At 39.0% G+C, this 144179-nt stretch overlaps 2 protein-coding genes across 3 annotated transcripts; one reads left to right on the top strand and one right to left on the bottom strand.

Annotated features, from left to right (window-relative positions):
- The first annotated feature begins 46199 nt into the window (after positions 1-46199).
- Positions 46200-130968, top strand: AKAP7 (A-kinase anchoring protein 7). The gene is made up of 8 exons (XM_027751701.2): positions 46200-46445; positions 52895-53038; positions 54365-54510; positions 59189-59325; positions 63218-63372; positions 73743-73855; positions 82919-83063; positions 128685-130968. The coding sequence occupies exons 1-8, from the start codon at positions 46268-46270 to the stop codon at positions 128885-128887; spliced, it is 1221 nt and encodes a 406-aa protein (XP_027607502.1). The 5' UTR covers positions 46200-46267; the 3' UTR covers positions 128888-130968.
- On the bottom strand, positions 71360-79844 carry MSH5 (mutS homolog 5). Of its 2 annotated transcripts, none has more exons than XM_027751690.2 (2): positions 79722-79844; positions 71360-78912 (listed from the first exon to the last, which is right to left on the bottom strand). In XM_027751690.2, the coding sequence occupies exon 2, from the start codon at positions 78909-78911 to the stop codon at positions 76476-76478; it is 2436 nt and encodes an 811-aa protein (XP_027607491.1). In that variant the 5' UTR covers position 78912; positions 79722-79844; the 3' UTR covers positions 71360-76475. The 2 variants fall into 2 exon arrangements, with proteins under 2 accessions (XP_027607491.1, XP_027607479.1); XM_027751678.2 differs by lacking the exon at positions 79722-79844 and adding an exon at positions 79469-79549.
- Positions 130969-144179: the final 13211 nt, after the last annotated feature.

Raw genomic sequence — 144179 nt, 5'->3', positions numbered from 1 at the left:
TTTTGAAGAGCATACCAACTTCAGTAGGCTATGTTAGAAGTCTCTATCACAAAATACATCAGAGAAGTTCATTTGCAGGCTTTGTAGAGCTTACGCTGCTTAATTAAGTTTCTTGACTTGGGAGAAAAAAATATAAATCAAACTACGATATTTTTCAGGTTCTATGGGGAAGAGAAAAAAGTGAAGGGTCTTTGGAGTCTTATTCCAAGAACTCAGTAGATTTGATTTAGAACTCTCAGAACTGCATCTCAACCTTTTCAGAAAGGTCAGGAGATACCTCATACTTAACAACACTCTAGTCTTCTAATGCTTATGTAAGATACAGAACACAAATAATACAGTCATAAAACCACCAAAAAGAAAATTATAAAACATTCAGAAATCTCAATGCATCCATCTTTACATTTTTGGGGAAAAAAAAAAAATCATTATTTTCACTACATTAAATTCTCTCAAAAAGGTATTTTCCACCTAACTATCAACCACTTTATTTCAGTGCCCTTCCTTATGCAAACTGCTGGTAGTGATTTTAGAAAACCACTACAACTAACCATTTTGATGCAAGAACTTCTTTAACTGAGAACTAGGAGTTTAAAAATATGGTATTACTGTAGGCAATGACAGTATCATAACCAAAAGATATTAGTTCTGCAAAATAAAGAACATGTAAGAAAAACAGGAGTATTAAGTCAACAGCAAAAACAATCAGTAAAGATATTTTAGAAATATTTTAACTTTATAGACCAAATTAAATGTTTAAGTCAAAATCTTCTGCATTCAGAGGAAATAAAACCATCCACAGGAAACAAAGTTGATTTTACTGATCATAAATTGCTACGCTGACTCAAATGTCTTGTGAGCACAAAACCACAATAATGCAATGTCATTGCATTACATCAGACTGCAAGTCTGATTACTTCTCACTTTCTGTACTTTACGCAATTCAGGAACGAGCTCCTAGTCAGACCTTTGAATATCACCATATGCACTATGATGCTCAAAAAAACAGCCACAAAGCCCACCAGCTGTTAGGGAAAAAGACTAGCAGCATTTACCCCTCAGGTGAAATGAGTACAACTTATCTTAACAGGGTACAAAAGACTGCAGAACAAAAAACATAGTTACCTAGGGGAAAAAAGAGGCAACTTTAGATTCCTCCTTTTATCTTACTTCTCACCACAAAAGTTAAGCCCCCTTTACATAGTAATCAGAAATGGAAAGGTCAAAGTTCAGGATCTTGTACCTATGCACTCCACACGCGTTAGTGACTCCTCCCTTGCTATCACTTCTCCACATGCAGCAGCAAGCTAAGAGTTTGATCTTTCTGTTCAGTTCTGCAAAACTTTTACACTAAAATTCACAAGTGTGTTTTGAAGAAGAGCAGCAAAACAACAAACCACACAAATGATTCAAAAAAGCAACTACAATCAAATCAGTGGATCAAACTGGAAAACCGAATATAGTACACTCACTTGGCTGTAAAGCACTGAATTACTAGTAAAACTCTTGCATAGTATTTTAGCCCTTTGCAGAATTACCAGCCCTTCAGGGCACCAGCAAAGACAGTGTTGTCATGCGAATGACTGCATACTCTTGAAAAGTAAGTGTAGCCTATGGCAGTGCTTTTCAAGTACAAAGACAGGTCAGTAAATTAAAAGGTTTTTCATGCAAAGGAAGATATCTCTTAATAGCTAATGAGGCATCTCTCTCAGTCTAGGGGGTGAAAGGAGTAATAGCTGTTTTCAATACAAAGGGTCAGAAGCACTGACTGAATATAGGAGCACATTCAGCTTCAAGTGATTCTACAGAGGAGTCCTTATGCTCCAATCATGTTGATGTAAGGTCTATATTTAGGTTATCTCGTTGCAGTAATAGTTATGTTGCCTATTTTTAAAGAAAGCATCCTGAGGTGACTGCTTTAATTTCAGCAAAAGGCCTCAATGTGATCACTTTCACAGGAAGCAACAAGAAACTCTCCAGATTAAGATAGTGGAAGTTTGTACAGAATGCGCCATCATCATGTGCCAACTCATTGGCATTGATATCAATGAAAGAAGGAAAACAAACAGTGCTTCAGGTGATTATCCAACTCCAGCAATATGAAGATCCTCTTTTTCCCTTCCTACCAACCTGTGCCTTGTCCATGGAAAGACTGTCCAAGACTGCAGACAAATTCGAAAGACTCCAGCAAGGTAGAGAGGAAATGTCCTGTGCCCCACCAGTAAAAATCAGAGTCTCTGCTATTGGGAGCAAGAACCCCTTGCTCAAGAGAGAGGGAGCACACCAGAGAGTAACCTGTGGTTTCACACCTGCATTCACAGAGAAGATATGAGGAAGTGGGATGGAAAATCCAGTTCTGCCCTAGCAGTACAGGTACATGAGTTGAGAGGAAGAAAAAACACCACAGAAAATTCTTCAAGGACAAATGCCACTCCAGTTTCCAGTGAGCAAGTCCTTAGACAGAACAGAAGTGCTGATCACAGAATCATAGAATCAGCCAGCTTGTAAAAGACCTCTGAGATCATCAAGTCCAACCCTTGATCCACTACCTCCGTGGTTACTAGACCATGGCACTAAGTGCCACATCCAGTCCCATCTTAAAAACCTCCAGGGACACAGAATCCACCACTTCCCTGCGCAGCCCATTCCAATGTCTGATTATCCTTTCTGTAAAGAATTTTTTCCTAATATCTAACCTAAATCTCCCCTGGCACACCTTAAGACCATGGCATCTTATCTTACTGATAGCTGCCTAGGAGAAGAGATCAACACCTGTGGTGGTTTGGGCTAGGCCTTCCTTGGTGACCAGTTTGTAACCAAGGAAGCGTCCAGATGTACCCAGTATTCCCTACGATTTTTACATAAGCCAGATTATAAGAAGAAAGGAGGAGAGGTCTTTGAGCTCTTTCCTTCCAGCGGCTTGGAGGTGCAGGTTCCCTGCCATCGGGTCTGCCGTGTTGGGGAGTGAGGCCTGGTTAGGCCTTGTCGACCTTGGGAGGTGGAGACTGCCAGTGATCGTTCCAGAGCGACTCTCCGTTGTCCCAAGGAAAGTGTGAGATATTTCCTTGCTAACTCTTTTAGTTACTAGATCTCAGGCCACTAATCGGGATATATATACATATATATATATATATACACACACATATATATATACACGTATATATATATATACACGTATATATACAATTCTAAACATCCACTGGTCAGACTATGTGACCAATACATCTGTTCTAGAGCAAGCAGCTATCACAAGTATCGAGGCTATGCTGATGAGAACACAGCTGCGTTGGGCAGGGCACGTCTCCAGGATGAAGGACCACCGCCTTCCCAAGATCTTGCTTTACGGTGAACTTGCCACTGGCTGCCGCATGAGCGGAGCCCCGAAGAAAAGATACAAGGACTCCCTGAAACAACATCTCAGCCTTGGCCATATTGATCACCATAACTGGTCTACTCTGGCCTCAAATCGGGAGGCCTGGAGACACCCCTCTAACCGCGCTGTCTCCTTTGAGAACACACGCAGATCACCCTCGAGGAAAAAAGGCCACGCAGGAAAGACACCGTGTATGCGAATTACAACCATCTAAGAGTCTTTCTGTCTGTGCCTTTTGCAATCGGATTTGTCTGTCACGTATTCGGCTCCTAAGCCACCAGCGTTGCCTGCAGCAAAGGTGGATAGAGCGCCTTCCAACATCTTCGTTCGCGAAGCTAGGCCAGATATATATATATACACGTATATATATCTATATACACGTATATATATAATACAAGATATATATATACAGTATAAATATATATACACGTATATATATAACAAGCTACTACTATACCCGTATATATATATATACCCGTCTATATAATAGACCGTATATATCTTTACCCACGATTATATATATACACGTATATATATCATCACGTATTATATCTATACACGTATATATATCTACACGGATATATATATATACACGTATATATATATACACGTATATATATATATACACGTATATATATATACACACGTATATATATATACACACGTATATATATATATACATACACGTATATATATATACACACGTATATATATATACCCCAAGGTATATATTATATATAACATACAACTATATATATCTCCACACGTATATATATATATACATACACGTATATATATATACACACGTATATATATATATACATACACGTATATATATATACACACGTATATATATATACACGTATATATATATACACATATATATATATACACACATATATATACGTATATATATATATACACATATATATATACACATATATATATATTTATTTATTTTATTTTGGTTTTGTTCCTTTTCCCTTCCCCCTTCCCTTTCGAAATTGTATATATTTTAATTGTATATAAGTGTAACATAGGTGTAAATATATTTATATATATCACTTTAGCTGTCTCTCTCTCATTTCGGGTTTTCTTGGTTGTTTTTCTCCCTCTTCTCCCTGAGGTTTGGCGGGGGGGGGAACTCTTGTGGTAGGGTTTGGAGACTTGGCAGGGAGCCAGCTTCAAACCATATCAACACCCACCTGGCTACAACCTCCTTTCAGGTAGTTGTAAAGAGTGATGAGGTCTCCCCTCAGACTCCTTTTCCAGGCAAAAAAAACCCAGCTCCCTGATGTGACTTCTGATCCTCTTGAGGGGACCTCCAGTTCATATTTACAAATGAGCAACGAATACTATGACCAGAACTAGAGGGGCCCTGCCTCCAGCAAGGTGGAAGAAAGGGACAATTGGATCTACTGGACTATGTGGATCCTACAGCCTGGTACATCAGATCCAGAACAGTATAAGGCTTTAGTTGACACTGGCACACAATGTACCCTGATGCCATCAAGGTATGTAGGGGGAGAACCCCATGGTATCTCTATTTCTGGGGTGACAGGGGGATCCCAACAGCTGACTGTACTGGAAGCTGAAGTGAGCCTGACTGGGAGTAAATGGCAGAAACACCCCATTATGACTGACCCAGAAGCCCTGTGCATCCTTGGCATAGATTACCTCAGGAAAGAGTATTTCAGGGACCCAAAAGGGCATCGTTGGTTTTGGGGATAGCTGCTGCAAAGAGAGAGGAAGTTAGTTGAATGCATTGCTCAATCTCTCAGAGGACCCTTCTGCTGTGGGACTGCTGAGGGTTGAAGAACAACAGGTACTGACTGCTACCTCAACAGTGCACTGTCAGCAATACCGCACCAACTGGGACTCCATGACGCCATCCATGAGATGATTTGTAAACTGGCCAGCCAGCAAGACTCGCTCACCCTTTAGTGGTCCTATACGGCCAGTATGTAAGTCCAGTGGAAGTGGAAATTGACAGTGGACTATTGTGCCTGAACTAAATCACACCAGCACTGAGTACTGCTGTGCTGCACATGCTGGAGATTCAGCAGTGGAGCCCAAAGCAGCCAAGAGGTGCCACCATTGATATTGCCAGTGCATTTTTCTCTATTCCTTTGTTAGTAGAGTACAGGCCACAGTTTGCTTTTACCTGAAGAGGCATCTAGTACATCTGGAACCGACTGCCCCCATGGGCAGAAACACAGTCCCCTGTTTGCCAGGGACTGATCCAGACTGCACAGGAAAAGGGTGAGAATCCAGAACACTTGCAGTACATTTATGACATCATCATGTGGGGCAACACAGTGATGATTTTTGATAAAGGGGAAAAGATAATCCACATCCTGGTTTTACCTAAAGCAAAGTAAGGTCAAGGGATCTGCCAGGAAATTCAGTTTTTAGGATTACAGTGGCCAAATGGACATTGTCAGATTCCAATGATGTGGTGAACAAAATAGCAGCTGTGTCCCCACCAACCAGCAAAAAAGAAACACAGGTTTTCCTAGGGGCTGTGGGTTTTTGGAATATGAATATTCCAGATTAATCAGATTGTAAACCCTCTCTATCAAGTGACCCAGAAGAACAATTTTAAGTGGGGTCCTGAACAACCACAAGCTTTTGAACAAATTAACAGGAGATTATTCAGCCTTTGGGCCAGTCAGGACAGGACAAGATGTGAAAAATGTACTATACACCACAGCCAGGGAGAATGGACCTTCCCAGAGCCTCTGGCAAAAAGAACCTGGGGAGACTCGAGGATGACATCTGGGGTTCTGGAGTCAGGGATACAAAGGATCTGAGGCCTGCTACACTCCAACCGAGAGATCCTGGTAGCTTATGAGGGTGTTTGAACTGCTTCAGAAGGGACTGGCACCGAAGCACAGCTCCTCCTGGCACCCTGACTGCCAGTGCTGAGTTGGATGTTCAAAGGGAAAGTCCCTTCTACAGATCATGCCACTCATGCTCTGGGGAATAAGTGGGTCACACTGATCACACAGCAAGCTCAAAAAGCAAATCCCAATTGCCCAGGGATCTTGGAAGTCATCATGAACTGGCCTGAAGGTGAAAATTTCAGATTATCATGATTAGAGGAGGAGAAGGTGACATATAACCAGCTACCAGAAAATGAAAAGTGACACACTCTTCACTGATGATTCCTGCCGTATTGTAGGGATACAATGAAAATGGAAAGCTGCCCTATGGAGTCCTATGCGGCAAGTCACAGAAGCTATTGAGGGATAGAGCGGATCAAGTCAGGCTGCAAAACTGAAAACCATCCAGCCGGCTTTAAGTATCACTGAACAAGAGAAATGGCCAGTGTTCTACCTCTACACTGACTCGTGGATGATAGCCACTGCTCTGTGGGGGTGGCTAGACTAATGGAAAAAGACCAATTGGCAGTGCAGAAGTAGCCCATCTGAGCAGCTGAACTGTGGCAAGACATCGCTGCCCAGGTAGAGAAGTTGGCTGTAAAAGTCTGTCATTGTGCTCGTTTAAAAGAAAAAACGACAAAAAAAAAAAACCAAACAGCAGGGCAAATTGAGATTACTAAACCTGTCCCCTTTTGATAGTGGAGGGCAAAACAAAGAAGAGAGAGGTTAAAGTGTTTGAGTCACAACTTTACTGAGACAATTTGTTGCAATAAAACACAAAACAGGAAAGTAGTTTACCCACAACACCAACAAAGGCAAAGAATTCACCTCCAACATGAACATGTGAAGTAAAAAAGAAACAAACAAACTTTATATTTCATGTATAAGAAGTTTTTATCAACAGCATTTTCATGTTGAACAGCCTACCTTTCAAGTTCTTAAATAAAAGCATTAGTTAATAATCTCTCCTAACAATGACCCACAAAACAGACAATACAAAAGATATACAATACCTCAATCAACTTTCCTTATGTTCTTTTTCACTCCAAACTGCAGGAAGCTCGTTTGTCCTACACCTAACTGACAATTTTTTTATTTCACATTTTCTCAAGTCTCCAACAACATCCTGACACTTACTGTTCTTGGGGAATGCTTTTAAATCTTGAGGTATCTCCTAGAAACCTATAGCCAGGAACAGCACTACTCATAACTTAACTCTATTGTGCCAACAGATCTATAGCCTTTGTTTTGTTTGGGCTTGGTTTGCTGTTTGGGGTTTTTTTAAGCAATAAATAAAGTTACATTGAATAGGATATCTGATAATATGACCTTTATTTCCTTTGAGTTGCTACCCTCATGATCAGTTTACCGAGACACACATGCAGACATACTGCCCCAGTTATCTGAAACAAAGCTTCAGTCAGGAAGGTAAAAAAAAAAAACAACAACAAAACCCACCAAACACCCAAAACGAATCAGCCAGAGAAAAAACACACTCTTCCAAACTAAACGCTTATGCTTTTACCTTCTTGACATAACCAAAGGTCTGAAAATAGTCATAGAATACAAAAATCATTTGTTGAGTCTTGTCCTGTTAATTTAATTGCTTATATGCTGAGCCTTCTAGCAAGCATCATATGCGGTTGTTAACCTTGGGAGCAATACAACGTGAAAATCCACTTAGAATTTGAAAACTAACACTTGAAGTAGTTATGTTAACAGATTTTTCTGCAAGTCTTAAAACATTTAACAAAACCAATTAAAGGAAAACTGACTTGTTTTTAAAATGAGTAAAACAAGAACATTGTGAGCTTTTGAACAGAAAGAACCTACAGATTTTTTTAGTATGTTACAAGCAAGCCAAGATCATACAGTAGTAAAAGAACAAAGCAGGCTGATTTTGACTTCGATCAAATTAACACCTGAGCTATAACATGCTAGCTTTTTTGCCTTTTTTTTTTTTCTGCAAATAACTTGACCAGGCAAATTAATCTTCCTACATCATTCAACAGTTTATGGATCCAAGATGTCTTAAGCCAGAAAATCAGTGACTAAATAGTTCATCCAATAAAAACAATCTAGTCCCATTCCAAAGTTTTAACACTGCTACATAGAGCACATATCTCACCCTTTTTTCAAGACATGATGTACTCTAAACCAGCACCAACTACAGAATCATAGAATCAGATGGGTTGGAAAGGACCTCTGAGATCATCAAGTCCAACCCTTGATCCACTACCACCACAGTTGCCAGACCACGGCACTAAGTGCCACATCCAGCCTCATCTTAAAAACCTCCAGGGACGGAGAACCCACCACTTCCCTGGGCAGCCCATTCCAATGCCTGATTACCCTCTCTGTAAAGAATTTCTTTCTAATATCTAACCTAAATCTCCCCTGGCACAGCTTAAGACCATGCCCTCTTGTCCTACTGCTGATTGCCTGGGAGAAGAGACCAACCCCCACTTGGCTACAACCTCCTTTCAGGTAGTTGTAGAGAGTGATGAGGTCTCCCCTGAGCCTTCTCAAGGCTAAACAACCCCAGCTCCCTCAGCCTCTCCTCATAGGACTTGTGTTCAAGTCCCTTCACCAGCCTCGTTGCTCTTCTCTGGACCTGCTCCAGCATCTCCACATCTTTCCTGAACTGAGGGGCCCAGAACTGGACACAGTACTCCAGGTGTGGCCTCACCAGCACTGAGTACAGGGGCAGAATCACTTCCCTGGACCTGTTGGCCGCACTGTTCCTGATACAGGTCAGGATGCCACTGGCCTTCTCGGCCACCTGGGCACACTGCTGGCTCATGTTCAGCCTCCTGTCAATCAGCACTCCCAGGTCCCTTTCTGCCTGGCCACCGGCTAATTTTATGATAAACCAACCAGTTTCATAGTAGGTGAAATGGAATGCAACTTTAGAAAACGAAGAAAAAATTAAAAATCAGGGAAAACTGAACAAAAGGTCTGAAAAATGCAAATAAACTGCATTTTTATCAAAGCAAAAAAGTGGTTTTATATATATAGATATAAAACCATTTTATATATATTATATAGATAGATATAAAACCATTTTATATATATTATATATATTTTTATATATATATATATGGAACATATTTTGCATTTTTCACACTAGCTTTTAAAAATCCATTTGCAGGCAGTAAATTGAACTCTTAATTCTTATCCCACTATTTCAAATCTCACGATTCCTCAAGATACGGTTAAATTATTTACACTTCCAAACAATTCAGCACAGATAAAATATATTTCAGCTAACGTATGGGAATTTTTATAAAGTTTCATTATGCTTTTTGAAACACAAGAAACAGACATCCAGAACACACAGAGACAAAAAGTAAAGCAGCTTCTAGCATCATCTTCATATCAGTGCTAAAACTGCACCAACCTTTCCTCCAGGGAAAACGATCTCACATTTAATACCTGATCTCTAGTTAAGACTGCAAATATTCTGTTTCAATTATCGAGCTTGCAATGGTCCAAGGATGAAAGAATGTAGGGTCATGTATCTCATACTAAATTTGCTAAAACCAGTGGGCATATGGGGGGGAGGGTGAAGGGAGCAGCAATTTGGTATATATATGGTTTCTTAAAACTAGATTTGACTACATCACCCTGGCACTCTACCTAAGTCAGAACACTACCATTTACTACTGCGTTCTGTAGTAAGATTTCATTTTTCCTTAGAACAGGTTTTTAAATATAGATCTCTCTGGAATTTGAGCTCATTTTACCAAGTGTTTTTATGAAAAAGGTACCTTTTCTCCAAGAATTTTCTGAACTACAACATAGGGTTGAAATATTCCCAACTTCACTTACATACAGCTTAATTTCTGCTGCAGTACAAGAATAATGTTCTGGTAAACTTCCCCCCCCCCCCCCCCCAAATATCTCACCTATTTGGTCTCTACAGTAAGTTATTACTCTGCAGTTATGCAATGAAACTTCAATAGCATTCTTACCTTCTGAAATGTCACTGGGACTAAATTCAACAGTGACAAAAAAAAGTAATGTTTTAATATGCTGTGTATTTTACTTATCTTTTAATTCAATTCAGTAGAAAAAAAAACAGAACAGTGATTTCAGGCTTCAGAAACATCTTACCCTTCAGAATGAAAATATCTCAACGTACTCGCAAAAAGTTACAATGGTCTCACGTTATAAGCAAGTATCATACTCAAGAGCTGGGGAGGGATGGGGAAGGAAAAAAATCTGTAACTGCACAGATTTCATTAATTGCTTTCTCTAAGACATCCTTGAGCACATACAGAATCAAGAAAACACTCTGCAAAAGTGAGGCCAAATACTCAACAGTTTAAGTTAATTAATGAGATAATTACAGGTCCAAAACAGGTTTAATACCAAAATCACTGACAATTGGGATTTATAAAGAAGGAGTAGTAACATTGGTATGTAGCAATCCCAACCTCGATCCAAGCAGCTGCCTGCGACCATTATGTAAGATAACCTCTCGTCAAGGATTACTTCAATACATAAGTGTTGGCTACAGAAGGGACAAGGCATCCTTAAGACCAAACACAGACTGAAGTATGAATTTAATGCTACAATATTCCTTGTTTCTAGTTGTGGGTTCCCCACCCTGCCCTCCCACCACCTCTTTTCCTCCAGACACTGGGTTTGCTTCAGATTTGTGGTCCCATAATGCAATACCCTACCAGACAAAGTACACAAAAAAGCCATACAAGAAAAAGGAGCCAGTCCTCTACGAGAAGATCAGTGATATACAGGCCACATTTCTTTAATTGTTTGATGATGAAACAGTAGCATTTACAGTATTATTTAAGTACAGCTTTTAAGTACTCTAAAACTTCAAAAGAAGTAAACCAAACAGGATAAAACAGCTTCTCTCAGCTGAGGAAACAGCAAATAAATCATGTACAAATAGTGTCTACAAAGTACAAATCACTGTATTTGGAAATTTAACAAGAACTTTCAGATCCAAAGCTGAAATGTTCAAAGAAGTTTGCGGGACATACTTAGTATATTCTGAATTACTTTATTGAGTAATCCTTTCTTTTGTGAGCAACGTGAAGCAATAACATTGTTTCAACAAATGTGAAACCCAAGCACGTATTTTTATCATAAGATTTTAATTTTTGTTTGATTTTCAGAAGTAAGAGTATATATGCTGAGTAAATCAGAATTTAAAGGTCTGCCTAGTATGAACTCAAAAACTTGCAGTAAGAATATATACTTTAAATTCCATCTACAGGATAACTGAATATTTCAAATTAGAAAAAGCTGTTCCACTTTTCCATTGTGGTAAGAGAGCACATAATGCATTTTAAATACATACTGAAGTTTTTTGTACTTTTAATAACATTCTACGTTCTTTAAACATTGTAGTCAAATTCTTATCCAGGCCACTAAAAAGAATACCACAGTTGTAGTCTATACTTCTCAAGCCACAGTAATGGGATAGCAGTAATTTACAGTAAAGTCTGGTGTTACATTTAGCTGTACAACACTACTAATTAGAGAGAAATTTCAACAATAAATATTTAGTTAAACTCGACTTTGTCATCAACGCAAGCAATTTAAGATGAAACTGATCTTTCAGAGTCCACAGTTCTTTTTTTGAATCTATTTTTATTTTTTTGGCTACTGAACATCTTTTCCTATGGAACACTTCTCTAGAACTACTGCTTTGCAAACAGAAAACCGCATAGACAATGTCAGAAGCAAAAGAGAAGATTCAAACCTAGTGGACCAAAGCAATTCATAGTTCTCTTCAAACTGTCCTTAGCTAACCTTATTTTACTATTCAATGCCAAAATCTTCTAAAAATGACCTTACAGAGAGAGCACACAGGTTGCATCACTTAGTAACAGCAAGGTAAGCTAAAAGACAGGCCATATCACACACTTCAGAAAGAAAACAGGGAGGAGAAACCAAGACAGACAAATATGAACACAATACCATGGTAGACACAAGATCAAGGAGAACACCCAGTTAACTCCTTAGACTCTGACAAAGAAGTTGTCAGTATTAAAGAGAGGATCTTCCTGCAAAAAGCACTACATTGGTGGTGAACAATAGTAGTACCTTATCTCCCTTGAGAAAAAAAAAATATCCAACCAACCAAAGAAACAAAAAAGCAAGCAAAATACTATTATATGCTTCTGAGAATCTGCAGAGCTAATCAGTTTTTATACTAGAGGCCAACTTAACCAAAGTCAGGCCTTCAAAGCATCTCATACTTGAGTCTGGTCATGAAACATTATGCCATCGAAGGAGTTGTGATGTGCAGTGTAAATGCTTGGCATCTGACATTCTCCTTTGAGACCAACTTGCAGAGCTGCTGTAATGAAGTGTTTGTGTAGTGCCACTAAAACATCAGACACTACTGCAACAGAAACTACTTTTTTCTCCCCAAGTCTGTTAAAATAAACAAGCCTGCATTCTTGCTGAGCTGTCCCACTTGCAGTACATGCAAGTCTATAGTTTCATACCATATATGGCACATACTTTCCTCATTTCACTAACCAAACAGAATGGCTATTTTTGGATTACCCAACAGTAATTAATAAATATTCTGCTGATATGGCCTTCACTTCCTCTGTAAATCTTTACAAAGGACTCAAAGACAAGGTGAAATCTATGGAGGAAACAAGTTACTGGTAAAATTACTTTCACAGAAGAATTTATATCACAAACTTCTTATGTAAAAGTCAAAATATTTACTATATCATCAATATCTTCTTTCCTATATAATATTACAAAACTGACAACTTAAACCATGTAAATTTATCACATCAACAGCAAAAATAAGTGAAACAGAACAAAGAATTTTGCCTATTTAATAAATTCCTATAGTGAAACTTATGATATATAAAAAATAGTTGACAAATTACCTTCCACTCCAGTGGAAGTCTTGAAGACTTGTAGAATTCAATCAACTATGACACCTGGATAACAGTACGATATCTTCTTTATCTGTAAGAGATAAATTCAATAAATTACACCAAAAAATTATCCCACCAACCAAGTTAAAAAAACAGATTAGTGAAATTAACTGTGCTTAAATGATAAACATTTCAAAAATGTGAACATCCCCATAAATAGGAAGAGAAAAAAACCCCACACAATCTTTTAACCTGCATTTTAATTTTGTCCCTTAAAAAAATAGAAGTCTGGCAGTTTATTATAAAGTCTAACACTCTTAAACTCGAGAGGAGTCTTTTCTTTCAAATTAGAAGGCCAGAAATAACCCCTTAAGATGCCGTTTGACTTCTTGTATAATGCAGGCTATAACACAATCACACACTCCCACATTCACTTTTCTTGTTCCCATCCTCTTTCTTGTGTTCAGCCATTGTGTGAGTATACAATGAACAGTTTTTCAACACCTCTTTTTTTTGGGCTAATTTTCCTGCAATGAGGAAGACAGCCCACCTTCCCTCTTCTCACTACCCCTTACTTAAGATCAGTTCCAGAAAGAAACCACCGTTTGAATTAGTACATCTTTCTCAAGAAAGCATTCAACCTTGCTTTAGAAACCTCTAAGGCAAATATGCTATATACTACAACCTTTAGTAAAATTACTTTTAACCTGCTGAAATTTATACATGGTAAACTAAAATGCAGAAAACTTCCTCTTTCAACAGAGTAACGCTACGCATTACAGACGTAACAATTAAAAATGTAAACCACTTAGATCCTTTTCCTGACACTGAATCCTTTCATAGCCACTATTATTTGCTATTGTCCAGGTTACATGTACATCTATCATAATTTTGTTTTGTTCCCTCCTTTTTTACTCCTTAAATAGATCAATCTTTTGTAGTAAAACATGCTTCCCAGATTAATGCCAAAAGCGAACAGAGAATTCAAAAAGGAATCCCAAAAGCACCAGCTACAGAAAGATTTAAAACATATGACAAGGTAAAAAAATGTTGTTTATATACCTAGTTTGATGGTTTTGAACATCACTTTAAAGAGAACTTATGTCCAAATTATTATTCATCACAACCCTCAGTAGCTTCTCTAAATGTCTTTACTTTGCAGAACACTCTCATTCTCCACCTATGGCCCACATTCCTCATCCTTAAACATCCTTAAACATGTGACTCAGGAGCTGGACTCGTGAAAAAAATGAATATTTTGCCTAAATCCACACACACAAAGTGACTCACATAGTATTTAATACAATAAGTAATCCAATTACTCTTCAGGTTACCCTTTCTAAATGAGACCTCTTCAGTGTTGCCACCAAAACCCCGTTGAGACATCAACAACTCTTCAAATTATATCAAAAAGTGATAATAAAGCTAAAAGTTTTTGATTAATTGACTGCAGTTGTTGGAAAACTATCAAATTAGAAGTGGAACAAAAGGTCTATTTCCCAATAAATGAAGCCTGGCATTTTAGTCCACATGGCCCTGGATGTTAAGAAATTTGAACCCTCCTTCTCCACTTTCAACACATGTGGAGACAGAACATGTGTATTTTTGAAAGTCTTGTCCAGGCCATTTTAAATTATATTTTTACAACACAAGCTCATCTGCTACAGGTACAAATGGTTGACAGAAACTTTGACACCCATGACCTCCGAAAACACAGAAAGGAAGATCATATTCTGAGCCTAAAGGTAATCAAACTCAGCAGAATGTTGCAATTTAAGAAAGAGAAAGCAGCTCAGCTTCCCACCACAGAGGTCAACATCAGACAGAAAACAGCATGGCAAGCAGAAACAGAAACTTGTTGGAAGGGAAGAGAGTAGCAGCTGAAGTGGACACTTTTGCTGAATACCCTTCCAGGGCTGCTCCTGCATAACCCAGAGTGCCACAAAAAGTGGTCTGTTCTATAACTGATTGGCTCTGCAACTTAGCGACTGAATTTTTCTGCTGTACAAAAAACGACACCGAAGGATGCAGCTTTTCTTTTAGACAGTCTCTATTAAAGAAGCACTTTCTCATTTCAACCTCTGCAGGACTGGAAAAACATAAGTTTATGAGAATTTGCTGAAGGCTAAGTTTTGTAGAACCATGCTTGCTGCATTTCACTAACACTCTGGAAGCCATGCTAGCAGACAGAAAATGAGGCTGTAAAACTAAGCAAAGTACTACATGTGCTTTTAAAAAAATATAGATTATATGATTTTAATTGAAAATGGGTCTTGGACAGCTTTACAAGAAGTAAAAACCATAATAGTTGAACTCCTTGCTACTTATTATTGGTATCAAAGTATGTTAATCTAAGTTTACTCAAGCTAGCTATTTCTTGCTCTCTGGCAGTGATTTAATTCAGAAGGTGGAAAGCATAATCATTAAGGTGACAAGCCCTCAAACCAATTCCCTTTATGTCAATCAGCAATCATTCACAGAGTAACCTCCTTTAAGTCCATTCTAGCCATACACACACATGCACAGTACTATTAATATCAAAAGGGCTGAACTTCAACTCAGTGGGATCTTCACCTGTGGAAATATGCTGCACTGAAATAAGTTACCACAGTGTTAATAGCTCTTTTGAGAGGATTCAGACTTCACAGTACTGTAATCAAAGCCTTACAAAAGAACAACAGGAAAAGAACTTTGGACCTAAATTTATAAATAACATCTCATTTTTTAAAAAAATATCCCAGTGCATAATGCTCAGAGGCCAGGTTGTCACATCTTGAGAGGTGGTCTACGTTACTTTAAAACGGGAGATACAGAACATACAAGAGAAAAATAAGTGTAGAATCATCCTAACGCTGAAGAGAAGGGAAATTAGGAATGTAAAATCTTCCTCGATTTCATCCCCCTACCTAATTAATGATAAACAGCTTCAGAGCAGGGTCCTATCTAGCTCATTTTTCTGCAGTTGCTCACTTACAGCTGAAAGAGAGGAACAGCCCAAGATGCAAACAGATGAAGTTATCAGAACGAGGAGTGGTGCTCCGGGAGGAAAAAAAAGAATAGGAAACCGTCTCTCGTCATGCAGTATTCACACAGCGGGTGGGGGAGAGCCATCGATGGCCATTGGGACAGGTTTTCGGGGAAAAACACCCTTTCTTTCTGGCCCCGGGCCAGGATCCAAGAGCGCGACAGAGGCGGTGACGGCCGCGGGATCCTGCGCAGCCCCAGCCGGGTCGCCGCAAGCTGCGGATCCCCGGCGGCGTCGGGCACAGCAACGCCCGCGGCGCCCGCCCCGCGAGGGAGGTTCGGAACCGAGCGGCGAGTAGCGGCCCCGCACGGCTCGCCCCGCTGGAACCCGTGCCCGAGGCTCCGGGGAAGGAGGTAGGGAGGAGCCAACCCCCGCACGACGAGCCCCTGCCCACCCGGGGCGGAGGGGCTGCGGCCGGAGCCGCCCGGAGCCGCTCGCCCCCGGCCGCGCGTCCTCGGGGCCGCTGCCGCCCCCTGCCGGCCCTGGCGCTGACAGCCCCCCACCGCCCGCCCAGCCGCCGCTCGGGGCCGGGAGGGAAGGAAGGAGGGAGGGGGCAGCCTGCCCGATCACCCGGCCCTGCCTCCCCCCGCGGCCTCCGCATCCCGCAGCAAACGGAGCAGACCAGGGAAAACGCCGACGGATGCGGGGCAGAGCGGCCCCCCGTCACACGGCCGGCCCCCCGCAGCGCTACAGCTGCCCGGCCCCTCACTCCCCGCCGCCCGCGTAAGCCGCGCTCCCGCAGGATCCCTCCCGCTCCCCCGGTACCTGCCACCCGTACGCAGCAGCCGCGGCGCCACACACTCCACAAACCCCAACCACCGCCGTCAGCCCAGCCCGGGAGAAAACCCCGCCGGCCCCGCCCTCCATCCAATCCGCGCCCCGCCCGCCCTCGCGTCCCGCCCCCGCCGCCTGCCCGCCCGGGCCGCGCCGGCCCCGCCCTCGCTCCACGTCCGCCGCCATTGGTTGCCACAGCCGTCAATCACCGGAGCGAACGCTGCGCCCCCGCCCGCCCTTCCTGGGTCGTGTCCAACGGCCGCTGCCCGTCGGGGGTGCAGTTGGAGCTCGGGGCCGGGATGGGGTCCGGGAGCGTCGCCTGACTGCGGGCACCGCACCGGGGAGACGCCTGCCCGGGAGCGCCGGTGGCTAGTCACGGCCCCGGGCGAATCCGAGCAGGGCACTGGCCGTGCGCACGTTGCGGTGCCGCTCTCCCTGTCCCGCGGCGCCTGTCCCAGCGGTGTCTCCATACGGAACGAGCTCCTGCGGCACCGCGGGCTGTGCGCGCGGGGAGGGGAGGCCGTGACCCCTCCCGGCTCGCCGGAGCCCTCGGCAGGTGCCGCGTCCAGCCCGCCACCCGCGCGCAGTGGGCACAGACACAGCGCAGGGAGCCCTCGGGGTCCCCGGGGCGGCCGGGCCGGAGCGCCCGCCCCGTGCGGCGAGAGGGGACGTCGGGGCTGGGATCAGCACCCGTGGGGAGGTGGTCGAGGAGTGGCAGGCAGGGGCTTCCCTGTGTTGCGGAGGGACAACGGGGCGTGAGGCGCACTGAGAGGTTGGGGCTGGGTGTAAGGAAAAGGTTTTTCATGCTGAGGACAGCTGGGCTGTGGGAGCGGACTCCTGGGGGATTCCTGCTCCTAGGCAGACACAGTCCTGAGCAACCTGGTCTGACCACGCAGCCGGTCTTGCTGTTGGGACACAGGTTAAGCTAGAGATCTCCTTACAACCTGGATTTCCTGATGATCGTCCACTTACCTAAGGTTTTTGGATGCCTGTGTGGATGCTGACTGCTGAAAGGCCTGGGTATGGAAAACCTGATGGAGGCAAGTGCTGTGCTGCACAGGCTGCAGGCCCTGGGAGTGCTGTGGAAACAGAAAATTATTTATACTACATGCAGTCATAGTGATTTTGCAAAATCCAGCACACAGTTTGTGTTGCCTGTACAAGTTCATCCCTTTTCTGCATTTATAACTTAAAATTAACCACAGAGTTTTCACCTAACCCTCACATGCGTACCAGGCCACTCCTTTTTTGTAGTGCACAGGATAGATTTTTCTACTTTGGAGCAGAGCTATGCAGTAAAATATGAAATTTTATATGTAATCCGTGTGTAATTTCTAGGAAAATTAAAAGTAGGGGAGCAGGATCATGACTGAGGCTGCTGACTGTTCTTCACAGAATTCTGAAGAAACTGTAAGATATTACATTTTCTTTATCAAAAATTTCTGCGTGATGCCTTGTGCCACATAGCTTTAATCTGATTTTTGTGAAGAGATTGAGGGATGTGTTTTCACAACGCCAATCTTAAAATGCTGAGATTTCATTAAGAGTAGCTTACCAGTGAAAATGAAGTCAACAGGCAATAGACCGTGAATATTCTGGGCATTTCATAATGTGTAAGATCAAGAAATTAAGTCCTGTTTGACACTGATTAATATTTTTTTCTTCAATCTTGGTGCTTCAGAAGTAAAAGCAACCGTGCAGCTCATAGGAGTGCTGTTAAAGGAAATTAATGTAAGCACACAGAGAAGCAATGAGCCGGCAATGAATAGAGAGCAAGCAGTATTAGATATCTGTGCCTAATTCTGCATTGTTCATTCTGTGTCCACTGAAAGAGGGTAGGGACCAGTAATTAAAGAAGGAATTATAATGCATGTGCACAAGCAGTTTTAATTTGTACCAGCTATATTGCTTGATGTTGTAATCTTCATGTTTTATGTATTACATTGCATAATTTAAATAAAGCTGATGAATTATTTTTAGTATCTCTTGCTCCACGTTCAAAAACAGCATTAAAAAAGCCTTTGACTCAAAGAGGAGATGGAGTATCATTTTTCTTTTTCAGGAAAAAGAGTCACTGTGTTTTTCTCTTCAATGTAGCAGATGCTACAATTACCACGGCACTACTGGGTTAGGGTTTTACCTCTAGATGCTCTCTATATGCAGAACGGACTCTAAAACTCTGTGTTCATTCCTCAGATGCTTTAATATCACTAAGCATGAAGGAACGATAGCAGAAGGAACGATAGCAGAGCGTGTGCCAGTTTCTCAAGACAATAATACAGCAGCTTCACATGCCTGCCTACAACCAGTAACTATGACCTATAAAAGGCTTAATTTACAGGTGCCACAGGACACTTGATCTCTGCTGCTTTCTGAGGCGACCTGAGTTTGCACCATCCAAACTGCTTTTTATTATTGCTAGTACTTGTGTGGCTGCCAGTATTTAATACCGTTGGCCTGAGCAAGTTTAATTGATGCAGTACTAAAACCAGCTGCATCTGCAGCAATCTTGTCTTCAATAAGGTTCCCAATGTTGCTAAAATCAGTGGAAATGCCTGTAATGAAATTTCCCTAGATAAGGACATTCAGGAAGACCTCAAAGAAACCACTGCTTTTTTCCTCTTTCCTCAACAAGACTTGGACTCCTCTGCTCAGGATCCCAGTTAGAGGTGCTTCCCAGAGAGGTTTATTTACACTGACGTTTCTTCTCACACTGGTTTTACGCTATTTCTTTATGGAGGAATCTACTGCTTTATGACAAACTTTCCTCCTCCAATGTAGAGTTCTGGAAAAATAAATAGTCTGGCAGTTTCATTGAATTAAAAATCTATGTTGCTTTTCTTTAAACAATATGAAATGTAATGCATTTTTTGGTGTGTGTTTTTTCTTAACTCTTTTTATTGTGAGACAAACATGTCATAAAGAGGAGAAGGATATAGACAATTTCTTAAGCAAAGTAATGAAACATATGGGTGGCCAAATAAAGTCTGTGTCATTTTGTCTGCAGCACATCAGGTGGTGATTTTCATAGTTGCGTAGTTCTCACGGAATCACAGAAAGGGTAAGGTTGGAAGGGACCAGAGTGGGTCATCTGGTCCAACCTCCCTGCTCAAACAGGGTCATGCTAGAGCACATTGCACAGGACATTTCTTGAATATCTCCATAGTGAGGGAATCTCCACAACCACCCTCATAGTAAAGAGCTTCTTCCTCATATTCAGGTGGAACAAACAACAATATTTTTGGGATATGTACTGCTGCTGCACTAGCACTAAAGAAAAGCCGTTAATGTAGTTTCAAATACTTTTCTCCATCCCCTTTCCAGTCTTCTGAGTTTATATGTAAATTTTGTGTAGGCGCCACAGTGATAAGAACTGCTACCAATCTGTTGTTGCACTCAATATGCAAAATTTCTTGTAAGTGCTGATACAACCAACGCACTGTTTAACAGATAGAAAGACTGCAGTATTGGAGCTGTAAGTAAATCTGTAGTCAAAATGGCTCTTTGCACAACTCTTGCACCAGTTGGCTTCTTGGCTTTACCTAAATGACACCTTTATAATGTTCATTCTGCAGTCTCCACATTAACCTGATGGCACAGCCACGAACGGTGTCTGTTACAAAAGAAAATAAGGAAAAAATATCCATTTCTAATTATAAACTATTTGAGGTTAACAGAAAAGGCATAAGGAAAAATATTTATACTGCCTTCTTGTATGTAAGGATGTCTTCATTTTAAAGATTTTGAAGAAAAAATGAACGAAAAAAAGATCCCAGAAATGGCTGAAGTAAACACAATAAAACCGCATGATCTATTACTAGTACAATAATATATCTCCTTTAGTTATACTCAGTTATTTATGTTTAGTGGCTTTGACTTTTGTTACGCAGCACCATCATTTTGGGTTTTAATGGGTAAATTCCTGAGAGGGCTGGAAGCTGGTCCTGAAAGAGTCTATCCCTCCTTCTTCCATAAAGTTTTCTTACAGAGGGGAATAAGCTTCTAAAAGGCTGTTTTGTGGAAAGGAAATGTATTTTCTTTTTTGCCCAGAGGTTAGTTTCCTGGTAAGTCTACTGGCATTCAGCAAGGGTCCAAGGTATTGGATTAGTGCCTGAAAATATCTTCCATAATTAATAGAAAATGTGCTAAGCATAAAAATATGCACTAGAAAAAGCAGCTCATTGTACCTGCAATTTTACTGTGATAAAACTGCATAATTGATGAAGACACTCATCACAGACAATATTTTCAATCTGTTGGCATTGAAGATTTCATGTGCCCACGAAGTAATATGATTTGTATGCAGCATCTGGAGCTCGAGGTTACAGGACTTAGGCCCATGAGTGAAGTAATGTGAAAGGTGCCCTTTGGCATCGTGGGGGTGGGTGTTGCTACTACATTTGATTGCTGGTCGAGGAATGCCCCTTCCAACTGGGTACTTTTTAATGTGTGATTCTGCTTTTTGCTTCTGGCAGTATAACAGCACAGTGGATTCCCTTTGGCCCCAGGTTTTCACACATCAGACAGTCAAAAACAAGAGACAAGTTATATTGCTGCAGTGTGAAGGCATGAGTTTTCTCACACCCCAGCTGTGGTGCTGACAGGGAGGACAAATGCAGCAATCCCACTCTGACAGCTCCTATATGGTGATTATAAGATGATAAATGTAATTGTGGGAGTTTGGAACTACTAAGACTCTGATCTTGCAGACGCTACCAGTTAAAGGACTCTTTCCTGTGACTGCATCTTCTTAATTGCTAAGATTCTTCTTGGTTACTGCTACACTGGCTTGAGGGCTGTCCTCAAGTTAGGACATGTCGCCTCTGTGGATGAGCATTGTCAGACCATACCATTAAAGAAAAGAACCTTGTTTTTATCTCTGGAAGAAAAGGTACACCTTAAGGGCCTTTGTGCCTTTTATAGCAATAGAAGTTGTAGAGTTTGGAGTGTTAAAGGCAAAACACAAAATAACAAAAAACCCAGAAGATTAGCGGTATGTGATGTAAGATAAACACAGTGAATTTAAATTCTTTATTCAACCAGAGTTAAGTGGGCAGGAGGAAAAAGTCACATGGAAAATACACCATGTTCATCATGAAACAGATATCCATAGGTTATACTTGTCTTTTGTCTTCATATTCCCCATTTGTTTGATTCTGTGTTGTTGTTAAGTGTCAAGCCACAACATAAATTCCACCAAACAGCAAAAGACAACTAGTAGTTCAAAGTGATTGCTGATGTAAAAAGCCTGTGTTCTCTTGATATTGCTGCTTGGCACTGCTACCGACTGGGTAGTGAAGCGGATAACAAATATTGGCATGGGTAAGTGGCAAGTGTTGCTGAAGACCTAGATTTTGTTTGTAGAGCAAACATCCACAACAGATGGAAAGATCCAACCTGGCAGGCCAACTAGGGCTCAAAATCAGTTATATATAAAGAAATGTAGTTGAAACATTATTGTGTGGAGGATGAAAGACATTAAGAAAGAAAATAAATTACTTATTCCACAGCTGCACCATAAACCAACAGAGACTCTGGGGGAATTTTAAGAAAAGCGAAGAATGAGTATCTTTTGTAACTTAGTAAAAACATGATTGCTGCATATCTGGGATTTCAGTTGCAAAGCTGATAATTCTCAATTCGTATACAATCTCTGTTAACATGTCTAAGTACTGATGAAAGCTTCTGGACTCTGGGTGGAGAGAGTTTGTCTTCATCAAGTCGAAAGCCAGGATGGATAAATTTGGCACATATACACCAGCTACATCTTTTAGGTGTTAAGGCCATAAAGTGAAAAGCATTTGGGATGAGAGACTGAACACTTTGTAAAGAGGACAAACCAGCTGGGTCAATTGTACAGCATAGAAGAAAGAAGCTGAATATAAAAGAGATGACTGGAAGAAAATGCTAAGATATCAATGTTAGTGTGGAAAGGAATAGATAAAATAGATGAATGTGCAACAGTAATAGTAATCATCATCATCTAAATTGGAGAGGCTCATTCTATAGTTATTCCATTAAGATAATTTGAGGAAGTAGCCTACATGTTCTTTGAGCAGAGACATGCATAGATGCTATTGCCTCATCAGATTTCTCTGTGCCAGTGTTAGCTCTAATCTCCACTCCTGCTTGAAAAATTGTTGCTACAAAAGGCCTACGGACAATGCTGGTCACACTAATCTGTTTTCCTTCTGAGGGTAAAGATTTTCTGGTTTTAACTTTTAGTTTGCAATTTCAAAGAAAGCAGATGAGTTGTGTGAGAGAGGGCTCTCAGCTGACAAAAGCTATGGATAATTATCATATTTGAAAGGTATTTTCATGGGACTGATAAATGGAATCTCGGAAAATGTAGGCTGGGAGGGATGTTTTTATTTATATTGAAGTCCCATGACAGCTGTGCCAAATAGGCTAGGTCCCACCCTGGTCCCATTATCCTCGTAAAATGGATATTTATGTCATCATCATAGTATCTATTGTACATATTCCTAGAATCATCCAGATAAACAATCTGAGATCAAGCTGTGGGCAACCTTGCCACTTAGCAGAGTTCAAAGAAACTAAGACTAGTTGTAACTCAGTATAAATCAGTTAACACTTCATAGGAATAGACTCACCAGGATTATTTAAATAAATTCTTGTATCACATTGTCCTATGGTAGGAAGCCAAAGCATTCAATAAAAATGCTTTGGAAAGAGCATATTGCAATGTGACAGACCACACAACGAGAAAAGAGGACATTGGTTAATTAGATTAATTACATGTTAACCCCACAACTCTATGTCGGAGCCTTGGCGTCACTAATTCAACAAAGGCAAATCAAAATATGTACCAGAATACTTGTAAAGGAATAAAGTCAAATTCCTGCAGGAGTTTTGAATATTTCTTTACTTTCACTATTGCTTTCCAAAAAAAAATTAACTTTCTATCACTCACCGACTTTATTTTCCTGCTAAGTTTTGAAATTTTCCAATGACAAAAAGCTAGGAATTCACAACATAGGCACAAAATCAAACCAACAATTCCCTCTAAAAAACAACCACCAAAAACCTCCAAGTAGCAATGGTACTTATACATTTCTACTCACAATTTAAGCAAAGGGAGACACACACAACTTTGATACCATATCCAACCACTTATCTGTTTCCTGAAAGCTATAACTTTTTCAAAATAAAAAACATATACATTATCCGCTCTGCTTCTCTTCTTTGGGATATGTGGTGAGGATCTTTAAAAGCAAGCTTTGCCAGCCATAGTGAGGACCACAGAGTACTGGTGGCATGGATCATCTCCTTTTTCATTTGTGGAACAAACAGAGACAAACACAGCAACAGCTCCAATGGAAAAGTAATGTTAAGAAAAAATTTATTCTTTCCTAACTGTTCCAGCTGTGGTTCTGGCCTTCACTTTCTTTGCAAGAATGTGCATACAAGAGGCAATTATGATACTTATTTCTGTCCCATTCCAAGCGCTTAAATAAGATTCCTGACTTTTCTTTTCCTGGCTACTCCTCCAAGTATCTGGAAGCAAGAAAGCAGCATTATGCATCCTATCAATTATCTACAGACCATGAGAAAACTGCCTGCTGATCCCATCTTGGGGATTGCTACAAGGGAAAACAAAAAAGTTGTGTGTCTGTAACTAATACTAAATCCTCCTCACTTGATCATGACGTGACATTCATGATCATGACATTCATGCTTATCAATAGCTCACATCACTGCTATGAAGATCCAGATGTTTACAGAAATATCTTTTTCTCATACCTGTACTTGTGTGATAACCCATCTCCTCCTCTGTGTTCCTGTATTTGTGTAAGCCTTTGACAGAACAAAGAAGATATAATTAATAGAGAATTCATTTGTAGCAGCTGAAGAAGATAGGAATATTCAGGTTGGTGTTAGTATGTAAAAATAATTTAAAGTTTCCTGATTAGCAAGGGCATTATTTTTGTTCATAAAAATCTGTCACTGAAAGAGTAGCATTTTATGTGTGTTTTGTGACACTTCATCTCAACTAAGGATAATTTTTTTCTTCCAAATAACTGTGGGGATTTTTTTCTCTGCACAATCTCAGTGTTCCTTTCTTAGTTTATCCACATATTTTTCTACAATGATGTGTGTTTTTGTAAGCACACATTTCCAGTATCTCTGAACATGCTTCCCAGGGTATGACCCAATCATTAAGGCTGAACTAGTCAAGTGATTTAACATACGAGAATTTCAGGTAGGGTGTAACCGGAGGAGGGAATGCAGCCCACCCAAGTCTGAGCCTGTGAATGCCAAGTTCAAGTAAATTTACTAGGAGGCTTTTTCCCTTTAGCCTCCCCCCCTCCCCAAACCATATAATCAAAAGGTGAAGAGTTCAGTTTTGGAACAAACAGGACCTCTTTAAAAACATGTAGCTGGCTGCAGCCAAAGACAAACTATGATGTCATTGGGTGGGAACTTCCCCTCACTGTATGCGAGCAGCACTGGAGTGATGCGATGCAAGATGTGAATAAAATCACAGGGATGATTTTAATATATCTCGGGGTATGGTTGTTACGACTAACCTGCAGTATCAGTGATTTTCTGGTTTACACCTTTGAATGTTGTTCATCTGCCACAAATTGGTGCCCAAGCAATTTTCCATTCCTAGCCACGCTACATTCATACACAGACTGAAAGCTAATCTGATTTGCAAAGTTGTCAATCACAGCATCGATTACATAGTAGACAATGGTGTTAATGCAATCATTAAATGGCAAGCAGCTTTTGTGATGTTTTCTTTGCACAGCATAGAGGGCTCTAGCTATATTACAACCACAGCTGATTCGGGGAACCTGGCAATTGACAAGCTACCCTGTACCGGGTTTTACATTTATATTGATTGGTCCTGCAGACAGTTTGGTACCTAGTTCATATTTATGTCTGTTTGCAGAACTAGAAACCAGTTTTGTCCTCAAGAGTCTTCCCATGCAGCCACCTGGGAGGTGGCTTAGCTATCTTTATAGCAAACCGCTTGAGAAAAGGCCATGTGTGCTGCTGTAAGTAAATGGAAAAACGTATTGGAAAAATGTATTTTAAAGAAAAATTGGCGCTTATGTTGATGCTCTTATTCTCACTATTCCATGTAGGACACTAATGGTGACGAGAGAAACCAAGGTCAAATCCTGGCTTCACCCCATCACTATGAATCAACCTCTCTTGACAGCAAAGGGGCCTGAATTTTATCCTGTATGTTTTACACTGAAATATGGCCAGCAGTGTGAATCAACTGCTTTGAGACCTTAGAGCAAAATAAGTTGAAGAAACAAATTAGCTTGATGTTTTTGTTCTACTACTGTATGGGCATTTGTTTGTAATATTAAAATTCCCTGCAATGTTTTCTTTTCTCAGAATTAACTAATAGAAACTTTCTTGGTCTGTGATGAATTACATTAGTATATATGTAGATCCAGATAAAACATCCACCTCTTTTTCATTTTGCTTTTCCAAAGAAGAATGGAATGAATGTTTCATTTTTAATCAATTTGACTTTACAATTTCACTTATATGATATTCTTTATTATTAATCACACTCAAGAAAAAACATTGGAAAAAACCCCCCAGCTTCACAACTGGCATTGATTTTCAAAGAAATCTGTTACCAGTTTTCAAGTACTATATTCACAAAGGTCAATAAACTTAAAATGCACGAACTCATTTTTTGAGCTTACAGACTGCTGAGGGGAAAATGTGCATCATGAAGAGCTAATCTCTTTAAAATCATCTGTCTCAAGTGTTTGCCTCAGGTAAGTTTTTAGCATTAAAAAAGCATACCATGTATAGCCATGACATTGCTAAGATGTCTGTGAAGTCTTGCATCAAAAATAATGAATATCCTGATTGTCAGATAATGTAAAATTTGCCTGACAGAAAGCCAAAAGCTTCACATTCTTCTTTTTTCAATATAGATTATTCATTTTGTTTCTTGAAAGGAAGAAATTACAATGAATATCAATATTGGGTCCAAATGCCCAATTTAAAATTCTTTAATATTGCATCTATTCATAAAATGTTTAATCAAAATGGTTACTGTACTGATATTTTATCATGACACTAACTTGAATATTATCCATATGACATTTGGCAGTATTTCAGTTTTATACAAGTAAAAGCATCCTTCGCTGTTAAAAATTTATGTAACTGGTTGTATTGTTAGCGAAAAAAATGCTTATACTGTATGCAATTTTAGATTAGTGTGAATTAGGGAGTGATGTTGTCCTTTAGATGCGTGGAAATAGCCATTATATATATAACATCAGAGACACCACGTATTTGTTGACATCACTACTGTTTAGCCCAGAAACCCTCAGAAACTAACTTTTGCATTCAGGGTCTTGCACATACAGAGTAACACCCGTCCATGCAAGCTGTGCTTCGAGCAGGTTAGAATTTCTTGCAAAATCCATATGCACCAAGTAATTTCACTTTTACTTGATTTAAAGTGTCTGCACAGCAGGTGTGTGCTAAGTGTTTAAACTGATTCCAGTGAGACCAGGAATGCAATCCTCTGTTTGGAGTAGGGCTACTATAGGCATTTGAAAAAGAAGCAATAGTGGCATCAACATTGCTTGTGACATCCTTCGGAGCTGAGCAGAACAGAGGTGGCCCTGGCAGCTCCTTCCACTGACCAGTGTTCCACTGCGCTACTGAGTGGAACAGGGAGTTCACACTGAGACATTGCTGACTTCCCCTCAAATGCCCTCCCAGTCCGTAATCCACAAACCCCACTAATCTGCACTGGGGCTTCCCTGCATTACTGTGGATTAGTGACGTCCTGCTGTATCATATAGTATATTTACGCACTGTTTACAAACCCTATGCAGTTTAACCCATGGCAAGCATTGGTCTGCAATCTCACGTACTGTCAGCCTTGTTTAGTATGCATATAAAAAGTAGGTATAAATAGTGTTATGCTTACTTCACCATAGAGTTTTATACAGCATACTGCATGTATACTTATAGTCAGTTTTTCACATCCTTGGTGCATTCAGATATTCCTTTGCACAACGGCAGCCTCTCACAAATCTGTCAGGAGGCAGTGGTGTTCAAGGACTTTGCTTGGATTCCGTTTTACTCCCCAGCTCTTCTCTAGTGGCTTGGCTTTCAGCCTAGCAGCATTACTTATTCTTCCTCTCTCAAATAAAATCTGTAAGTCTCTATCCTACAGGAAGCCTGATGGTCTTAGACTCCCTGCTCCTGAAGGCGTCAATCACCCTGTTTTTGTAAGGTCTACTAGTAGTCTTCTGCCAAGCATGGCTCAGTTCAACAGTGGTCATGACTAATTCAAAAGGAGGAGCAATTCACAGAATGCACTGACTTCCTTCAATCTCACCATTTGTTTGCCTTCTTCCCTACCCATCACCATCATATTGTTTCTTTTCCTTAGCTTTTCTGTGGTGAGCCACTGGATAAGTTACTGTAGGCAAGAACTGGAAGAGTCCTTTGCCAGGCTCTTCAAATTTTTTCTGGTCTTCCTGTCTGGCTCCTAAGGTCGGTGGTGGCCCCTCTCCTCTCCCTTCCACTCCATCAGTCTGCAGTTTCACTGCCATCACAAATGTAAAAACATACCCACAGGCCCTGCAGAAGGATGACAGCACTGAACAGTTTTCTCTTGTTCAGTAAGAAGGGTTGGAGCCAAGCAGTGGATTGTGAAGTGCAAAACCCAAAGAGGACTAATGGGGTGCTGTGGAAGGAAAGGGGGGTGATCATGCAGGCAGAAAGGATAACCAAATGCCTTCCTAAGAGTCTGCTAGCAGCATGTGGAAATGCTCACAAACAGCTCTGCATACTTCACAAACACTTACATTAAAAATCCTCATAAATTCTTCTTTAAGAATGGAAAATACTATACCTGGAGTTCCTGGGGAAAGTCATGTCTGTCCATTTCTTCAGGGCTCAGCCAGGGCACCCCTTTTTCTTTCAAAACTTGCACCTCAATCAACACAACCTCTCTCATCTGCAGCCTCCTCCCTCTCTTCCTTTTCGTGCCTGACTTGCTGAAAGACTGTATGTATTCAGTCTCCACTCTGCTAAACCTTCAGCAAAGTGATAAAATGTGGCAAGGACAAGCGTAGGGGAGATTCGGACACAGGTAAGATAGTGCAAGCTTGAGTTGTATGGAAGACTAGTTTTTCCGACAATGAACTACTGACTATTGCTATAATCTTCAGCTATTACACTAATTTCATTATGTTCTTTCTATATAATAGATTCTCTCCTTCTCTAGGTACTCTGGTGTCTTGTCATATTCTATGTACCATTTTTCATCAACAGACTTTAAACAGAACTGAAGGAGATATCTCTCTCTTCTCTCCTAGCGTGGATGTAATTTTTTTAAGCTTCCACTTTGGTCCGTTTTATTTTTTTGCTGGGATTGTAACTACTGTGAAGGCAGGAAAGTTAAGTCAGGTGAGTTTTGTTGTCTATGAATCCCTGGACTACTTCCATCACAGTGTTAGGAGATATTACCTGTCTCTCTACTTCCCTTTGATGCCAGCAGTTGGGTTTTTTTATGGTGCACAGCTGTCATGGGAAGCTGGCCTCAGAAACAAAAAGTATATCCAGGACCACCTGCCTACAGTAATGACAGCACTGAACTGTATTCTCTACTCCTTGAAAAATGTAAAGGTTTAATACAGGGATGTTGCATCTGTGGAAGCAAACCAATAATGCCTATTGAAGTTATTATCCTTATTGAAGCATTTTTTTTGCTTGACTGTGCAGCAGTCTTGGAGAAGCTTCTGTGACTTGCATCTCTGTTGAATTTTGTATTAGACAGCATTTAACAGCATTTCACAGCATTTCTGAGGAAATCTTTAGGTAAACTAAACTGTAAATTGGCTATATGACTGGCATACACTAAGAATTCATCTACTTTGGAGAAGTAGCAACAACACTATTCACACAACATGCATAAACCCTCTTAAGATTTAAATGTGAACAGATTATATATCTTTGCCATGTTAGCTCAATAATCCAAACTTCCCTCGGGCAAGTTGCCTGTGTGTCTAAACAGCACACATCTGTTCTTTTCCACCACTTGTTTACATGTTCTTCCTTTCCGTGTGCCCGTTCCATTCTCATTTTAAAGAAGTTCCTTAATGCTTTATTTATTTCTCACATATATTTCACAACTGTATGCTGTAACAGCTGTATGTGTTGAGTGCTGGTTTTATACAATTTATGATCCAGTGTTTGTTTTTTAATATATTATTGTGTATTAAGAATAACTTCATGAAGTCATTCAAGGTTAAAATAAGGCTTTCTGGCTTCAGGCTGATTGGGCAGCATTGTGAAATATCACATTGCATGATAATGTAACTAATGAATCTACAGTGATACATACTGTAATACAGACTAAGGGATTTAGGATAGGAGAGAAAAATCTAATTAAAATTAGCAATTTAATAGTGTAATTCGAAACATTACTATATGTTTTACTAAGCATAATAAGAGAAAAAATACACCTTGAATTAAGCAGATATGTTATTATTTTTTAAATAATGACTATCAGTTTTCTGTTCTCAGGTATTGAACAGTCTGATTTTTGGAAATGCTGAGCAAATATTTCTTCATTAGTGCTGAAAAAATGCTGGATGGTTCAATTCTATGAAATCCACCATCTTTACAACATTGGTACAATGCTGTACAAATATTAGGACAATGAAGATGCCCATTTTACTCTAAGGATGGAATAAAACATTGCTACTCTATGAAAATTGTTGCTAGAGCAGCCCAGTTACAAACCCTTTTTTGCTTAACATTATTTCGTGTTTTTTTCTTTACTATTTAAAGTGTTCTACAATTAGTAACCAGATAGGCTGAAGTGGGTTGTTTGTTCCTCTACTGAAATGATAATCGGTGCTACCAAAGCAAAGCACTCAGCACAGGATTTGTTTACATGTTTAGTCTGCTTGCTTATCATATTTGAGTGCCCATCAGTGCTGCCTCAGTCTCTTTTTCCAGAGCCTCTGGTTGCCAGCCTGGAGTAGATCCTGCAGTGTGGGTTGTTATAAAAGGCTTAACAAGAAAAGTAAAATTCACAGAGAAATATTTTCCCTTTTTTTTTAATGTAAAAATTGCAGCAAGCATATGAAAAAGTCTATGACATGACGAATGGGCACATCTGACATTTAATTCCTATAAAATGCACCCACAGACTAACAATGCATCATTCAGAAAAGAAACCAAGTATTTTCAAGGTAGAAACACAAGCAAAAAAGTATTCCTGTACATAAATGGATATTACTGTAGGAAAAAAGGTTTCTGCTAATTGATCTGTTGGAATCTTAAAACTGGCAGAACAGAAGTTCAGTGTGGAATTAAAAATCAAACACTAAGGAATTCATTGAGATAATGATTCTGCTTCTTAATCTTTTTTTTCTCTTTGTAAAGTAACTTAGCAATGCACATCTATTTGTTGTGGCTATAAAAAATTTTCTTTCAGATGTGTATAAATACTATTGCATAATGCTATGTTGATCTCTGATCATTGTGAAAGCAATTATTTCCTCTGGACAAAACCCTCTCTTCATTAGCACTGAATGGTATTTGTCAGTCTTTTTCCTGTTTAGATAATATGTTCAGTGTTGATATATTTAAAAACATTCAATTGGTTGGAATAGTATCTGCGGCTTCCCATCAAAGGAGTGATGGCAGTAGCTGTGGGTCTAAATCTCAAAGCACCACTCTGTAGACTTCCTAAGTGATTAGTACAGAGTATTATCGCTCTCCACCATCTGGCTATCTAATATGGAAACGATATTAAAGGAATCAGAAAACCTATACAGGCTTCGTCACTGTGGACATACAGTGTGCCACAGCAAAAATGTGGAAACTACATTTAAAACAAGAGATACGCTTAAATGTAAAAGAATTATTTCTTTTGCAGGGAAGACATACGTCTATCCTCCCTTATTTTATCTACTTGCAAGTATATAAAGCCACACATATGTATACCAAGATAATGCAGCTTAGCACATATACATGGGCTGCATGTTTAGCATGCTAGGAATGAAATCTGTTTAAATTAAAAGGCTCATTTCGGTTTTGATGTCACTACAATTAGTTGATGTGTTGGATGGTTTCTGAGGCTTTGATTCATCTATGCTTTAAAGGTTTTGAAGTTAAATGGTTTGGATAAGGCAGAATTAAAGAATCATCAGAAATTTCTGTGTTAAAGCCTCACAATCCAATACATAAAAACTCTTGTAATTCAGTGTACTGTATATCTTTGTGTATAAAAATATCCTTTTATAAGGAAGAACAAAAGATACGCTTCTCCACTCCAGGAACATTACATGGAATAAAGAGCCTCTGAAAACCTCCAAAGCACAGAATGCAAGCTTGTGCTGCCAGACAAAAGTGAAAGCCTATCCTGTTTTCTCTCTCCCTGATGTAGTTGCTGTGTCAGATGAGGGCATCAGGGCAGATTCAAAAGTCAGAATGAAGAAAAGAGAAACAGCGCAGAGAGAAGTGTTGTGAATTCAGTCCTACTAACACCTAGGTTTTCCCTGTGCAGGCCCAGCTTTAGGCTTTTTAATTTGTTTGTTTTACAGAAGTGCAGATAAAGGCAGTAATTAAAAATGGATTATCAGATTTCACTCATTCATAGGTGTTATGCTCCGTGGTATTGGGACCCCTCTATCCAGCAAAGAGGAAAGCAGAAGAAAAGGGAGGTCTTTTCTCCTATTTCCTTCAAGCTGTTTAGGAAGTCATTTCTTTACTTGTTTTTAAATGGTTTTATTTTTACCTCACAATGAAAATCAGTTTCTTTGCCTTGACAGAGAATCCTGAGCTATTGGGCTTTCAGCTACACTCATATCACAGAAGTTCTGTAGCCATTAATGAGGAAACAACATGTTTGGCTGAGCAGCACAATTAATATAGTCTGGTTTGGTGAAGATGTATGTCTTTTATTCTTGAAATCTCCTTCCCCACTGCAGTGATCTCAGGTACTCTTCTTGGGACCTGCCCCAGACAAAAGACAGCACGGACTGCAGCTAACCTGGAGGAAGGACTAGTGGAGCCTACCTTTTCCTCTGCTAAAGAACTGATGTCCTTTTTCTTCTAGCTAACTGTGAGGTTTTTTTACAAAGCTTGTAAGATGTTAATTGTCTTTAAGATGATTATCCTCTTGCACATATGGCTGAAATTGGTCACTGACTTCAAAAGCTATAGGCCAATGGCTGACAGCAGTCAAATGTGCCTTAGGAAACTAGGCTATCAAATAATTTCTAGTATGTGTTTTTGTATTTTATATTCATAGTACTTTTGACCACAGTTCTCTGACCATTGGTTATGTTCTCCATGATAGCCAAGGAGTGTAAGTAAAAACCCCAACAAACACCATCTTCTTACCTAAAATTTCAACTTCTTCTCTGTATATCATGAAAAGAACATGTCATCTTTTCCCTTTATGTACAAGCTACTTTACACAGAAAGGCTGTGGATCTATGTAGCACTGCTTTTGGCAGCAAAGCTCAAGTCAAGTTGGTGGGCTCTGTTCTACTGTTCCCAGTCTGATCAAATCTGCATCGTACTTTGCATCCACAAAAAAGTTGTGTGAACAGAGCTGTCTGTGGACCCTGGGGTAAAGTGGCTCGCTAAAATGATGGACACTAAAAAAACCACAAAATGAGATGAGTTTTTTAAGGTATTGTTAATCCAAATTTTGCAATGGTCTCATTCTCATCTCCTTCAGTGGTGCAGGGGCAAATGTACACTGCTGCAGTGGGGAGAAGAGCTAGGAGATGAGTTTTCAAGCAGATCTGCTACCACAGAATTAATTTTTTGAGTTACCCCTGAAGTGTGAAATTCTGTCCTGAATGAAAATACCAGCAAGTTTGTCTTTTACTGCAGGGTTGATAGAATCTCATTTTGTGCAGCCACAGCACAAAGGCAAGAATCAAGGCCCTACCGACATCAGGAGTAAAATATCCCATGAATTCAACATCTTGGCACTGAATAAACTCCAATAGTTGCAACTCCATGCTAGCATAGCAGTAAAACCTGTGAAACGTTATCTGTGGATTGAATCTCCCTTGCCATTACAAATTCCAATCATAACTATGGAAAAAGAATTATTAAAGGGTCAAAAGATATAATTAGAATTGCTCCATATTTAACTGTCCAAATCCTTCTACTGTGCCCTCATTTATATGCGTCATTTAGGCAAATATTTTATGAGAGTATTTAAAATTTCCTGTTGCGAGTTTTTTTTTTTAAACCAATGTCAATTAGTACAGATCACGACCCGTTTTTCATAAAATTGGCATTTGGGCAGACAGAGGCATGAACACCATATATGTACGCTGTTTGGCAGTATAAAAACACAAGTTTCAGATATGTAAAAAAACCAGGTGCTGGCAGAATATACAAGGAGAGAGAAAAAGAATTGTCAGCCTCTGTGCAGGGTTCAGCCAGTTCCTAATGACCTTCCATGTGCTGTTTCGTAACATACAGGACTTGCTTATAAAGTCCTAATTCTGGCAAAGATTCCTTTTCCCCCAGTAAGGAGAGTAGAGCAACCCTCACAGTGAATACTCAGTAATAAGGCCTGTGAAAAATACATTAAATACACCTTGCAAACAATGTAGATACTTTATCCTCCATTTATACCCAGATATATCAATACAGTCAAGAAACTGTAATAAGCTAACTCAGTTAAATGTATTTTTGCTCAACTTCAACTCATTGTTAGGCATGTACAGTCTATGGCTGAAAGCAGGAACACACCACCAACAGTGCTTTTTTCTAATCCTAAGAGGACAGTATTTTTGGCAGAAATTGCCTTGGGATTCTAAAAGCTACTGTCTCCTTTCAGTTGGCTAGAAGTCTTGTAGTAACTGTAAAATCTATATACAACATAATCACAGTAAGCATATACCCCTTTTGCCTGCAAAGGACTTATTCTATTGTCCTCCCTGTAGAGAGGCAATATACACATTTCCTTTTTTATGATGCAAATTAGGGAAAGAATATGAAAATGTCACTTTCAAAAAAGCCCATTTAAATAAAATATAAACCACTTCGTAATTCTTTAGGTAATTCCTTCTATACAGCTTTACATCCTGGATTTCTACCAGCATAGATGTCATCTCATGTAATTAAACTGGATCACTTTCAAAAGTATTGGATGCATAGAGTCACTCAGAAATCAACTTTAGGAAATGTACTTGGAGGAAAGTAAACTTTAAAAGATTCAGGAGTATGTATTTGCAAGAAGATGTGTCTTTTATGACATATGATTTACTGAAATTCTTATGGGTTCCTTCTGAAATGATCTACTAGTAATTTAAAATGAGATTTTAAAATAAAGGTTTATAAAGGATATCGGCTCTTTTGTCAAGGCTTGAAATGATGGTATTTATCATACAAACAAGAAGTTATCTTGTCCAATTGTCTTTAGAGAGATTTTTGTGGTGGTGACTTTTTAATTGTAAAGCAGAGAAACTCCATCTGAGATGGACAGACTGGCATATATACCAGGGAGCCATATGACAAACATTAAACGCCTTAGAAGATTTTCTTCATGCATTACTAGTTCAGCAGCTGTATGGATTATTGCTGTTATTGTTTGGGATTTTTTTTCTGGCAATATCATAGTAAATAACAGTTTAAAGGAGAACAACAATGTAGTTTTGCTGGTGCTAACAGCAAATTTTTTCCAAACAGAAGAAGGAGCATAGGAAAAAAATACAGATTCGATGTCTGCACGGTACTAATGTAACGTTGTTCACAGATAATTTGAGCTGCTTCTGAATGAGTTAAGGTTGTACTGGAAGCAGTACAATCTTTGGGCTGTTTACTTGGCTAAGAAGCACAATATATTCATCCAGATGTACAGCCACAGTAAACACAGCCATCCAGTTCCCAGTACCCAAGGCTGGTTGTTAAGATCTGGACTCTGTTACTCTTGAGCTATACAGGCACAAGTAGTAGCTCCTGTTTAGAAATAAAGTTACAAACCTTTCAGAAAAGAAATCAACCTCCTCAATATTAAACCAAAGATAATTAAGGCAGGTATCAACCAGAAAGACTGAAAGTCAAGATATTTGACTTATTTGTTAAAATACTGAAGCTGTGAAGGAATTTAAGATAGATCACATTGCCAAAGTTGAAACTGTAGAAAAATTATGTCTCCAAAGACTTTCTAAATTACTGCACAGGGGAATTAAACTGTGTTTTTCAAGGTCACAAAAAAAAAAAAAAAAAGAATGCTTCAGTACTTGAGATGTAAGATGCAGATCTGGACAAGAATTTCAATAGTAAGCATTACAGTTTACATTGACTAGACTCTATCTTAGATAAAATGTTAACTTCTGCCTAACACATCTTACGACAGATTGAGAAAAAAGCTTTGAGAGGCTTGAGACAAACATAATGCCTATGTGATGGGTACTAACTGATAGACAGGAGCTGTGACTGAAGGAGTATGGAGAGGGAGGACGAACTGGGTTTAATGATGTTGCATGTAGGCTGAAAGCCAGACATCTACAGGCAGATTGTCAAAGTTGGGCTAAGATCTTAATTTGAAAAATATGAAGGAGAGAAAGACCTGCGAGTGATTTTGATAAAGACAGTAACTTGTGCTTTAGATGAAGGAGGGTAAGATGGAGGGTATTCAAAAAGGCAATGCCAAAACACAAGAGAATCATGAGTCAATGTTGTCATAAAAATCAAGTGAGACAAGATTTCAATTTTGCAGAAATTCGACCATGATTTGAAAGATGTAAACCAGCCACAAAGAATAATGATAGGACTTGGGTCATTTGAGACGGGTGAGAATAGATTTAGATGTAAGGCAGACACTGGACTGTAAAACATGCAATTTTTGTAAAAGTTTAGACAGCAAATGTAAATAGCATATTGGCTGAGACTGAATGGGTAAGACATGTCCCATCCAGAAAAGCAAGTACATACAGAGTTATTTTCAAAAGGACAAAGGCCCCTTAAGCTGCCACATCTTGTGGGAAGTCAGTCTACCTAATACTCTCTCTTGCTCTGAAATATCCCTAATTATCATTCTAATTACACAGATATGACAAGTCAACTTTCATTAGTGGTACTTCCCCTGAGTCTTTGGAGTCCTGCAAATACAATATGTAATTAGTAACATCTGCTGTAGACCCACACATAGATTTGACAATGTGCAGCTCAACATTTCCTTCAACAAATCAGTTTGCTTTTTTCCCTCTTTGATTTTCTGCTGGTCCTGTTCATCTTCAATTAATGGAACAGGTCCTGACCATATTACATCCCTTGCAGGAAAGCGTAACTTCTTTCACTGAATGTCCCTCAAGTGAGGGATCCTACTATTGCCTTCATAACTGTCCCAAAAGCATAAAACAACCTTTTTCTGGGTATGATTTCACCCTTTTTGAAAGTCTCCATGCAGCTTACCTGTCTCAGAGCGCTACGTCATGAGAAAAGTTATTCTTAGGATTGTAGATGCCATTCTGCCAAGACAAGCAGAAGGACATCTACATGTCCCATAATATTATTTGTCTGCTATTTTCAATTTGACTGTTACTTGCAATTTTGATGCTTATATGTTGGCTCAAAATAATGATGATGAAGCTTTTAGGAAGCAGTGCAAATTAGAATGAAAGACAGCTGTCATGTCACAATGTCATGCCATGTCACATGGAGACTTAGCATTTGGTCAAAATTGAATGCAAGCATATCTGATACTGAATATTTTGAACTGAGTATGAGTTATGGGTCAAAATATTCACCGATTCCCTGGCTGCCCATCAAAACTAGAGTTTTTGACAGAGTGCATTTTGATGTATGTCTAAGCTCCTTCCTTTCAGTGTTTCAAAGCATGTGTAAGCCACCTTTCGTGACTTTTTAAGCTGTAGATTGATTCTCTTACATAGAAGTAAGTCTGGCAAATTCTACTCTTAAAATGAAAATCACCCAGAAACTGATTAAAAATAAGACTTTTTTTTCTCTCTCACATGTGCACAAATTCTTGTGGAAAGACCAAATAGCTGTTGTGATTAGAAAAAATGAAATACTGTTCTTCTGGAGCTCTGGGGAGATGTTTTTCCCCACCATCTCCTCACTTTATATTAGCTACATTAAACACTTGATAGTCCACTTTCACAGATACATGATAATGGTCACATGCTGGCTTATGGAGACAGACTGGATGCCTGACAAAATGACCCAAACATGGTTCTTTCAACAGGGCTGCTGAAAACGTTGTTCTAACCTGGACTGAAAATCAGATTTACCAGTGGAAATGTAAATGTTTTCCTCCTTTTCAGTTACTGCAGCTCATTTAGTGCTACTGTATGAGTGAATGTGAATTGAAAGTGGCTGAGTAAAAGTCTGCAGGATTGAATAAAAACTGTAAGAGATAATCCATTAAAGACATAGCAATGTGCTAAGCTGGAGCATTAAAACCTGTTTCTTTCCCCATTGGTCAGAATGTGTTTAGGTGTTTTTCTTTAATTGTATTTGTTTCCTTTTTCATGCTTTGTCATAATATTAGAATGCAGACACAAGTTAATGTCTTTCATCCATTGTAAGTAAAAATGATGTTTGTAAATAAGGGGGCTTTGAATTGGTTCATCCTTGTGACTTCATACGTTAAAACCTTGAGCCTCGAGAAGAGGATCAGGAAGCTCCACTGTCAGCAAAGAGATGGTGAATACCCTCAGAGCCATACATACTGATGGATCCAATAACTGCGAGAGATTTCAGTGACAGAAATTGGATGCCAGATCACATTGCTCCAGGTGTGAGTGGTAGCTAAACCAATGTTAAAACTGAGATCTCTCATTTCTGTTGAGGTCAGGAACACTTTTCTTCCTCAAACAATAAGTTACTGTTTCCCTGAATAGCTCGTAGGAAAGGTATTTTGAGCATCACTGGGTTTTTGTTTTAAATTTTAGGTTAAATATAAACAGATATCTTAGGAGGCTGCGGATGTGAAAGCAATGAATGCAATTTTTTGCACAGTTGGGCCCAGCAACACCAGGGGTAAACCAATTTCAAAATTCATGCAAAACATAAAACGACAGGGCTTAATTATTTCTTCCTAGGTAGACTTTAACTTGGCAGAATCCTACACTGCCTGAATTTTTCTGAGCACTTGAACTTTGCAGCGTTAGTCATGGCCATCAGCAGGGTTTTAAAACGCAAGGAGCGTTAGCATAACATTCAAGAAAGGATGTTTTGACAAGTGCCTCCAGTTAAAGAGTAGATGTTGAATTTAATTGTCTGGGCTTTAAGAGGCTTTGTCAGAGCATGAATTATTGGGTTAGAACACAAAACTTTTTTCCTAATTCTCAACCAGGTGATCACAAAATTCAGGCCTTAATCCACTTCACTGAACTTGAACCTTCTAAGCAACACGCAGGTTAGAGGTTGTGTCTAAGCAGGACACAAGCCTAGTTGTCCTGGCCATCTCGGTTGTCTGGGGAGAAAGCAGAGCATCTCTAGAACAACTGTTTACTTATTATGTGAATAAGAGATTCCCCTTGGAGAAGCCTCTGTCTTTACTGACTGGTGAAGAGTCCCAGAGCAGGTATGTTCACACCTTAGGCTAAATGAGCAATTGCCTGAAGCTCTGGTAGTCCTTGTGAACTAATGTCTCAGTTCCTCTTAGTAAAAAAGGCAAGCACACACCAGAAATGCGTACAGAGGGAGGAATGATGATCTGAACTTCAGGAAGAATTGTACTGTGTCCTGGCAATAAGAAGCTTAGATTTGTTTCTTTTTAATTGGACATTGGGCTCTGCAAACACGCATTAAACGTGCCTCTATTCCACAGACACCTTAACTTTACAGAAAATCCATAGATAAAAGAAGGAAATAGATACAGGGCCACAAACAAAGCCTGCATAGCGGTGACAAACACATACTGTCTTTGTGCAATACCTGGAGCTTGGGAAGTTAAGAAGCCAGAGCTAAAAAAAGAAGCTTGTGGTTAAAGGGAGAGACAGAAGAGCAAGAGGGAAGAGGAGAGCAAGAAACACAACAGACAAGCAGCAGAGAATGAAGATTTTTTGGTTTAGTAAGTGAATATGTATTTCCCCCACCCACATCTGGAATAATATGAATTTTGGATTCAAAACTGCATTCTTTACTTGCCTAAGACTCCCAGTAAAGTGTCTTTTGCTCAAGGAATGCAGGATCTAGTTAGTGTCTCAGCTGTATGACTTCCGCGTGTAGTTGGCAATATTCACTCAAACTTTTTTAATTGCAGGCAGTGTCTTCTTTTTAATTAAAACATTTTCCGTCCACTTTTCTCCTGCATATACTGTTTTAAAACCTCTGCTTCAGACAGAAAATAAGAACAGTTCCAGGAAGCTGGATATTCCAGATCAAACCTAACTTGACCTCTGGAGCTAAAAAGTCCAGCGGGTTTAGTAAAGTTCCTAAAAGATAAATGTGATTTTATTTAGGTGTATGGATCTTGCAAATCTGTGATGGTTTCCTATCAAACTGAATGGTGTCTTCACCTTGCAGACTGCCATACTTAATGGCCTCCAGAACATGCAACTTTTTACTTAAATACACATTACACATGTCAAGAATCAGAGAAACAAGACTGCACTTATCAAAATCACTTACAGTTATTTTCTATTTTATAATTTTGTGTGTGAATAATATTTAGTAAAAAGAAAGCTATCTACTCACATCACAAAATATGAAGTAGTAGAAGTATTCCACTATTTTATTTGCATTGTAGTTACTTTATATATTGGAAAATGAAGTGACGTTTATCAAGTTGATGGAATCTGTGCTTCTGAAACAAAGCTAAAGAAATTAATAGCTTCTTTTAACCTGATAGTGGAGCAACATAGGGAAGACTGGTTTTGTTTACTACAAAAGGATGATGTAACTGCTGTAGAATGAGGATTTTCCTAGGTGATTTCTGGTGGATTTTCTGTGCTGATAAGTGAAAGAAAGATTAGATTAGGAAAAGCATAGATTAGGAAAGCATATTCTACGCCTGCTGCTTCAAGTATTAAATCTAGCCAGTGAGATACAATTTGCAGAGCAAATGGGTAAAGGAACTAGCTCTAATAAATGCTTTGTTCATGGAGCAAAGGATTACACCCAAACAATAACACCCTGTGCAGAGTCCAAGTTAGTAAAAAATGTCATGGACTGTTAAATTAGTGCAGATGTGCATCCAGACATTTTTGCCAAAAGCCATCTGTCCTAGATGCAAGATTTTAAATTTGTCTTTGTTGAACTTCACATAAGAAGCATCTGTTGTTCCACTTCTCTAGCCTGTTGAGGTCCCCCTACATGCCAGGCTTTGCATTTGGGATGGTTCCCAAGCAGGCTGCTTGCTCAGGCAAAGAGGAACAATCTCTGCCATCATGCTATCCTGCATCTGCTTTCCCATTATCTACCACTAACTCTCTGTCAGCACATCTCTTCTAGCTCTACCCGTTCTCTTCCAGCTCAGGTCTGATGGGACTGCTTCTTCATCCTTCAGTAACCTAGTTTAAAGCCATCCCTAGAAGGTGATATGGTTTGAAGCTGGCTCCCTGCCAAGTCTCCAAACTTTACCACAAGAAGTCTGTCCCCCCGTCCCCCCCCTCCAAACGTCAGGGAGAAGAGGGAAAAAAACAACCAAGAAAACCGAAACAAGAGAGCTAAAGCAATATATATATAAATATATTTACACTTATGTTACAGTTATATACAATTGAAATATATATACAATTTCACAAGGGAACGGGAAGGGGGAAGGGAAAAGGAACAAAACCAAAATAAAATATATATATATATCCCAATTAGTAGCCCAATATCTAGCAACTAAAAAAAAGTTAGCAAAGAAATATCTCACTACTCTCCTTGGGACAACCGAGAGTCGCTCTGGAACGATCGGCGGCAACCTCCGTCTCCCAAGGTCGACAAGGCCTTACCAGGCCTCGCTCCCCAACACGGCAGACCCGATGGCAGGGAACCTGCACCTCCAAGCCGCCGGAAGGAAAGAGAGCGAAGGCCTCTCCTCCTTTCTTCTTATAATCTGGCTTACGTAAAAATCGTAGGGAATACTGGGTACATCTGGACCCTTCCTTGGTTACAAACTGGTCACCAAAGAAGGTCTAGACCAAACTACCACAGAAGGCTGGCAAGCCGGTAGGCAAAGATATTCTTGTCCCACTTTATTAGGTGAATCCTCTCTCTACCCAACAATCATCATTCCTCAAAAAGCCTGAAAGAACCCGGAAGTGTGTGAAACACTACACGGAGAGTAACAGCATTTGTTGTTATTATCTATGTGGATCTTTAGCCAATGTTCCTCAAAACCAGTCCCTCACAACACTGTTATTCAGATGGTAGCAAGTGAAGAACTGCCGCTCTGGGTAATCAGTTAATTTTTCAGCTGACTTCCACTGTTCCATTCCCCCCTTCTGAAATGTAAATGAACTTCCTGTGATCAACAGATCATGAAAATATCCAATTATATTATTCTTTTTCATGTCAGATGTCAATCAAATGTAGTTTCTTTCATTAACTACATCTGATAGCATCTTCATGTACTTCTTCCTTTTATACCAGTTATTGTGGAGACTCTAGACTATTTGCTTTTTGATCTTTGCATTAAATCACCTTATATCAGGCAGTCCTCTACCTCTCGTTTTCCATTATCTGTAGTTCTGCAGCTCACACTTCTCTTTGTGTCTTTAGCAAATCTCTTATTACTACCAGATCACAGTTTATTCTTCTTCGCTTGTTAGAAAACGAGATGTTGTATCAGCAGTGATGGTAATGAAGACTTGTTTTGTATCAGTTATGTCCTCCCTTCTTATCACAATAACCCAAGCTTCCCCTATAGTTTCCATGCCCCCTCATTACAGTACCTTCAGCTCCCTCCCACATGCTACACAATATCCCAGTCCCCTTTATGACTCCCTGCAACACATCCTGTTCCTGCCCTTTCACTACCTAACCTCCCACACTGAGTCATGTCCCAAATACTCCTAGCTCCCCCCATATCTCTTGCTTGACTAAGATAAGACATAATATGCATCGATAGTGTGTACTGTGACCTATCGCGTAATGAGCTGACCAATACGCATGGCCAGTCACTGTTTCAGGGAAAAACAGACATACAGCATTCTTTCTTCTTTACCTCATTTGGGAGCTAAATAAGTCTCTCTTTTCTCCCAAATCACTCACTTTTTAGGAAAGATGTGGGAATATCTTACCTCTGAATCCTCTTACACTCTAAAGAATTTGATTGAAGTTAGAGGGTTGGATTAAGAGATGGAAAGGTGGGTGAGAGGCTAACAGGCACAGGCAGTGCAGTTGTGTAAGCACATACAATTATAGGACTGATTGTGCTTGCTCTTTCTGTTAGCGTCACTCAGCTGTCATAATGTGATTTTTTTTTCCCTCAAAGGGAAAACTGTACTGCTGAGAGGTTAATCAGAAACCCTCTTTAAAAAGACAAGGCCACAGAAAATTGATAAACTGCTGGCTTTAGCCCAAGCCTAAGCGGTAGTGAAAACCAGTTTCTGCCAGGCACCAGGTCAGTGACCTCTACGAAACTTGCACAGCATTTGGGCAAACATAAAAATAACAACTTCTTGCTTCAGTTTTCTAGTCCTCCAATGAACATTTCCCTCCAACACCACTTTTGTGACTTGTAGGACAATTCATGGGAACTGTTACCAGCTCCAGCTAAAGTACTTTTAATTTCTCACTTCCTCTCATCCTGAAGATAGTACATTCAGGTACTTGTGAGACCAAGGAACACATTGACATTTTAGTGCAAGGTTAGTGGGTATTAGTTAGAGACAATTTTTAGCTCCATTAAAAATGCACTGTGTTTCATTTGTTAAGAGTACCATTAAATGCCACCTTTACTTAAACATTGTGTTGGATTCCCCTGTCAATCGTACAAACAGAAATTTTTTTTTTCTAGAGTTTTCTTGCTGGAGATTTCTGTGAAACACTTAATGAATTGATTTGGAGCAGTTTCAGATCCAAATCTGCTTTTTAAATTCATATTTTTAAAAAGACAATACCAAAAATATTTCCTCCTGGTATTTAGAATCATAGAATCAACCGGGTTGGAAAAGACCTCTGAGATCATCAAGTGCAACCCTTGATCCAACACTGCCGTGGTTACTAGACCATGGCACTAAGTGCCACATCCAGTCTCATCTTAAAAACCTCCAGGGACGGTGAATCCATTACCTCCCTGGTGGACTTACAATCAAATTTTTATGGAAGTATTGTGCTTGACAACGTAAACAAGCTAGGAAGAGGTGACCACTTATCTTAACAGTAGTTGCTATTCAAATGAAATGTGTATAATAAGAAACACTGCCAGCAGCCTCATCCTAAAGCTTTTCTTGGATCCCTCAGAATTTGGACTTTGGCGTTGCATCCAGCCTTTGGTCTCCACAAAACTATGCGGATGAAATAAAAATACTGTGTGAAAGACAGTGATGGCAAACACATCTCAAAATGGATCAAGAGTAATAAAATATTTCCAAACAGATTTTATCTCCCACAAAGGAAAAGCACAGAGGAGCCAAATACAGAAACTGGCCTCATTTTTCACTCTTCTTTCATTCAGCTTCTAACATCCAGCAGCCATGCTGCTTCCTCCCTATCATAACTACTCTCTTTTATTTATTTGCTTTTGCCATCTGTGGACAACATAAGCATACTTTGTCTCAAACATTCTGACTGTTACACTGGAAAAGGTATGATTGGAAGACCACACGAGGAGGTGGGTCTGTTCTGCCCCAACTTCCTGCTCCACCTTGAACTTCGTGCTCAGTCCAACCCCTGGACTGACCTCCTTGAGAAGAGCTCAAAGGGCTGGCTGTACATATGTGAACAAAACATGTTGAAAAGAACCCTTCTAGTTTACGTAAGAGACGTACACCAGGTTAACTGTGAAAAGAAGCAGATTGGACCTTCTCATTTCTTTCGCTTTCTTTGCCTCACAACCCCAGCTTCAGAACATTCACACAGCAGGACCAATTCTTTGTTCGCTGTGTCCCTTTTTTGTCTTTATTTCTCTCTCTCCTTGCTTTGCCTGGGAAAAGCATGGCTATCATATTCCACCACGTACTCCATACTGAACTTTGTTGTGGGTGTGGGGAGCTTGAGGAAGTGTGTTGTGGCTTGTTAGCCAACACCTTTGAGAAGTGATGTTGTGGTTCGTGAGCCAGCACCTTTGAGTAGTTTGTTGTGTGAGCTGCGAACTTATTGAAGTGTACTGTACAAAACTAAGGGCTTAGCCTTCACTCTTATGGAAGAGCATTGTAATAATTTAAGGGCTTGTTCACTTGTTACCCAACACTTCTTGAGTCTATAGAGTGGGCTGGTGGCTGGAGTTATGGCAACTGTACTATAAAACATTGGAGTTCCCTGTCTTTGTTCAGCCCAATGAAAATTTACAATGAATGTCACCCCCCTACCGATGGGTCGTGACACCATCCCTACTGTCTTTAAATATGAAAGTAGGAATCTTTATATGAATATATACAATCCGCTCCCTCAGATCTGGTCTACATGGTCAGGCCAATTTGCAAAAGTACCAAGCGACATTTAGCTTGGCTTCTCCCAGAGAATGCCATGACAGGATTTGGCTTCCAAGAGGCACCAAATCTTTATTTAAGCAGGAAAGGAGCGTCTCCCCTTCCTCCCCTTCTTTTAAGCGATCTTAAAACACCCATTCGCGACATTCCCTCAGAGAAGCAGCCTCTCCTGCACACCCCTGAGGTCCATTCCCGACAGGAGATCACAGCCAGAGCAGAGCCCTTAGTGCCAGCGGTCAAAGGACTCGGGGCTGCGCGAAGGGTCGTGTAAAGGAAGGAGTTTAAAGCACATTTAGAGCAAGACTGTCTATTCTCCCCCAGGTGGTTGCTAAATTAATGTTAATTACTGCTCTGCAGCCCTAAGCTACAGCCGGTTGTTTTGGGGAGACGCCAGCCCAAAGCACTCCCGTTAGCTGCGGACCTCCAGCGGGACGAGGGCTGGGGCAGCCACTTCTCGTTCAGGTACCGAGTGAAAGCAAGGCGTGAAACGCGGATCTCCCATTCCAGGACACGCTGTTCACCGTGAGCGAGGCGGCCCCGCCGAACACTACCGCAGCCAAGCACTCGGGGGAAGATGACAGGACAACGAAGGCGCAGCCGCCCCCCATCCCCATCATGCCCAGCGCGGAGAGTGCCGGGAACTGTAGTTCCACGGGCGCACGGCCCCCTTCCTCCTCTGCTTCCCCGAGGGGCGCGGCGGCTCCGCCAGACCCGCTGCGGTCTCGCGGCTTCCCAGCGGGCAGACCCGCTCGCCTCAGCCGGGCATGCAGCCGCTGCTGCTGCGGCTTCTCCCCGCGCTCTGCCCGGCGCGGCCGGCGGCGGCCCGCGCCCTGCTCGCCCGGCGGGCTGTGCCCGCGCTCCCCATGGCGCTGCGGCCGGCGGCGGGAGAGGGACGGGCCGGGGGCGATGCCTCCCGAGCAGCCGGCGCGACCCGGGAGCACGGTGAGAGGCTGCGGGGCGGGGAGAGAGGCCAGGCGCTTGCGAGGCCCCGCGATCGTCAGCAGCCGGCGGGGGAGGCAGTGGCGGGGCCTCGCAGGCGCCTGCGTGCGGGTCGCGGTGGGGTGTAGGGGAAAACTTTCCAACTTGATAGTGGGGTGTTGCTAAAAGCGCTTCCTTGCCTGCCCTGCACAGTCCCCAGGCTTGCCAGGCAGTGTAGCAGCCGACCTGGCTGAATACTAAACCCATCATTTTTCCCCCGCAGATTTTTATTATTATTCTTTTCTTTGTTCCCTAACTGTAAACGCTAGTGCCAGCACCGGAGGTTCAAAATATCTCTACACTCAACCATCTGTTTCTACAGAAACTCTTAGTTAAACTGTTGCCAAAGTAATTTTTTATTAAAAATATGAATGCAAAGCAGCGAATGGAAGTTCAGCAAGAGCCAAAGGAGCCTCAACCCTCTTGCCATCAGGCAGAAACAGGTCCCTGCTTGGGTAGAAGAATCCCCTCCTGGCATCCCTCTCCCTCCCAGGTGTCCTTGCAGAACAGGTTTGCATCCCTGGATCTCAAGGGTCAAGCAGATGACAGTGTAAAAGAAAGTCTGTGCGTGGGGTCTCCCTGATCAACACAGTCAACCAGATGGATCACAAATGCAGGTATTAAGAAAAAAAGAAGAGTAGTTGTAGTGGGTGACTCACTTATGAGGGGACCTAACGGCCCTGTATGCTGACCAGACCCATCCCACAGGGAAGTCTCCTGCCTCCCTGAGGCCCGGGTAAGGGATATTACCAGGAGACTCCCTGGACAAATTTGTCCCACTGACTACTATCCACTGCTGGTTGTCCAGGTCAGCAGCGATGAGGTTGATGAGAGAAGTACCAGGATAATCAAAAGGACTTCAAGCTACTGGATCATCTGGTTGAAGAGACAGGAGTACAGGTGGTAGTCTCGATTCCTTTGGTAGCAGGGATGAATGCTGAAAGGAACAGGAAACCCCATGTGATCAACAAGTGGCTTAAAGATGGGTACCATCAATGGAATTTTGGTTTTTTTGATCATGGGCGGTTATACAGCACCACACCTGCTGGAGACAGATGGGGTTCACCTGTCTAATAGGGCAAAAGGATTCTAGACCATGAGTTGGCAGGGCTGATTGAGAGGGTTTGAAGAGGGAAAGGGATGAGACCAGGCTCACAAGAGATGAGATTGGGGGTGGCATGCCAGAGTTAGGGGCAAAATTGGCAGCCCAGCTGAAGTGCATCTACACCAATACATGCAGTATGGGTAACAAACAGGAGGAGCTGGGGACCATCATGCAGCAGGAAAGCTCTGATGTAGTCGCCATCATGGAAATGTGGTGGGATGATTTGCATGACTGGAATGCTGCAGTGGATGGTTATAAGCTCTTCAGAAGGGACAGGCAAGGAAGGAGAGGTGGTGGAGTGGCTAGGGAGTCTTTTGACTGTATAGAGTTCAAGGATAGTTACAGTAGGGTTGAGTGAAAATCAGGGGGAAGGGTAGTAAGCTATGTATCCTGGTGGGAGTCTGTTGTAGATGACCCAACTAGGATGAAGAAGCAGATGGAGGATCCTATAAGTGGCTGGCTGATGTTTCACAATCACCAGCTCTTGTTCTTGTAGGAGACTTTAACCCACCAGATGTCTGCTGGAAACTCAACACAGCAGAGAGGAGGTAGTGTAGGAGGTTCCAGGAGTGCGTGGAAGACAACTTCCTGACACAGCTCATAAGCAAGCCTACCAGGGGTGGGGCTTGTTAGACCTGCTGTTTACAAGCAGAGAAGGACTGGTGGGAGATGTGGTGGTCGGAGGGTGTTTTGGGCACAGCGACCATGAAATGATGATGATGGAGTTTTCAATACTTGGTGAAGTAAGGAGTGGCATCAGCACAATCTCTAACCTGTACTTCTGGAGAGTGAACTTTGGCCCATTCAGGACACTGATTTGGAGAGTCCCTTGGGAAGCAGCCCTTAAAAAAAATGGGGCCCAGGAAGGCTGCACATACTTTAAGAAAGAAATCTTGAAGGCGCAGGAGCAGGCTGTCCCTATGTGCTGAAAGAAGAGGTGGTGGGAAAGAAGACTTGCGTGGCTGACCAGGGAGCTTTTACAGGAACTCAAGAAAAAAAAAGAGGGCGTATCACCTTTGGAAAAAGTGGCAGGCAACACACAAAATCTTTAATGATATTGTTTGGTCATGTAGAGAGAAAATCAGAGAGCCAAAAGCTCAGAAGTTAATCTGGCCACTTCTGTAAAGGATAATAAAAAGTGGTTTTATAAATAGATTAATAACAGAAGGAGGGCCAAAGAAAACCTCCATTTCTTATTGAATATGGAGGGGAATATAGTCGCCAAAGATGAGAAAAAGGCTGAGGTACCTACACCTTCTTTGCCTCAGTCTTCAACAGCAAGACTGGTTATCCCCAGGACAGCTGGCCCCTTGAGCTGGTAGACAGGGACAGGGAACAGAATAGATGCCCTGTAACCCAGGAGGAAGGAGTTAGTGACCTGCTGTGCCACTTAGATACTCACAAGTCTATGGGCTTGAATGGGATCCATCCTAGGGTGATGAGGGATCTGGCAGAAGAGCTCACCAGCCTCTCTCCATCATTTATCATCAGTCCTGGCTCAGCGGGGGGTCCCAGATGACTGGAGGTTGGCCAATATGACTCCCATCCACAAGAAGGGCCAGAAAGAGGATCTGGGAAACTACAGGCTGGTCAGTGTGACCTCAGTGCCTGACAAGGTTATGGAACAGATCACCCTAAGTGCGATCACACAGCACTTACAGGACAACCAAGGGATCAGACCCAACCAGCAGGGGTTTAGGAAGGGCAGGTCCTGTCTGACCAACCTGATCTCCTTTTATGACCAGGTGACGCACCTGGTGGATGAGGGAAAGGCTGTGGATGTGTCTACCTGGACTTAATCAAAGCCTTTGACACTGTCTCCCATGCCATGCTTCTGGAAAAGCTGGCAGCCCACGGCTTGGACAGGGGCACTCCTGGCTGGGTTAAGAACTGGCGGGATGGCCGGGCCCAGAGGGGTGAATAGTGCTGCATCCAAGTGGCATCCAGTCACTAGTGGTGTCCCCCAAGGATCAGTGTTGGGCCCAGTCCTGTTCAATATCTTATTGATGATCTGGATGAGAGGATTGAGTGTACCATTAGCAAATTTGCAGATGACACCAAGTTGGGGGGAGTGTCGATCTGTTGGAGTTTAGGAAGGCTGTGTAGAAGGACAGGCTGGATCGATGAACTGAGACCAAAGGCATGAGGTGCAACAAGACCGAGTGCCAGGTCCTGCACTTTGGCCGCAATAACCCCCCATGCAGCACTATGGGCTGGGGGCAGAATGGCTGGAAAGTGGCCCAGTGGAAAAGGACCCTGGCAGTGCTGGTTGACAGCCAGCTGAACATGAGCCACCAGTATGTCTAGGTAGCCAAGGCCAATGGCATCCTGGCCTGTATCAAGAATGATGTGGCCAGCAGGACTAGGGAAGTAATTCTTCCTCTGTACTCAGCACTGGTGAGGCTGCACCTTGGGTACTGTGTCCAGTTCTCGGCCCCTCAATTCAGGAAGGACATAGAGCTGCTGGAGCCAGTACAGAGAAGGGCAATGAAGCTGGTGAAGGGTCTGAAGCATAAGGCTTATGAGGAGTCACAGCAGGAGCTGGGATTGTTTAGCCTGGAGGAGAGGATGCTCAAGGGAGGCCTCATCACTCTACAGTTACCTAAAAGGAGCTTGTAGCCATGTGGGAGTTGGCCTCTTCTCCAAGCAACAAGCAGTAGGACAAGAGGATATAGTCTTAAGCTGTGCCAGGGGAGGTTTAGGTTGGACACTGGGAAGAAATTCTTCATGGAAAGGGTGATTAGATACGGGAATGCGCTGCCCAACGAGGTTGTGAAGTCACCGTCCCTGGAGGTGTTTCAAGAAAGACTGGACATGGCACTTAGTGCCATGGTCTAGTTGACATGGTGGTGTTTGGTCATAGGTTGGACGTGATGATCTCAGAGGTCTTTTCCAACCTAATTGATTCTGTGATAAACATATTAGACACATTAACATAAACACAGTAAACAGGGTACAGTGCCTGGAGACCTAATCTCACTGTGATCTGTGATGTTTATGTGTCAAACAATAGAAGATTATTCTATCTGAAACTATAATGTGAGTATGGAGAGAAGACAGCTGGGAACAGAGTGCAATGTTTTATTGCTCCTTATTTTTGTGTTCTCCCCTTTATGAGCTAGGTGTATCATGATTTTTTTTGTCTGCTGTAACATGACAAAGGCTGATGAAGATGATCAGCCACTTAAACAAATACAAATAAGGGAATAATGTATACACCTGTTCATCTATGAAATTCCGACTAATAAAATTAAGCATGCAATTAAGAAAAAAGAATTTATTCTGTAACAGCTTGATGGTCAAGGAGTTCCTGTGGAAGCTTGTTTCGTTACTCTAGGTCTCAGATTATCAACATCATGTGAAGAATTTTGAAAAACCTTCTTTTCAGGTTGTTTTAGCATCTAGAACGCAATTCTTTAATTAGTATTTCTAAAAAAGTGAGGGAGCTTTTTTTGCTAGAGGCACAACCTGTATAATTTAGACACAGTGCCTGTTCAGTTCAGCTAACTGATGTGAGAAGGGGCATTGTTAATTACTAGCTGTGCCTTTGCTATTGTGAGCAAGGCAGAATTTTTCAAAGTGGCACAAGTATGTTGCTTTTTGAGCAGACAGAGCAAAGGAAACCTGTAATCTGCAATATACACACCTCAGATTCATGTGAATCCTTGTTCTGTAGCTGATGCTACCTTAACAAATCCCTTTGTTCCCAGCTGGTTAAGATTCTGCATTTCTGAATCTTGTTGCCAACTTTTCTGCCCCAGACTGACCTACTTGTTTGTCAGTTTCATGCACCTCTGTTTTGTCCTTCACTTTGAGATCTCTTTGAATCCAGGGTTGTTGTTTTTGCATGCTTGTGGATCAGCAGCAACAATCTGTTTTGTTTGAGCTTTACTTTAATCGAAATGTTAAGTAATAATTTTATTATTGTTTTAACATCTGTTTGTTATGCATACCTCTTTAGTGTCTACAGGGGGAACAAGCAACAAATCTAAATACTTTGTTTCCTTTGAATAGCCTCGGGTATAAAGTTAGGTATCAGGCTACAACCACAGAGTGATTTATACCTCCTTACTTTAGCCTGGAGTGAATTAGCATTTAATCATGTTGTACTTTTGCTTATCTTCCCTAGCATAAAGTGATATGTGTGAAAAACATTCCACAGGGCGATAATCACCCACATTGGGTCTGCAATATTGATTTTATGCATGTATAGCCTTGCATGCCAAAAGAACATAATATGCACTTTTACTTCTGAATTTTCCTCTTGGGCCAGATTTGGGCTATCTGCACTGGTCATAAAAGGAGCTTTGAAAGTGTGTTGTCTGTAGTAATGAGCTGACCTGGAATAAACTGCATTTCTGACATAAGGCTTCTTCCACTACAGTAATCCCATTGTAGAGTTGTCCCAAAAGAGTATTGCTGGGTGCCTGGTTCTATGCACATTGTTTGCTGCTACAGAAGATTTTACATTTTGTTTCTTTTAAGGTATAACTTAATATGCCAATATTAGAGTTAACTCATACAGAAACATGAAGCAGACATAGAGAAATGACTCATGCTTAGCTGGTACTCTTGGGGAAAAAGACTTTTTAAAAAACTTGTTAGTGGAGATTATTCTGTCTTTGTGGTGTTACTCTGAGATAGAGCTTCATGTGCATCTTGTTACCTGCAAGATGTGTTTTGATTTATATTGGTTCCTTCTTTAGCTTGAATATTAAAAGTTAGTTCTTTGAATGACAGGTTCAGACCATTGCTATCCAAAACATTCTATAGTGTGTGGGAGATGCAGGAATAGAATAATCATCTCATTCCTGAATGTTGTAGTCAGCTGAGAACCCTTTGTTTTATGTGGAATGGTAGGATTCCCTTCCTGCTTCTCCATGCCTCATTTTCAGTGTGTTTATAGTGGAATTAATTTGCCAATGTTTGTCTGCTCTGAGTTTCATATGCCATTACTGTTGTCTAAAATGAACTTTATATGTTGTCTGAAGACTTTTTTTTTTGTTTATGCTCAGTTATAAGCATTCTTTTCGCATGTAATTGCATTTACTTGGAACCAAACAAAACCTTAAGTTATTAAAATATAGAAGGTGAACTCTCCTTTTTTGCTATTCCACATAAAATGTTAAAGTATTTTTACTGATCTGTTGACGAGGAAGAAGAATAGGATCCTTAAGGGGGTTATATGTCAATATTTATTTGCTGATAATTGGAGAAATGTATACTTGGTATGTTGCTTGTGTATAATGTCTCTTAGCTGTTTATATTAAAAAATAAGACCCAATGTGTTATTTTAAATATATTACAGATGGGCTTGAAAATGTACAGCAAAAGAAAATCTTTAAGGAGAATAAGACACAACAGAGAGAAGAGCCATGTGCTTCCGATTCAGCAGACTCTCTAATGGCAGAAATGCCATTTCTTGACACAGATATCGACGATGAATGTGTTAGTAAGTATATTAAACGGAAGTAATGTGAACGTATAGACATGTCATACACTCAGTTCTTGGTCCTCCCTGTTTGCATGTGTGAAGGGTTGACCTTGGCTAGTTGCCAGGTGCCCACCAAGCTGTTCTGTCACTCCCTTTCCCTGCCAGAGAGGCGAGACAGAATAAGATGGAAGATGACTCATGGGTTGCAATAAGGCAGTTTCCTAAAGCAAAAGTGAAAGTTTGCGCATGTACAAGCAAAGAGGAAAATAACAAGGTTTATTCTCTACTTCCTGTTAGCAAGTGGTGTTTGGCTACTTCCTGGGAAACAGGGCTTCAGCACATGTAGCGGTTTCTCAGCAGGCAAACGTAAATATTGAATGCCCTCCCCTTCCTCCTCCTTTCCTTAGCTTTTATATCTGAGCTGATGTCATATGGTATGGAGTTATCCCTTTGGTTAGTTTGAGTCAGCTGGCCTGGTTGTGTCCCCTCCCAGGGTCTTGCCCTCTTTTGAGTGGGGGAGGAATGTTGAGACACAGTGCTGGTGCTGTGCCAGCACTGCTCAGCAGTAGCCAAAACACTGGTATGTTATCAACACACTTCTAGCTACCAATGCAAAGCACGGCACTGTGAGGGCTGCTATGGGGAAATGAACTCCGGCTCAGCCAGACCCAATACAGGACGTACAAATGGGATGTGCACATGGAACTGTCTCCCTGCAAACAGGTTTCAGGCCATAGCCTATCTTACTAGTATTCAGTCCTGCAAGTACTTGAGCATATGAAAAATTCACCCTTTTGTTATGCTTTGGAGCAATGAGTCACAGAATGAAGACATTTCATATGTCAATTTACATTACTGTATATGAGCTTCTAAAGTGATGGCTTTTATGAGCTGTCTTTCAATATATGTATTCCCAGCATGGGGCTAGAAGTACACCTCTAATTGGACAGGGGATGTCTGCAGCCTGGTCAGCTTATGGGTATTTATCAGGCCACGTGGTGGGAGAGGGTCTGTAAAGGCTCTGTAGTTAAAGTGTAGACAATTTGCAGGGCTATTGCAGTGCAGCCTACACTGACTAAATGAAACAGTAGTTTGGAAACCACATGTCTATGTTACCAGTTTCTAAGCCCCGCTTAGAGGTGTCGGCTGTTCAAGTATGGTACTCCACTTGTAGAACTACATTAATTCAAGTTGGAGTAGGATCCCAGTCAGACAGTTCAAAGCATGGGTAGATCTGATGAGTGAGAAGAATTGCTCCGGAGGTACAATTCCTGTTGGTGTGATATTAAGAGTGTCTTTGTTTTGATATGTCTGTATGCTGAAAGTAAATTTTTTTTTCTTCAGTGCATGCAACCTCTGAAATAAATATTAAAAAGAAAAGAAAGAGGACTACTGGAAGGGAAATTGAAGAAGGCATCGAGAGGAAGAAGAAAAAGAATAAACAGTATCAGCCGAATTATTTCATTTCTCTTCCAATTACTAATCCAGAGGTGATATTCTTTGTTATACTAATTTGGTATAACCAGAATTACTTTGTTTATAAAAAGAACAGTGTTTGATATTGTGCCAAACAACTTTTTCAGGCATTTTTAAAGGAACATTAGCAGCCTATTCAAAGAGTAACTTTAGGTAACATTTTTGTGAATGAAATTGCTTATCTGGAAAAGACTAGAGGAAAAATATTTATCTTTTTATTCAGTTTGTCAGTCTTATGGATTTCACATTATTTTGACTAAAGCTGGCTGAAATTTCCCCTCTGTGCTGCTACAGTATTGCTTATTTTGTTGTTCACTTAGAATAAGAAAGAGAGACATTCCTATTTAATTTGGTAAAAAAATCTCTAGCAATATTTTTAGCTTTCTTTATATTTGGATCAATTGCTCTTTTAGCGTTGCAGTTTACAGCTTAACATTTTCCAGTAAAATTGATCATCTTATTTAAAATTCAAACAACTGTTGTTTTAGTTAGATGTTGTTCAAATGGATTCAAGAAGAGCAGAGAGTTCTTTAAGAAAATGTATTTTCTTGCAGTTAGCATGAGTCATCTCATGTAGGCAGTAAATGAGAATGATTTTTTTTTTATATGCTGCTTGTTATCTCTGGTATGTCTTTGATACCTTATGTGTCTGAAACAAGGAAAGTAGGCACATTATGTTTAAAAAGTTGAACTCAGCAGTTTAACGTCATTTATAAATTTAGTTGGTTTTTTTTAATATCAGGAGCTATCTCAGTCAAATTTTGAATTGTCCTACATCTGTACTATCTGTTCTTTAAGAAGGTAAAAGAAGATTAAGAGAATATGAAATGAAAATAAACCAAAGTAGGTTTGAAAATTACAGTGCAGTCTTTGATTCTTCAAAACTTATTATGTGAATAAAAGATTGTAAGGGCTGGGTTTGTAGGATTCAGGATACCCTGATACGAATATTGTGGGATATCTTTTGTGCCATCTTATTCTGAAATATCTTTTCTGTCTGTTCCATGACTTAACAAGTGCAAGAATAATGTAGGGGTTATATAAGCTGATAATTGAGAATTCCTGCTTGTGATTGTTATTATGTTTAAGGGCTGATTGGAAAGGTCTTATCTGTGCGTGCTTTTTTATATGTCATGTATTTTAGTCATGTATCCTTTACAAAGGTAAAGAAACAACTCTCTAAATTAAATCTCAGAGCATTTGGAAATTCCAGGACTTTGCTAGAAGGTTTTGTTTATACTTGCCTTAGAGGTACAGTCGTTCTGAAAGTAAAAAATACACGTTGAAATTTGTATAGGCAACATTAGCCAAAACTGAGACACCTGGTTCCTTGATAGCCAGAGGGAATCTGGCAATTACTGGTAGTTATTTCAGTTAGTAATGGGAGACCTTTTATTTTTTTGAAGATCTGATTTTGTTCCAGTGAAGTATTTTAGGCATTAATACTCTTCCTTCATGTTTTATGTAGTAATTTAAGGTTTACACAGAGAGACATTTTTTAATAAAGGATATTTCTGAAACATTTAATGAACTGTCCTCTTGGAAATTGAACAGTTTTCTTGTTTGAATTTTAATTATGTTTTGAATCTTCAGAAATAAAAGGTGTCGTTCCATTAATTTTGAATTTATATTGAACTTTGTGTTATTACTTGTGCAAAAATAGTTAAATGGACGATGATCATTGTATCTTTTCCTGTTCATTTGTTGGTTTGTTTTTTTTTTTAAGTTATGACTTACATGGTGTGTTATCATTTGGTAGGTTAGCCTTTCCAGGTTATCCAGTCGTGATTATAATTATAATTAATCTGTTAAATCTTTAAAGCTTACAGTCTTTATATTTACTTATTAGTAATATCCTTACATTAAGCAAAACTGTGTTATTCTATCACTGTTGTGAATAACATATTTCAAGTAATGGGAGAGGGGACTTTGAAATCAGTATTTGAGGCCTTTTTTTTGAGCATTTTTAAAAAAAATTCAGGGGGGGAACTGATATAATCTACCTACAAACATTTCTTTTAATTAAGTTAGGAAATCTTAAGTAAAAATAGTCAGCATGATAGCAGGTTTTAATAGCAATTTAAAGTTTTTATTTATGCAGTGGGTCATAACAGCATTGGAAGAGTCCTAGTTTGCTTAATTAAAATTCAGTACACTCAAATGTTAATTGCACCTTAGATTTATTAGAGAAAACAAAACAAATCTGAAGTTATAATATACATTGTGATGGCACATCTGTTCTGTTACATTTTGATCAGATAACTTCTGAGAAAACATATTAAAAAGAAATTTCTGAAATTCAGAAAAATGTACTTGAATTTTATTATTTTTTTCTTTCCAAATAGTGTTGATTATGTAGAGCATTGTCACTCAGCCAGAGAGAAAGAACATGCTCGGTCTTCTTTTTATTTTACCTGTGTCCAAAAAGCAAGTTTTTTCATAGTTTCCTCGTAGGTTCAGAAATAGCTTCTCTCTGGAACTGCCGACTGGCCATCTTTGGACTTAACCCTGTTCCAAAGCCATGTTATTCATTAGGTTTTTATTTAACTTGGTTTCTAATGGAATTTATACAGGTGTGAGCCTATCCTGGGTTTTTGTGTGTTTTCAACCTGTTGTCCAGTTTTGGACAGAAAAATTGACATCTCAGAGGTACTAATTTCATACAATGTTTTGTGCAATTGGTGCTTGGGTAAAAGAGCAAGCCTTGAAAGAACTTGCTTGTGCGGAAGACTGTAGTGTGTGTGTGGCAATTGCCTGTTGTTCTAGACCTGCCAGCTGACAAATGAGTCTCTGCATGTTTGTCAACCAGTCAACCCCTTGTAGATGGAGATAAGCCAGCATGTGTTGCTTCTTGCCCAAGCCAGAACCGAACTGTATGAGGGAGCTGCAGGTAGTTTAGGACATGAGCAGGAAGGGACCTGGAAATACTACTGAAGGAAACTATGTGGATAAGGGGATGTGGGGTATTGGCTGCTAATGTAAATGCTGAATAACATTGATCTCTTTCAGAGCTAGGATGGTTTTTACTGCTATGAGAACACAATTCCACATCTGTCTTCTGTATTTTTTCCTTTGCCAGTTCACAGGAGCAAATGAAATTTAGAAACAATAGTTGAAAATGAAATAAAAGTGTAATTAATATCATAGTCTGTTTAGTTTTTGAATTTTGTTTCTTTTTTCTTTACCAAGATAACTGCATTTACTTTAGTTTATAAACTGAAATAATTATTCAGTCAATACATCATAATTATTGGAGATTCCACTTACCAGTTCTTTGCCTAAATATGGGTTAAATTTTTCCTATATCTGAGACGATGAAAGTGCTGTTTATCCAGGATAAGGCCAATTCTGACATATGAAGGAAGATTGTCATATTAAAATATGATTTATGATAAAATGTTGGTGAAATTTTCTTCGTATGTCTTGCACTATCTAAGACACGTGGTTTTGCAGATGCTGTATCACCTTTTCTGGCAAGTGGCTTTTATCTTCTCTTCCCTAACCTCCCTAGAATTAGTTCCTTTGAGTTATAATTTAGTTATATTTTTATTACACTACTAGGTATCTATGGCACATTAGGTAAAATTCCTGCATGGCAAAACTCATCTTAAGAAATTTGGTCAGAAAAATACTGAACGCTCCCATTAGATTGTGGTTTTTTTCCCAGGAAATTTATGTGTTCCTTAGATTAACAGAGCTACCAAAATATCTCAAGGCTTTTTTTTTAATTTTTAACCTGAGAGCTACTTGTGCTGATTTTAGAGAAGTCAGTATATACTTGTGAAGCATTTGCCACTTGGTTTCTTATAAATAAACAACAAAAAAAATCAAACTGAAGTTTTCTACATGCTTGTTTTAGACTTTATGCACCAAAACTGATTTGTCTGTAATGTCTTTGTTTACGGTGCTTTAAGAAATAACTCATTTTGTCAGATGGTCAAGATTATTGTATTTGATTTAATTTTCACTAACATTTTCAAGAATTGTTGCAGGGTTTTGGTATTTTGTTTTTTAAATCACTGCAATACAACTAGCATAATGTCAAGCACAGTAAACATTTTAGATACAATTTATAGAGTATCTATAACCAAATAAATAATTTTCAATGACGAAAATGTAATTCCAGTTTTAAAGAGAAAGGCCGACAGTGTTAGAACTGAATACATCTTGTATGGAAATTTGTTGAAATACATTTGAAGAGTATATAAATTATATCAGTCTATTGGACAGTATAATCAGAATTGCAAATCGGATATCGCTACGTTATTTACTAAATATTCATTTTTTGTATGTGCCCGATCCTACAAAGATCTCTTTGTTTTTCCAGTCACTTTTCTGCACATATCAACATACAAGTTTAGCAAAGTGGGTAGAGAAATTCCTTGAAGAAGCTTTTTATTGGTCTTACTGGCAGCATAAAACTGGATAATCTTAATCTCCTTTAGTAATTTATCATACTTACGGAAGGAAACTCCTATTAATATGTGATGGGCAGTGTCCAGTCCCTCTATTCGTGCCCAGTTGGGGTTCACTCAGGTCAATTAGCACATCTTTGTCAGAGGATAAAACTTTCTTCTGCTAGAATGGTTTTTACATAAACGTTTGATTTCAGTTTGTCTGTTTTCTTGTTCACTTGCATGATGGGATACAGTAATTATAGTGGCTAACTGTTGTTTCTGTCTTTCTTCCCAGATTACTGTCAGTATTCAGGCTGTCCAAGATGCAATAATACAAAAGGATCAAAGGCTTTCCAAAGCAATGGTTCGCTCTGGCTCATTGCATGTCACCATGTTATTGATGCATTTATCCAATGAAGAAGAAATTAGCACGTAGGTATTTAGTGTTAAATTAAGTATATACTAGTATTTTTTCTGGATGTGTTCATAAAAAGAAGGGTTAACTGACACTTATTTTTTTTCAAAACGCAACCTGAAATTACAGGGTTACTGAACATTTAATTCATGTTGGTTTTAAAATGCTAATATTATTATTAGCCATTTTCATAACTTACGGTGTGTCATGAGCTCTGAACAAAGTATGCATTTTTCCCTTGTGTTTTTCTTACTGTGTGCTGAACTTGGCATACACAAATCCCATGTTTGCTAAAGTAATTATTTTAATTGATATAGGGGACACTGAACTCACTAACACGGGAATTAAAAATCTATTAAAGTGCAGATTGCACATAAGAAAGTGAAAATCCAAAATAGAATGTAGGAGCCATTTAGTAGTCAAAGGCATGCTTCTGATAAGTATGAGTATTCTGACTAAAAACATTTGACACACCTAAAGTAATGAGAGATCAGTATATCAAAATCAGTTATCTTGCTTGTTTCCTTGAATGCTATATCCTTGAGGCCTCTACTCTCCTGCGAAGATGCAAATCTGTCAGCATCTTTATCCCCAACCAGTCTGATCTAAAGGGAGAGAAACAGCCAGGAACAGAGAAAAGAAAGCAAGCAAAGGGTACTACATCTGATGGATTCCCTCCCCTCTTCACATGCCTTTTGTTTCCAGGAGGAAGCACACAAGCTTCCTCCTGCCTAGTTCATGAGCAAACTGTGATAGTACCTGAAAATTAGTGAGAACAACCACCAACTGTTTATGCGAGATTTTATTTTGAAAGGGTTTGAAGTATGAACTTTTTAAAAAGGGAATGCGAAAACATATCTCAAAGGCAAGTGTGCCTCCTCACAAGTACTTTTTAGAGTCCAAAACTGTATACCAAAACAAGTCCAAAACTGTATACCAAAACAAATATTTTCAAACTCTGGATCTTCTGCTACTCTTTGAGCTCCTTCTCAGCTTTCACTGTCTGACTGCCACTGAAGCACTGCCTTACAGAGTTCTTCTCTGCCTCTCCCAGCAGAACTCTACAGTCCAGGCACTAAGGACTGTCCTCTAGTCAGCAGCAGCAGCTTCCTCAGAGATTCACCCCTTCCCTGGCCAGATGCCTCCTATAGGTTTCTAGCTCAGCTATCCTCAGGTATTCTAGATTGCATGTTCTTTTATATGGGATTTCTTTTTATTATCATAACTGAGGGGTTTTGTCTAATCTTTTGGGAGAACTCAGAGTATAAAGCTGACTTTTCCTTTCTTTGCTCCACCAATTTTTGATACCAGGTTAATGGAAAAAACCAAGATCCAGCCTGCAAAAGAACTTGTGTGTAACGTAGGGGGAAAGTAGTCTCTCAAACAAAGCGTAGCTAGTCAATCCGGCATCTCAGAGTTCACAGATCCTTAGGTTTGGATCCATTAAGTTACTTAGATATCTACAGTTTTCTACTGTGTTTGCACAATAGTGTCTCTGTCTATACAGAAATGAAATGTGTTGAATGCTATTTGAAGTCAAAATGCGTGATAAGAATGTGCTAAACATAACATTCAATTCGGCACAAAGCCCTTTGTATGGTATTTTAGTACATACAGCTTTCACCCTGAAAATGGAATATCTGTATTCTAGACCACTCTTTCTAAGGGAATCCAGACCTGCAATTCCCATGTAAGCTTTCTAACGATTGACTGTGGTCTAGCCTTCATGAATACACTTTACATCTCTTTTTGTAGGACTGTATGAAACCAAGAATGTGAGATTTTGAAGCTAGAAAGCAAGCAAGCAAGCAAGAGTCATGACAGGATTCTCTTCAAGCAAAGGAGTTCTAATCTGTGCTAACTGTATGCATAGTCAGGTGCTAGAAATCAGGATGCCTGCCTTCGCAGTAAATATGAGATTATCATGCCAAGTTTTTCTTGCTTGATTTCTGTCAAACATTTTCTGAATCTCACCTTTTCTTTACAAATAAGAGCGCTGAAAGAATTCAGTTTGGCTTTTTTTGCCAGATTTCTTTTTCTACCAAGTAATCAAAATTAAGAACTCAGAAATTTCTAAAAAGAAACTACATGAATTTTAAGTGCTATAATATTTAAATTACAACAATATAGAAAGAAAACAAGCACTGCTCCTATAATTCTAGTTTGTATTCACTGGTAATATGCTGTTTAATTAATTTTTTTATTTCCTTTTTTCACTTTGAATCAAAATGCCTGTAACTTTTTGATATCTCTGTGAGTTAGTTGCACTGAGTGTAACTACTAGTTGAATTTGTAAATACTACTACTTGGTATGGAATAACAAGAAAATAACACTGTTCTGTTTTTTTCTATTGACTTCAGTGGAACTGTTTCTCCTTGTGCATTATTCTTACAAAGCAATTGTTAGACAATATCAAGTGATTAATATAACACAAACCCCAAGATAGTTAGAGTGAGATGACCACTATTTTTCCAAATATTTTAGCATTTGCAAGGTTATATATAAAAGAAAAAATAGAACTAAATCTTCAGTGCTACAGTGCTATACAGAAAACATAGTGCACTGTTTGAATTGATCTTTCACAGAGCTCATCGGGTAGACTTGAGCTGGTGAGTGAGTTCAGCAGCCAACCCTACAGTATGGAAATATACATCTTTGTTCAGCTGAGGAACAGAGCTTTCCATGACTCTTTGTGTACCAGTTCTTATATGTACAACATCTAGAGATGGATTTTAGATATGTGCATGATTCACAGCTTGAAAGCACACTGCAAGCTTTGACTCTGAAATATCTGTTCTTCAGTTTCATATTGTTAAATAAATCTATACATGATTATGTGCAGTAATCTGACAGGCTTAACCAGTATTAGATGGTGTTTTTGAAAGATCTTGAAATATAGCACATAGAGAAGACACAGGAACAGGCTTGTCCAACAGTGGTAAAAGGGTAGGTAAGTGACAGAGACTATGCTCAGGGTAAAATATCATTGCCAAGGAACAAGTAATGGCATTGTTGTTTAAAGTGGTTATACAGGAGCTAAAGCGCTTCTAGATTGTAGATTAAAGCCCTGTAAAAAGACCACAGCAGGACTCTTATCAATCAAGGATATTTTGTCATGTAAGCAACCTCAATGTCTTTCTTAACCTGGCCTAGGTTTCAATTAATGCATAGTTCTCGTCAAGAGTCCATCTTGTTAAACACAATGAAAACATGTGTAAAGCTGCTTGTAACTGTACAGGCTTAAATAATATAATGTAACTTACTGTAGAAATCATGATTATGGTTTTCGTCCAGCTAGGACAGAAAAAGTAAAATTACCTCATTTGAGCGTTTTAAACCTATTACTGCCATCTAGCGTTTATAAAGTCTGCATTGGTTTAGGGAAAAGATTGAATTCAGTTTTGTTGAGTAGAGTTAAAAACTCTGAGCATGTGAGAGATCTCTTAGACAATACTAAGAATGTTTATGTGTTTTTTGTTTAGCATTTGACTCGCTTCAAGTTCAGGTCAAAACAATAATTTCATGTAATTATGTAATTGTACATACACTTGATGTGGCTAATTAAAATAATTATTAAAAGGTTACCAGGCTTGTACCTGTTACTTTAGTTATTGTGGGCATGCCTCAATTCTTACAGAAAATAAGCATAAATTTAGACAGTACAGTTCTCAATTAGCTTAATTGTAGTTTCCATATAATTTTGTCATTGTATATGTAGTGTCACTGGTCACAGGTTTGATCCCCATATGGGCCGTTCACTTAAGGGTTGGACTTGATGATCCTTGTGAGTCCCTTAGAAAATAAATTGATACTGAAAAAAACTTTATTACATTTTTTGATATGATGATTAATAGCAATGTTAATAGTATAAATATATTTGACATAGATATTTTCTTTCCTCTTGACAGAGCAGTTGATGCTCTTTCAGAGAGCAAGGTTTTTCTAGAAGATATCCTGAGAGGAAAAAGAGTGGATTTGTCTTTTCAAGGAATTGATCACTTCAAAAATCAAGTTGGATTTGTGAAGTTGGTAGAAAATACAACTATACTTATGGAAATAGCAGGTACAATTTGTCAGTTTAGTTTAAGTGCTTTGATGACTTTTAGATAACTGAGAATGGAGCACAAAGATAAGTTGGTGCTAATTTAGCCAATAATAATTTTACAATGGTAAAGACTACGTAACGAATTTCCTAGCAAACTTGGCTTAGTTCAAAAGAATATTAATGAATTACAGACAGTACTGTCTTCCGATATCTTTATATTTCAATATGTAAAAACCAGGGTACAGATTTGTAGATGGGATGTAAAGACTCTATGCTACCTTGTTTTGGTCCAATTTTTTTATCTGCTTATGAGTCTATACTTAAACAATGCTGTTTACAGATATTTAATAAAAATTCTCAGAGAACAGTACTGTCTGTAATTCATTGTTGTCCTTTAAAACTATCCCAGCAATTCCAGCTATTCCCTGGAAAGACTCTTTTAAAGAGTTTTTCAGTATTGATGAATTATCTTTTGTGCTCTGAGGAATGTAAGGTCACACCATTTTTTAATAGTGCAAAAACCCATATAGGACATTTTGCAGAGTAGCAAAGACTGCTGCTGTAGCACTACGTCTTTGCAGTCCAATACAGAGGAAAAATGAAAAAAAGTATTTATTAATAAAGTGTTTTCTGTAGCAATTCATTAGTTTCATTTCTGCAGTGCCTTTTGAAAACATTTAGTATTTTTTAACTTACATTTTAAAGGAAGATTGAATAGAAGAGTCTGACCTTTTCAGCTTACCAAATTGCTTATGCTGTTATTGGGCAATGCTTTATTATTTTATGCAGTGCTTGATAGGGAAATATTTCTAATGTTCAATATGGTAGAAATTGAACAGTTCTTACAGTTCCAGAAAGGCTTCAGTGGTCAAATAATCCCATGCTTACTTCAAAGATTGAATCTACCAAGTATTTCTTCAGTTATTGGATTATATGCTTCCTCATCCTTGTCTTTCAGTTTGTGTTTAGATTTCTTTTACAGGTGACAGAATGGTATCTGTCCTGTTTTATAAACAGTTAGATAATTAATAAGCTGTATTCCCTTTCAGTACTTTTTGTGAGAGTAGGTGAATGGTTTCTGTTAGTGACAGTAACCTTTGATTTTGAGAAGTTAATAGTTAAGAACTCCAAAATTAATTAAGTTGGTAAACATGGAGAGACAAATATTTTTTAACTGTAGAAAATAAAGGAATTTGTTATGATTGATTTTCTACACAGATTAGTGACCCAGGTTTTGGTCAGAATTAGACATGTAGAGATGAGATTGGAGGTCGACCTTTGTTTTTCAGTTTGACAAGCCATCCTAGTAGACAAATTCATAGTACAGTTGAATTTAGCAAACAAGCAAACCTATGTTTTCTTTGTGAAGCATACCTACTGATACTCATTGGTGAGCTTCTTTGTATAAGCTTTCTTTGCTTATATTAGAACTACAGCTGTATTTTATTACCTTCTCCTAATACTGCTGTTTATTAAAAATGTTTCTTATTTCAGTGCTTACATTTTCCAACCTCATGGATAGTTTCTTGGCCTTAGGGCTGTCGTTCTGTGTGTACACTTATACAGCGATGTTTGTTTTTTCTGAATTCAGTTCTGAAAAAGGGTAGAGAGATGAACTTTACCAGAAGAAAATGGGAAAATAAATGAAAATGTTTAATGTGTATGACTTCACTTTTAATGTTTCTTAAAGACTGTCGTAAATGTAACTTTTGAATTGCTACTGATTTCAGAGTATCTTTTTGTGCCTTCTTGAAATGCTAATATTCCTTCTCTGAAGGTAACCTATAATTCATGAAAGTAAATTCAGTTTTTGTATTGATGCTTGTGCCAGAAAAAAAGTAATTTAGCTCTGTAATTGTGTATCACAACATTATAGAAGTATATTTCAATTACGTATGAAATCAGTGGAAAGGCCAGGTACGACTAAGAAAAAAACTAATACATTAAGTAGCTTCTATGTATGTGTTTATTGTATTAAATTGCAAAGAATTTTATGTAAAAATAATGATCAAAATAGGTAATTTATTATTACACAGATGTCCTTCAGGGCAGTGCAGTTTGGAATATGAAATAATACTAAACAAAAGAATCCATGTGAACTCCTTAGAACCGATGAGGTAAACAAGAGAGTCTTTAGAATTCTCCCACTCCTCCAAGCATATCACATGTATAATTCCTTTAATGTAAGAGTACAGGTAGTGAGCTAATTAAAAGACAGTTTAATTTGCATGCAGTGTTTACAAAACATTAGCAGACAATTCTCTAAAGGCCAAACCTACTGCAGGTGTTGCATTCTGGTGAAAAGACCACATACTTTCTGGGCTGTACTTGACACATTAAATATACCTTCTGATATAAAGAATCATATTAGCAGAAATTTGCTGTTGAGGTTTTCTTTAATACATTTAATATATTAATTCAAAACAGGCTGTATGTCAAGTTATTTCTGTTCTGTGGATAGTAACCTGAATACACAATTTTAGAGAGACAGCTACAAGAGAGAATATTGGAAACTCTTTTCTGCTGGGCTGCTGTTGTGAGGATCTGTGTGAAGACTGCTATCAGCTCTTAGTACATACTGCTGTGAGGCCATATATGTTTGACAGATTTACCTGTCACAAGTTTATTCTGGTTCCTAGTCCAGCTTGCCTGTGTTATAACTTGTGTCCCTTGAAAACTGCTATTTTAAAGCTGATACTGGCAGAAAGACATGAAAAACACCAGTATTGCCTGCAGGATCCTACTCATTCTGTTGTGGTCCATAGAACAGTAAAAAGAGATCACTTATGCAGCTGGTTTGATTTTTTACAAAACCTCAGTTTAGTTTATTAAAGAACTACTGTTTTGCTACTTAAAGATTATGTGTGGTTTCTGCTATGCTCTAAAGTGAATTTTGACTTCATGTGTTATTTTGTGTTGTACATGAATGTTGAAGGAGAAATACTGATAACACAAGCAATAGAAAATACATTAAGTTAAATCAGTTGCTTGTAGGAGCCCATTTAGTTCCATAAGTTATATGGGAAATTGTTCAATAGTAATAACATCTGAATGTGGTAAGAGCATGCCTGCTAATACCAGTGTAAATCTAAGTTTGCCAGAGACAAAAGTCCAGGAAAAGGAGAGCTAGTGTGAGTTAAAATACATTAGCATAATTTAATTATCTACCAGGAATAGTGCTAAAGTGTACTGACAGAAATTTGAGGAGTATTTTAGTCACTCTTTGTCCAAGTCTCTTTAGAAATGCTGTGCTATCAGTGACATATGCTCTTACAGGACTTTTTAAAAAACTCTTAATTTCCTTAATTTAATGCTTTGCTACACTACACAATATTTGAAGGACTGTTGTGGTTTAATTCCAGCTGTCAGCTAAGCCCCACACAGCCACTTGCTCATGCTTCTCTGGTGGGATGGGGGAGAGAATCTGAATAGTAAAAGTGAGAAAATTTGTGGGTTGAGATAAAGACTGTTTAGTAGGTAAAGCAAAAGCTACACACTCAAGCAATAAACCAAGGAATTCATTCACCACTTCCCAGGTACAGGCAGGTGTTCAGCCATCTCCAGGAAAGCAGGGCTCCTTCATGCATTATGGGGACTCGGGAAGACAAGTGCCGTTACTCTGAACGTCCCCCCCTTCCTTCTTCTTCCCCCAGCTCTAAATATGCTGAGTATGACATCATATGGTATGGAATATTCTGTTGTTCAGCTGGGGTCAGCTGCCCTGGCTGTGTCCCCTCCCAGCTCCTTGTGCTGGGGTGGGGTGAGAAGCAGAAAAGGCCTTGTCTCTGTGCAAGTGCTGCTCAGCAGTAACTGGAATACACAGTCCCATACTAGCTACTGTGAAGAAGATTAACTTTACCCAAGCCAAAACCACCACAAGTACTAAGTGAATTTGGAAAAAGTAATGAATTGTTTGGCTTCAATATTAATTTTGATAATTATATTGTAAATGCCATTTGAAGGTGATAGAAGTGAATAAGTGAATCCTGTTTTTTACCTGCAGGATTTGCAGATTTTGATTTTATGGATTAATGATACATGTTATTGTCTGACCATGAGAGGGAGCTTCTATTTCATGAGCAGAAAAGTTACTCTTCTGTTGCTACATATAAATATTTCATTTGCTTTTGGTCCTTTGTTTTTATGAAATGTTGATTTGTTGGCTTGAATATTTTAATAAGAGTTAGGACCATACTAAACTGGCACGCAGTAGACCTTAGTCATTTCCTTTAACTTCAGTTTTATATGAATGACATTTAGTTTAATCTCACTAAATTGATTTCCCAACAGTCCACAATAGAGAGAGAAATGGAAAGCGAGTCATACTGCCCATCTTCTTCTCTAGGTACATTACAGCTTTACTTGGGCGTAAGCTTACACTGCCACCATACCAAAGCAATCCAACCCCTTCTGTTGTGCTGAGGAATTGTGCAGCCACATGGTGAATTCAGCTGTGGTTAAATTAACATTTTTACCTTTGCCAGCTAATTTTTAACTTGTTCACTTTGTCAGTGCAGTTTACTGTGTAGCTACATGATTGTCAGCACAAAAGATAGGAGCAGTGGCAGGCATGGGGCTGGAGAGGAACGGTGTATTTTGACAAGGATAGTACTTCGTGAGCTTCTTTAAAGATTACAAACCCACACATTTAGCATCTATTTTAGGGTGAATTACATTGCCTTGACTATAGACAGCCCAGGGAAATAGTTTAATTCAGTTAATTTAGTTCACTTTAGTTATAGATGGCTGAAGCTAAGATAAATGAATTTTGCATTTTGTCAGTTATTCTTAAGTCATTTAACATGATGAAAAAATTGGGAACTCAAAGCTATTGTAATTTTCCATTAAAACAATTGATTTGCACAAAGTGAACAAAAAGCTGCTAGTCCAAATTGCTAACAGTTACATTGAAAATGTACTGCTGTGACAGGTTTTCTTCCCGTCCATGTGCCATTGGTTTAGTTCCTACTAATGTGTTTAGCTGAACTCTACTGGGCTGTGTAGAAACTTGATTCATCCACAGCAAGAAGAGAAGCACGCTCCAAAGTTGGAAGTGGCAGTGTTCTGCAGTCTCAAGAATATTATTATGTCATTAAATACATACATGCTGTATTCTGTGTTTAAGATAAACAGCAGAAAAAAATCCTAAGGATTCTTTTGTTGATTTCATTACAAGAACCAAAACACCTTCCTGCTGATAGCACTTACTTACTTAAAGGACTGGTTCCAACAGACCTAAGCATTATTCATGCCTTTTGCTTCCTGCATGCAACCTTTTCTAATTCAGCTTTGCGTTACATGACAGTTTTCTTTGTTTTAGGCCCCATGACTAGACAAATGCCAACAACAGGAGCAAACATTTTAGTGAAAATGAACACTCACTATTCCTTAGTATAAAACCAGTTAGTTTTATGAGTTTGTACTTCCAGTGGGTAAATTAGTAAATACAGTTTGCTCTGGAGCCTGACATTTGATCAGTTGCATGAGAATATTAAGTGCTGTGCTCTTGCCAAATCTCTTAGCTCACCTTTTTTGCGTGTCATGTGCCAAGCAGAAGAGGATAAAGCAGATATGGAAGAGCAGTAGGCTGGGACAGGGGCCTGGCTTTGGCATGCTGGATTGCAGTGACTCTCCCACCCTTTGACTCTACTGCTCTTCACCCATAATTTTAAGATTTTTATTAAGACTGTGGGAGGAGTCAAAAAGATTTTTTTCAGTTTGCTAAGAAAAATGTGATTTGACTGTATATTGGTATTTTCAGCAGGATACCAGGAGGGCAGACACAAGAATAAGGGTTTATTAGAAGGGAAGTCAGGGTAGCAGGAATAAGTAGAGGATCTGTTTGTAAGACAAGGAGAAAGTAAATCTTGGGGGAGGATTTTGGCATTTACTGATCCAATGAATGAGCACATCTTTCTTCTATATACCTGTGTGGCGATGGAGAGAAACAGAACAAAGTGCACATACTCCTGGTGTGTGTTTGAAGTAACAGTGTAGCTCACTGATATATGATAGTGCTATGGTACAGTGACAGCTCACTGTAGAAAAGCCTAACTAATATATAACCAAGTAGTAGTGGAAAAACTATTGGGAAATTGGCTTGACTCTGGTTTACCTTTTGGCACATCTCTTAAAAAAACCTAAGAACTTAATAATTTTAATATGCTTTAAACTGGTAGTTATCACTGTAAGTTATCTGTGCTCAGCTTTTCTTCAGTTCCAAGTGTAAAGTTGAAAAAATTTTCAATGAAGAGACAGAATACTCTTTCTAATTTTTAAGGCTTTTAATTGAAGGAACATGGTTTAGAAAGCAGAAATTAATAGTCTGGAAGAAAACATACAATTTTCGATATCTAATGAAATCTTGGAATAGAAGATGGCTATTTCTATTATGGAATATGGCTCAATATGCAATTTTTCACTGAATCATTCTGTATTGATCTAGCTGTTGAATTTTTGAGCCTTTCCAGTATATAGTGGTTCTGAGTAAGCTTCATATGTCAAATTTCCATTCTAATTATGGGGAAAGAGTTGTCTAATGGATTCAGCTGCATCCAGTATAAGAGAGACAGATTACATTCAGTAATTTTGGCATTTTAAAAATAAGGTACAAAATGGTATTGTAGAGTACTTCAAAGTACATGAAAGATAGTCTGAAAGCTGTCCAAAAATTTGTTCCAGGAAGTCACTGAGCTTGTAAAAATAGCTTTAATGTTTCTAGGGTATACTTTGAAGCTACAAACATTGGTCAGCCTGAGGCTACTAAAGGAAAACAGATCTTGTTTGATTTTTCAGTCTAGGTAGTAATGATAATGTCTGGAGAAAAGATGGGAGGTCCTCATTTGTTAAGACCCATGGACATGGTCTGTCTATGTTTCTTGTCAATGGCCTCTAATTTGTTTCAGTTCAGGCAATACCCATCATAAACTTTAACTTTTGTGTATTTGCTTGTCTCCAAATCCACTTCTGTGCTCTCCCACAAACCTGGAACTTTGTCTTGCCCACAGCATCCATGTGTCCTTCCCAGTTTTTTTTTAATCCCTTCTTGTAGCCACTTCTTCAAAGAGCTGTGTGGATATTAATGACATTACATTATCTTTTAACCTTCCTGTGCTCTCAGGAAAACACTTCTCTTTGTTTCTTTTTTCCCCTGCATCTATTCAGATTTCTGATTTTGCTAATCATGTTTGTAAGTCACCTTAACCAGTAAAATGTCATGTTTTCCATACATGTCTAATTCTGAAAAACTGGGGCTATCTGTACTACCAGCAAGTGTGCCCAATGTCTTGAGCCTGTGATGTTTAATACGTCTGTGCCCTGGCAAAGCTGTGGGAGGAGTCTGATGACCAAGAGAATGTGTATGGACACGGACACACACACACACACACACACACACACGTAAATCTGTTACACTTAAAACTGCAGTCTCTCTCTGAAGTTGTTTTCTCTCCTCTGACCCGGCTTCTCATTATGTTTTTTTCTTGATAAGAACTGCCAGGTACGAAAGAAAGAGGAATTTGGAAAGATAAATAGAGCAGATATCAAACAAAGCTATTTAGCCCAAAAGGAAGATGATCAGGCCACAGGGTTGCTGTTCAGCAGTGTAAAGTGTAGATGCCCAGCTGTCCCACCCAATGTCCCACCCACCCACAGTGCCGTATGGTCGATCTGCCCTGTTGAGAACCCCGGGCGTACAGTCCCGTGATCAGATGCACATTGGCAAACCTCTGTTCTGATACTAAGCTCTTACTGGACTTAGGGCACCCAGAGAGGTGCAAATCTTCACCAGTACAGATCCTGACTGCAGAGTGGGAGGTAAGACTGCATGGCATAAGATGTGATGGCGGAAAAAACCTGGAGCTTTTAGAGGGGAAAAAAAGACTATCCACAAGACTGAGTCAGAATATCACAGGGCAGTGTAAAACCTGATTTTGATAAGACTTGCCCTTTGCTGGAACATCAAAGTCAATAGGTCCCCAAATGATGCAGTTCACAGAACCAAACACAGGAACCAGAAAATGGCTTTATTACAGATAATTTCAGTTTTAAATAACTGTAACATTTTATTAACTTTCTAACATCAGAAAATAAGCAGGCTGCTGGATGCATAGAAATACACACACACCATAACTAAATCGACTTATTTGAACTTCCATATCTCATTTTGAAAAAGCAGCAAATGGGTATTTGTATTCTTCTGCTTTGATATGTTAATCATTATTCAGCAGCATTTGTGTGCACAGCTGCACAGTAGCTTAGTGGGGATTCAGTATAAATTTAGAAATGTTTCCTGCAGACAAAATTCAAAATAAGAGAAGTGGGTAGGCTGTACTTGTCTATAGATACATAGCTATAGCTATAGGTATATAGTTAGTCTATAGCTACAGATATGTAGCTGTATAGATTTAGATACCCAGATGTATTTATCTATATAGCAGTTATGCTTGTATATACATACATGGGATGAGAGAGAGAGAGAGAGAGAATATGGACACAAAACTGGAACGGAGGAGGGTTGCTCTGACCATTACAAAACATTTTTTCTCTGTGAAGGTGACCAAGCACTGGCAAAGGTTGCCCATGGAGGTTGTGAAGTCTCCATCCTTGGAGATATAAAAACCCATCCAGACATAGTCCTGGACAGCCTGTTCTAGGTGGCTCTGCTTTAGCTGGGAGGTTGGTCCAGACGACCTCAGGAAGTCCCTTCCCACCTCAACCATTGTGTTATTTTCAGCATTCACCATAGTAATAGGATCCCTATTGCCATTGTGTAAAAGTTACAAAGGTTTTAATCAGGTGGTCCTTTCAGCATCCTATGAGTTAGAATAAGAAGTTGGACTAATTCTTTTTTGTAAAATGTATCAGCATCTTATAGGTGGGAAGTGAAGGCTGAAAAAAGCTTTCAAGTGGGCCGGTTCATTGATTTCCTTTGCTTCTTTAGAAATTCCAACTTTTGCATAGACTATGGAGCCTGAGGTTATAAATCATAGGCAACAGAGAAAGAGAAATGAATTTTGATCTCCAGGTCCCAAGTAAATACTCTGAGCTTCTTCTAGAACTTTTATGTTGCAAAGTAATGCATAAACTTGTAAAATCTCCTCTTAAATGTGATTTCAAAGCAGCTCACTTAAATAAGCAAAAAATTGTAGGAGTAAGGACTCTGGAATGAACATGTTACAGGAGAGTGAACTGGCAGACTTATGCTAGATAGCTTTATATGCCTATATTCTTCTTCCTTGGACCTTCCCTATTTTTTTTTTTAAGCCAGCTGTGCTGTTCACTTCCCAGTGTAATGCTGTTTCTGTCAGGTGGGAGAATAAAGCACTGTTGAACTATCAAGCCCAAAAATAATACACTTAAATGAAAATACACAGTTATGGTAAGCTTTGATTAAATTTATGTGATAGGATTATTTTTTCCCATTTTAATTTCAGTTTGATAGTATGAGTCAGCTAGACCTACAGCAAGTGAAAAATTAAAAGTTGTATTTGCAAAGAAAAAAAATTTTTTTTTCAGTTTTTCTGATTTCAGTAATAGAAATATTCTACTTAACGGTATTGTTTTTGTCACAGGTTTAATCAATTTTATCTAAACCTGTTTTCAAAATTGTTACAGAAATTTTTCACATGCAGTATTTTAGCTAAAGGCAACATGGAACAAAATTCAAGAGTAATACTGAAATTTATTTCCAAGAAATTAAACATTATATTGGGCAGATAAATTGGGAAATAAATAGTAAAGTAGGTCAGTGTTGTAGAGCTGCTTTGGCTTGGACTGTACACAGATCAAAGTGTATATTAAAAATAGGAAATTAGTTTAGAAGGCAACAGTGAAGCTTAAAAACCCAAATTAAAATTCATCAGCATACCTGATATGTTTTCCAATTCTGGCATATAAATCCAGGGCCACACTTAGAGCTTTCAACTTTCAAATTTCCTTTGGTCTGAGTGGGAGATTACCCAAATACAGAATAATGTTTCTGAAGAAAGACAATTCTGTCACATACTTAGAGTTTTTGTAAAGTTCCCAAAACTTTAGTGAGAGCGATTCTTGAACAAGGCTAATATTGAATTCTTATTCTGATAGCAAAAACAGACAGGTCTTTTGGACCAAAAAAATGGACAGCTTTCTAATTGCTTTTATTTTAGTAAAGCCAAATTTGTGACCTGCATTAACTGCAAATGTAAGATCATTTTCACATGAAATAATATATACCTTTGAAAAAATATGTACCTTTGAAGTTAATTAGAAATCTTCCTGCCTTTAGTACTCATCATCTTGTTTCTCCCATGAGAAGCAACTGTGACTCAAATTACAGTTGAAAGCACATTTTTAAGCATTCTATTAGGTAATATCTTTGTACCTCTACACTCTTCTCCCCCCCTCAGAGACTATGAAGAAGATATTTCAAGAAAAGGGGATCTTGGCAGGAGAAGAAAGAGCTTTTAAACCACATCTGACCTTCATGAAGTTGTCAAAATCAATGGAGCTACGTAAGCAGGTGAGCTCACATTTCATGTAGATCAGCAGCAATCTAGAAAGTTTAATTTGGAGATGCACAAAGGTGCTGCTTATGCTGTAGCATCATACCCTCTACTTTGTAACCAGCTGAAGAGGTAAGACTTTAAAAATATTTATTTTATTTAATAAAAATAACGTAGTGCATCTACTATATAAACATTAGTCCTGTACTGTAAGTTACCACTCTTGATATTCTTAGTACATTAATATCACAGTCTGTTTTCTGTTGTGAAATTAGGCAAGACCAAAGGCTAAAAGTACTTGTTAAAAATTACAGAACTCTAATTAGGATGTAGTTTGTATACGCATGCTGTTTGTTTGCAAAGTTTTGTTTCTGTATAGGAGAAAACAAGCAAGTAAACAGTGAAATTCCTATTTGGATTATGCATAATAGGCAGACTGTCAGTTCCCTCTACTGAATATGCTTTGGTGAATTTCAGAGCAGCGAGGAAACCCACCTTCTATATTCTCTCTTGCAGGCAGTTATTTCTTGCCTATTTATTAGGGTTTTTTGGACAAATTACAGAAATACATGAAAGTAGGTTATAACTGTCATAAAAATATATAGAAGCAATACTAGTGGACCTATTTTTATTGCATACTAATTTAACTGTAATACTGTATTGTATTATCTAACATAAGGTATGTCTCCATAAATTTTTTTTGTTGACCTTGTATACAATGTTTTATGTGATCCTTTAACATTGTCTAGGAAAATAATTTTCAGAAAAAATATTTTAAATTGGAATTAAATTACATAATATTAATATTTTAAGTTGATTTTTTCCTTCATACTGGGCATTAAAGAAAAATACTTTAAAATTTAATTAGAAATATCTAAAATGCTGAAGGTGCACATTTTAATTAAGTAGTATTCTGAAATCAGTAGGCAGAAGGCAGTGAGATTTCAGATACATAAGAAATTTCAAGGGCACACATACTTGCTCTAAAACACAAATAAGGACTTATCCACAGGATGCAGGTGGATATTATAGATATGGATGCAGGCATATTATAGATATTAAATTTGTGAGCTCACATTACCTTTTGCTTGTATTAACAGTTTTTAAAAAACACTCATTTTAAAAATCCACAGCTCTTCTAGAATATCAGCTGTTCAGTAATTTAACTGTTTGGTTTAAACATCTAAAACAATCAGGGTGGGGTTTTTGCCATTCTGTTTTCTGGTTGTTTTTTGGCTGGTTCTTTGTTTCATTTGTATTTATCTACCTTCCATGAAATATTAGCCAGGATGCATACTTTCTGTGTTATGATATTCACTGCTGCTGACAGAACCAGGTCAATGTCATTCCAAATCATCTTCCTTACCCCTCTATAATGCTGGATAATGCATATGGTATTCTAAAGATATACTGTATAGAAAGATACTGTGTATTAAAAATCTGTAAATTTTTCTCTGTCAATTCAGTGTCAGGCATAAGCATTAATCTTTACTATAATTTTTTATTTCATTGTGTACATGTGTTTAGTTAGACAGTTTCGTGCCTTTACTGAAAGTGGTAAATACAAATACATAACATAAAAGGAATGATTATTTCGCAGTACGTTTTAATACAATGTCTAGTTGCATTTTGAGATCATACAAGAATATGAAAAGCAAGAAAGGGGGAATGAATGAAAATTACATGTGAAAGCATATGAAAGACCAAACAGTAGTAAAGTGGATCAGTACAGTTCTCAGCTATAGCTTTATAACTATATTAATTTTTAAATGTAAGTTTCCTTATTTGAGGCAATATTCTTTTAAGTCACTCTCCTCACAATGAGATCTAAATTCCACCAAATTTATCTTTTGGGGGGAAAAAAATCTTTTTTTTAAACCGTAATATAACTTTAGGCAGTTTGAAATGCATTTATTCTGAAAAGATTTTAACTTCCCCAGAGTTAAAACCATATTTACAAAACAAGGAGTTTGAGAATTCAGAACTAGGAAAGATCTCAAGAAATAAGCTTTTCACTTTGAAGGCACAGCATTAAGCTAAAAATGGTAAATGCAAAAAACTTGGAAACAGGTATTAATAAAGGATAAAAGTGTGAAATAAAGTTCATTAGAAAAGAGCTATATGGTTTACTGTACCGCTCTCAGCTTCTTAGATTAAAGGACTTATCTACCTACTCAGAAGTGGGAGCAACCCACTTACTTGCTGATACGAGCATCTGAGGCACATACTTATTTGGAATCTTTGATGCTGATCCTAAAATGGCTTTAGCACAATACAAAACAATAAGCATTTTGCTTTCACAGTCTTCTAAGACCAGCAGAAATGTGTTGTGATTTTTCTACAGTATATTTTTTTAATCTGTGGTTCTAACAGGGACAAAAAATGCACAAACTGGGTGACCCAAGAGCTGAAAGAGGTTCTTAAATTCTCTTCTTTCCCTCTTTCTACACTCATATGGTACACCATATTGAAGTACTTGCTTTAAACAACAAGAAGAAGGAAGGCTTTAACTATAGACAGTTTGTTAAAAGCTAAATGTACTGTGAGGTGTTATGTCACAGTAAGCATTCTTTAAATTACCAGACTTTCCTACTGAACATAGTGGATAAGATGCAACTATGCATTTACACATACCCGTTACAGGACTGAGGCTGCAGAAGGTAGCACCTCCTTCCTCATGAACTCTTCCAAGTCCACATGGGGATCATCAAGGTCTAAGCAAAGAAACTTTTCTACAACAGACTTGCATTTTTCCACCCGATCTCCTTTTGAAGGATGATCAAGACATTTGATAGGTTTTCCATTGCGAATCAGTTCTGATATTTCCACTCCTCTTTCAATAATTTTGGCTGGCATTCCTGCTAATGCTGCAATGTTGGCAGCATGACTAACAGTGGACACGCCGTCTTTGATCTGATAGAAAAATATCAACTCATCTCCATCCTGGTGGGTCTCCATGGTCAGATACTCCAGAAGAGGTGTGTCAGGCAGGAGTTCTAGCTGCATTAAACTGTGAAAATTAGTGGAGACAAAGACCTGTGGACACTGTGTTCCTTGTCTGATCCAGTACCTCAGGACAGCAGCCAGAAGGGACAAGCCATCCAGTGTGTTTGTCCCTTTACCAAACTCATCAATAAGTACCAGGGACCTCTCTGTGGCATTGTTTACGGCCTTTGCAACCTGGTTAAGATCAATCATGAAAGTGGAGAGCCCTACAGAAACCGATTCCCTACTGTGGATTCTTGTGTAAATGCCATCAATTACTCCAATCTCTGCCTCTGCTGCAGGGACATAACTGCCAATTAGAGCCATAAATACTATAAGACCTACTTGCTTTAAGTAAACACTCTTTCCAGATGAGTTGGGCCCTGTGATGATCTTTATTCGTCTGGTAGCCTCACCACTGTTCACAGGATTGGCCACGAAAGTCTTTGCACACAGTTCCATGAGTGGATGTCTTCCATCCTTGATGTGGAAGCCGTGGCGGTGAGTAAAGTGAGGTCGGCAGTAGCCGTTCTCCCGGGCCATCGCTGCCAAAGCTAGGAGCACATCTAGGTGTGCAGTGTACTCAATCACATTGTTAAGTACTTCAGACTTCTCCAAGATCTTTGTCTGCAGCTGGTGCATGATAAGTGTTTCCTGGTCTCTGATCTCACAGTGCAAGTCACCCAGCAGGCTGTCTAGCTCCTTAGTCCGAGCACTTCTGTAGTGCAGTTTATCGTTTGACAAGAACATGAAGTCCAGGCCTTCAATTTCGAAGTCACTCTTTTCCACCATATCTGGTAGCCGTGGAATGGAGAGAAGGAACCCAATCAAAGGAATGTAGATCACACAACAGGAAGGAATATGATCATCCAAAGTCTCCAGTTCTTTTCGTGCCACTTCTGTAAGGAAGTCTGACAATCCCATCAGCTTTCGTTTCTTCTCATCAATAGTGGCGTCCACATTGGGTCTAACAGTGAAGCGGTTCTCTGAGAGGCTGCCTTCAAAGTCTACCACTTTGCTGATTAGATTAGCAATGTAGTGCAGATCATCAGTGAAGACATGTGAAATAGTCTGAAAAAGTTCAATAGTGTTGGGCAGAGAACGACACGTGTCTCTAAGGCACAGCGCATTGTATGCTGTTTTATAGAGTGCTTGCCAGTCACTAACTTTTGTGTTGGAAAGAGTCATTCTTTTTAGAATAAGAGGCACATTTTTAATATTCTTGAGGCAGTTTTGAAGAGTGAGGACTGTTTCATGGTTCTGAGCCATCAGGAAGAAGCTGATAACATCTAGCCGTTTGTTCAGCTCTGCCAAGTTCCGAGTAGGTCGTGTGAGCCACAGCCTCAGAAGTTTTTCTCCCCATTTGCATCTGCAGCGGTTTAAAATTCCATATAAGCTGAATCCTTCTTTTAGTCCACTGGACAGCTTGTACACAGAAGGATGGATATCACTTTTAAATATCTGCAGGACACAGTAAGTGTCTTGGTCCATACTCACAGTATCTGACAGCACAAATTTTTTAAAGGCCAAAATAGGAACTGCTATACTGCTGTCTTCAAGCTCAACTCCAACCCTTCTCCTGTCTAGAAACTTAAGGAGGCCCCCTAAGGCTCGTATCATGAGTGGGCTTTCAAAAGGGATGACTGAGGACAAGTAGAGAATTTTCTCTGTTTCAGTCATATGAGATGGGATAAATGGAAATTGCCTAGATAGGATCCTTTGCTTGCTGACTTCTAGACCAAAATCTACATTAGGAAACAGGACAATTTCTGGTTTTCCAATGTCTTTATCACCAGCAGTAGCTGTTAGGTTGGTCAGGAATTTGGCAATATTCTGGTCCTGTTTTGCACTGGTCACTATGCATTGAGGATTAAGTTCCCCAGTCACTTTTTGCAGTAGCTTGAGGTCTTCATTATCAGGTATCTCAGGCATGAAGTAGACTGAGCAATCTTCTGTATCATAATAAGTAATTGCCAGCTGCCCTGCATACCACAAAACAGACATGTGTGTCTCAGAGCCCTCTTGGTCCTCTTGTTCGGGCCCAAGCAGTGGTAGCAAGGCATGGCTTGTGGCTGATGTGGCACTCATTCTGTTGGAGAGAGATATTTTTATTTACAACTCATCCAAAAGGTCCTGAGAAGCAATTGTAATTGACGAGAGGAGGTTAACACTCACTCTTCCAACTCTGGAGAAACTAAGAATCTACCAGTCATTAACAATAAATGTTCAAGTGGAAAGATGCAGCCAGCATCTGAAAAGATACAGCTGCCATCTGCTCCCAAGCAAGGTATAACAGAGCAAACTACCAGCAATGCTGGATTTACAGTTTTTCTTTGTATTCTTTATTTTTTTAAAGTATGTATGTATGCCCAAATACCCATAAATACAGTCATGTACATGGGCATGTATATATCCATGTACAGAATCATCCTCCCTCAGAGGTACGCGAGACATGCATGTGCTGACCTCAGCTCCTCACAGCAGTGCAGCCCATAACCTGGCCATCATTTCAGGGTCCCAGCCCGGTATTTACGTAGCACTATCACACAGCACGTTTCTATACAAGTACATAAGGGATCAGCCATATTAATCCCCTGTCACCACCCCACTTCCATCCCTCTCTCACCTCTTCCCCCTCTACTCACCCTCCTCACCACAGGCGGGCAGCTCGTCTGGGCTGCTGCCTCTCCTTGTAGCCAGAAGTGTTCTCCTGACCCCCTTCCTCTGTCTCTCCCCGCGCTCAGGCTCCCCCCGCCGCCGCGCCCCCTCAGGATGGCCGGGCCCGCCCCCGTAGCCGGGCCACCGCCCCACCGCCCCACCATCCCGCCATCCCACCGCCGCCCCGCCGCACATGACGGGCCTGTCCCGGCAGAGCCCTCCGGGCCCGCGGGAACGGACCCTCAGTTGCAGGCGGCCTCCCGGCTGGATGGAAGCACCCCAGCAGTGTGCTGGGTGCGCGGTCTGGTACATGGGACTCGAGGCTGCTTGCGTCTGTGTTAAGGTCCATCACCGCTTGAGCCCTCCTGCCCCTGGTCCCACACCTGGTTCCAGCCCCTGGCTCAGACTGCCTGTTGAGAGCAGCCACGGGAACTGGGGTTTCACTGTAGGCTGCGGACAGCAGGCTGCACCTTCGTGGTGTGCACACAGGGGAGGCATAGGCAGAGTTAACAGACATGGCAGGGCTACCAAAGGCTGTGTCGCTGGTGCGCTGCCAGGCCTGCGGGAGGTCCTCATGCCATGCCTTTCTAGGCCCACGTTTCACAGCCATGTCCCTTTACAGGCATCATCCATCCATTACAGTTCTTCCTTCAAGAGGCAGATGTCTTTCTCCTGCCCTCCCAGCACCAAACGCTTCAAAATGGCCTCTCAAGCACTTGTTTCTCACCCCCCTCATTATGGTTTATCTCTGTAATCAGCATCTATACTATTCCCATGTGGTAACAACTTTTCTCTTTCATCTCTACTGCTCCAGACCCTTTCAGTTAAGAAATGAGCCATGCCCTTCCCATCCACCTGCTTTGTTTCATCCTTTCACATCACACAGGCAGCACTCTAGCAATTGCTCCAGTTACTAAAAATATCATAGTTTTGCCATGGCTGCTTTTCCAAATACATTTCAGTAGTGCATCACAAGCACAACTCAATTCCTGAGCATTCAACATTTGATTCATACCTTACCAATCTGCCTTTGACAAGCAACATCCCTGCCTCTTGTAAATGTTATTTTTCTGTTGGAGCGTGAAGTTGTGATTTTTATCTTTTCCTCATTTCATTCCAGAAGTACTCAAGGCTTCATATTTTGACAAGTGTTCTCCTGGCTGAAAAGGTCTTTTTTTATTACTAATTGATGTCTGACTGGATTTCAAAGAACTGTCAGCCAAAAAGCAAGGAATGATGATTTAATTTCAAAATAAGTTTAGTACATAAGGACTAATCTAGCCATAGAAATCAAATTTCAAATAGTGATAGTGAGGATGGAATGAATGTAGTCTTCCAAGATCATGTTCCTGAAATGAAAAACATCCACCACTAGATGTCATAATTTCCGAGATTAAGGAAATAGTCATTTCTGACCTTCACTAAAGTAAAATTATGGGGACCAAAAGTCTCTAAATTAGACTTCAGAGAACCAGATGTGCAGGTACTTATGGAAGCAAAGTCCTTCTGAAGCCAGTAATTTTGTACCTAAATAAAAGGTCAGTAGACATACCAACTCTAAGCCTATCTTGCATATGTGTAACTTTAAATGAAGCACCACAAGAAATGCATGAATGTAATGCTCAGATAAATGCATACAGTTTAATGTTACAGTGAGGAAGGAGACAGTGTATGCTCCTTTCAGGGTGTCTGGTGAGGAGGGACCTTTTCAGTGCAGAAGGGGATAATAAGAAAAGGAGGAGGCCCTAAGAAACACATACAGAGACCCAAACCTGACCAACGAATGATAAGGGAAGTAGTAACAAGAGCCAAAGCTGGTCAGCCCCACAGACTAATAAAGACATGTGGAGTGTGGGGATGTTCATTGCAGTAGGATTGAGGACCTTGTCAAATGAGATGGTAAGAGAAAGGAGGCAAACAGAAGCAAAATATACAGAGACACAAACCTGTTAAACTTAACACACAAATCCAAGAAGCAAACCTTGTCAGTCATACTAACTAAGGGCCTGTCAAGAAACTACAGGCAAACTGGGACTTTGCAGCTGTTGGGAATGTAAAGCTGAGGGTCTTGAGATGTTGGGAGGGGGGCTTGGTTGTACTGTGCAAATGGATGGGGGATGTGAGAGGTGCAGGGGAAGAACAAAAGAGGAGTGGACAGAATTGGCTGCAAAAGAGGCCAGTCTGTTTAAAATAAGGCTGGTGGGCATGCTTGTCTGATGAGCTGAGCAGCTGACTGCTGGAGGCAAATATCTGTATCCTCCCCAAACTGTGTGAGTGAGGAGCTGTCCTCAAGCTGGACCAGACAGCAAGTGGGGGACCTGTGGGGTCAGTAAGAGGCCTGCGATTTGGGCAGGGGTACCAGGTGGACAGAGGGACCATGGTCGTGCTTTGGGGATGCACAAATGTGCATGTGAGCCTGGAGAGGGCCATGTGTGTGCCTACAATGGTGACCTTCTGTCTCTGCCAGGGGCTACCTGCACCTGTGTCTCCTGTGAGCCCTGTATGTGGGTGCTGTTGAGGGCAGTGGCATTCCATGTAGCCAGCCATGTCTATGTCCTTTGAGCATGTGTGCGTATCTCTGAGAGGTGAAAGCAGCAGGTACATCCATCAAGACTCTGGGGCTCCGGGGCACTGGACTGGGCTCCAGCAGCCAGGCAGTAGGGAGCCCTGGGCAGAAGATACTGGAGGTACCATCCCTACTAACATCCCGTAGCATATAGTAATGATACCTAAATAGCAAACAGCGTTATTGTGAGGTAGATTGAAGGAGAAAATAGCGAATTTCTACAGAGATCATATATTTTAATTGAAGATGCAAAGGAATTCGCACTCCTAAACTCTTAAAATAACTACTGAAATTATGTTTTCTGAAAACAGCCTAATAGAAAATTTAATATGTTATACTTCATATATGCAAAACTGCATGATTCCAATATTATAAATTATGGTAAGTTTTTAGATTTATTGAGTTTAAAAAGTCTAGTGCTGGTAAAATACAACCACATTTTCCTGTGTGGTGATTTTAAAGACTAAGAAAACTGCCCTTGACATACATTTGAGATGCTTCCTTGTAGTAGCATGCCCAGTGATGACAGGAAAAATAATTCCCAGTGACATGTTCCGTGAACACTGTTGCAAACTATTGGAAATTAAAGCAGTTGTAGCATTGTGTATGTCTATTTGTTTTCTACAGGACTGAAGAAGTGATAGAAAGGAGGAATAATGACACTCTTATTTCATTGTTTAAGTTCTGCAACAGACAGTGCTTACCTGAAACAGGAGATTTGGCACATTGTTGTTTTTGTATTCTTTTTGCATCTTGAAGTACTTTTCCATCCTAACTATAATTCTGATTAAAATGAAAACTATAAGAATCAACTACAAAATTTCAGCCTTTTAGTAGAATGCCTAATTGAATTTTATGTTGCTTTTTAAAGGTGAAAAAAATTGACTCCAACCTGTATGAAGATTTCAAAAGCCATTATTTTGGAAATGAAATCTTGCACCGCTTTGATCTTTGCTCCATGTTGAAAAAAAAGCAACCAAATGGTTACTACTACTGTGAGTCCTCTATTGTTTTTGGTGAGTACATCTTCATTTTTGTCTTATCAATTGTGTCTCTGAGTTATATGCATGAAAAACTAATATACACTCTAATGGAGTGTACATTAGGCGATTCCTGTAATTTCCATGGAGTCTGACAGAAATCTGTCCCTCAGCCCTGGCTCTGCAGGAACTCTGTGCAGTGATTCTCGCTGACAGCTAAAGTTTATTTTCAATTATCCATCCCCAGAATCCCATTCCATTTCTCATCCTAAAATGAGTGTTTAAGATTAGTGAGATGTATCACTCTCCAGAGCTGCTCATCTCTCTGTTGAATTTAAAGATGAGTTGCGTGACTAAGTTAGATTAGACACAGTAACAGATGATTAAAGCGAAGTGAAATGTCTGATTTCGCAGAGATGTGACCTTACTTGGACTATATTCGTATACAGAGAAAATTTCAGTGTTACCACAGATTTGGTAATAACTCTAAGACTTTAAATATTGTACATTTAAACATTGTGACACCTTGCTAGATTATTACAATGCTAGAAATCACAGTTGTGTTCTCCTGCTTTATCTGAACAGAAATACCACTGTTAAAAGTTAGTGCTGCTTCCAGGACTGTGTGTAGGGCTTTGGTGACGATTTGGTTTCTCCCCTGTGGAAACTTTTTTCCTTGTGCTGCAGCATTGCTGGTGGAAATGCTTACTGGTTTGGATTGTTTTGAGGACTTGTAATTAAATACTGGCACAATACTTTAAACATGTCAGGTGTCTCACAAATGCTAATTACTGTCAATGTTGTTGTTTGCACTTAGGGTCATCTTTATTTAGCTTAAATAGACTGATAAAAAACAAATCAAAAGAAGTACAGCAGAAAAAAGTGTAGGATGTGACAAAACTATTGCAAAATCCAGATCAGTCAAAATGAAAGTGAGATATTTTTATACATATCTATCTATCTATCTATCTTATTTATTACCTTGTGTTATGCATGTCTCATAGTTATGTTTATATTTGTATATATAACTATATATATAATGTCTTCTGTACGTTTGTAGATTTAAATATTATCTATGTGCATCCAAATGCTTAAGAGAAAGAGAAATTATAAGATCATTTAACATGATATAAAATTTTTATTTTGGTGAAATTGAGGCTCTGTTATTCACAAATATACCTCAGAGTATTTTAGAATATGTATCTGATTAAGGAATTTGTTAAATAACTCATTACAAAAAAAAAAGGCTTTTTAGCAGTACAGTTTGTAAATATTGACAATGTTATTTCCGAAACATTTGTTTAAATCTCTCTTCTTGAACTTGTTCTGTTACTGACATCTCAGAATGCTAAAATGGGACAGTCTTTCAGAAGTCTTTTGAATGTGAGTCCCATTAAATGGTTTATACCATCAGTCAATCAACTAGTATTCAAAGCAAGAATCACATGTTTGTTTGGCTTTGACTCAATCCTGGTATGACAGTGCGTAAAGAATTTATGTGTCATTTTCACAGTCCAAACAGAACTCTCCTTTGAATTATTTTTACATGAGCACTACATCTGGCTTTCTCCTAGACATAGTATTTGAATGGATGTTCTTCACTGATATCAGACTAAGAAAATGCACTATTATTATCCTCATTTTTTCATGGACTTAGATGCATCTTGGTGAAATACATGCATTTAATTTTTTGGTTTTGTACATGTCAATATATATATTTTTTAAAGCAAACAAATGAAGGAAAACAGCGTTATTGAAACGGAGTTTAAATGACTTGTTTTTTCATTTCAAAGAAGAAGATAAAATTTTAATGAATTTTGAAAAATAAATTTTAAAATGTTTTAAAATGTGATCTGAATAGAGTTTTTTAGTAACTTTAGGTAGCTAGGACATAAAAATAAATACAGGAGGGAGTTAATGCAGTTCTATTAATACATTAGAAATAGTGACATTTGAAAATTACTTAATACAGACAAAACACTCTATCCTGGTCTAGTTCTTTCTACATGTATATGCACTCAAGCAATTATCTTCTTTCCTTGAAGTGCACAGAAAATACAGAAACAGAACTGACTTCTTTTTATCTAGAGTTTGGTCAGACTTGAATGTTATTCATCTAATAAGATGAAAAGATCTAAAACGGGGTTAGAATTAATGTTAAAAATCCATACACAACAAAGACTTGCATACTACTGTGGCCTGGCAGCCAGGAGAGCCAACCGTGTCCTGGGGGGCATCAGGCAAAGCATCACCAGCTGGTTGAGGGAGGGGATTGTCCCGCTCTGCTCTGCACTGGTGCGGCCTCACCTTAAATATTGTGTGCAGTTTTGGGCACCACAATATAAGAAAGATACTAAGCTATTAGAGAGTGTCCAAAAGAGGACAGTGAGGATGGGGAAGAGTCTGGAGGGGAAGCCATATGAGGAGCAGCTGAGGTCACTTGGTCTGTTCAGCCTGGAGGAGACTGAAGGGAGGCCTCGTTGCAGTCTACAGTGTAATGAGGAGAAGCAGAGGGGCGGGTACTGATCTCTTCACTCTGTAGACAGTATGAAGTTGTGTCAGGTGAAGTTTAGTTTGGATATTAGAAAAAGGTTTTTCAGCCAGAGGGTGGTTGAGCACTGGAATAGGCTCCTGGAACAGGGAAGTGGTTACAGCACCAAGCCTGTTCAAGAAGTGTTTGAAAAACACTCTCAGGCACATGGGGTGATTCTTGGGATGTCCTGTGTAGGGCCAGGAGTTGGACTTGATGATCCTGATGGGTCCCTTCCAACTCAGCATATTCTATGATTATCTGGCTAATAAGTGCCACAGCACACATCAGCTGCACATTTTAAAAGCATATTTAAAAATATGGGAACCAAAAGAGATCGATATGAATAAAGGCACAAGTAAAACACCTGCTGAACTGCATCAATATGCACAGCAGGTAATCAGGCTTTTACAGTATGTTACGTAGCAGCATCCACTATCTTCAGCAGAGCCTACATCTGAACCAGAAGTTTTCTCTGCATCTGTGTGCCAGCCCCACAGGGTATGTATTCAGGAGTTAAAAATTGATGCCACAGTAAGGGTAATGTTGAAGCTTCACACTCGAAGTAGAGTTCAGTTTACTGTTTAAAGCAAACAAAACAGCAAGCCAACAGTGTCCTTCTCCAGACTACCTACCTCATGGCAGTCGTTGTATGTCACCTCAAATCCCAAAGAAGACTATTGAATGCTGGAATGAGTTGAGCTTCTCAATATATACTCCTTCACCTGAATAATAGGTCATGGTATTATGTCAATATGTCAAATATGCCTTTAGCATTAAGTATCTCACTTAAATATTTTCAGAATCCATTAATAAATATTTTTGTAGACTTGTTTCAAAGAAAATTTGTGTATAGTAATATAATGTAAAATGAGATTGTATACACATTAAAGAAAGTTGTCACATGCCAAGCTGTTTTCTGTGATGTTTCTCCTGGGTGGCTTGTTAGAAGACTTCCCCTATGCTATCTCTGAGGTAGAAGAACTTAAAGAAGTCTGTTCCTTGGTGGAAACCACCCAGCAGGTACTCTTACTTTCTGCGCAATCAGAATTCATATACCTGGAATGTGGCCCAAGCTGCAGGTTAAAGTACTATTGCAAGCCCCCTTAATCCTTGCAATCTAGCAGTAGCAATATGGAAAATAACATATCAGACTACAAACATCTGTTTTATCTGGATAAAAGCATAATAGTGAGGTAAAAGGTAATACTTCTTGCTGCTCAAATAATACCTCAAACAAATGCCTTTTTAAGTTGCAGAACATTAGAGGGTCAATTCACTTTTCAGTGGAACTTTCCACAAGTTTGGTGTCTAGTCTGACCTTGTCACCAGGTTACTCTGCAGTCTCTCTAAGATGGGAGACACCTGCAGAAAGTCATTCTTCCCATCCTAAAATGTGTGTCTAAGACAATCAGGATCTAAAAAATGTGTATGATAGGCAAACGTGAGTCTAAGATACACTGCTTGAACAGTTGTTAATATTGTTAATTAGCTTTCTTGCTAATTATATATATATGAAGATAAAATTTTCAATTAAATAGCAAAAAGATACATTATATTTGCAATCTTTAAGTGTCTGAGGGAGATCAATAACTTTATGAACAGAACATGTTACAAAAAATAGTAATTCTTGCAATTGCTGGTGTTAGGCTATTTGAAACATTTAAGTAACATTTTAGTTTAATAAACTTAATTAGGATTTTTTGGTGCCGTTTATGCTTCCACATTACATTTTATGATGTTAGCCAGGCAGCTGCTCAACACCCATGTCTCAAGGAAAGAACAAGATGCTTCTTGTGGTACCTTGTATATGAACTCTACAGACTGAAGATAAGTTTGTCAGCAATAGGTTTGGAAATACCCACAGGGAAGAAAGAATTACGGAAGAAAGAATTACAGAAGAAAGAAGAACAGGAGAAGAGACTCATCTGCACATGAAACAGAAAATAGATAATGTTACTCTATGAACCCCAAATAATACTGAGAAGAAATAGAAGACTGAAAATAAAAGAATTGGAAACCAACTGATAGTTGGATAGATTGTCAACATCCCTCAGTTTGCTCTTTATAAAAATGCACTTACAGTGTTAAGCAAAAAATACAGTAGTATTTCATCTTCATCATCAAGGAAGAAGAGGGTTCAAATACAGAATGCAATATGAAGTTTTCCCAGTTTGTCTGAAATCTTTTTGAATTGGACACTAGCTTAACTGAAAAAAAGACTGGCATTTGTTTCCTTTAGGTGCTCTCCTGCTTCTCCATCTACAGATGGTTTGACCTAAATGTGATTGATTTTATTCATATAGCAATTAAATATTTTTTCACATTGGGAAGAGCAAAAGTAACCAATAGTTCTCCTGTTTTAATTGTCCAGATTCTACATCCTGCAAAATTACACATATTGTGTGTTGTTTCTTTTTACCTTCCTTCTTAATTGTATAAATTAATCACTTCTTCTAAAATAATGAATCGTTCTTTGATTTTATCTGTTATGTGCCCTTCTTTTTCTGTAATTTCAAAATACCTGTAGATCTGTTTCTTTCACTTTTTAATAGTCTATTTGTAACCTAACTTCTACTTTCTCCACCCTATTAGGTTCTGAATAACTGTTTTTGAGTTTGTTGCATATCTGTGGCACTCCTTCTAAATTTTAATTAATAGCAGTCATATTGCTTCTGGATAAAAATGTTCTGGGCAGTTTCCCAGGGGCTATTTCTTAACCTTTGAAATTAGTAATTAATTCACTGTTTGTGTTGAGTTTATCCAGAACTCCTTCAATTTTGTGCATGCAGTATGCATAGTAAGTCTTTGCCCACATAAAAAGCAACAGGTATTGTGTGCTTATCAGAGAAGTCTTTCCCTAAAGCACTATTTCTCAACAGAGTCATGTGGTAGAATATTGACTTATAAAAATGGTTCTTTTAAACATGGCAGAGAAAAACTCACATTTTGGTTATTAACCTAGAAACCATGCTCTTTATGGACAGTGACTAGAAAGCAGTGATTTGTGGTTTCTTACACACATCAAATATTTTTCGATTCTTTAATGAGAATATAACAGCAATATATTTCATCTGTGTATTGCTACATTGGGCAGTTGCTTCTGTATTTGGTAATTTTCTGCGACTGAAACATTGACCATTAGTATAGCATTTTTCATAATGAGATAGCATTTAATATAAATTTCATAATATCAGTTATAACTTAAAAGCTCTATGGATTCATACTGTTGTGGATAAGGAGAAGAGGCTGATTGAGAGGGAAGTAACCAATGTGATTTGAAAGTGAGAATTTTAATTTCAGAATAATATTTCATTGTTCTGAGGCAAATTCTAATGTTTGAGCTTTAATGTTGGCAAATGTGTGACAAACTTCATTAGAAAGTGACAGGGAGCTTCAAAGACAAGAACAGGATGTTTAGAATTCAATCATTCATCTACTAATACTGAAAGTAAGTAAAACACCTTTTCATCACTTTCTGTGATTATGAGATTTATTTATTGTATTTGATTATGAAATTTGCTTTGTTGTACAGCATAATTTTTGCTATTCTCTTTGTAAAATACCAAAATGTAATTCTGTTTGAAAGACTATTTTCCTTTTGTTTATCAACAAAAAAGTATTTGGAGTAGTGATCTATTTTTGTGCCAGAGCTGTTATCAGTAGTTGAAAATAAGTGAAAATAAGATTTTCTAAAATGGTTTTCAAAAATCTGTTCAAACAATAGAATAAAACTGATGAAGTAAATCTAACAGAAAAGCACAAAAACCTATTTGACATCAGAAAGACTGTGATTCATGACTGAAAATTCAGTAGAGTATATGAAAAAGACAGAATTGATTTTTTACAACATAACATAGTATGCTATAAAATACAATTTAATAACATCCAGCAGCTTTTTTGTGTCTTAAGTATTTGTGATTTAAAGACATTTTCCTCAGCAGACTTTGGTGTCCAAACAACATATTTGTTTCTAAATTTAATATATTAAAGTTACATTGAGAATATGCAAAGCATTAATTTCAATATATTAACAAAACAGTAAACAGACCACCTAGGTGAGGAATAAACGAAATATGTAATATTCTGTCATTGAATATATCAGTAAAAGATAATTAATTTTTATTCTTAACATCTTCCTAGCTAGCAAGTTATTTTTCTTGACACATATTTGTTGTATAGTCTTAACATCAAATAGAAGGTATGTTTGACTTACTGTAACTGAATTTGGCTCTTCTGCAGATTCTATGAGGAGTGTTTTTCAGTAGTTTGAAGGATCTGGAGTGAAAGGAAAACCAGTTTTCCATTGTTCGATTGTCACGATTTTTCAATTGTTGATGGTTAGTGTAGAGCTCAAGAGATTATCCAGTGCTCTGCATGGTTGCACAAAGAGTCTACTAGGCTTCCTACCTAATTCCTGTGAGATATTCTAAAATAAGATACGTTTGCAGATCAGTAGTGATCTGTACTTCAGGAGTAATGCAAACACTGACATAAAAATGTAATTTTTGGGGAAAAGGGCTTGTTTTGAGTAATACCACAACTTGCATTTCTCTTTCACAACAGTACTCAGCAATGAATAGAAACAGGGGTTTCTAGGATAGAAACAGTGTTTTTCTTATTTTAGACTGCATAATATATTTTTGAAGCCTCTAGTGTTTGTAAAAGTTGTTTTTTTTCAGTGGAAGTAATTTCAAGATAAAATGTGACAGATCTTAAAGACACATTGTTAATGTGGCTTACAGTGAGTGTCATTTCGTGTTTCCTAGAAAGCTACAATGCGCTGTTTCTTACGGAAACAGTAGAATGTAAGAGCAAGATTACATCAATCAAAAGCTGAAACGTGACATTATTGTCTGCCAAGTTACTTGGTTTTAATCTATTCTTAAACACAACAGAAAGGGTCATCACAGTGCCTGCTGAATACATAGTACACAATCTTACATTTTTCAAATGAAGATCAAACATTTAAGATCTGAATTGGCATTTAATGACAGGAGAGAGAACTGAACGTCTTTTCTGTTTATAGGAGAGTTAGGCAGGTCTGTTGGGTATGAAAAGTTGGAGGTGTTACTCATGCAGTATAGAGAACTTTCTGGGAGGGTGACATACAACTCATAAACAGGTTGCTATACTACATGCATGAAGACTTTTGATTTTTTCTTAGTGAAGTATGTCTGAGTCTGCATGTGAGTCCTTATTTGTCAGCCATCCAGCTGGAGACAGTCCAGCATTGTGCTTAATCCCCCTGTCCCACATCTTGAGCACTTACCAGAGGATGTGGGTGAATGCAGAAGGGGGCCAAACCTTGCCATTTACAGCCAGTAATAAATGGCCGAGCAATGCATAAGAATTAATGTGGTTTTTTTACACTGCCTTTCATGCTAGTGACAATTCCTCGTCTGTTCCATTGCAAGATTAGATGAGTTAACCACCCATGGCATAAACTGTCTGATATAACTTTAGTGGTTTAATGTACCTCACTTGCCTGTGCTGTGGAACTGACGAGGGGCACTTGGAATCAGGTGGAGATGACAATGCTAAATGCAGCTGTTCTTCCTGCTTCTCAAGTGTTGGCTATTAGGTTGATGCTATAGTGTTCAGCTATGTTCTAATTTCTGCACCAGCATCAGTAGCTTCGGAGGCTTACATGACCAAAGCAGTCATATTCACACTTACTGGACATACTTAAAGACATCTGAAGTGAGGCTTCCAATTTTTTAAGTTTCTCTAAACTTGTCCACTCTGTATTTTCTGAGGCAATAGTGGATTCACACTGCTTGCATTCTGGGCAGATATCTGGGTGTGTGTGGTGGTCAAAGTGCTGAGCTTGACACCACAGACTTCTCTTCACCTGGATTTGGATTAGCTAGAGTACAGGAAGAGTGAGCTCTTCTTGTCTTCTCTAGACTGCATGGTTTTACCTTAGGTAAATAGTTTGATTTCTGAAATCCCAAAACACTACAGTTGACCCTTTCACACATACTTTTAAAAACCTCTGCTATTACTTTATGCTTTGCAAAGAACAGGTTTGTCTTAAAGAATTCTGAGTAGCCATCCACAGTTTATAGATTACAGCAGAAAGTAATTGCTGACTGAAGACTGTTTAAAAAAAACCTTTTACCTTTAAAAAAATTTATTTAGAGAAGCGGTGAAAATGCCACAATTTCATTTTAATACCTAGGTACTGTTTCCATAGCTTGTTTATTTTTTTTTAATGTTTAAGGTGCTTTGAATCAAAAATCCTAGATACTGAACTTTATTGCTTTAATCAAGAGAACAAAAGCTTTTCTTATACATAAAACTGTTCCTAATTAAATACTTTGGGAAAGTGGGTCAAGCTGAACAGGAACAAAGCACTCTCTTATTCCAAAATAAGAATGTTCACATATGGAATTATTCAGAAACAGCTCTTAGTACTTTAAAATTCCCAGGCAGTGTTAATCTGTCTTATCTTTCAAATGCAGGCAAGCTCTATATTTTGTTTCCCTATTCCTATCGTATTGCAAACACAAAACACATTCGACGTTAAAAATTTGCATCAGTTGATTAGGTTGTGATACCACCTTTGGCAGGAGATTTGTTAGTGTATCTTTAATATTAAAAATGTTATTTTCACATGAAAACAAGTAAAAGCAATCATTATTTTACATGGAAAATATACCTGCTTATGGATGAACTCTTTTAGAAGATTGTGTTGAATTCTTGGTGATCATTATTATTGGTAAATTCTGCTTTCTATACATTGAAATTTTCTTTCCTGATACATACAATACCTTAAATAACACACCATCCACAATTCAGATTAGCTGTTACCTCATTTGCTTCTTCCATTTGTCTTGCAGTTATCTAGTCAGAGCTTCTCATATTTTTTTCCCAGAAATATAGGGAATATCTGGTTTATCTTTCTTCATAATTCATTACCTGGATTGGTTTGAATGTAGTTATATTTATATTCTTGGGGGCAGCTTTTCTTAATTTCTAAGAGCACAAAACACAGTATGAAGGCATATTGTTTCTCCAAATAGAGTTTTCAATGTTATACAGGCATAAAATCCCATGCATTTCAGAGTAAGCCTAAATCTGTAATTTGAAATACACATGTGTAAATCATAATGCCTTAGTTATTTTAGAACTATTGCACATACGTTCCTGATAAAGAGTCATCTGTATTTTTGCTTCTTCTCTGTATCATGGAGCCTTTATATGACCAGTTTTCACAAGGATGCTGTATTTATTCAGGTGCTTATGAGGAACAAGAGCTAAGAGGTTTTAAAAATTTAGTTCTTTCTGATTTATTATCTGTGCTTTCAATTTTAAACTCTCCAATCACCTTCACTCCTTTTCTTCTTTCTCAGTTTGGTAGTTCAGTGATACAGGGCCAGTGGTTGTGGGGCTTACCTAATGAGATTCTAAGGAAAAGAAAATTATTTGGGGAGAATATTGCTCTGTGCTAGAATAGATTTAAAGGTAAGAATTGTACAGCAGAGTGCATTAGTTGAGTACAAAATATTTTTGAATATTTGAATATTTTTGAGCTTCTACTTAGCATCCTTCTTGTCTAGACTCTAGATGAGTTGCACTGCTCAAACACATGGAATTAGTCAGCTGCATATATCTACTAAGTTTGTCTTCTGTAGCAGTAGCTATTCTGACTATAGCTTTTTTATTTGAACACTTATGTCTTTATTGGTTTATTTAATATGGAAGAATCTGTAAGGGGCTACATTCTGTCACGTATACATTTTTGCAAATTTGTACTGTAATGATCTGTCAGTGCAGTTATATTAATAATTTTGTACTAGTAGTGCAATTATAGTAAGAGATTTACAGATTTACAGTCTACAGACTCCCAAGGGCTGTTTTGCAAACAGATTTTGGTCCATAGTCCTGGTCCATTGTCTTTTGCACTGTGAAATATAACACTCGCTGTGTCTGTTAATGTATGTTATCTACCCACTGAAAAGTGCATTTCATAGATGTATTATGTCAGCAGGTTTTGAATTAAAGGAGGGGGTTGTTATATGTCTGTGTATAAATAAAATTTACAAGTCAAAAAAAAGGTTGTAGGTGAATATCTTTTGTAGGAATTTTGTGTCCTCAGTTACTTACATGTTTACTCTGTTAAAGCAGCTCAGTCAAAGCTCCCAATTCCTAAATTTCCTTTTAAAAATGAAAATATTCTTCTCAAAATGATATAATTTTTCTACAAATAGGTAATAGGTGTTCATATATAAAACTAAAATTCCAGAACACACTTCCCTTATAAATCTTAGAAACTGACATTGAAAGACAAATAAGCATGTTTCTAGATGAAGATACAAGAAAGTCTTCTAGATGTAGTGCTAGCTGGCTTTTTTTGAGAACCTTACAGTAAATCACTTCTAGTTGTTAGCTCACTTTTGATTCCATAGATTTCTAGAACTTTCAGATTGTGTATTTTCAGTGTTGCAGGCTTTATATTATGTAGATATCGCTGCTACATCTTTTTACAGAGATGTGGTAGAAAATCAGAATGCATAGTCTTTGCTTCACTTGTTCTTGCTTTACTTTTTACTTTTTCCCTGTATCCATAACTTTCAGATTAATGTTGTCAGTACTCTTATATGACCCAAAAAATAACTTACTGATTTATTTGGAAATGCATGTCTTTTAATTTTAAATCTGTAATTATATTCTACTAATGTTTGAGTCTCTTGGGAAAGTACTATAATTAGATCTACATTATTTTAATTAACTCCAATATTTTATGTTATCTGTAATTGGAGGCCAATGAAAGACTGGTAGAACTATTTGTTTAAATCAAAATTAGGAGGCTCTTGATCTGTAGAAAAGTAATAACAGGGTTCTAGAAAAAAATTTGTTAACTTTGGTGCAGGGCATGACTTCTGTGTTACTCAGATTTTTTTGAGAAGAATGTATGAAAGGAATAATAAGAATCTGTGTATGACTAACCAAAATGAGTTTAGTTCACAGTCATCTGAGAAAGCAAAAGTTGGCTGGCATTCCCTTTCCTTTCCTTTCCATTTAGAATGAGCTTTCTACTTTGGTCTCAAGACAGTCTTGGCACAGAATATCGTAAGAAATGAGTCAGTGTTACTGCCTCTTTTGATCTTTTAGCAGAGACTATCTGGCACTTCTCTTCGTGGTGATGAATTTGGTAGATTCACACACAGGCAGCCATGCCAGTGTAATGCGTATTAGTTAAAATTATACCAATAATTTACCAGATTTCAGTCCATTGGAGTGACTGTGGTGTGTTGGTAGACCACATGCTAAGGGATCACCTGGAAGTGATAAATACAGGTTATTCACTACACTTGCTGCAAAGATATATTAATAATTAATTCATTTTTTGTGCCTGTTTGTGAGATAAGCATTTCAAATTCCATGCTCTTTCTCCCTTTCTTTTCATAGTGTAAATTAAAACAGCAATCAAAAAATTGTAAAAGGAAAGAAACAGCTTTTAAAAATTACAGCCAGTAAATGATTGCTGGACTAAATGTTTACAGTGTTCAAGAATATGTGAGCTAGATCTTGAAATACTTTTCATTGTCCAATTTCTGTCTTTTTAGGAAGGAGTGAGAGCAAAGTTTTTCCTGAAATAAGTTTATTTTAACTGGTATACTCAAAGCAGAGCTTAATAGTTTAGCGCAATTGCTGTCTGCAGTTGCAAAGATTGTTCTCTGTGTATCAGTTTTAGCTGGCATAGATTTGGGCTTCACCTTGTATGTACTGCTTCAGGTGACATTGTGCATGTCAGATGAAAGCCACAGTGCTGCATGTAAATCAGATAAAACAATTCAAGCAAGAGGGTGGCCTGAAAGATCCATACTTGGTTTCTGTTTGAAACTCAAGGTGGAGACTGCTGAGTTTCTGAAATATAGCTATTGAATCTACATGAAGTGTAAAGCCAGAGATGGTTCCATAGTCCAGCCTCCATTATAGCATGGGCTGTTAGCCAACGTGACCCTTTGCTGAGCTGGACAGGTTTAAGTAGGCTGAAAAGATAGTGTTCCTGTGGAGTTTCACGGATATGTGGTGCAGGTGTGGGACAACGATGTTTTGCCTGGCCAAAGCCCCAGCAGTGGGGGAGAATTAACTGCTTGACACACTAAGGTGCTTTCTCATCTCATTGGCATGGAGGAAACAAGAATTCCTCTGGGCACTGATCTTGATAATCCATCTGACTGCCTGCAGATTTCATGTGTGTGAGCCAGTCAAGCACTTAAAATTGAGGATTTTCTGGACTGAACCTAATCAGTAGTCGGAGCATCCTTTTTCTCCCTGCTTCATTCAAAGACCCTCTTCCCACTATGGCTGATCTTTCTGAAGAAATGTTGACTGAAAGAAAAGGGTATATTTAAGGATATATTCAAATCTGGAGATTTTCTGGAAGGTTATGAAGTGAAATGTGTGGTTTCAAAGGAAAGGGTTAGTCCTTTTCTTTCAGAATATTTATTTTCTTTATAATCTGAACAAACTGATTAAGGTGTGGTTAGCTGTACAGTTTACTAAAGCAAATGGCAGCAGATTTCAGTGAACCATATTAAGGAGCACCAATCTAGCTTACAGCATCAAAACCTTATTAATATTGGGGTTTTTTTAATACAATAATTCCTTTTTTCCTGAGCCTTTGATACAATCTTAAAACTTAACTGTAATGCGCAGTAACTAGCATTGGTCTTTTAATTTCTGTTTTTTAATAGTAAGTATTTATTTGCGCAGCACCAAAGACCTCATTTTCACTGGTATATTGGAATAATATGGCAGAAGATTAAAGTGCAAAGGAGTTTTGCACGGAGTTTGTTGCAGGGAATTTGTTGTTGTTGCAAGGAGTTTGTTCTCACTAAAAAGTCAGAAAAAATAAGCTGTTACTACTGATTTCCAGAATTTCGAAGAGCGTAGGGCATCTGTCTATTTGACATTCAATTTTTCTTCAGACTATAATAATACATATTTAAGGAGCCTTCTGCTGTTGTACTGTCAAGTACTTCTAGAATAAATGAAAATTTTTACAGAAAGGACTACCTTAAATCTCAACTCTGTCTTGACTTGCATTCTTACCAGCAGATTTAACAAGCAGGAAAAAAGGAATTTTGTCATTTCTCAGAAAATTAGCAAATGTGGGCTCTGGAGCTCCAAATGGGTAGCAGGGAAAAGTTGCAATACTGAGGAGTGTTGCAACAGGAATGGAAAGGGGACTGCAATCAGAACCTCCCAGTGAAACCTTATGCCCACTAAATTTTGGGCACATTCAGTGAGCTATTTATGTAAGTATTCCAAACATGAGAAGAATTTTAGTAAAGAATGATAAAGAAGAGTAATGCATCAGCAATAAAATATTGACTGGGGTCAGTGGCATTAGCACATCTGACCCACAAAACTGTGGCACAGTGTCAGTGCATTTCACTGACTTTCTTAACAGTCTTGAAGGCAAGGAGTATTAGTAGTCATAATTCATTGTAATTTCTTTTTTTCCTTTAAAAAAATGCATTCAATTGACTTGCTCTAGTGGAAAACTCAGTTTGTTTTTTTCTTAACAAGAATTGTTTTTCTAGTCTGTGCGCAACGCTCAGTGTTCCAGAGAGAAAGTTTTAACATAATGTGATCAAAAATATACGTACATTGCAAAAAATATCTCACTGTGCTATGTTCTTAATGCCTTTTATTTTAAATGTAAAAATTTGTCATGTTTGAATGGAGAACAAGGGAAGGATGCACAAGAACAGATCTCTGACTTCTTTTTCTTCATAGCCAGGTTTTTGGTTTTTCAAAATGATAATTTAAAAACACTACCTGTAGCCAGAAAAATAAAGAAAATATTCAGAACAACATTTTGGAAAAAATAAAAGTCTTCTTAAAAGAAGGCAAACAGCATAGTGATAACTTGTTGGAAATCAAGGTTTACCAATTTAGATGTCAGAACGTAATCATTAGAGCCTTTACACTACCACATCTTTCTCTTGTTTAATTTTTATACGCATAAGAAAAAAAATCAGTATTTTACTATATTAAATAATTTGAAAGTTAGGGGAAATTTTTATACTCTCCTTAAGACTTCTTTAATGTCCTTACAGTCAAGTTAACTCTCAGTAAACCATCATTGGACAATGATAGCTCTCTTTAGCTACTACTCCTTGGTAGAATCATTGAGTGACTGCACGCTAGGAACATAACTCTTTTCAAGTCTCATTATCTCAACCGTTCAGTTCACTTTGACATCTTCGACAGAAAAAGTATATGAGTACCAAAAATCTTCCTGTGACTTGAATCACAGCTTTTTCACACATGGCATTTAATAATTTGTATTAAGAAATTCAGGATTTTGAAGTGCCTTTCCCCCACAATAACTACCATATCCTTCAGTTTCTGGTTCGCATGTTTTTATATATTCCTTAATCTTTCTTTTCCACAGGAACAGCAGGAACTAGCTGAATATTCAATTAAATAAATGCTTGGTAGATCTCAGAGACTTAGGCTTGTAAGGTGAGCCTTGGAAAGACTGTGAAGTGTGAGGTGTACGTTGCCTAAGTTTTTCACATTGTCATTGTTATGGGACTTACTTAATCTACAAGTCATATGTCAAAGGGGACACATTCTTGTACTGGCATCCAGCATGAAGTCCCTCTCATACACCCCCTCTCAGTGAGGCAAAATCACTGCAGGAATAGATGGGATACCTTGTGACGTATACACCAAAGAAGGATGCAGTGAGTACTCTGCAGAGCTTGAGTATGTTTGTGGTTTTCACCCAGAAGTGCTGTATGGCTTATTCTAAACATGTATCTAAAGGCGTTCCTGAGGGTAACAACTTGGACTGTTGGCAGATTTGGTCTGGAGCCTCACCCTCAGGTTGCACTTAAAATAGAAGGCAGGCATATTGATGGCTCGCATCCCAGCCTTTGCTGAAAGGTACAGTTGTGTTCAGGAAATGAAACTCATAGAAATAGTGATTTACAGTGAATAGGAGCAAGATTCTATCTCTAGAAGGCAGTGTTGTAAAACACATATTAGTGGTGAGAGTTCCCTGGAGTATTTTAATGTGGTTTTAAAAAGCGTAGCTAAAATATGCACTTCTGTTTTATAATGTAAATGCTAACTCAGTGTCTTTTTTTAATGTATAATACATGTTTCTAGGATTATTCTTAAGCCATTGAAAGAAAATAAAATACTTTAAAGTTAATTTAAGCTAGTCATTTAAGCTTTTTCTTCAGAAAAATGGAATTGGAAGTGTTTTCAGAAGACACAATTGAAAAATTGTTAAAATTACACAATGCATTGCAAATGAAGTATCAGAAAGGAATGGGAGCATAGTCTGCACTGTTAAACACAGGAGAAAATGTTTACATATTAGCAAGTCCAACAGTTCATTGGTTTATCCCTGCTTTTTCTTCTAAGTGGACATTGTAACTCCGATTTGGTAGGTATTCCCAAAACAAAACTTACAGTGATACACTGTCTTCTGCATTCTGTATGTGTGTATGTGTGTTTTTATATATAGACTTGGGAACAGCTTAGGTTCTGAGTGCACAAATACTTTTAAGTTGAAATGCAGATCAGCTTTTCCTCCTAACCCACTTTTTACATAATTTGCACCACAAGCATCATCTAAAAAAAGCTTTGCTAGGTTCCTTCTGGATCAGCTGAACAGTATTCAGGAGTATTAAGAAGGCTGAAATTGCCTCTGCTTAGAATGAATATATTTTGGTTTCTCTTAGTCTTTGTCTGCTGTGAAGAGAGAGACTTTCTGAGATTCAAAACTAATTTCTGTTTGGTGGAGGCCAGTAGTTCTGTTTGCTGGTTTTGCACCAGTTTGTCTTTTCTAATCTGAACAGCCATCCTTGATAAAGCGCATGGCACCTTGCCATTCCTTACCTGGAAAAATTCCACCCCTCAGTTTCAATCCCAAGGTGCCTTTCAGCTTCTTTAACTCCCAACAAAATACATACCAGTGTCTTTTAGGGCTTGTTCATTTCTAATAATACTTTGGCTGTTTAGGCCTCATATGGCTAGAGTTATTATAATTCTGTATCCAGTCACATGCCTGAAACAGCTGAAAGCTTTGCTGCTGTGCTGTAACTTATGTCTAAATGTACTTTGTACATCTCACCAAAATTTCAAGAGATGTCATAACAGAACAAATGGCAGGCACTGAGCTAGCGAGGCACTGAGAACGTGATCAGGCTCACTTTTGTTACTGAATATCATATTTAAAATATTTAAGATGGACTCTATGCAGCTCTGGAGGTTTCAATTGACTTCACGATCCCAATCCTCATCTCAGAAGTTAGAGCACATACAATGATGTGACCAGTGTTAAAGGGCCAGGGCCTTCCTTGAACCCTCTGTTTTTTCCCTGTATCCACATTTGTGCTGATGTTATTTTGTTAGTTTTGGCTAAAAGATGGCTTGTACATGTCTGAAAGAGGTCTGTCACTGGTTGTGACTATTCCAGAATTGCTTAATAGAGTATTGTCAGCCTGCCATCCATGGATTGCCAGGACTGCTCAGAAAGTGATCAGTAAGAACTAGGGTTATTGCATGTTTTAACAGAAGGACGCTTGGTTTTATGTACAAGAGGACTTTGTGCTTCTTATGCTGCTTTGTTAAACATGCTTATGAAAAGATGACAGCACTAGGGGTTTTGTATTCCTTTAGGTACTACATAGATGTGGTATGGAAGGAGATTATGCTTACATAAAACTGAAAAATACATGTTAATGTTTCTTATACGACTTGAACTTTTTTTTAGTAACTTTACCTGGTAGAGAATAAGTGGGGTTTTTGACTAAAATGTTGCCTGTCTTCTTGTTTTGATCCTGAACAGAATGGAAGATACTGCTCACTCTTAGAAATACTTTCTCTGTGCTTTGATGACTGTCTTCACTTATGCCCTGTAGTATCATGTTTAATTCATTTACGTTGTAGAATATGGGTCATGTTCATTTCTTTTTGCTCTTGGTTAGGCTGACAGCATCTCCTCGAGTGAGGCAACTGCACAGCTGAAATGAATTTCATTGAATATAGAACTTAATAATGCTTACAGTTATTTTAAAAACTTCTATACTGTCCTGATTTTTTGTCTCTGCTACTGGAAGATACATTGTTTAAACAGTACATGATCTAATAATTGTTAATAAGAGAGTAGTGATGGAAAAGAATAAAAATTACTGCCTGGCAACCTTATTTTAATGCATTATAGTTTTGGAATATTACTTATCCTAAAGACAATTTAATTTCATAACGAACCATGCCTTACAAATATGTTAAATACAATACACTTGTTCTTCTCAGATAGCTGTCTTATCTCTATAAAAAAGATGAAATATTCATAGGATTCTCCATCCAGAGATTCTTACATTTGGGAAAACAAACATATAATTTCTTGAATCAAATAGTAGTTTGAATATGGAACACTAGACATTTTTGTGGAGAACTTCTGCCTCTGGTTAAATCAATGGCTTTCTGGAAAGCATGTCATATGACCTTGAACATTTTAAAAGTGCAGATTAGTAGCAGCAGAATTCATACCTTCATTTTTGTGGTAACTGGATTCTTTTTTCATCTGTAAATATTAGTCTTTGTAATATAAACAAGATTAATAAAAAAGCCATCTGAGCCTTATAATTTATTTCATCAATGTGATAAGGAAAACAAGCACATGTTTTACTATCAATATATTAATATCAGATGTTAAGAACTATTGCTGTCCGTAATGGTGCTCCAAGTGCCAGTGACTGCATGTATTTCCAGAGGAGGTGTGCAAGATTAGGTCTTTAAACGGAAAGTAATTATGGATTTGGTTTCTTCTGATTTTTTTTGCATTCTGAATGTAAAAAAATTACTTGAAAAAGCGAACTGACTGCAGTCATGAAAGGCTGGTTTACCACTGCACATGGATGATCTTTCAGTGAAACACCATGATTTTCCTGGATTTCCTGGACAGGAAATTGTGTCATGGTTTAACCCCAGCTAGCAAGTAAGTACCACACAGCTGCTCACTCACTTACCCCACACCCACAGTGGGATGGGGAGAAGAATCAGAAAAAAAGTAAAAGCTGTGGGTTGAGATAAGAATGATTGATTAAATGAAATAATAACAATAATAATAACAATAATAATAACAACAATAATTATTATTATTATCACAATAATAATTATTATTGTGATTATGATGATCATGATGGTGATAAAAAGGAGAGGAAGAGAGAATAATAAAACCCAAGAGACAGCCACTGACAAATGCCCAGCCTGTCCCTGAGCAGCCATCAGTGCCTTCCAGCCAACTCCCCCTAGCTGGGGGGGGCATGACATTCTACAGTATGCAATATCCCTTTGGCCAGTTTGGGTGCTCATTTACTGTCCTGTCTCACTGTGTATGCCAGACTTCCACTCTTTGGTGTTTTATTACTTATTTACTTCCAAATAATTAATTATTGTGTTGAGTAATGTTGGGACTTATACTAATACTTGTAGGACTGCCTTTGATTATTTTTCATCTTTAATCACTAACTTGCTCTTTACTCTTGTTGCATCTCCTTAGTATTTTATTACCTTGTAAAATCCTAAGTTTATTACATCCACCAGGTGACCTTTATCACCCACACTTGTAATACACACCATGTTGAGAAGGAGGACTAGTAACCAGGAGTGAAGGTGACTGGTTCTATTCCTGCTGAAGTCGGTGGCAAATCCCCACCAAACCCAGAGCAGTAATCCCAGTTTGTTTCTCAGCGTCTCAGGCGAGGGCTTCTGTGCTACTCCTCCAGCAGCTGAGCAGTTTTTTTCCTTCCTTAGTCTTATAACCTCATTTTTGCTGCGGGGGGAAAGAAGGAGAGCCCATATATTAACTATAAATACTTAATATTTCTCTGTATTTTCTCCCGTTTCTCAGCACACCGCTGTGAACGGAGAGGAGCAGTGGTGGCAGGGGCACACTGCCACCACGCTGGCCGGTGCCGTATTTAAGGTGGCCAGGCGGGTGCTTGTTTTCTCAAGCGTCCGTCCCTCCTGTAACGTCAGGACGGGAAGATCGGTCTTTAAGCAAATTGGATGTCACGGAGGAAAGCGCAGGATGGGAGTGATCCCCGGCTCCGCGGGCTGGGGAAAGGGCAGGGGCACGGCTGGGGCTGGGGCGGTGGTTGGGCTGGGGAAGGGGCTGGGGCAGGGGCCGGGCTGGGGCGGTGGCTGGCGGTGCCGTGCCGGGGACGGGGCGGGGCGGGGCGGAGCCGCCGCTCTCTCCAGATCACCCGCTCTCTCCCTGGGCAGAATAAGCAGTTTCTGCAGGGACCGCAGCCGGATCTGCAGGTTTTGCTTGAGGTGCACGCGAAGAGGACGAGGGAGAAGCTGAAGCGGCCGGTGCCATGGGCCAGCTCTGCTGCTTTCCCTTCTCCAGGGGGGAGGAGAAGATCAGTAAGTGCGCGGCGCTGGCTGCCGCCGCCGCCGCGGGGAAGGGAGCTGCGGGGAGCAGCCCGGCGTTCCTGCGGGGTTTTTGCTTTTTTTAGAGAAGGGGTGGAGACAACCTAAGCAATATTTCCACTAAGCAAATGAAGATTTCTTTGTAATAGAGATAAGTAATTGTGTCTAATTTTGTTTATGAGCATTCTGTCAGTCCATTTCTGTAAGCAAATGTAGCCAAAGTGAGTATTTTCATTTTCCTTTTTGGCAAGTGCAGCTCAGAGTGAGAGATGAGAAGGTTCTGATGTTGATAGCATGTGTGTGTTAATGGCAAAGCTCATTAGCAACAGAAAGAAAGAATGGAGATTTTGTTGATGACAATGTTGATGGATGATGAAGGAAATCGTTGGTTCATTTTCCATTTGGGTGTTGGTTGGATGTCTAGTTTTAAGCTGACCAAGTGAGGGAACAGTCACACTTTATCTCTGTGTATGCATCTGGTAGTGTCTGGTTTTGCTTTCAGTTGAGTAAATATAAGTTGAATTAGAGAGAGCAGTTCTGATCGCTTTATCCTTTGGTGTAGTGAGTCAAGCTAGCTAATTTGACCGGAATGTTGTTTCTGTTAAATTATGTGCTGAAAATTATGTTTGTCCTAAATTTGGTTACACAATAAAATATTTACTCTTGACTTCTTGCTCAGTGAAATATTGTCAACCTTTATTCTAGAAGATGCAGCCAAATTTCTGTCACATTGTGTCTGAAATCAGTGTTAAATAAATTCACATAACTCATTAGCTGTAGGACAGAAAATCCATTTTTCTGATCTGGTTTATATTTCATTCTTGTTACTCAGGAAGCTGTCTAGGCATAAATGAAGTGAGAGTTTATACCATCAATTAAAAAATGAACGTGTATACTAATAGTACAAGAAATCTAGAAGACGGCCTCGAGAAGATGAGTTGGCTGTTATTTTAAAATGTTTTTCCTTCCCAGATCATGGTATGAGGGTAAATATTATAAATTTTGCATTGAGGAAATGGCTAGGAGTATTTAGTATTTCAAAACTTTTTTTTCATCTAGCCAGTACAGAATGTCTTTATGTGAAGAGCAAGTAATTAGTGGATCTTACTTCTAATATACACATACGTGAAGACAGACAGCAAATACATATTGGTTTTTTTAGATTGATCTGTTGACAAAAGACAAGATACAAAAAAGCAGTATATTCTTCTGCATACTGCTTCTGTCAGTCCTCTCACTTCACTGCTTTTTAACTTTTCTCCTGCCATCACCTGCCATGCACCAGCTTTCTTTGTGTGTGCTCCCATGAGTGACTAGAACATACACTGAATGTAACATTTATCATAGCATGACCTCAAACTGCTTGTAGTCAAAAAAATCATTTGGGAGGTGTCATTATGTATGTGCAAAGTCATAAAGGGTTTTGAAAGAGGTCTGCTTTTGACGTGTAGCAACTGAAAGGTGTGGCATAAACCCCTGAGAATGTGGAAGGAAAAAAAAAGGATAGTTATAGGATGATGGGAATCTGAAGCGAGGAGGTCTGGCTATGGATGAGGTAAGAAGGTGGTGTCTGAAATGAGGAAAAAAAGTAGATGTGGCACTGTTTTACCACTGTTCATGGGGAGTAACATAGACTGAGCCATCTTAAAAAGGGAAAGATAGAGGAAGTATAGGATAAGCATGGTGGATATGATTGGTTTTTCCCTCAGTTCAGCACAGTCTGGCCTCCCTCCCTCTCTTCTGCGACATCTGGTTCTCCCTCTGGGCACTGGGAGGAAGCACTGCTGGGCATCTAGCATGGCTGTGCCCCAGCTAGACAGACAGTTTGAAGCTGACCACATGGAATGGGCAGAAGGGAATGTGTCTCACATCCATTTTTCATTTTCTTATCATATTATGACAGTGGCCTTTAACCTAATTGTGGTGGGAAATTAACCTTGGCTTTTTATTGCCACTAAATTATCCTGGCTAGCAAACATGCAGGTGCAAATCATGATTGTGCTGTTGTTGTATGCAAGAAACAAAAAGTACATTATAAAGGCAAGCATTTGCAGTAGACAGCAACTCACAATGCTACTTGACACGCTTCAGTCACAGTGAAGATGAAAACATACAAACTTCATTATGGTTTTCCTGTAAGCTTTGTTTCAGCTGAGGTGCCTCAAGTTGAACTCAGCTGACAAATACCAGTTATTGAATTCCTGAGGGTTTGTTACTTATTCCGTAAGGAAATATTTTCAATTCATGTAAAGCGTTTCAAAAGGTGTTGCAGATGATATTATCTGTTACATAGTACATTTTTTGTGTTGAGTGAGGTAAAAGCTCACTGCTTTCATGGTATACTTCTTAAAATTTGAGTTTAGATCTATTTCACATCAAGTCTGAATTGAATTTAGCTTCAACCCATTGAATAATCTGCATTGTTTAAAAAAACCTAACTATTTAACCTTAGTCATAAGCATCTCTTATTTTCTGAAATGCACCAAAGTACTGACAAATGGAAACTGAGTTGCGTTAATAAGTTTTAACAGCCACTTGTTTACATCTTGTATCCACACACAGTTTTGTATTTCACATCCCTTTCTGTTCTCTTCAAATAGAGGTATATATAACCTTGGAAAACATTTAGCCAAATTTTATGGTTATGGTAAGATCATAGGAGTGGTTGCTCTAGACCAGATTTAAGATTCATCTCCCCAGCACAGGATGCCTAACAAAACCAGTAGAAAAGAAGAGGCATAAGAAGGTGTTTCCTCAAAGTAAAGTTCGAATGCTGCAGCAGTTTAAGGCTTGTGGACTTTGTGAACTGGGCTGGCATCCTTGATAATTGAAAGTCTTTAATTATGTTTTCTAGTCTCATCTTGAATCCACATAAACTTTTAATATCTGTACTATCTTCTGGCAAGAAACCTTACGACTTAAATATCTTTTTTTGTAAAGAACCTTACTAGCCATGCCAACCAATACAATTATATTTACTGAGTACTAACTAAATAAATAGTTTTTCTTCAACACTTGATGGAAATCAGTTCCCAGAATGTCCTCTGGGTGGCAAGGAGCTAGGATATTCTTCAGAGAAGAAAAGGAAAGAATTATCTGTTCTCACTGCTGGTTGTGGGACAGAGACACAAGTAAAGCGTGAGTAGAAGCTGTTAAAACTTAGACATGTAGGGCCTTCACAACCTGTTCTTTCAATTGTCTCAGTGAAAGATCATGTAACCTCTGTAAGGGTGAGAGAGCTTTCTACAGGGATGCAGACACCTGATTCAGCATGTTAAGTTCCAGTGAAGTTGGTGGGGGTTTCAAGATTTGGCTTGCTATGTTCAAGGAAGGGCTTTTCAAAGAGTGTATATGTCAAATAAAGGCCAGTGTTTAGTCTAACAATTAACGCTTTATATTTCTGAGATCATGAAGGAATTCCCTGCTTGTTAACCCCGTTGTTAGATCTTGTATTGATTTGCTTATGTCAATGCTAAATAAATTTTCGTTTTGGAAGTAGTCTCAAATGATCTTTAACAGCTTTTTGAAATTATCTCATTGTAATTTCATTTTTGGTCTAAAGCTGTTTGTTTTAACTTCGTAGCATGACACTTTTTAATCTGATAAAAAAGACAGCACTTTATAAAATAAGCATTGTTACACCTCCTTATAGCTGTATATGCGCTAGCCCAGTTCGCAAATTGAAAAGTGTACTGGCCAGAAATTGCTTTAAAAAGCTGTTAAATATTGAATGCATACAAAATGCCCATATTAGACAATTACTGACGTGAAATAAGGCTGACCATATAATCAAAATACAACATGGAACTTACTTGCATTATAAAAATGTGATTTCCAACTTGAGAGGGCAGAGCATAGCAACGTGAGCACTTTTACATGTTTTGATTTAATGAGATTAAGCAATTTGTTGTTTGATAGCTATTATGAACAGATTGAGAGCAACCCTGCCAAGAAGGACTTGGAGGTGTTGGTTGATGAGAGGCTGGACATGAGCTGGCAATGTGCACTTGAAGCCCAGAAAACTGTGTCCTTGGCTGCATCAAAAGCAGTGTGGCCAGCAGGTCGAGGAAGGTGATTCTGCCCCTCTGCTCTGCTCTCAGGAGACCTGACCTGGCGTGCTGCATCCAACTCCAGGGTCCCCAGCACAGGAAAGACATTGGTCTGTTGGACAGTTCAGAGAAGGGCTACCAAGATGATTAGAGAGATGGAGCACTGCTCCTACAAAGAAAGGCTGAGAGAAGTGGATTTGTTCATCCTGGAGGAGAGGAGGCTTTGGTGTGACCTAATTTTGTGGCCTTCCAGCAGCTGAAGGGAGCCTACAAGAAACATGGAGAGAAACTTTTTACAAGGACATGTAGTGACAGGACAAGGGGAAATGGATTCAAACTGAAAGAGAATAGGTTTAGATTAGATATTAGGAAAAAATTCTTTACTGTGAGAGTGGTGAGGCATTGGAACACAAAGACTAGTTGCCCAGAGAAGCTGTGGATGCCCCATCCCTGGAAGTGTTCAAAGCCAGTTTGGATGGGACTTTGAGCAACCTGGTCTAGTGAAAGGTGTTCCTGTCCATAGCAGGGAGGATGGAACTGGATAATCTTTAAGGTCACTTCCAACTCAAACTATTCTATGATCCTCTGATTATATACTATTACTCATGGTGCATATTGAATGTAATGTGGGCAAATAGTTGTTGAAATAAATAAATGAATACAGGGCCTGGGGCAGTGTACCCTGTACATGGGAACTGGGCAAACTGACAAGCTCCAACACAGCCAGGCTAATGACATGCAGACCAGGTCTTTTGGGCCTGACCAAAATTTGTCCAGCTCTATCAAACTAGGGATTGGGTTTTGAGAGTAAAAAAAGTTCAGTGAATGGAATGCAACTGCTGTATTTGGGTCTTAAACTAATTTTGAAAATCCTGAAAGTTACCTTTGTAAATCAATAACTTGGTCAAATTTACAGTTTGGTATAAGTTACCATGATAGATTTTGCATTTTCGTAGCTGTAGTACAAAAGTTTCATTGTCTGGCTTTCTGTCATGAGAGACAGGACAGGTTTGCCTACCACAAATAGTAAGTCAATCCCTGTTGTTAAACAGGCCTTGTACATTTGCCAGGTTGTCTAATACTGATTGCTCCATGTCCTGGAGGTTGTGTGTCCTTCTCACTTCTGTTTTATGAGTTTTTAACTCTTACTTGCTCAAAGTGATACCTGCTCTGGAACTATAAAGACACTATTGCTTTCCCTTCTTCCTGAAATGTGAAAACACACTCAGCTGAGCTTGGTGAGTCCTATATACACTCATTTTCCAGTGAGTCTGTTCTTTCCTGTCTTGCCAATTTCCTTGTGTGATGGTGTTTCTTCACTCCTACACATATGTTCACATAAGATATACACAAAGAGGTGCATGATGTGGATGAAAAAAACAATTTTAAGGAAAGGTGCATTCCTTGAAATGATATTTTGAATAACAACTAGGTGTTATTTGTCTTTTTCCTTCGTAGGACTTCAGAGTGCGTGTGATTAGATTGCTAAGATTGTTTCCATTCTCTATAGAAAGAAAGAAAATTTAGCAGTCCAACCCAAAACTAAATGTTCGATATTCAGTGTCAAATGTTGAACTTGGCATGAAATGTTGAATAAATATTAAATGTTTAGTGTCAAAGCTGAAAGTTACACAACTCTTCCTCCTCCTGCAACCAACATTAGGTTTGATGACCAAGGCAATAAGCCTAACCAAGGCCTGAAGGCTGCCAAGACTGTCATTAGTGTTTGTGAATCATGAATGACTATTCATGTATGACTATTCTTGGGACTGACATTGGCTGTTAAAAATAATGCCTCAGCAATGCAACTAGAAAGCTAGAAGAACTGTACACACTAGTGAAGATGAAGAGAAAGCAGAGATTTAAGGGAAATTTAGGAGAGAAAATAAGGGGTTAAGTTCGCCTTCATTACAAGGTATCAGGGAGGGGGATGATAGAAGAACAGGCTTTTAAATCTGAGGAATGATATTTAAGAAAGCTTTCAGCAGTGGATGCCTCTTTGTGCCTCAAGAATGGGTAATGTAGTAATCTCGAAGTAAAGAGGATAAAAATTCTGGTTACTGTGAAATTGGGGAGTTTTTAAAATTGCGTTGGATGTTTCCATGTGTCTTAGGCAGTCCTTGAAATTAAATATCTCAACTTATTTGAGTTTGTTGATTGGGGTTTTTTTAATTAATAACTGCATTTAGAAAATAGTCCCACATGATATGAACACATATTGCTGAATTTTCTCCAGTGTCTCATCTATAGTAATTTTGGGTGGCATTTGACTTTAATTGAAATTTAATATTTTTTCCTCCCTTTGTATTTGATATAAATGTATGTAAGTCCAAATTTAAATCCTAGCAGCATATATGGCCTGTGGAAAGAAATTAAATTAACTTATTGAATTTTGGTTTTATACCAGTTTTTATTTTGGTATAAGGAACTTTGAAGCACAGAATTATATTATTTTTAAAATAGGCTACGTTTTACCGCTTCACGAGTATGCAGCAGACTGTCTTCTGTTATAATCTATTAGATTGCAAAAGTTAGGCTCCCTTCCACCTTCCTGTTAGGATGATTTGTGTAAAATATATTGCAACTAAAAATTCTGGAGATGGATCAAGTCAAATGTGATTGCCATGCTATTAGGTTATGTTACGGATGATGGGAAAAAGCAGAAGTGTTTGTTATATTATTTATTTAGAGATATGGCAGAACAACTTCTTTTCCTGAAAAGAAAGATGAGCAAAGACAGGGAGTTCTGTGGTTTGTAATCAAAAAATGTCCAGGTTAATTTGTAACTGTTCTAAAATGCTGAAAATCGTAAATTCTCTTAAAAGTCTAATTTTTATGTAATATGCACTTATGTGTGAAATGAAGATACATCTGTGGCGGAAGGCCGTATTTGGAATACTGTTGACCACAGTGATCCATAACAACACTACACTGAGAAACTTCAGGCAAGGCCTTAATCAAACCCGTTTGTATTAAAGGACTTGAAGAATAATGCAGGAGAAGTAAGGAGGAGTTTTCATTTCAGCTGTAGCAAGCAGAAGACCAGGACTTGCTAATCGGTATAGGTGACTAGTTTCAAGATGGTACAGGTTACCAATACTTCTTGATCCCACCAAGAGAAGATGAGAAAGAAAAAAAGTATTGAAGTTCATAAGACCCTGATGAGAAACTTTGAAATGGAGATGAGCTAAAATTGGCTCCATATGGATGGAATTGGAACTTTAATGAACTTAATGATCACTTTTCAAAAAAAGTGTGTCAGGAGAGAACCAGCCTCCAGTGAATTGTGACTGCGTAGCAAGATGAGAACTGCCCAGGTCGCTGAGTACAGCCTGCTGTTACTGCAATATAGTGGTTATTTCCTGTCTTCCACTGATGCCACTGGGAGCTGGTGCAGCAAATACCTGCGCTGATGGTTAAGTTTTTCATCAAACTTCCATCCAGGATGTTTTTATGGGCAGTTTGTCCCTGTCTGTTGTATCTAGACTGTCCGTTAGCTTAAGTGTTCAAGGGTAAATAGCTTAATGTCTGTCTTACAGTCAGCATAACTGCCAAACCATCACTTTGCATAGGTGGAAAAAATAAGGACCTTTTCAGCTATCAAGTGACACATCATATTTTGTAGAACTATTTGCATAGATTCCTCCTAAATTGTTGAAATTGTATTTATTTTCCACATTGAGGCCAAGTGCCCTAACCTCTATTCACATGCTACTATTGCTTTACCATCAGTACCTCTGCAACTGTATTAGGTCCCAAATATATTGGGAGAGAGTATCTTTTTTAAATGACTGGCAGAGGGGGATATACATAACTCTTGTCTTTTGCTTTCCCCCTCACTATAATCTCAGTCCTTCTTACCCCCGAAGTGAGAGTTGTGTGATCTTTGAATAAGACTGCCAGGGTGAAAAGTGGCCACGCTCTTGATAACATTGCCTGTACTTTGTGTGTGAGGAGGGTGCTACAAGCTACCATCTCTCATAGTGAGTTCTAGCAAGAATTATGTGATCGTGAGCAATCCTAGTTAACCTCACTTCTTACAGATAAGTGTTGATAGACAAAGTTACTTTGCTGGCACTTGTTAGATAAGCAAAACAATAATGGCTCTATCACCATAAAACTGCACCCTCTTCTAGGCCAAAAAGTGCTGACAGAAGAAGTTGCAGATCCCATGGAATCATTGCTGCCACCATCTCTGGTCATGTACACCATGCACTGGTGATGTACTCTGTGTACACTGATCCATAGCAGAGCAGGTTATGTGAGCACTCCTTTAATAAAGGCAAAAACACACCAGTGAGGTTAAACGCTTCGCCATCATTAGCTGAATAACCTGAGTAATTTTGATCAAAGTGAATTAAGGAATTCTCAAAAACCCAGGTACAGCTGATGGTAAGGGTCACGTAGCCACAATAAGTTCTTCCACTGTATGACTGGATCTAGTGAAGAATACCTATTGCTTCAGAAATACACAGGTTCAGTCCTAAAAAGAGCTGAGCAACCCTGATACCTTGTGAACACATAAACATATGGTGATGCTGGTTTCCTGCTGCTGGCAGAGGATGGTGGGGTGGCAAGGAGCTGAAGCTTTCGATGGGTATGGGAAGGAGTAGCGGTGTGGGGAGAGGGGACATTGACCAGAACAGGTTGATTATGGCATCTTTCTCAACAGACTGTACTGCTCCCTTATTGAAATGGAAGGGTTTTTACTGTGTCTAAAGTGATAAGCTCTGCATCTGTGCAGATTGATCCATTGATACTTGTGGAACAGACATTAAATCATGTAAATGTCAGATGGGTCAACCTTCCTGCTAAGTGCAGCAGTCTCAGGACAGTAAAATGGTGTCTCTATACCTACTCTGGACTCAGATGGAGAGAACAAGGAGGACCTGCCTGGTTGTAGTCCGGTGCTTTTCAGAAACTGCAGTAAAATAGTTGGAAGGGCAAATCTCTGAGAAGTGTATGGACTATGTATCTCCCTTCTGCCACCCTTCCCAGTTGTATTGCCTCATATGGCTGCTGCTCCACAGAGTAAAGTGCTGTACTTCTTGTTAGTTGGCTAACTTCCAAGGTCCCTTAGCATTTATCATGCTTATGTTTCACAGGAAGGTTATCTTCATATTTATATGCTTCCCTGTCCTCTTCTGATTTGCAAAACCATAATTCTCTGAGAACTGCAGAAATTAGTTTATTGACAAAGAATTGATTATTAGTTAATGCCAGTCTGGAAGTGTTAAGCGACATGAAAGAAAATGAAGAAACGTATGCAACTTTATACCTCATTTCTACTGTGAAGGGCATTGTATGAGCCATCTGTGGATTTTTAGGTAAAATAATCACTATTTAATCATGTTAGTATTGCAGTGGATAACTCTTTTATGGGACTTTCCATTGATCAAAGATGAGAGACAACATTAAAATTGTTTTGTTTTTAGCTGAAGGCTTCTTTGCAGATATGGGAACTGAGCCTGTGATCTCACTGAGTCCATACAAAGGTCAACACTGCTGGAATTAGTCAGCATGCTTGTCAGACTAAGAGGCTGCTGGTTGGGGGTGTGAAGAATGCACTATTAGTTATACTATGGTTATGCAGTTTTTCTGGGTGGAAATAAAACACAGTAAGAAGTGATGATGAGTACCATGCAATATTGCTGCTGTTACGTGTATAGCACTGTAAAAGGACGAAAATCTTCTGTCAAGCAGAGGGACCTTCCCTAAAATATTTATTGTACTGCACATCGATGCAATCAATTATTTCCGTGATTTGTTTTCTTGCTTTTGCTCTCTATTTTAAAATTTATGGCCAAGTAACTTTTCAGTACACTTGGCTATAAGGTCAGACAGTCCATGCAGAGAAGTAATGCACTGGAAACTTGCTTATATGGAGAAGTTTCTAACTGTGACGCTAGCCAGACATTTTGTTCTGTGTTTCTGGAAGGTATTTCATTCAAAAAACACATGAATAAAAAGAGCAGATTTCAAAGGAAAAGTAGTATTTTCTTAATCTTCTTACTGAGCACGCTGATGCTACATCGGTTAAATTGATTGACAAAAGTTTGGGGAGACAGGGAGCTTCAGTAGATGCAGAACTGAGCTCTGTATTTTTTAGGTTATTTTGATATCAGTTTAAATTCCATCCACCATAGGTCATTTCCTTGCCCTGTAAGGGAGGTAAAAGGGCCCAAGAATATATCCAAAATATTCATATGGCAGTCTAGGGAAAAAGAAGCTTTATGATCATTTGGAATATGAGCAAGTTCTGCTGAACTGCATTCAAACAGCCCTGAGCATTACTGTGGGCCACCAGCTACAGTGGCAGATTACAGCTGAAAGTTGCATTTAATATTCCAAATTGTGCTGCTTCTTGGGTCAAAAAGCCAAACAGCGATACAGACCAAAGAATAGTGAATACTATTTCTCATGGGTCCAAATCTTTCAAATGCAATTAGTTTGTTTTGTAAATTTAAAGCATAAAGTTAAAACAAAAGCTTGAATAGAAATTAATAACTCTTTTTAAATATACTCTAATGGTTAATTGCTTTTAGTCTTTTGTAAAGGGGAAATAATCAACAGTTAATTATTGTCTATCAATTTGCAACATAACATAAGTTAGAACACATGTTGCTTTTGCCCACAAATTCATTTCTGTATAATAAAAATTATACTTTTCTGGTAGTCAGAAAATCTGAAAAATTTCCCATGTACAGTAACTGAACTGGGAATTTTATTATGGTTATATTAATTAAAAATAATAATTTCAATTATAATATACCATTTAGTACTACAGTGCTTGGAAGCTGTCTGAATGGATGCTTCAGTTGGAATATTCAATTAGAAGCAAGCTAACAGTGTTTAAGGATTTTTGCTAAACACGCAAGGAAAACCATGAAAGTGAAACAGATTAACTGGGGCGTGAATCAAGCGGTACTGAAAATGTCAAGTGAAACCCTTAGCAGCAGTAAGGAAGAGTAGTGCTGATTTATACCAACCAAGGACCTGGCCTGCCAAGTGTCATGGCTATGACAGTCTGCTGGCAGCCCCTGGAGTCAAGGGCTGCAGTGAGATGGATGAGAATATCAGCTAGCCCATTTAAAAGCAGACCTTCTATAAATAATATCAGAAATATCGGTTCAGATGGCAAGCCAACAAATTGCCAACTCCATCTGGAATCCTCTTTCTAAGTACATACATAGCAAGGGAAGGATCCTGGGTAAAATGCTGTTCGGGCAGCCCTGGGCATTAAAAATCAAACTGGTAGTCTACTCCCATGGCTCTTGCAAGAGACTGCCCAGCATGATTTCTTCAAGCACAAGTGAGCCTGGGAGGAAAGTAGGATCATTTTAAATCTTCTGCGTTTATACTAGGTTGCTTAAGCAGTGTGTCTGCTGCCATCCCATATCCTTTTTGGGTTTGAAAGGGAGAATAAAGGCCAAAAGAGAAAGTAAATATACATAAACATGTCTTGGGTGAACTGAAGAGGGTAACTTCCTGAGTGTCTTGTATGCAGATGTTCCACTTAAGAAGAGAAAGTTAGATTTCTTATACTTCTCTAAGTATGCAGGTTAAACACTATTGCTCATTAGTGGAAAATATGCTTGTTATCCAGCCTGTATACACCTAGATATGAGATATTCTGTCTTTTAAGCTGTTAACATGATTTAAAGGTTATTTTAGTAACACCATTGCCACAGCGAAAGGAGGGCTGGGTTCTCAGAGGGAGCACTGCTTGCTTACCCCTGGCATACTGTTGAATAAGGCAAAGGCTACAGTATTATGTTTTTATTGATTTTTCAAAGGGTAAATGACAGGTCATTGCTGTCAGATAATATTAAAAGCTGCCCTGTATTCCCAGTGAACATCATCCAAATACTTTATTCTGTATTATGGAAAACCCATTAGTACTATTTCTTTCATTCATTATTGCATGCTCCTTTCTCAGTTTACTGAGTTTCATGTATACTCTGCACAGTGCCTCTCAACTCACTATACAAACTGTGCCACTTGTTGCTCACCAAACAGTAGAAGGAGCAAGCAGCATGATTTTCTGAAGTGTTTTAAGGCCTACCCTGAAAAGTAGAAAGCATTGGAAAGTCTAAATATTTAGAGTTATAAGTTTTGCCTTTCCATTTCTTTACTTCTACAGGTTAAATCATAATTACAGCAGTAAGATCTCATTGTAGTGGAAGAGGAAATGAAAATTCTGTTGTTCCCACAGCCTTACGGGAGTCAGGAGCCAAATCCTGTCCTCTGGCACATGTGTTACTCTAGCTACTGCTGCATTACTCTCTGAAACTGTTCTTAGTTCATACTTCTGTTTTCATTTGTGCTGGACTGCTTTGGAGTTACAATTCAAAAACCTCTGCCAGGAGAAATCCAGAGAAGTAACTGTTCCATGAATGCAGGATTTGGCTCAATGTACTTCTCAGCTTTGCTATTTACAGATACAGCCCAATTCTGCAGATCACTCCAGGTGCCTTGGACTCTGGTGTACTCTGGTGTCTGGGGATGCACCTGGACACTGGGACTGCCTTGCCCATACCATCACCCTGGCATAGTTCTGGCCCTGGCAAAAATGTAAATGCTGCAGAAACTCCTGGGCACTGGTTAAAAGTTAGCACCAACCCAAATGCTTTTCCAGCAGGCAGTTTGGATGCAGCCGTGGCATTTCAGAGGCTAGCAGAGCTGGATAGGACCTGAATTGCTCTGTGCTAATTGGCCTTAGAGCCAAAGAGCAAGTACTAGCATTGTAGAACTCACCTATGTAAGCATAGGCTGGTACCTCTGAATGAAACACCAGGTTTCAGAGGTGCTTTTCATGTTACCGTGAGGACAGATGTTTTGTCTAATGTCAACATAGAACCCAAACTGAGTTTTCCTTCTCTGCTCAAAAATGATACATGAGCAAACCCGTATTACAGCCAAATAAGAAGTGTGACATGCTAAATATGAAATACCATCCTTTTGTTACTATGTATGAACAGCTACTCCTGCAATTTAGAAATTCATTTGCTTTGACCTATTGTATTGCTATATGACAAGTCATACTGCAACCTAATCCCTGTGAGTTTAGAGTGGAACCACTCTCGTTGTAGAAATTGTAGCATATGGAAAAAAACATCTATTACAAAAATAGAATAGTCACACTTGGGAGTAGGAAAGTGTTATACAACAAAACGTAGTAGTTGTCTACCTGAGGTTTTAAATGTGCTTTTTTCCCTTTATACTGTCTGATTTGTGATGCTAAATGCTAGCTAATTGAGTGCTTCGTTTGCTAATGGAAAGTGGTCTTCCTGGATCAGGCAGGCATGTTTTAATCTTGATTCCAGAAGCCATTAAAATATTAATTATTTTTTTTTTTAATTATAAAATTGGTCTGCACAGCCTTCATTAAAGATACCATATAATTAAGAAAGAGAAGATGAGTTCTTTGGTTCACTAAAGGTCTTTAGAAACTAAAATCTGAACTAATAATCATACTCTCAATTTTGACATTTCTGTACTGACCTGGAATAATCAGGAAGCTGTATTCAGTCCTCTTTGAAAAAGGGGTGAAAACAGCTTTCATCTATGCAAAAACTTTCCCTCTGGGAAGGAAAAAAAACCCCAACAAAATCTGTATCTTTTACCCCTTCAGCAGGATCATGTGCAACCAGACCTACAATCATTTAGCAGGAATGGCACACATACAGTGCTGACTACACCTGCACTGGGAAGATCAGTGTAACTCTTGTCCTGGAAACTCAAGAGGCGTAATCCTGGAGCAAAGGAGGAAGGTGCTTCGAGGAAGTGTTGCGTTTCCAAAAAAACGTAGTGCTTCAAATGTAAAGTAGGAGCCCAGGCTGCAGTTCCAGAAAATTTCTGGGGAACTGTGGAGCTACATCTTGGGGAGTTCTGAGATTAGGACCTATCTAGTTTTGAAAAAAAAGATACAAAGCCAGAAGGCAGGAGGAGGAACTGGTTAACATGATTAAGCAACTGTTAGGATAGCATGGGACTACTTCTATTGCATCATGTAAAATAAGAACAAGAGAGAACATTTTGTATATATTTCAGGGAAAGCTTCCTGTCAAGTGGCAGATGCTGGGCTGCAGAGTCTACATTTTGCAATGTTGTGACCAAGATTTTCAGATTAAGGCAGACAAACAGAGAAAGCAAGACAAACAACAGGTCCTTGATCCAGTGAAGGATTGTCCTTTAGATGACACTGGTCTGTTATTATTTGTGAAATTATTATAGACGAAGTGGAAAATAAGATAACTTGAAAAGTATCGTAGTAAGGCTACTGGCACCTTGTTCAGCAGCTGATTAATGAAAGTTTAATAACGTTTCATACCAAGTCATTTTGCCATTCCTAAAATTTGAGAGATTCTGTTTCCATAAACCTAAAGTGGAAAACTGATGGAAGAGATTAGGATTTGGAGGAGTTTGGGGTTTGGGGTATATTCCATATGCTATGGAAGTTAGCATGATGTCCCTGCCCATGGCAGAAGGGCTGGAACTAGATGATCTTTAAGGTCTCTTCCAACCTTAACCATTCTATAAATCTACAGAGAAAGAGGTTGGAAATTATCCTATCTTACAAGGAAAATTGACTGGATGCCACAAAGATTGTTTAGAATTTAGAGACCTTAAATTGATAAACATTTGGCTACAGAGTGTCTTCAAGCCTTGAGTAGCTAGAAATACACCGTACCACTGATGAATTTGGCACTGCCAAACTTGTACAATAGTCAGTGCTTTTAGGCTCATAATTCTGATATTGGCATACCCAGCTGAACTTCTATCAGGCTGTTGACTCTGCCTGTTATTCTCATGAACCTTGGGTATTGCTGTCCTAAATTGGTGTAGAGAAAATTCACTCCTTATTAGGTATTTCCTCTGGATCCCAGTGCCCAGATCTCAAAATCCACCATTAACTTTATCATTTCTGCTGGTGGCTTAATCCCTTTGAATATCTGCCAGTCTCAGGTGAACTTGATCTGGGCATTTGCTAAGTTTTATGCGAGTTTAAATCCTCAGGCATTCACTCACTAGAGAGCTTGTATCCTTTTGCTAAGAGAATTGTCTTATGCCATGGTCCATTATTGTGTTATTCTGTTTCACATCCTAGCAATAATTTTTTAAGTTACACTTTATTCAATTTTTCACTTTAGTACAAAGCACAAGGATTGAGCAAAAACATATTGAGTATCAGCCATGTTTTCTACAGCACTTGCTGTGGCTGAGGACAGTCATTCAAAAATGAACATTTTTTGCTGTCTTAAAAATCCATTACCATCCAGTATGACCTAATGCAATCAAAAAGGTTTTCCTTTCTTCTTCTCTTCTCTCAGCTCGCCTTTTACTTTTCACATATGCCTCATTAATACAATGTAAGACATTTTTCCAGCATAAAATGAAGACTTTATTCTTGTAGTTCTATAAAATATAACCTATGACTATGTGAGTTCTAGTGATTGAACCCCCTTCTAAAGTCTGAGATTACCTTTCTCTGTTAAAATGAAATTTGGTGTAGTGTTTTTGTGTTGTGAAGCATTGTTGATCATCTGATGTAATGAAATAAATGTTACTTTATGTTGACCGCTTTAAATCATCATTTTGCTTTAAGAGATCCTTATCATTCCCTTAGTCCTTTTTTTTAGCCGTGGTCTCTATAGAAGGCATAAAATAAGAAAAGATTACAGGATTAGACTTTAGATAAAAACATGATATGTTTTTGGTAAGATCTGTCCCAGTATAAGCTTCTACATCAGCAGCAGAATATCTGGATCAACATGGTGCTGCACTCGGGCTATAAGGACAGGCTAATTCTCAGCTGCTGTAGGTTCCTGCTTCTGACACCCACACGATAACAGGATGTGACCCTCAATGTGTAGCTATACCTGCATTCTTGGAGTTCAAAACACATTGCATGGTGCCATGCAAATGTATGTGCTTACCCGTCTCAGGAAATCTCAAAATTATGAATGATATAATTGGCTCTTGAGAGCAACCATTGCCCATTTCTTTCCTTCTCCTCATCTTTAATGAACTTTTCTTGGCCCCCTCTAGCCAGACATAGAAGTGGGAGAACTTTTCTGTATGGAAAACATAAAGACAAAGCAAATTAAAATACTTGCTTTTGATTACACAGCTTGTTCTGAATGTGGTGAAAAGAAATGGAAAAACTGGTTATGGTATGAATATCCATCCTTTATTCTTTTACTCTTGTGTTGGAGAAAGACTGAGAAAAATACTGATTTAAAATAAGAGCACGAAGAAACAACTATGAAACTCCAAATTAGACCTGTTTAGCCTGATAGAAACAAAGGCCCAGAAGACTAGTTGACATAAATAAGCAGTTTTCCACTCATGTTAATAGGACAGATTTAGAGTTATTGGGATGCTGAAGAGAAAGGATTGGAATTGTCTCTACTATATCGGTAGAGATAAAATTTTACGAATGGGAAAAGGAGTGTAAAAAGAAGAGAACCATCAATTTTAAGGCATGGTAATGAGCAATCCATTATGTGTAAGTTGGTAAAAGTTGTGATGATTAGTTCAGTTTTTGGCACAGCAGACATATTTTTCTGGATTGATTTCATTGAAGTGTTGCTAGAACAGTCTGACTCACTGAGTTTGAGGAAGTAGAAATACAGGGAAAGAGAGGGAGGGGGAGTTACTCTTTTGATAGAATTCAGTGTAAGAGCTGTAGGGATTTACTTTCACTAAAGAAGTGTTGCTAATAGGTAGAGAAATGGTTAATTTTAAGGAGCTTTATGTTGTTTCAACAAAGAAAATGCTTTTATAACTATTTGATATTTAGCATAGGAAGGATGTGAAAGTAAAGCCCACTGGTTTAAGAAAGTATTCTTGATTTCTGCTGGTGAAGGAGACTCAAGCATAACATTAATTTTGATTACTAACTAGGTACTTGTTGAGCAAATGAGGATATTTGCGCTATACATAAAAAACACAGGATGGGAAAAAATTAGTATTGTCCCCTCATATTATTTCAGTTTTTTCTTGCAGTAGATTATAAAGTCTACTTATTTCATGTGAAGGATCAATTGCATTAAATTTAGTTTTATGGCATGGTAATGTTTAAGGGTTTTTTCATCCACAGATTTTGTTACACTATAGCAATTTTTAGATTCCTGTGAATTAGATTAAGCGAACTGTAGTCATACCTTCAACATTCTTAACTCTTTATCTACAGCTATTCTGATTTAATATGGCTGAGGTGACCAAAAACCCCATGGCTCAGAGCAATTTATTATGACCAAACAAAAATGTGTCCAAATTTGTTGCTTATCTTGCCTTTGGAATACTTTTCTTTGGACATCAAGAGGGACTTCTTGCAACGGCATATGGTGATAGGACAAGGAGTAATGGCTTTAAACTGAAAGAGGGTGGTGAGGTTGCTCAGAGAAGCTGTGGATCCCCATCACTGGAATTGTTCAATGCCAAATTGAATGGGACTTTGAGCAGAATGGTCTAGTGGAAGGTTCTCCCTGCCCATGGCAGGGGAGTTGGAACTACATGGTCTTTAAGGTCCCTTCCAAACCAAACCATTCTATGATTCTGTGATTCACTGTTCTTGTAAGCAGTGGGCTTTTAGAGAGAGATGAAAGTTGAGGAAGAGTGTCCTGAAGAGTTGTCCTGAAGAAGAGCAGGAGCAGTAATTTTATGGGTTCAGAGACAGAGCATTTAAACAAAGGTCTAAACTTCTAATCTCTCCAAGTATCAAAAATAAATTTCATATTTACAAACATATGTGTGGTAGGACATTTATACAGCTACATCTCACAAAATCAAAGTGGACCTTTAAAGTGAAGGTTATGTTATACAGCTACATCTCACAAAATCAAAGTGAAAACTTATATCAAATTCCCACTTTTTTAAAAAAAACACCTTTAAAGTGAAGGTTATGTGACAAACAAAAGCTTTGAAGATGAACCTCAGGACTAAAGGGTGGGCTCAGTTCAGCGCACGCTGTGTCTCACCTAAAAATCCACTGCGCAGGCTGGAAGGGTTAATGACCTTTCCCAAAAATCTTCGCTCGCGAAGACTGGCCATTATTATTAAGGCAAAATATATAACGGATAAAGGGGATTCAGATAGGAAATGCTATGATAAGTACTTAATGGGGGTTTTTTAAAATGCCATTCAAATTGACTTAAGGGTGTTATATCAGTCTTCCCAAAGCTGTTAATAAATTCAGTCCAAATCTGTAGATTTGATCCATGCAATGAAAGACAGCAACAATATTACTCACATGTTCAAAAATACATAATTTCATGGTTTACCCAAGAAGCTTATGAAGTGGGTTCAATTTCTTCAAGAGGAAGATTCTGGGGGAAAAGGATTAGACCCATCTATTTTGGCAGCCCTGAGATGCAGTTATGCTGCAAGTTCAAACCTATGTGAGATGTTCATACCAAAAAAGGTGACTCTGACCTTCTTCCATTAGGTTCAGGATCTAATTAAGTATGGTTAGAGAGATGTTAAAAGCACCTTGAAAGTGACATTTTTCTGTTAAAAATATACAGTATTTAAAATTATTAAATTAAAATTATTACAGTATTTTATGGACACTGTTGGACATCCTCTTGAAGTGCAGTTATACTTAATCTTTTTTTTGACAAGATTTCATTTTCCTTTTGCAGCTCAAGGACTATGCAGCTGTCTTTCACTCATGTTAGTGTAACTGAAATAATGAAATGAAAACGCATGTTGATTAAAAGTTGACTTTTCTTTCCGTAATTTACAAATACATTCAAAATTGCTTTCCCCAAGGAAAGACATGTACTATGTGAGAGACTGTCTGATAGCATGAGTTTGCATGGAGTTGTCTTCTGAGCTCGGAAGGAGCAACAATGCGGGATCAGCTTGTTAAGATTCACTTATTAACACTTGTTTTTGACAATCTGTCTTAGTCCAAAAAAAGGTTGCTTTTTTTAGTGTAATTGACAGCAGCGTGAAGAAGTCTCAGCCAAAATAGCTGTATAGTAACAAATGAATCCTAAAGATTTAAAACTGAAGATCACAGAGACGGGATAGGAAACGGTAACAGGAGGCGAATGTTTATTAAAAGACTTCCCTTGTCATGCTTACAAGTAAACGTTTGATTTTCATGGTCGACTGGTCCATAAGCAGGAACTTTGAGGTTTTGGCAAAAGATTTGGACTATGACAATTAAAATCTTTGTATATCATATTTTGGTTAGCCGCTGCATTTTTTGGGCCTACACCTCCCTCGGCTTGGTGACCTAGCAGGGTGATTTTTTTCCTTCAAGACCATCGGGCTCTGTCTGTGGTCAGTAGTGACCAAGGCTGATGGGGAAGCAACTTGCACAGTCTGCCCTAGTGTGTTACATTCTCAGTATTATTTCTGCAGGACTATTGAAGGTGAGGGACTGCCGAGTCTGTCCTGTTCTGGAATACAGCTTTTCCCTGGGAAACTGAGAAACCTAGTCTCTCTCTCAGGCTCTGAAAACAGCAGAAGGCTTGCCCCTTGGCTGCATCCTGGAGGGAGGAGGAGCTCTTCTGCTCTCCTTGATAACACTGCTGACCCAAGCGGCCCTATTACCTGTTCTCTTGAGCTAGTAGCACCAGGCAGCACTGTGAATGGGGAAGAGGGATGAATAATGTTGCCTTGATGTTTCCTATCAAGATCTGCCTCAATCTTTTGGTTCTCCCGTTGTCACTTTGCACAGTGGATGTTACTGTGGTTATGTAAAACCGCTTTTGTAACTTGGGCTGTTTTTTCTACCTGAATATTGGTGAGAAAATCGAGTGAAACTCACAGCTTCTTAAGCCACCTTCTTTCCTTCTGCCATTATGTTATCTTTGCTGCATGTTACACTAGACTTCTTATAAATTCATTAAGTTTAAGCATTAAACTACATTAAAGGAATCAGGATATTTCTCTGTCAGCAGGTGCCTTTAAATAGGAAAATAAAACCAAGATATTTAACAGAACTCTCTGTATGCCAGGACTAGAGTCTTACATTACCTTTTTTATTTTGTTCATTCCGAAGGCTCATGCCTGTGGCATCACATCCTCCAGTGCTTGCAGAAGGAAGAATAGGTTTAGTAGATCACATCCCATTTCTGCCATTAGAGTTGGTCAGAAATTTTAGATCACTGATCTTCAGAGGGTTTTGTGTGAAACAAAACAAACTTTTGCCACGTTTGCCAAGTCTCCAGCTTGAAGGGAGCTGCAGGTATTCCCTACTGTCATCACTGAATCTGGCAAGAGCATCGTTGTCCCCGAATAGCTGCAACACCCTTAATTTCCTCTTTACTAGAAATTCCTAATTTTATCATGTTTATTGCATGGTGGGCCAAATTAAATAAAAACTTTTTCCAGCAAACTAGAAACCCATGTGTTCAGCACGAAGGACAGATTGGTGTTGCCTGAATTGCCTTGTTAGACAATCCTGTATTTTCAATATAGGTAAACCTAAAGAAGTTTGTTAAATTTCCCACATCAGGTGGTAGCATCCAGCAACAGATATATCATAACCATCATGTCATAATGAGATTATAATTTCACACTTCCTCTCCGTTCCTTATTTGTGTCAATTCCTTAAGTGGCCACTTTAGACATATTTCATGCAAGTCTTTCTTAATTAACAAGGAAACGTTCAGAGATGTGACTTTCCTGTCTGTACTTATTGTGTTGATTAGATATGGGCACATGCTCATGTTTGTGTTCGTTACTTTCAAACCATGATCTTGAATCATGGCCAGCCATGCTGGCTCATCTGCAGCCTATTGCAAGGATGGGAAGCGAATGGTCTGGTGCCTGATTATAGCTTGTTATTCAATTTATTATGGACTGTGGACTCTCTGTCTTTGCAGGATGAAGGTGGATGGTATTTTTCTAATGCTGTAGTTCTGTTAATATATATGGCCTGCCAAATTTTTCTGAAAGTCCTCAGTAAAGAAAGTGTTCAACACATTGGTCTGATGCATAGGACATTGCAGTTCAGTATGCAGGCGTGGGAACTTCATCCAGTTCCCACAGAAGTCAATGAGGTTTAATTTAATTTTGAATCAGTGTCACAAAAACTAGATGTTTCCACAGGCTGCAGCTGGGCACAGAAGCCTTGCAGTAGTCTGCATCTGCCTGGGCACTATGAGTATAAATGATGTCTTCAGTCTTAGACTTTCCTTCTAACACAGAGATAGGGAACCGTGATAAAGGCATAACCATTGAGATTGGAAAGTGTATGAATTTACATGCTGAAATCTGTCTGACATTTGTTTCATTATCTTTCCTTTGTTTTCTCCAACCCTACCATGTGCAGAAATAATTGCAAGTCTTCTGCTGAAGGTTTCTTACTACATCAGTAGTTAGCATAGTTCTTGCCTTCCTTCCAGTCCTGTTGTACTGCACACACAGTTTTGCTTCTGTACAGGGGGGTTAATAGTCAATTATAGTGAGGTATTATTATGAGTTGCAGCCACTGAGGAGTCACTATAGAAAGGGAATCTTGTGGTGAAAGCTTTGTCTATATGCAACAGCAACTTGGCTCACCTTGGTGTTGTTATGAGGTACTGCGTAAGTAGAAAGATGAAGTTTTCCAGCATTCAGAAAGAATTTCTTAATGTTTAGTTTTTGGAAAATTGCCTGAGTCCCATGTGGGTTTTTTTGTTTCTAGAGTTTGTAAAAACTGTGTTAGAAAACTAATAAACTAAAAGGTAGATGGAGCCATGTCTGTTTCCACAGCCCTCCCCAAGGTGCAGACCAGAACCTCTGCTGCCAGAGTATAGATTTCCCTACTAGTCTTGGTCACCTATTCAAAATACCAAGGGTCTCCTTTATAATTTTCCCCATGTTGTCATTATTTTGTTGTCAATAAAGGTTGTTGGAAGGAAAAACAAAACCCAGGGTGTTGAGACCATGAGGAAAGGATTGCAGAACATTGTCTTGGAGTGTAGATGGTAAAAGGTTGTAAAACTGTCTTTTTCTATGAATGGGATTCACTGTAGCTTCTTTCAATTAAATCTGTCACAAAAAACTGGACTAGTCATATAAACAGTAGAGGAATTCAAGTAACAGTCCTACCTCTCTTCAAATTTGAGATATCTACATACACTCTAAGCTGTGTCAGGGCCATGAAAATGCTGTGCCAGGACCATGATACCTGATTTGTTCCAATTCAGTGTTTCAAAATTCAGATTACGGTCTTGTAAAGTGGAAGGGGGTGTACACTTGGAAAGTAAACCTAGTCCAGTAGAGAGATATAGCAGTGAATTTGAATCCAAATTTGGATTTCAATGCAGGCATCTGGTTCATGTCCATAACTGCTAGCATCTGGCTGTAGGATCATAAAGCACCTTTTGAATAATTCTGTGCAGTTGATAGTTCCCTTTGTAAAAAAATGGTGGTCATTTCAGGACAAGGGGTATGCTTCAGTTTCAGTAATAAAAAACACTGCTAAGCATGGGTGCACTGAGGTACACTCACAGGGTATGAATTTGTTTCTATATTTTGAAAATTACAGAAGAGAATTCTGGGATAAAATGAAAGGGTTTTTTCATTTTTATTCTGAGCCACATGAATGAGAAGACAAGGGAAGTTTTTTATTCTTAGGCACAGAATTAAGTATCACAGCATTGATGCAAATACAGTCCTGTGGTATGCCTGTTCCCTTTTCAGAACAGAGTTTACAAACAGACCAAGTCTGAATTTTGTAACTTTTTTTTTAAATCTTAAACATTCATATCTACAATGATTTTCACTGATATTCTGATAAATCAAATAATGTAAGACAGTCCACACAAAGAAGCATTTACCAGCTGCAAAGGAATTGTATTCATCTAAGAAGCAGGCGAATAGCAGATGCATCATGGAGGGAGAGATATAAAAGGACATATATGTGTGTTAAATATAGATGATCAATACTCACTTTTATTACGTGACCTGTTTGTTTTTATCAAGTCATGAGTAGGAATGGTACAACAGTATACAGCTACTTTGCCAGTGAACCACAGCATCGCAGACACTCCCACAACTGCTATTTAAGGATTATGAGAATATAAACAGAGCATCAGGGAATCATGTAGCCCCATGTGGCAGTTCACCAAGATGGCCAGATGGATAAATTCAAGGACAATCTTCATGCAGGGATGTGCATGCATTTGCATGTCAGTCAGATGTTGTGTATGCCTTTCCAGTGGGAGTGCAGAGCTCACTTAGGAGATGCTACAGACTTGAGCTTCGACTGTTGATGAGCCATGAATATCTCAAAGTATTAAAAGTAAACGAACAAAAAAATGCAAAATCATTCTTCTGTAGCTATATAAACTCTACTTTTAAAAGGCTCATTTTAAGTAATCTTTTTCGATGCTTGAGAAATTACTTACAAGCATGCTATCTATTTGTTTTGAAATTATAAATGCAACAGTAGATATATGTATTTTATACATATGTATGTAAATGAGAACTGTTTTGCAGAAAGTATTTATGAGAGAAGAACTCTGTCCTTTTTAAGACTGTAAGAATAATACATGATGTACTACAAGTAAAATTGCATTCTGAGTAAATACAGTCACTACTGTTTTGTGGTATCTGGAGGCCTCTGTGACTGATTAGTCATATTCTGCATATTAAATACTAGAGGGTCAAATGTAAGAGTGGCTGAGCACCATATTTCCCATTGATTTTGTTCTGAGTTGCGTGGACTGATCATTAGTGCTGTGTGAGTAACGATTTCTGTGACCCATGAGCAATTCTGAAAAATGAGAGACTCTGCAGCTGAAAACCACAATATTATTTTTTTTTCTAGTGAATAAATAGACTGGGACTTCCAACACATTTTTTGAGCATCTTTACTAAAAGCAAAGGAAATTAGGAATCAAAGGGCTGCATTCAAAGGGGCTTGTGGGATCAGTTCAGAAAAGCTGAGAGGAGATGCTGCTCATATATATCTTGGATGTTCTGAGAGATAAGAGTCTGAATTAAGTCCCTTGTTTTTGTAAGTTAAAGGATAGACTTAAAGACAGGATTTAGAGGTAGTGACATGGTAAGCAGTGAGTCAGAGAACATGGAGCATGTAGCTGTTTAGTTTTGGGAATAGTATCTCTGACTCTGTTGGACTTGCATATTAGCCTAAATGTTTCTTCTTGGAAATTCTAAGTCTGCTTTTAATGTTTTCTCATATATTTTTTAATTTGGTTTTAGCCAAAACTATCCACATAGATACCCTTTCAATATTTTTAGAGCAATTTTTCCAAACTTTTTCTGAAATGTAATGAAATGCTTTACCAAGGTAAAGTCTTAATTCTTCAGCTGGAGAGTGCAGTTCTTCCTTCCCCGCAGTAACAGTGCTGTGGAGTCCCAGAACTGGAAGAGTTTGGTATGTCTTGGTGTTCCAGAGTGGGATGCTCATGTTATAAAGCTCGGCTGATAAAGGTGCTGCCTCTGAATGTGAAGAGTTTTGTTTACTTCTCCCTCGTTGAATCCCCATATGAATTATGTTTTATCAGTGAAATCACTCCCAGATTTTGCAATCCATTAGAATGACTAATAAAAGTATTCTATAACTATAATCTATATGTGCAGGCAAACTTGAATAAATTTCCATAAATGAAAAAGGGCAAATTTAGGTAATTGAACAGTACAAAGCTTTGTGTTGAGAGTATGAAATAACATCTCTTTCACCAGATGAGTAGGACTAAGCAGCCTCTTATTACTGGTTGCAGAATGTGAACTCCAGAAGAGGACATTAAAAGTATGACCTTACATATAAATGGAGGAAAACAGTTATTTACCTAGTGCAGGAGACTGTGAAGTGGCAAATGGCATGGCCAGTGGAAACTGGGCAATAAAATTTATTTTTCATGGAATGCATTCTTCATGAAAGGAGGATTCTGTAGTAGGCTATATAGTTTATTGGGAAAATGTTTAATGGAAAAGTACCATTTCAAACTAGATGTCACGATGTATGCAAATCCTCACTATGTATGTAGTTGTTTTGTTGTAAATATTTATTCATACAAAGTCTTAGCAAAGCAGGGAAATGCCAGCATCTTGCTTTTGTCAGCAGATATCTAAGAATAGACTGCTGGAACTTGCAATCCTCAGATATCAGAGCTTTAAGTTAGAAGACAGAAGAGAGGCAGGGAGGGAATATATGGGTTTTCTAAGTTTTATGCTTTGTTTGCAAAAATATTTCTAACCTGTGCTTAGATTATTTTAGTAATTTTTCCCATGAGAAACTCCTGAATTACAAGCAGTGAGTAAATAGATAGATGTTGGATTTGTTAAGCAAAATCACAAAACGGAGGCACCTAAATGCTACTAAAGTGTAAATCTATTTTGTGCCACGTTCTTCATCTTTACCCATATGTCACAGACAATCGTTGGCCAAAAGAAATTAAATTTGCACACTTTTCTGAGTGAGTGTTCATAGTGTTAAGCTGTTGGCTTTAAATGGAGTGTTACAGTACAGATAAGCAGTGAAATCTTTTTGATCTGATATACTGTATACATCTTTATGGAACACTTTTGTTTCTGAGCTTGAGGGAGGGGAAATTACTTTTTACAATCAGGAAGAGGCAGCTAATAACTTAAAATCCAGCTCAGACAGAGGCTCCTGATACAATCACAGCTGCTCTCTTTCCATGGCAATGAATTCCTTCTCTTGTCTGTTGTGACGCATAGGTGAAAAACATGCAGCAGAGCCAGATGATGCAGAGTTGGTGAGCCTCAGCAAAAGGCTGGTGGAGAACGCGGTGCTGAAGGCTGTACAGCAATATTTAGAAGAAACGCAAAACAAAACCAGAGAGACTGATGGAAGCCCCATGAAAACTGAAGACGCAGCAAGTGGCAGTAAGAATGAGAGCGACAAGGATAACAGCAAGTGAGCACTGTGCAAAATGCCCGGGAGCAAATATCCCACCAAGAATAACTACAAAAACATGTCCCAGCTCCCTGCTGAAATTTGCTAAGTGGTGCTGGGTGACAGGAACTCTACTTTGTGAGTCTCTTATCAAAAGTTTGTTCTGAATTGAAGGACACTGTCTACTGGTTTAATAAGTGCTTGCACTGCTGAAAATCTGTTGAATGCTGGGAGGGATGGACAATGGAAAAAGGACAAGAATGGTGAACCAGGCAGCTCCAGTCTTCACTTCCCCTTGATACCAAGAATCCCTTCCTTGCTTTTGAAGAGAAACTGAACCTTTTGCGTTTGTCTTTTGGATTGTCATGAATGGCTGTGGAAAAGGCCTTGTCATAAGTGGAAGCGATGCCCTCCGCCTGAGGGTTTGGCACTGCCGCAGGGCTGCTTGCTCTATGTGAGAGCACGTGCTGTTTCCTAGTCAACAGCAGTCAATCCCAAGCTAAAAATTACCACTACAGATATTCATTGCAGATACTATTACACAGTATGTAATATGACAGGAATTTCTCCTAAATGTGACACTGTACTGTTCTTTACTTTTTGGTAGCATTTGTTGATGTAAATTATATTTTTTGATGAAGTATCTTTTTATAAAAATTCAATACGGTCAAAAACTGAGCACTTAATACTGTCCAAACCAGATTCGATCTCTTTCCATACATTAATGATTCTAAATGAATTAGTTGTTTTAAAATGTATTATATTGTTCCTTTCCTCTAGGAAAGAGCCATGAAGCAGACTTAGCAAAAGAAGCTTTACGCAGAGAAACGCAGGCCCTGTTATCCAGGCTGAATCAGATAAAAGCGCTGTTATCCAGTCCTGAGATCCGCACAAAAATTAGCAAAGAACTGTTTGAAGACAGGCACTACTCTAACAGTAAATGGGAAAGTTGTGTTGACTCTGAATCTCCAAATGCATGACTGTAAAATCTCATCAGGGTTTTCAAAGGAAAAAATATTTCTTCAAGAAATTTTAAAGGTTGGTTTATTGGGTTTTTTAACTCAAAATATGGATGGATGTAAATGGCTCATGAGGAATCATACTGAAATACTTGCACAGAAGGATTATCTTTCATAACAATGAAGTATAGCCATTTCTCAGCACTACTCTGAAACATGTTTGAGTGTGCAGGTATATATCATGACTCCAAAGTGGAAAAATACTGGTTTCAAATAAATCTGAGCAAACACTGTGCCCTTCCTTTATCACTGTAAATAACTCATTTTTTTCTCATATATTTGTTCCCTAACAATGATATACAAATACTAAGAAATGGATGTTTTTAAATACTTCAAAAATGTACATTTGCAAAAAAACCCCCTCTTTTAATTATCTGCCTTTTGGATTTGTACTGGCATTTTGGGTTAGCATTGTCTATTTTTTATTGTTTTTTTAAACAGCACTTGAATACTTGTACAGATGCTGACTTTTTCTGCTGATGTTTACACTAATGCAAGAATGTTTTAAATTTCAGTATGAAATTCAGGCTCCACTGATCTCAATGGCATACTCTCATTGGCTTTAACGGAGTCAGGATGCTGCAATTAAGATTTCTTGTGCAAATAATAATATTCCTTGGGATAATATTTGCCTTTTTACTTTTGTAGAATAGTATTTTTGTCTTTTGTTTTTGATGTAACCTCCATCTCTGCCTTCTGCTGCCTGAGATGGGATGTCAGTTTGCTCTCGTTGTTCCCTCCACACACCTGCAAGCTTCATCGAAGATTTGGATGATGTACAATAATGCAGGAGTAGGTCCAATATTTGCATTTTTTTCTAAACATTGTCATAAAAGCTATATAATATATTGTGATTGGTATCAGAATTGTGCTGTTAGAACAGCTTTGTGCATGTTCTTCATTGGTCTCAAGCACTGTTCATTTATCTCATGTCAGAGATTTTTTTTATCTCATTTGATATATAGCAGTATATTCTGAGACGCATTTCATACATGCCATGTTCACAATAAAATATTTTTCCTTTGCACCGTGTGTACATTTTCACCTGTCTCCAAATAGACAAATAAAATTAAGTACTTGCAAGTAACGAGGTTGAGAGAAACCGTGCTCCTATGAATCACATCATCGAACTGCAGATGTTGTACCAACCTACTGATCCAGAGTTTGGGTGCTAGAATCATGCAGAAGCTAGACCCAAGTCATTATTGTTTTCAAGGCCAAACTTTGAAACTCTAGCAATTAGTTTGTATTTCGGGAAGCATGGGTTTAGAAGTAAATACTGAGTACAACTTCCCAGAGGTCCACTCTTCAGCATCAAATTTGTGTTTAAGGAGTAGTCTCAAAACACTCTAGAATGATTAAAAAAAAAAATCTGAATCTGAAATCATCCCTGGAGATCACTGAGAGGTAGCTTTTCATTTGCCATCAAGCAATTTAAATCCAACTTGTGCTTAAGAACACAAAACCAGACACTTAGCTGTGAAAACAGGAAAGCAGTTTATTGTATTCTACCTGAATCTATCAGCCTCTATCTGAAAGTTGTCATCTCTGTTTCCTCTATGCAAGTCATTACCATGATTAAGGGCCTTTTTATGTCATTCAGCTTGTAACAGTCATTGTTGTCACGTTTCAAGTAAAACTATAGAAATTAATCACTGAATTTACGTCCAGGCGCTTTGATAGGTGGCCTCGTTATTAGAGACCCTGCTCATTCAGTTCTTATGGATAGCATTAAGAATAGCGGCTCCAAAAAAAGTTTAGGAGAGTTAATGGCCTAAACATAGGCATCATTTGAGATGTGCTATAGTGACTCTGACACAAAGCCTAAAGGAGAGATGTGTTCTGCTGGATCAGGAACTGTGGGATAAAGGACACCCCAGAGCCTCTAAAAAGACACTGTATACCTATGTTTAAGCAACCAAAACCCATCTTTAATTTTCAGATGTTTTGAGCCAGGACAGTCAACAGGGCTTTTGTTTCTGAACCATTCACGTTCTTTTAAAATGCCAAGCATAGCCTTTATTTCTGCTTTTGACAAGACACAACTATTAATTTACTCAAAATTCAAAACAATGGGGTAAAAAACCACTTGCATCTGGATTCATTCTCTTATGACAACCCTTCCTCTTGCTTTCTCAGTTTTTATTTCTTTTTCACTGTCAATGAGGCCTGGCTGCCAAATTGAAGGATAAAGCTGTTGTATGGAGCCGTGAGATGAGCACCGAAGGATGCAGATACATAGAAGCTGAACCGAATATAAGCAGATGTGAAGCTCTGAGCTGCACCCACCAGAACAAATATGTTGCCTTCCTCACACTCACAAATCATTTTCAGACAATTCTATTGCTTCAATAAGCACTTCTTTTGGGGAATGTCTTAAGGTAGTGATGGGTAGGTTATTCTGGGAAAATGTTGGCATTTCAAACAGATGGTGCAAGTTTATCCATGTTTTGTTTTCAGTTCTACCTTCTCACTTGCTCATCTTCAAGAATATTCCTACACTGCTTATTGTAGAGCTCTCTTTGACAGATTTAAAAGTAGTAGCTCAGCTTCCAGGACTAGTATAGCTAGAAGTCTTTGGATTGCCCATGACCCACTGAGAAATTGTTCCTGACATCTTGAGAGATTTCCTACATATTTATGTAGTCAGGAAGCAGGAAAAATAGAAGAGCAGAGCCACTGCACTCAGTAGAGCTTATAAATTGAAATTTAGTAAAAACATACATTTGCTTCTTAAATTCAGTTATGTCTCAGAATATGCCTGTGAAATGAATTGTAAACTGGAACTTTTTCACTGCAGATGAAATACTAGCAGAGCCAGCTGAAGCCCCGTGGAAGCCAGAAGGGAATCTGATTGCCTCAGGTGGAGTCTGGTAGCCAGACACTTGAGGGTTGCTTCACTCTGCTTTTAGGTCGGTACTTGGTTTTGCACAATCTTTTTCAAAACAGTTTTTTATCTGTGAGTGCCCTCTGCCTCTGTTCAGCTGTTAGTGGTATATTGTCTTGGCCTGAAAAAATGAAGGACTGAACTGGTACTGTGGCTTTCAGCTGTTTCCATCCCTTTGGAAGAGGAGGGAAGTTGTCGCTGAAATCCCAAAGATATTGATACCTTTGCAGAGACACCTCTGGTCTCACTCAAAGTGCCAGAAGTCAGAGGAGGGCCTGCATGACCGTTTGCTGAAGTCTTCATCTGGCAGTGAGTACTGTCTGATCCTGAAGACAGCCCAAAACCACTGGACAAAAACAGTTGTCGAGGGATGTACCCTCCCAGAACCGACATGGTGAGTGGGTCAGCTGTGTCATCAGTGATCACTTGGATAAAGTAAGTGGTGTTTTAGCTTTATGAAAATTGTTCCAGGTCATGATCACATAGTAATTTGATTTGTGAAAACCTTTTGGAATTTTGATTCTTTTGTAAGTTTTCACATGGTGACAAGGGGTAATCTCTGAAACTGTTGAAGATGCCCTTGTTTTCAAAGAGCTCTTTAGTGCTTTACCATAATCTTCTACAGAAACACTTTGCACTTGTTATTTCAGTTAAACAAAGTCTTTCCTGGCCTGGTTTCAGAGACAAGGAATCACACTATTCTTATGGGAAAGGAAACTGTTCGAACCCTGAAAATAGGAGTGTGTTAATACTGACATATGTTTTACTGTGCTGTTCCTTTGATCAATACAGTTTCTGTATAAGCAAGTTCTTAGCATGCACTCATCTTCTCATTTATATTCTCCTCATGTTAAGTCTTTATAATGAGAACATTTGTACTGAATGAAAATCAGTCCCAAGAGACGGCTGGGCTGAGAAATAAAACATAGTGGAGCAATAATTGGAACAGTACATAGGAAAACAAAAAGTGATATGCCTGCCATTCCTGGCATAGCAAAAAGGGCACTCTGGCATTGATAAGCAAATACTTCTGCAGAAGGAGGCTGGAGTTGGGCTGCTGGTTTCTGGTCTCTGCTCCCACTGCTGTTTATGTGCTTTCTTTAGTGACTCTTGGACGAGAAATGCATTAGCAGAGACTGGGATGTGGAACTGTTGCTTGAACATACTCTCCTCATTGCTGGAAACTAAAACCCCTTTTTGCTCTTGGTGATTAAGGATTAAAGCAATCAAAAATGCAGAATTAAGGTAGTTAAAAGGAGATGATTAAGAAAAGACACATGAGGATTTCAGTAGAAGCCTTTTTGAAATGAAAATTGTTTTTCTTTCAGATAAGAAAGGCAGAGATGGTTTGAGGTCATGATTGACTCTAGAGATTCTGCTGTGTTTTTTTTTTAGCAAAATTACAATTTGAATTAAAACTCAGGGAAAGCATTGCGTTACATCCTTTTTACTTTTATTTTTTTCTTTTCTTAGCCATACAGAGAACTTCAGGCATTGAAACAGTAGAAGAAAACATGCTGATATGATTTAACTTCAGTCATAATTTAGAAAAACAAAACATTACAGAATAACAAAGCCAAGAAGAAATACCAACAACTACTGATAAAATTCAAAGGTAGCTGCTAGTGTAAAAGAAAAAAAAATGTAATAAGTGCAAATGTTTAGAAGAATAAAGGATGAAATGAAGCAAAATTATAGCATTCTCTGCATCTCGTCAGTCAGACAATGCACACCTGTGTTTGTCACTCCTCTGTACTGTACAGGCAAATGTCCCATTTCCCAGTCACATTTTCCAACCAGATACATCCAAGGGGGAAGGCTGAACGAGCATGTGGCTGTGAAATACAACTCTAGCCGAGTGCTGAAGTGGAGGGCTGCAAGAAATACTGCAAGACAGAGGCTAAGTCAAGGAAAAGTCAAGGCAGAGCTCAGGGAGATGATCTCTAGCAGAGCAGGAAGGAGCAAAGAAACAAGGTGTGTCTTTGAAGCTCCATTTACTAACTCATTTTACCACTGTGTAGGTCCTCTGAACTTCTGTGTCTAGAAATCGAAGTGGAATTAATAGTCAAATCCTTAAATCTGCACAGAGAGCTACAGAAATTAATTGTAAATGACCTTAAATTCTGAGGTATGCATGCTGCCAGCCAGCAGAGCAGAGTGGGCAACAAATTTCTTTCTTCCAAAAAAAAATGGATGACTGAATAGTTGCAATTGGATGAAGGCTATGGCTGCAGCGTCAAGCTTTGTTCTTGTTAAGTACAGGAAATTGAAATACAAAGCTCAGCAAACTTATTTAGGTTAATTACTAAAAAAGGTCCATGGCAAAACCAGGCAGAACCATCAAGTAAATATGATAACTGGATAAATTAAAAGCTGCTTTACCATTATACTCTAAAATGAGATGTATCACTGCACTGAGATGAATACTGTTGTTCATAGAATAATTGCTAACAAAGGGAATATGCAGAGAATAGCTGAAGCACCATCCTAAATGAATAATACTGCAAAGGTAAGGAAGGCATTTCAAAAATGAAGGTGCAAAAAGGAAAACTAGATTAATTTTTTACTAAATCTAGATATTCTTAACTTCATCCATCTCAGCAAAACTTCAAGTGCAGGACAAGCCTGACATTACACTTACAGCATAAAAAATATGTTAATCAAGGAAACAAAACTAAAACTGCATTTTGTGGAAGATGTAGCAGACATACAGAAATAGATTCATTGGTCATTGAGCTAACATTGCCAGTTACCTGACATTTTTCCTTCATATCTATTCTATAATTTTTCATGTCAACATAGTAATACTTTTTCTAGAGATACAGCAAAGGCACTGAAATACAGAGAATGCGCTTAATTTGTACCTTAAGATTAAGAAAAAGGAAATAAAAGTAATGCATTTTTGATAGACTAGAAATTAACTTTATTAGTTGTATACTAGACACTTCTTGTATTTTCAGTATATAAGGGTTTATTACTTTGAAAATAACAGAGACAAAATAAGTTATGGGACATCACTGGATTTAGTGGGTTACACAAAAGATAGCCACAGATCAATTTGTCTCATTTTGTCTTGTTGCTATCCTGTAACTTCCGACTTTTGGAAGACCACTTTTCATCTGTTGTGACTGCTTACTTACTTACTAAGAGTCTGGTTTTTTTACTACTGTACCATTTCTGGATCATCAATGTGAATGAATAATTTACATATATCCATAATTTACACCAGGGAGTGTGATGGAGTAACTGAGGCTGGAGGCGATGGGATCAAAGGGAAGACGAATCTTCTCTGTAGTCAGTGAAGTCACCACGATCATGAAGAGAGACTAGAAGACCATATATGGGGAGACTGATGTCTTGGAAGAGCAGTGTGCTCCACCAAGCTGGGGGAGCAACCCAGCACAGGAAAACCTGGACTGGAAAGGTGAACATGAGTAGGTCCTAGCTCAAAATGTGGTGTGGCCTCCCTTTGAGGTCCGTTTGTTTGGGCATCTTTAACCAGGCATAAAGAGACTCTGCAAACTGGACATGCACAACTCAAAAGCATAAAGTGATCATTTATCACATAACACATTAAAAAATGGGATTTGACAAACGACTAAGCTAAGTTTTAACATGTTCCCCACCCCAAAGTCTCTCTGCTAGCCAGGCAGGCATCGAACAGGAGGAGAGGGATGGCTCTCTGCAGCCACTTGGACTGAAACTTCCATGGTGCTGAGCTGCTGCCTGCCACCCTCTCTGCTCCTGCTGGTGCACCAACCGTGTTGACCCAGTGCTTCCCACATTGCTGACCTCCTGCCACAGTGTCTCACATCTTTCATGTCAGCCTCAATCAGAGCTGCGCGGGGTGGCATGTCAGTGCAAGACCTTGGTCCCAGGCTGCATGAGCCACAATGTGCTCAGCAGTCTAGCCACATCCACATCTGTCATGTGAGCTATTCCTCACACCAGCAGACATTTCCATTCAAATAGTACATTAGCCTGTGCAGGGGTGGATTAATGTTACTATTAGTATTCCAGACTCAAACTGGTCCTTGCAAGAATTAGATTAAGGAGGTTTCAGCAAAGAGTTAGCTAACATTTGTTAATCATTATTCTTGAAAGAAATCTCATAGCACTTGGCTGTGCCAAAGTATTTGGCATTTTCTTACCCTGTCTCCTTTTCTCACTCCAGAGAAATCCAAACAGAAGTTTGCTTTAGCCCCAGCTGGCCCCAGAGGGTTAGTCACAGAGGCACAGGAAGTGTATGGCCAAAATCAAATGGATTCCTAGGGCAATGGACACTGAACGCACAGATAAAATCTCCGCATTGCACATAGTCTTCTCCTTTCTCTAGTTTGCCTGGGAGTCATCGTGGGAGTCATCCAGTGCTCCTCTGGGAAAGGCTGTGCCACATGGGAATGCTCAGTTTGGCTGTTGTGTGTAATTCATCCTTCACTAACTGCATTATTTAGATTTGTAGGTTTGTAAAGACCAGTTTAAAAATAAACACAAGCCTAACAGGGACCTAGCACAGTCTGGTGTGAACACATTGCAGCATCTGAGTTACACTCCCCCGATATCAAAGAAACTTCATATCCTACCAACACTTAGCCTGGAAATCACACAAATAAATTAAGAAGCTTTTGAAAGAAATGAGAGAGAGGAAAGCTTGTCAGTGGGTTTAGCTGCTATTCAGACATTTTATTAATGGTACAAGCAGATGCGCCAGGTTATGCACACAGCACTTGTATTCCCTCCGCTTTCTACTGCAGCTTCAGAAGTCCACGTCACATAAGTTACATGACAAGAAGGGTTTTGCTCATTTGTGTGAAGATGGTACGGTGCTGTATTGGAGAGAAAAAGAGACTCAGGGTGGTAGCACACCCAGAAGCTATGCAAACCTAGTCTAGGAGACACCAAAGTTAGAAAAACTGATTTCAAACCAAAGTAATCATCAGGAGTTTCTTTTGTCACCGAGACTTCTGTACTGGAAGGACAGAGAGAGAATTAGAATCCCAAAACTGAACCAGTAAACATTTATAGAGTGGGCTGCTGGCATGATGTTTAAAGTAGCCCTGATTTTAATCAGACTACTTTAGAGTGTGTTTAAAAACTGCAAATGTCCTTGCTACCCAACTGAGGTAAGTTTGTCCAACAGTCTACAGGAAAAACATAAGCAGGATGGCACATTTGCATTAACAGACATGAAAGTATACTTAGGCCAGCGGTGAATACCTTTAAAACTCTTGTTCTGAGCCTCTGGGATAAACACAGTTAAATAATAGCAAAATAAGCCTGCAAGCATACTTACAAATTCATTCCACAAGTCACATTGTTGCTTTTTATGGGATGAGAAATCATTATGCATAAAATTATGCAAGAATAATCAGCCAAGTTTTTATGACAAACAAAGTATTAAAGAAACTCAGAATCACACAATATTCTGAGTTGGAAGGGAACTCAACATTTTTTGTCTGTTTTTGACTGTTTCCCTTGTGGGTCCCTTCCAGCACAGAATATTCTGATTCTATGATTTGATAGCCTTTCAGAGCCAATTGAGAATAGGAAATCTGTCCCCTATCTTAAAAGAGATCAGCTACATATCAAGCTGTAGTTTACATGCTGTAGTTTACATGCATTAACGTATTATTTTAAATAAAAAAATTCTCCTGTCTGCTTTACTCATGCAAATGTAAGAACTGACTTAGCACAAAGGTCCATGTTCCTGCTTATAAGAGCAATGAATGGCTGCTTCAGCTGAGTGTTTCTTTCCCTGGCACATCCTCCCAGTTTCCAGCAATCAACCCTTCAGGGACTTTGTGAGTGGGAACTTGCATCTGGAACTGGAGGCTTTGATAACTAGCCTGATTAGCAAAAATGAAAATTATTTCCAAAGACCAGAGAAGAGACATAAGACAACAATAAAAGACAGTTGAAGTCATAAGTGAATTAATAATCTAAAGACAAACTGAGTCCTATTTCACAATAATTATTTGAGTGTTATTTGCTATAGTCCCAGCTCCCACAAAAGTAGAGCTGGGCTGCAAAATGCAGAGTGGTTTGGGTTGCTAATATGCCCTTCTACTATGGGCTACAAATCTGCGTGCACAGGGAATAGCAAAGTACATAGTACACCATAGTTCTTAGCATCCTGGAGCAAGCCTTGCCCAGAGCACTTTGGTACATAGACTGACAGCTGTCCTTTTGTTGCCATACTGAATCAGAAAGAAGGAAGATGTTCCCAACAAGAAGCTGATGGACAGCTCTGTTTTTCAAGACAGAACTCTGCAAATCCTTGCCACCTGGGAGGCCCAGAGGCCATGGCCTCCAGCTGAGGAACAGCCATGAGGTTCTGCTTGACACAGACATAGTGCCTTTAGCAAGATCACCTTCTCACAGGCAGGCAATCTGGGTAATTTACACCCTCCCAGGGTAAATGTATTTCAACTAGACCAGAGAGTTAAATGCAGTACATTAGATAAAATAGCTAATGTATGATAGATCTGTGACTGCAGAAAATAAAGACTTATTTTGAAAGAAAATATTTTTAGGGTGCAATTAGGTCAGGATGAATTGTTGCCTGAATAATAATTACAATTGAAATTATACTTTTGCTTTTCCACTGGGTTTGTGGATGAATTAGCATTGCCACAGCTAACAGAGAGTCTGTTTCTTCTTAGTGCACCAAAGCTGCTAACTGGAGAGAAAGTATAATTCATATTGCTTTTCTGTTATGTTCCTTTCTTATTTATCTTCTATTAAATTACGGCTCTTCTCAAAGACATGTCAACAGGCTGGGTGCATATTATTATTTGGTGCTTTGACAGCCTGGATCCTTTCAATATATTGTGTTGCAGTAAGGGGCATCACAGGAAGTTGGCAGTCCCAAAACAAACAGAAGAAGGAAGGGGTTTGTCATGCAGCAGATAATCGACCTGTGGAACCTATTGCAGAAGGCTCTTGTTAGTGGAAAATCTTTACATGGCTTAGGGGGATGAATGGATGAGTAATTAGACAGGAAATCCACTGTGGATTGATATGGAAACCATATCCACTTTAGGAAAGCCCCAACTGTAAAAGTATTTTTGTCTTTTAAAGTATGAAATTTTGTGTTTATTTCGATTAGTGTGTAAAAGCTGTGAGCTTTGTTACACTTACTCCTTGGACTTTGAAAAGTTGTTCTGCTATGCATTTGATCATGTACAGGAAAAGCATTGTTACCTATCTGTGATCAGGTTACAAATAAAAATATAAGGTTGGTAAATTCAGGGGAGCCTGTTGGATGTGATAAGATGGGCATATCCCTCCTCTAAAGCCCAAGGGGATTTTCATGTTTCTTTGCCACCACTGGCACAGAGAATTATCCTCCTTCATCCCTTGCACCTGAGTTTATTTTATTTGGGAACATATTTTCTTCTCAGATGGGAACTGTTATGTGTTTCTGTATTTTTATCCTTGCTGCCCATTGTTACACCTCTCTAGCTCTAGGACAGACCTCCTGGGCTGATGTGACTAGAACTGAAAACACTGTTGTCATTCCAGAGGCGTATACAGTCTGGCATGATGATGTTTCCTTTTATATTCCCTATTTCTTTCCTAATAATTCCTAACATTCAGTTTAGGTTTTTTGATCACTGCCCTGAACTAAGTTGAAATTTTCAGAGAAATACTCACAAGGATTACAAGATCTTTTTCCAGGGTAGCAATAGCTCATTTAGAGACCATTATTGTGAATTAGGTGTAATTAGGGCAGGTTTTGCATTCATTTGTATTTATCAGCATTGAATTTCTTCAGCCATTGCATTATTTATTGATATTCTCACAAAATCTTTTCATGAGTCTTGGTAGATTTAACTTTGACTACTGTGAATAATTCAGTGTTATCAGCAAAAAGTGTCTCCTAATTCTTCACATTATTTGCATGATCACTTACAAACATTTATGGAGTTCTACAGTTATTCCATTTCCTATTAGTCTACTAATTTTATAATCATAATTGTTTAGTTTCCTTAATGCACTTTGAGGAGAGACATTGTTAAAATGATTTAGTGATTAGCTCATCCTTAGTTGTATGTTTGTTGATATCTTCAAATAACTCCAACAGCTTTTACTCTAAAAGCCATTTTGATTCATTCTATGTATAACATATTTGTATTTTTCAATGTTTTCCTGTTAATCTGCTCAGTATATAAGGCAGATTTGTCTCCTTGTAGTTCTCCAAATTTCCCCAGGGGTCTTATTAAATATTGATGTCACATTTACCACTTTCCAGTCCTTAGGATCTGAGGTAATTTTAAGCAATGGGGTACAGTTTGGTCATTTCAAACCACCCTAGGACTGAGTCAAGCAGATTTGCTCGTGATCTGGTAGCCAGACTTCACCACGTCTATTTTGCTGCATTGGTCCATTTCAGAGGAAAAGCAGTGCAGATTTAGCACCTCATCAGATAAGCAACACCTTTCATTTGCATCAGTTGCTTTCAACTCCAAGACTTCTGGATTTGTTATGTTACTTATAATGTCTCGACAGAAAGTACTAAGAACAAGCACCTGCATCCAGTGGCCTTAATAGACTGTACCTTTCCATTGAAAGGTTTTAGAGGTCCTTGTGTCAAAATATGCTGTGAAAACTGTGTTAGATCCTTTATCAATACAAGTGTGACAAATCTGGCAAGGATTACTTAATTTCGCTGTATGAGAAGTTCAAGTAGCCGAGCTCATGTGCAACTGTCTACTTCTCAATTCAACAGTTACCAGAAGAACTTTGGACCATGCATGTCCTCACAAGCAAAAAGAAAGAGTCTTTCTTCTCTTTCAGATAATAGCTTGGCTAATGAAAGTTCCCAAGAATGGGTTCACCTCAGGGGAGAGAATAGAGGTACTAGTGGAGGTCAAATTGCATGGGCCTCTCCTTTCATCCTTCTGCCAAAGCTCATGCAGGTGAAATTAGAGCACAAACTCAGACAGCTCTTCATTGTAGGAAGGAGGCAATGGGACATCTTCCAAGCATGTATGGTAGCTTGAGTCTAGACTCATTTTCTCTTTACTGTATTTAGATTTAGGCAATTTGAGGGGTAGGAAATAAGGATCTGAGAGAGAGAGAGAGAGAGAGAGAATTTAACGAAAAGAAAAACCCTGCATGCTAAAGTTAATGATATTTCATGCAAGAAAATTTATTTCTGGCCTTCCAAAAGAAAGCTGCTTTCAATTTTCTGTCGTGTTAAAGCCATTTTGCACCATCTGGACTTATGTTCCAGTTTTCAAGCAGGAAATTTTTTCATTCCTCAGTAACCTTCATATCTTAGTCACAGTGATCTCTAAAACTCAGAATAATGATAGTATGTAAGGTAGACTAAATATCAAGCATCAAATACTAGACCGATTTTCTCTTCAAATATTCCATTTCTATAATGTTGTCATGGGTTGACATTGGCCGATTTCTAGGCACCCACTAAAGTCGCTCTGAGCTGGGAGAGGTCACACAGGCAAAACAAACTCAACGTGGGATTAATACTAAAATTTATTACTAACAGGATAAGATCTAAAGAGTGAGAAATAAAACAGTCTTAAACACACTTTCCACCCACCCTTCCTTCCTTCCATGTTCTCTCTCCTCCCCCTGCAGCAGGGCAGGGAGACAAGTCCACCCCCTCGGGCAACAGGTCTTCTAAATCTGCTGTCCCATAAGTCACTCTTCCATGGGCTACAAGGGCACAGCCTGTTCCACCATGGTCCTCACCACGGGTTACAGGGGGGACACAGCTCTGAGTCCTTCCCCTGCTCCATGGGGTCCCTCCCACAGGTAACAGTCCTTGATGGACCTCTCCAACATGGGTCCACTCCTCAGGCAGTAGTTCTTCCATATCTACTGTCCTGACGGTCCTTCTCCATCCTTCATAGGATGCAGTCAGTCCTTCATAGGGTGAGCTGTAACAATGTGGATCCCCCACAGGGCCGTGAGTCCTACCCGGGAATAACCTACTCCAGTGTGGATCTTCCTCTCCATGGGCCACAAGTCTCTTGAAGGACTCCACTCCATCCTGGGCCTTCCACAGGGGGTAACAGCCTTCTTCCATGCATCCATCTGCTCCAGCATGGGCTCGGCTGCACTGTGGCAGGCCGCTCCAGCCCCAGCTTGGCTCGACTCGGCTGGGGGGAAAGGGATGGCAGTGCCTGCCGGCAGGGGCCACTCTGCCGCCCTGGCCTAGGCCGCAGGGCAACCCCCCCACCTCTCGCAGCTCACCTTGGGGGCTTTGGTGCTGTCGATGCTGTTTGGCTCCTCGGGCAGGACGGGCTCCAGCACGGGCTGCTTGCGGGGTGGGCCTGGGGGCTGTGGGGCCACTCTCCGCGGGGCCGCACGCCCCGGCCCCAACCACCCCTTCACAGGGGCCACCGGTGCCTGCTCCAGGCTGGGTGCTGAGAGGCCCGGGTCAGGCTGCCACCACCCCACCAGCCCCCCACAGCAGGGGAGGCAGCAGGGCTGCCCGGGAGCTTCGGTCAGCTCTCCCTTGGCTCAAAAATTCTTCTGCGCAACAACTTGTTCTTAAATATGTTATCACAGAGCCATGATTATTGGCTCTCCCTTGGCCAGAAGCAGGAAGTCCCTCCTGTAGCTGGTGTCATTGGCTTCACTGGGGGGGAAACTTCTAGCAGCTTCTAACTGAAGCCACCCTATGTAGCCCCCCTCGCTACCAAACACCCAGTCACCTCAACCCATGACAAATGTGTAATCCTTGCAAGGAGTCTGTTATAGCACTCTCCCTTCTGCTAGTGGTAAAACTGAACCAGAGTTGAACCATGGCTAGATCCCAAACCTGCTAAGTATACTGGGAATGCTGCCCGCTATTTTAGCACTATGGAAAGCAGACTTGAAAGACTCAAGGTCCCATCAGCCTTTTGAGGGATGTGGCAAGAGTAACAGATGCAAGAATCCAATTCAAGTCTTCATTTTCAAATGCAAAATTCAGCACTAGAGAAGATCTTTGGTGCATGCCTATATAGTTTTATTGATGTGAGTTTATTCTACATCAGAACAAGCCTACCGGAAATGTACCTAATTATGGTTATATTTTCCACAATGACAGAGGAACAGTTGTATCCAGACAAAAATTTTCTTGTATATTTAGATACAGTCCACAGCATAATGCTCATTTGCAGGAGTACAAATTCTTGAACTTTCGTTCACAGATTGTGTCATCTTAATATTTAAAATAAACTCAAAACAAATGCAACAGTCCCATGCCTCCAGTTACCACAACTGCCACTGATAAGTTATCCTGGCAAATCCACTTGGAGATAACAGCAGGTGTTTAGATAAGCAACTAACAAAGCACCTAAACCTTGTGCCTGTGTTAGAACAAAGGTTTCCTTGTGATTACTGGGGTTTCCTGCTTCTGTTTGCTCTGAAAATACTTTGGGAAGAGTTAAACA

Source organism: Pipra filicauda, unplaced genomic scaffold, assembly GCF_003945595.2.
Source record: "Pipra filicauda isolate LSUMZ 115617 unplaced genomic scaffold, ASM394559v2 scaffold23_size5868930_pilon, whole genome shotgun sequence".
Taxonomy (NCBI): domain Eukaryota; kingdom Metazoa; phylum Chordata; class Aves; order Passeriformes; family Pipridae; genus Pipra; species Pipra filicauda.
Note: the sequence above shows the minus strand (reverse complement) of the source record. Positions and strands in the feature narration are given on the sequence as shown.

Excerpts from the sequence above, each read along its gene's own strand:
- MSH5 (XM_027751690.2), bottom strand. The coding sequence starts at position 78,911 with ATGAGTGCCACATCAGCCACAAGCCATGCCTTGCTACCACTGCTTGGG.
- AKAP7 (XM_027751701.2), top strand. The coding sequence starts at position 46,268 with ATGCAGCCGCTGCTGCTGCGGCTTCTCCCCGCGCTCTGCCCGGCGCGG. Across the intron at positions 63,373-73,742 it reads TATACTTATGGAAATAGCAG|AGACTATGAAGAAGATATTT; the intron begins GTACAATTTGTC and ends TCCCCCCCTCAG. Across the intron at positions 83,064-128,684 it reads TGAGTCCTCTATTGTTTTTG|GTGAAAAACATGCAGCAGAG; the intron begins GTGAGTACATCT and ends TGTGACGCATAG.